At 40.2% G+C, this 121,945-nt stretch overlaps 1 protein-coding gene across 4 annotated transcripts; it reads left to right on the top strand.

Moving 5' to 3' along the window:
* The first annotated feature begins 12,961 nt into the window (after positions 1-12,961).
* On the top strand, positions 12,962-76,799 carry LOC120296831 (1-phosphatidylinositol 4,5-bisphosphate phosphodiesterase zeta-1-like). 4 transcript variants are annotated; one of them, XM_039318852.1, is made up of 14 exons: positions 12,963-13,112; positions 17,598-17,721; positions 19,044-19,172; positions 19,839-20,070; positions 46,028-46,229; positions 49,816-49,960; positions 52,886-53,038; positions 53,907-54,104; positions 55,478-55,634; positions 58,073-58,189; positions 63,335-63,507; positions 66,441-66,573; positions 69,190-69,339; positions 76,663-76,799. In XM_039318852.1, the coding sequence occupies exons 1-14, from the start codon at positions 13,102-13,104 to the stop codon at positions 76,749-76,751; spliced, it is 2,013 nt and encodes a 670-aa protein (XP_039174786.1). In that variant the 5' UTR covers positions 12,963-13,101; the 3' UTR covers positions 76,752-76,799. The 4 variants fall into 4 exon arrangements, 3 of the variants coding, with proteins under 3 accessions (XP_039174788.1, XP_039174786.1, XP_039174787.1); XR_005553595.1 differs by lacking the exons at positions 69,190-69,339; positions 76,663-76,799 and adding an exon at positions 64,775-64,972 and having other exon boundaries at positions 12,962-13,112; positions 66,441-66,549; XM_039318854.1 differs by lacking the exons at positions 69,190-69,339; positions 76,663-76,799 and adding an exon at positions 69,042-69,104 and having other exon boundaries at positions 12,962-13,112.
* The last annotated feature ends 45,146 nt before the right edge of the window (positions 76,800-121,945 follow it).

Raw genomic sequence — 121,945 nt, 5'->3', positions numbered from 1 at the left:
TGAGGATCATATTTTGGTTATCTCTCAGTTAGACTGAGCATTTAAACGTATTCCAGATCCCATATTTTGGATCATAGCAACAGCCAATCTGATTGACTTACTGCAATCTATTTCATAGTCTTTTCAATTTTCCTAATGCATACTAGTAGAATGGTTTGTCTTCAGAAGTTGTGGGCGCTCCATTACTGGAAGTTTTTAAGAAGAGATTGGACAGCCATTTGCCCAGAATGGTTTAGGGTCTCCTGCCTGAGCAAAGGGTTGGACTAGAAGACCTCCAAGGTCCCTTCCAACTTTGTTATTCTGTAAGTTGTAATCTGTTATTTTATGGGAACCTTTTGCACTGAAACAAAAATCTTTCTAAGAGAGTATTAGATAGCTTTGCATTCAACATATATTGATTTACAGGTAAAAAGAGGAGTGTGCCATTGTTCGTTTAATTAGATGGAGAATTAATATGATATGAAAACCAAAAACAATTCCCAATTAGCTTGCTCAAAGGAGTGGAGATGGCTTTAGCTTCTATTCTATATAAATTTTGATACAAGCTGACATACATTTTTGGCCCTGTCACATCTTATATGTTTTCTTTGACAGTGTTTCTGAATCTCATCAACCTCAGAGATAACTCGTGGTTATGAGTTCCCCTATCTCATATATTTAATTGGTTAATTCCTCAAGTTTAGGAGAGGAAAAAACTATAATTATGAATTGATCTTCTTTAACATTGAATACAACATCCAAGAGTTGTATACTATGCTATGCTCTGCTCTACATTACTAAATACAATGCACTGCAAAACAACACAAATTACAATCTTAATTGAAAAAAAGATTGCAGAAAAGGTTGACATTTCTGGCAAGTACATATCTTAAAATATATGGGTAAACCAGATACACTAATACTCTCCCCCCCCCCCGTTGTTGCCACTCCAAATTATAAGAATATGATATTTGTTTTGTCATATAGTAAGGCCTTTATACCTCCCCATAGTTAATTATGCTCGGTATAAGAGTACAGTGGAAGCAATACTATGTGATAAAGATGAGAAAGGAAATTATCTGTTTTGTCAAATACATTTCTTGATGCTTGATTTTGAAAGAAGAAAAAAAAACATTTCTCACTGTCAGTGAGAATGCAAGGAGAGTGCCCAAAATTAGCAGTTTGAATTAAGGCAGGGAAAATAAAGGAATACATTTCTTTCTATAGTGTGATGGAGAAAAAAATCCTGGGACACCCCCAGCATCCTTCTCTCTTCTCAGTTACTGAGTGACGAGGTTCAGGACTGTTTCCCTACTCCATCAGGATACTGTTTAAAGTCTCCTAGAAACCTTTATTCCAGGGGTTCTCAATCTTTCTAATGCCGCGACCCCATAATACAGTTCTCCATGTTGTGGTGATCCCCAACCACTTATACATCACCGGGTGCCAGGGGCGTGGCCAAAGAAAAGGGGAAAAAATGGCGGACAGCCTTGTTTGGCGATCCCCGTGAAATGGTCATTCGACCCCAAATGGGGTCCTGACCCACAGGTTGAGAACCACTGCTTTATTCAATGCCTGCCAAGTTTGGGTCAAGCATACAAAAAACACTGTTCCTTGGGTGAAACACTGAATACCTTCCAAACAAGCTTTTACGGTTATTTTCACAAAAAGAGTTGCAGGTAGTATGTTCATGTTGGCTGCTTCTACACAAATTATTCTGTATTTCATCATGTCCAATTGGAAGTTTTCTGGTCTTGTGCACGTGTAATGAAGTGTCTAGATCACGATCATGTGAAATATTAATACCGTTTTATAAAACTTTAGTAAGCGCACATCTAGATATTGCATCTAGTTTTGGTTGTCACATTATAAAAAAGATGTTGAGACACTGGAAAGCGTGCAGAAAAGAGCAACTCAAATGATTAAGGGCCTGGAGACTAAAACATATGAAGAATGGTTGCAGGAATTGGGTATGTCTAGTCAAGTGAAAAGAAGGACTAGGGGTGACATGATAGCAGTGTTTCAATATTTGAGGGGCTCCTGCAAAGATGAGGGAGTCAAGCTATTCTCCAAAGCACCTGAAGGCAGGACAGGAAGCAATGGATGGAAACTAATCAACCTAAAACAAAGGAGAGATTTCCTAACAGTGAACAATTAACCAGTGGAATGGCTTGCCTTCAGAAGTTGTGGATGTTTCATCACTGGAGGCTTTTAAGAAGAGATTAGACAACCATTTGTCTGAAATAGTATTAGGCCTCCTGCCTGAGCAGGGGGTTGGATTAGAAGACCTCCAAGGTCCCTTCCAACTCTTTTATTCTGTGTTCTCTGTTCTGCCTCTAATGTTTCAGCAACATGCATTGGATAAGGACATTTTGCAAATATAGAGGTCCTTTCAGATATAATAATAATAATAATAATAATAATAATAATAATAATAATAATAATAACCCCCAGTGAGGCACTACCTTGACGTGGTTGTGGGGCTTGTGTACTCTGAGGAAGATGAGAGCTATGCCAGAGGTTCAACCATACTGGACAGGTCTCATCAGAGGAGTCAGACAAAGAGTGTCTCTCCCATAAAAAATATGGTGAGACGTAAATTTCAGAATGCCATACCGGCTCGGACGTCGCCCGGGTTAACAAGGTCCGCACTAGATATTGGAGTTCCTGGATATCTGGTGAAAAATGGGTTACAGGACTCAGGACTGTTGGCTGAGCAACCAGGGCCAGCAGCTGCAGAACTACTGGAAGAAAAGGTGTTTACCCGTCGCAGATACACAGTGATGGAAAACAAAGAAATAATGATCTGTTACTACAGATCAAGTCCAACAAGACGAGGATATCTAAAACGAATGCACCAATTCTGGAAAGAACAACATCCAGAATCAGAAATAACAGAACAGAGACTAGCAGATCAACGCCGATTTATAACACGAAATAAAGTATTTACAGAAACAGAATTAGACGAACTGCAAAGGTTTACCCAGGGCAAAGAAATCAAAGCCTTACAAGAAGTAATTCAGAATGTAGAGGCAAACCAGGGGGAGTTGGCAGTGAAAGAATCCAGTAGAGATATACAACTGTTCTCATTTGGAAACCAGGCACCTCTTCCTCAGGAAGAACAAAACCCTCTAACTAAAGAAATAAAAGAATTGAAACAAAGAATAATTGAGCATCTAGAACAGCACAAAAACAACAGAATAAGGCTGCCTGCATTGAAGCTTGTTCCAAAGAAACAGCTAGCACAAGCATTAAAAGATGCAAATACTGCAATAGCAAGTATAAGCACCAATTCACTGCAAGAAACAAACCAACTAATGTACAGCACAGCTGCAGTTATAACAGAATACCTGGGATGTAAAATCAACAAAAAAGAAAAACAAACAAACAGTGCACCAGAAAAATGGAAGGTTAGACTAGAAAATAAGATCAGCAAGTTAAGATCACATGCAAGCAAGCTAGAACAGATGAAAGAAAAGAAGCTGAAGAACAAGAAGACCAAAGAATACCTAATCAAGAAATACCACTTAGAAACAAGGAAGATCAAGGAAGCACTGGAAATAATAAAGCAACAAATAACAGCTATAGCCAGGAAAATCAGTAGATATGAAGCTCGAATTGCAAACTATAGGCAGAACCTCCAATTTCAATCCAATCAGAAACGTTTCTACCAATCCATCAATGGAGAAACTGCAAGGAATCAGTCAGTACCTGACAAGGAAGAAACAGTGCAATTCTGGAAGCAGATATGGGATAACCCAAAGAAATACAACAAGGATGCAGCTTGGTTAAAAGAAGTGGATGCAAATAAAACAGAAGTTGAAATGAAAGAACTAGTAATAACAACAAAAATGGTAGAAAAAAGAGCAAAGAAAATCAAAAATTGGTCAGCACCAGGTGAAGATGAACTGCATGGGTTTTGGTTGAAACATCTAACTGTTATACACCCACTCATTGCCAAGCAATTCAACAATATACTACAAGGAGGAGAAATTGAAAAGTGGCTAACAACTGGGAAAACCTACCTAATAATGAAAAATCCAGCAAAAGGGGCAACACCAGGTAACTACAGGCCAATTACCTGCTTACCAACAACTTTCAAATTACTAACTGGTGTGGTAGCTGATGCAGTACAACAGCATCTAGTTGAAAACAATCTCTTTCCACCTGAGCAGAAAGGAAACCGCCCCAATAGCAGAGGAACAAAAGATCAACTCCTAATAGACAAAATGATCTTGGAAAACTGCAAGAGAAGGAAGACCAACCTGAATGTGGCATGGATTGACTACAAAAAGGCATTTGACTCTCTGCCACATGATTGGATAATCAAGTGCCTAGAAATAACAGGAGTAAGTAGAAACATCAGAAAATTTGTGCAAAGATCGATGGCACAATGGAAGACACAGTTGCAGATCAATGGTGAGAAGCTGGGAGAGGTTAATATCAAGAGAGGAATATTTCAAGGAGATTCATTATCACCATTACTATTTGTTATTGCACTGTTTCCTCTGTCAACAATACTGAATAACTCAGGACATGGTTATCAAACATCAAAAACATCTGCTAGACTATCCCACCTCCTTTATATGGATGATCTGAAGCTGTATGGAAAAACATCATCTGAAATAGAATCGCTGCTCAACACTGTCCGTATATATAGCCAAGATATTGTAATGGAGTTTGGCTTGGACAAATGTGCCACACTTACTATCAAACAAGGAAAAATAGTGAAAACTGAAGGAATCAAGATGCCCCACGAAAATAACATTAAGAGTCTGGATGAGGAAGAGTACTACAAATACTTGGGTATCCTTCAAGCTGACAACATCAAGCACACTGAAGTCAAGAAAAAGATTAGAGGTGAATACATCAAGAGAGTGAAGAAGATCTTAAAGTCCAAACTCAATGGAGGAAATACCATAAAGGCAATCAACACCTGGGCAATCCAGTCATTAGGTACACAGCTGGAATAGTGGACTGGACTCAAGCAGAACTAAAAGCAATGGATAGGCAGACCAGAAAAATAATGACAATGAATCATGCCCTTCATCCACGCAGTGACATTGATAGACTTTATCTACCAAGGCAAATAGGTGGGCGTGGAATGCTACAAGTACATCAGATGGTTGAAGAAGAAAAAATGGCTTTGGAAGAATATCTGAAGAACAATGATGAAGATGCACTGAAATTAGTATATCAGGAAGGCTTACTAACTACTGGAGAGACCAAACTGGCCTACAAGAAAGACCAAATGAAGAACAGAATAGAGGCATGGGAAGACAAAGCACTACATGGCCAATACATTAAAAAAATAGCTGGGAAAGCAGATAATAATAAAACCTGGCAATGGCTAAGAGCAGGAAAATTGAAGAAAGAGACCGAGGGACTAATTCTGGCTGCACAAGACCAAGCCTTAAGGACAAATGCATACAAGTCAAAATTGAGAAGACAGCAACAGACAGTAAGTGCCGCCTATGCAAAGAAGCTGAAGAAACAGTGGACCACTTGGTAAGCTGTTGCAAGAAGATTGCACAGACTGATTACAAGCAGCGGCATGACAAAGTAGCAACAATGGTGCATTGGAAGATCTGCAAAAAATATCATTTGCCTGTAAGCAAAAACTGGTGGGATCATAAAATAGAGAAAGTCATAGAAAATGATAAAATTAAACTGCTCTGGGACTTCAGAATTCAAACAGACAAGCACCTGCAACATAACACCCCAGACTTAACAATTGTCGATAAGAAAGACAAAAAAGTCTGGATAGTGGACGTGGCAGTGCCTGGAGACAGCAGAATAGAAGAGAAAGAACTGGAGAAGATAACAAAATACAAAGACCTACAAATAGAAATAGAAAGACTGTGGCAAAAGCAAGCAAGGGTAGTACCAATAGTAATAGGCTCCTTGGGTGCAATCCCAAAACAACTGGAGCACCACTTGAACACCATTGGCATTGACAAATTTGCTATTAGTCAATTGCAAAAGGCGGCCTTACTAGGAACTGCTTCCATCCTGCGACGATATCTGTAATACCATCAAACATCCACATCTGCCTATCCCAGGTCCTGGGTAAGGACTCGATAGGTAGACAAAATGCCAAATCCAGTCTGAACATCTGGCTGACTGTGCGATGATCGATATAATAATTATAATAATAATAATAACCCCCAGTGAGGCACTACTTGACGTGGTTGTGGGGCTTGTGTACTCTGAGGAAGATGAGAGCTATGCCAGAGGTTCAACCATACTGGACAGGTCTCATCAGAGGAGTCAGACAAAGAGTGTCTCTCCCATAAAAAATATGGTGAGACGTAAATTTCAGAATGCCATACCGGCTCGGATGTCACCCGGGTTAACAAGGTCCGCGCTAGATATTGGAGTTCCTGGATATCTGGTGAAAAATGGGTTACAGGACTCAGGACTGTTGGCTGAGCAACCAGGGCCAGCAGCTGCAGAACTACTGGAAGAAAAGGTGTTTACCCGTCGCAGATACACAGTGATTGAAAACAAAGAAATAAGGATCTGTTACTACAGATCAAGTCCAACAAGAAGAGGATATCTAAAACGAATGCACCAGTTCTGGAAAGAACAACATCCAGAATCAGAAATAACAGAACAGAGACTAGCAGATCAACGCCGATTTATAACACGAAATAAAGTATTCACAGAAACAGAATTGGACGAACTGCAAAGGTTTACCCAGGGCAAAGAAATCAAGAAAGAAGTAATTCAGAATGTAGAGGCAAAACCAGGGGGAGTTGGCAGTGAAGGAATCCAGCAGAGATATACAACTGTTCTCATTTGGAAACCAGGCACCTCTTCCTCAGGAAGAACAAAACCCTCTAACTAAAGAAATAAAAGAATTGAAACAAAGAATAACTGAGCATCTAGAACAGCACAAAAACAACAGAATAAGGCTGCCTGCATTGAAGCTTGTTCCAAAGAAACAGCTAGCACAAGCATTAAAAGATGCAAATACTGCAATATCAAGTATAAGCACCAATTCACTGCAAGAAACAAACCAACTAATGTACAGCACAGCTGCAGTTATAACAGAATACCTGGGATGCAAAATCAACAAAGAAGAAAAACAAACAAACAGTGCACCAAAAATGGAAGTTAGACTAGAAAATAAGATCAGCAAGTTAAGATCACATGCAAGCAAGCTAGAACAGATGAAAGAAAAGAAGCTGAAGAACAAGAAGACCAAAGAATACCTAATCAAGAAATACCACTTAGAAACAAGGAAGATCAAGGAAGCACTGGAAATAATAAAGCAACAAATAACAGCTATAGCCAGGAAAATCAGTAGATATGAAGCTTGAATTGCAAACTATAGGCAGAACCTCCAATTTCAATCCAATCAGAAACGTTTCTACCAATCCATCAATGGAGAAACTGCAAGGAATCAGTCAGTACCTGACAAGGAAGAAACAGTACAGTTCTGGAAGCAGATATGGGATAACCCAAAGAAATACAATAAGGATGCGGCTTGGTTAAAAGAGGTGGATGCAAATAAAACAGAAGTTGAAATGAAAGAACTAGCAATAACAACAAAAATGGTAGAAAAAAGAGCAAAGAAAATCAAAAATTGGTCATCACCAGGTGAAGATGAACTGCATGGGTTTTGGTTGAAACATCTAACTGTTATACACCCACTCATTGCCAAACAGTTCAACAATATACTACAAGGAGGAGAAATTGAAAAGTGTCTAACAAATGGGAAAACCTACCTAATAATGAAAAATCCAGCAAAAGGGGCAACACCAGGTAACTACAGGCCAATTACCTGCTTACCAACAACTTTCAAATTAATAACTGGTGTGGTAGCTGATGCAGTACAACAGCATCTAGTTGAAAACAATCTCTTTCAACCTGAGCAGAAAGGAAACCGCCCCAACAGAGAAGACAAATCAACTCCTAATAGACAAAATGATCTTGGAAAACTGCAAGAGAAGGAAGACCAACCTGAATGTAGCATGGATTGACTACAAAAAGGCATTTGACTCTCTGCCACATGATTGGATAATAAAGTGCCTAGAAATAACAGTAGTCAGTAGAAACATCAGAAAATTTGTGCAAAGATCGATGGCACAATGGAAGACACAGTTGCAGATCAATGGTGAGAGGCTGGGAGAGGTTAATATCAAGAGAGGAATATGTCAAGGAGATTCATTATCACCATTACTATTTGTTATTGCACTGTTTCCTCTGTCAACAATACTGAATAACTCAGGACATGGCTATCAAACATCAAAAACATCTGCCAGACTATCCCACCTCCTTTATATGGATGATCTGAAGCTGTATGGAAAAACATCATCTGAAATAGAATCGCTGCTCAACACTGTCCGTATATATAGCCCAGATATTGTAATGGAGTTTGGCTTGGACAAATGTGCCACACTTACTATCAAACAAGGAAAAATAATGAAAACGGAAGGAATCAAGATGCCCCACGAAAATAACATTAAGAGTCTGGATGAGGAAGAGTACTACAAATACTTGGGTATCCTTCAAGCTGACAACATCAAGCACACTGAAGTCAAGAAAAAAGATTAGAGGTGAATACATCAAGAGAGTGAAGAAGATCTTAAAGTCCAAACTCAATGGAGGAAATACCATAAAGGCAATCAACACCTGGGCAATCCCCGTCATTAGGTACACAGCTGGCGAATAAGTGGACTGGACTCAAGCAAGAACTAAAAAGCAATGGATAGGCAGACCAGAAAAAATAATGACAATGAATCCGCCCTTCATCCAGCAGGGACATTGATAGGACTTTATGCTACCAAGGCAAATAGGTGGGCGTGGAATCTACAAGTACATCAGATGGTTGAAGAGGAAAAAATGGCTTTGGAAGAATATCTGAAGAACAATGATGAAGATGCACTGAAATTAGTATATCAGGAAGGCTTACTAGCTACTGGAGAGACCAAACTGGCCTACAAGAAAGACCCAATGAAGAACAGAATAGAGGCATGGGAAGACAAAGCACTACATGGCCAATACATGAAAAAAATAGCTGGGAAAGCAGATAATAATAAAACCTGGCAATGGCTAAGAGCATGAAAATTGAAGAAAGAGACCGAGGGACTAATTCTGGCTGCACAAGACCAAGCCTTAAGGACAAATGCATACAAAGTCAAAATTGAGAAGACAGCAAAAGACAGTAAGTGCCGCCTATGCAAAGAAGCTGAAGAAACAGTGGACCACCTGGTAAGCTGTTGCAAGAAGACTGCACAGACTGACTACAAGCAGCGGCATGACAAAGTAGCAACAATGGTGCATTGGAAGATCTGCAAAAAATATCATTTGCCTGTAAGCCAAAACTGGTGGGATCATAAAATAGAGAAAGTCATAGAAAATGATAAAATTAAACTGCTCTGGGATTTCAGAATTCAAACAGACAAGCACCTGCAACATAACACCCCAGACTTAACAATTGTCGATAAGAAAGACAAAAAAGTCTGGATAGTGGACGTGGCAGTGGCTGGAGATAGCAGAATAGATGAGAAAGAACTGGAGAAGATAACAAAATACAAAGACCTACAAATAGAAATAGAAAAACTGTGGCAAAAGCAAGCAAGGGTAGTACAATAGTCATAGGCTCCTTGGGGCAATCCCAAAACAACTGGAGCACAACTGAAACACCATTAGCATTGACAAATTCGCTAGGAGTCAAGTGCAACAATGGCAGCCTTATGTAGGAACTGCTTCCAATCCTGCGACGAATCTGTAATACCACAACATCACATCTGCTATCCAGTCCTGGGTAAGACCGATAGGTAGGACAAAATGCCAATCCAGTCTGAAAATATGGAGACTGTGCGATGATAGATAATAATAATAATACATCAAGAGAGTGAAGAAGATATTAAAATCCAAACTCAATGGAGGAAATACCATAAAGGCAATCAACATCTGGGCAATCCCAGTCATTAGGTACACAGCTGGAATAGTGGACTGGACTCAAGCAGAACTAAAAGAAATGGATAGGCAGACCAGAAAAATAATGACAATGAATCACGCCCTTCATCCACGCAGTGACATTGATAGACTTTATCTAACCAAGGCAAATAGGTGGGCGTGGAATGCTACAAGTACATCAGATGGTTGAAGAAGAAAAAATGGCTTTGGAAGAATATCTGAAGAACAATGATGAAGATGCACTGAAATTAGTATATCAGGAAGGCTTACTAACACTGGAGAGACCAAACTGGCCTACAAGAAAGACCAAATGAAGAACAGAATAGAGGCATGGGAAGACAAAGCACTACATGGCCAATACATGAAAAAAAATAGCTGGGAAAGCAGATAATAACAAACCTGGCAATGGCTAAGAGCAGGAAAATTGAAGAAAGAGACCGAGGGACTAATTCTGGCTGCACAAGACCAAGCCTTAGGACAAATGCATACAAAGTCAAAATTGAGAAGACAGCAACAGACAGTAAGTGCCGCCTATGCAAAGAAGCTGAAGAAACAGTGGACCACTTGGTAAGCTGTTGCAAGAAGATTGCACAAACTGATTACAAGCAGCGGCATGACAAAGTAGCAACAATGGTGCATTGGAAGATCTGCAAAAAATATCATTTGCCTGTAAGCAAAAACTGGTGGATCATAAAATAGAGAAAGTCATAGAAAATGATAAAATTAAACTGCTCTGGGACTTCAGAATTCAAACAGAGAAGCACCTGCAACATAACACCCCAGACTTAACAATTGTCGATAAGAAAGACAAAAAAGTCTGGATAGTGGACGTTGGCAGTGCCTGGAGATAGCAGAATAGAAGAGAAAGAACTGGAGAAGATAACAAAATACAAAGACCTACAAATAGAAATAGAAAGACTGTGGCAAAAGCAAGCAAGGGTAGTACCAATAGTCATAGGCTCCTTGGGTGCAATCCCAAAACAACTGGAGCACCACTTGAACACCATTGGCAATTGACAAATTCGCTATTAGTCAATTGCAAAAGGCAGCCTTATTAGGAACTGCTTCCATCCTGCGACGATATCTGTAATACCATCAAACATCCACATCTGCCTATCCCAGGTCCTGGGTAAGGACTCGATAGGTAGACAAAATGCCAAATCAGTCTGAACATCTGGCTGACTGTGCGATGATCAATAATAATAATAATAATAATAATAATAATAATAGTAGTAGTAGTAGTAGTAGTAGTAGTAGTAGTAGTAGTAGTAAAGTTGGAAGGGACCTTGGAGGTCATCTAGTCCAACCCCCTGCTCAGGCAGGAAACCCTACATCATTTCAGAAAAATGGCTGTCCAGTCTCTTCTTAAAAACTTCCGGTGTTGGAGCATTCACCGCTTCTGGAGGCAGGTTGTTCCACTGGTTAATTGTTCTCACTGTTAAGAGGTTTCTCCTGTTAAGAGGTTTCTCCTTAATTCTAGGTTGCTTCTCTCCTTGATCAGTTTCCACCCGTTGCTTCTTGTCCTGCCTTCAGGCGCTTTGGAAAATAGCTTGACTCCCTCTTCTTTGTGGCAGCCCCTGAGATATTGGAACACGGCTATCATGTCCCCCCCTTGTCCTTCTCTTCATTAGGCTAGACATACCCAATTATACACCCTCCCTCCCTGCTGAGGGCATCAGATTGATTAATTTATGACAACACACAGTCCTTACAGATTCCCATGGTATTAGGTGTGGGAAAACAGCAGGGAAAAACTCTACAACAATTAAAACCGGAGAGGCAGATGAAAAAATGACTAAAATTGTTTATAATTGGAATGAAGATTGGGAATGTCTATGGAGATTCATAGTCATCCAAGTCAGGGTTGTTCCGAAGATGCTTTTTCAAAAAACAGCTGGACTTTATTTTTCCTAAGTTGCCTTTTGAAAAAGCAGCTTTGGGACATGAAGATTGCTAGTCACTTACTTATATATTCTTCTACTGCATTTTTAAAAATATTTTCTCTATTTTTTCCTTTTGTACCATTTATTCTATTTTTCTTTTTTAAAGTTTGTGTTAGTTTTTACTATTATAATCTCCAGCAAAATAGTTTGGGGGGGGGGGGGGAACCAAAAACCAGAGAAGCCACAGATAGAGAAGCAGCCAAGGTGAGACATCTCAATGTGCATGAATTTTATGTTGCATTTCATAATCTTTCTATCTCTTTTCTTTTAACCTTTTTTCATATTTTCAGGCCATTTATTTGTTGTTGCTGTTATTATTATTGTTGTTGTTATTATTATTGCTCATGTCAACAGATGTTCAGACTGGATTTGGCGTTTTTATCAGCTTGAGTCCTTCCAAGGACCTGGGATAGGCAGAAGTGAAGGTGATGTTGTCAATGCTGATTCAATCAGAATAGAGCTGGAAGGGACCTTGAAGGTCATCTAGTCCAACCCCCTGCTCAAGCAGGAGACCGTAAACCATTCCAGACAAGTGGCTGTGCAATCTCTTCTTAAAAACTCCCAGTGATGGAGCACCCACAACTTCTGAAGGCAAGCTGTTCCACTGGTTAATTGTCCTTGCTGTTGGGAAGTTTCTCCTTAATTCCAGGTTGCTTCTCTCTTTGGTCAGTTTCCATCCATTGTTTCTTGCCTTGCCTTCTGGTGCTTTGGGAAATGATGTTCTCCAAGTGGTGCTCCAGATGTTTTTGGATTGCACCTTAGAGCACCTATGGCTATGTAGGGTACCATATTTGCTTTCTTTCGCCACACTCCTTCCACTTGCAGCCCTTCCTATCTTGTGATTTATTATTACTACTGTGTGATTATTTGCGCGCGCAGGCTTTACAAACTTTATTCTGGCCAGAAGGCTGAAGCCCAGCGGAGGAGAAGGGACGCCCTTCTGTAGCCCCCACCCACGACCCCCCCACCCCGCGGGGGCTGGGGAAGCCCCGCCGTTGAAAAGCAAAGGGAGGCAGCCCCTTACCGGCCCGTTGTGACGTCGCGGAGGCCCCGCGGGGCTGCCCGCTGGCGCCATAGAGGGCCACCCCCCTCCCGGCTTTCGACTGGCCGCGTCCAGGCGGGCAGCAGGGAAGAGGAGCCGCGGGGAAGATCCGCGAGCGGACGAGCCGGGCAGCGCGCTGGGAGCTGCTGAGACCATCGCAGTAAGGAACAGGCGCTCGGGCCATGCGCAGGAGGCAACGGCGGCACCATGGAGAATAAATATCCTTGGCTCGGAAGGAGGAGAGGGAGGGAAAGAGGGAGGACAGCCCAGGGGTGGGCTTCCCCAACGCGGCGCCCTCCAGCTGAGTAGAGACTACAGCTGCCCAGATTCCTCAGCCCTGTAACCCTTGGTCGAATGGGCGAGGAATTCCTGGGTGTGAGGTCCCAGGTTATCTGTGGGCATCAGGTTGAGCAAGGATGCACCAACTATGAGTGCAGAGAAGAGCAGCAGAGATGATCAGGGGACTGGAGGCTAAAACATATGAGGAACGGTTGCTGGAATTGGGTATGTCTAGTTTAAAGAAGAGAAGGACGAGGGGGGACAGGATAGCAGTGTTCCAATATCTCAGGGGCTGCCCCAAAGAAGAGGGAGTCAAGCTATTTTCCAAGGCGCCTGAAGGCAGGACAAGAAGCAACGGATGGAAACTAACCAAGGAGAGAAGCAACCTAGAACTAAGGAGTAATTTCCTGACAGTTAGATCAATTAACCAGTGGAACAACCTGCCTCCAGAAATTGTGAAGGCTCCAACACTGGAAGTTTTTAAGAAGAGACTGGACAACCATTTCTCTGAAATGGTATAGGATTTCCTGCCTGAGCAGGGGGTTGGACTAGATCAGTGGTCCTTAACCTTTTTGAATGAATCGCCCCCTTGAGCCAATGAGGAAGTTGTCATCGCCCCCCTCCCCCAACACAACCTCTCAATCACAACATAGGAAATAATTCTTCAATTTATGCAAACCTTTTTTTTGATTTCTTTAAAATTGTCATCAGGACATATCGATGCAAATAATTTATTTCCAGTCTTTTTCCCATATCTCCCATATTCTGGCCAATGGCGCGCCACTGTAAGGGTAGAGGCTGCTGTGCAACACGCATGAAGATAAGATATGTACGGCGTTCTGTACTGAAGCTAGCTGGAGGAACATTTCAAAACACAATTCAATCCACTAATAGCGAGCAATCTGATGTTTTTGTACGACAGATATACAGCGATTCACTGTACGAAAAAGTCTCAAAAGTGTCCCCAAAACGTCTCGCTCCATCATCCCCATGTCACCCCCTTTTTGTTCCTTCGCCCCCGTGTCACCCCTTTTCGTTCCATCGCCCCCCTGAAAAACAAAATCGCCCCCTGGGGGGCGATATCGCCCAGGTTAAGAACCACTGGACTAGATGACCTCCAAGGTCCCTTCCAGCTCTGTTCTTCTATTCTAAAAGTATTCTTGGAAAGTCAATGCCCCTTCCTCTATTTTTTATAGTTATTGGTAGCAGTAATGTTACTGTTTCCCAACTGTCATTGCTGGGAGGATCTTGGAAATCCATAAGTAACTTTGTACAAGGATTAGAAAGAAAAGTGAATGGGAATAAAATAGTATGATTTATATAGCAACACTTGTCCTGTAAGTAAGCAAGTTTGGTCTGGTGTTTCTGAACCTTAGCAACTTTAAGATGGGTGGACCTCAACTCCCAGAATTCTGGGAGCTAAAGTCCACTCACCCTGAAGTTGCTAAACTAGTAAAACACTGAATTTAGTCCAATGTTTCTCAACCTTGAGTAAATTTTATAGTTCCCAGTAAAGGGCATGGGGACTAGGGAATTCCAGGAATTAAAGGCTATGCATTTGACATTGCAAAAGTTGGGAAACACTGATCTATTCAATAGAAGATGAACCTGAATAATGGAATAACAGTCGAAAGGGACCTCAGAGGTTTTCTAGTCCAACCCCTGCTCAAGCAGGAAACCTATACCATTTCAGAAAATAGCTGTCCAATCTCTTCTTAAAACTTCCAATGTTGGAGCATTCACAACTTCTGGAGGCAAGTTGTTCCACTGATTAATTGTTCTAATTCAGGGGTCTTCAGACTTGGCCCTTTTATAACTTGTGGACTTCAACTCCCAGAATTCCTCAGCCAGGCACACTGGCTGAGGAATTCTGGGAGTTGAAGTCCACAAGTCATAAAAGGGTCAAGTTTGAAGACCTCTGTTCTAACTGTCAGGAAGAAAAAACCTGGAACAAGGGCTCTTAGTAACTAGGTCCTTCCAAAGACAATGACCTACTTAACCTTTACTCCAAAAACCTGCAGCTAAAAACGTATCTTTGTTCTTTGGTTCCTTCACACAGAGGATCTTTCGTTCCCAATCCACAAGGCACAAATTCCCAAGCAAATCGGAGTGCCTTCTGGATGGAAAAGTTGATCATTACATTAGCCATAGAAACATCCAGTTCACCTTTAAGTACATACAGATAGTCCGCGACTTACAACCATTCGTTTAGTGACTGTCCAAAGTTACAATGGCATTGAAAAAAGTGACTTTTGACTGTTTTTCATACATATGACCATGGTCACATGATCAAAATTCAGAGTCTTGACAACAGGCATGCATTTATGACTGCTGCAGCATCCCGGGGTGACGTGATCGCCTTTTGCGACCTTATGACAAGCAAAATCAATGGGGAAGCCAAATTCACTCACCAACCGTGTTACTAATTTAAAAACTTCAGCAATTCACTTAACAAGTGGGGCAAGAAAGGCCGTAAAACTCACTTAACAAATCTCACTTAGCAATATCAATTTTGGGCTCAGTTGTGGCCATAAGTCGAGGACTACCTGTATCGCTCTGAAAAGAAAGAAGCAAAAATAAGTATATTTGGATGCGAGTATCTTCCAGATCCACATCTCTCTCTCTATTGGAAGCTCTTAATGTTTCCTGCTTTTCTAGGGGAGCAGTTTAATATTGGGTGTACTTTGAAACCCTCTTTGAAATAATCATAATATTCCAGTTGACCTAATTAGGAAGCAAAAGGAATCCAGGCTAGCAGTGGCCTACTGGAATAATCTTTCAATAGAGATCAATGTGGCCCCCTTTCCCGATGACATTTTGGAAGATGCTCAAAACACCTCCCAAAATGCTCCAGCTAGTTAGCTTTCGTCATGTTCTTATCTTTTATTTATCTGATTTCTGCCCAGCTACAATTTTTATGTGTTTTTAATTATTTTTACTCAGACTTTAATACTTATTGTGGGCGTTTTTAATGTTTTTCATAACTTATAAACTTAGATCCCAGCATGATATAAATGGAATAAATGAATGAATAATCGTAAGTTTGCTGTGTGAGGGCTTTTTTAATGAGTAGTATATTAAGAAGTGCAAAGTAGGGTCCTGCGTTATAGGGCACACCATTTTTTCTACACAAATACACATTTAATCCTTTTGTTGAGGATTCCCAGTTTTCGTTGATCAACGTTACTCCATTCCTTTGCAACAAGCAAAGCTTCATCTGAATTTAATGGCAGTTTACGGTTAACCCTATGTATATGTTTGGTGTGTATCCCTAAATTGAGAGTCACTAGGAGTTGGGGAACATATAAATTTGATATATTACTTACCATTTATTTATTTATTTATTTATTTATTTATGAGACTTATATACCGCTTTAAGTGCAAGCACTCTCTAAGCCAGTGGTTCTCAACTTTTCTAATGCCGCGACCCCATAATACAGTTCCCCATGTTGTGGTGACCCCCAACCACTTATACATCACCGGGTGCCAGGGGCGTGGCCAAAGAAAAGAGGGAAAAAATGGCAGACAGCCTTGTTTGGCGACCCCCGTGAAATGGTCGTTCGACCCCAAATGGGGTCCCGACCCACAGGTTGAGTACCACTGCTCTAAGCGGTGTACACCAGTAAGCAATGTGTATATATATATATATATATATATATATATATATATATATATATATATATTTACATTGCCCCCAACAATCTGGGGCCTCATTTTACCGACCCCGGAAGGATGGAAGGCTGAGTCAACCTTGAGCCGGTGAGATTTGAACCGCTGACCTGCTGAACACAGTCAGCTAAAGTGGCCTGCAGTACTGCACTCTAACTGCTGCGCCACCTCGGCTCATTATTAGATTTTTATGCTGCCTTTATTATTTTATAAGTAACTCAAGGTGGTGAACATACCTAATAATACTCTTTCCTTCTCCTATTTTATCCACAACAATCTTGTGAGGTGGGTTGGGCTGAGAGAGAGAGTGATTGACTCAAAGTCACCCAGTTGATTTTCATGCCTAAACTAGGACTAGAACTCACAGTTTCCTGGTTTCGAGGCAAGCACTTAACCACTCAGCCAAACTGGCTCTTATTACATATAATGCAGGGAAATTGTTATTTTCCCCCATAAATGTTTTCAAAGAGGATGGGGAAGTTGTTTTTCCATGAGAGGAAAACATCCCTACTATTGTAATTATATTTCACTTAGAACGTTGCTGTACAAAGTTATTTTGTTCTTCTAAAGCTGAGTCTAAATGAAATAGATGAATGTAAGTAATTTAAGTGCACTTGGTCATAGAAATCTTAATGTTAAAAGTCACGAGATTGTCTCTTACCTATTTTCTGAATTAAGACTGTCAATGTTGTCAATATTTTCCGGATTAAGATTGTCAGTATTGTTGAAAGTTCCCTTAATTCACTTTTCTGCACATGGTTCATGGACATGATTTATGATGAATTTAGAGAAGGCAAGATCAACATAGATAAGACCTTAAAGCTGCTGAATAAGTTTGAAGTCTCTTATGATTATGTTCATGTGAAAAAAGTTTTTAAGGTGAGAAAAAAATATTTTTTTTAAAAAAATGTTTTGTTAAAAATATATTCAAAACCATTTTCTCCGGTGTTGATTGGACCAATTTCTAGATTAAAGTTTTCTTTTAATATGGAAATGTATGTTGTTAGATTTTTTTAATCTCACTTTTATTATTTTTATAAATAACTCAAAACAGTGAACATACCTAATACTCCTTCCTGCCTCTATTTCTCCCCCAAACAACAAATCCATGAGGTGAGTTGGGCTAAGAAAGTGTATCTGGCCCAATGTCACCCAGCTGGCGTTCATGACTAAGGTGGGACTAGAACTCACAGTCTCCTGGTTCCTAGCCTGGTGCTTTAATCACTAGACCAGTGGTTCTCAACCTTTTTAATGCCGCGACCCCCAACCGGTCTTAAGTCGAGGACTACTCAACCGGTCGTAAGTCGAGGACTACTCAACTGGTGCAGAACCATTTGCAGAATGGGACTTTTGGCGGGCTCAGCAGGGCAGAGAGAGTCTATTCTCTTGGCTTTCAATAGAATAGTCTATTCAAGAAAGTCTATTCTATTGGCTTTCAAAAGCCAATAGAATAAAAGGGAGTAGCACAGCTAAAGAAAAGGGAAAAAAAAATAATGGCGGACTGTGTTGTTTGGCAAATCCCATGAAATGGTCGTTCGATCCCAAATGGGGTCCCGACCCTCAGGTTGAGAACCACTGCACTAGACTAAAGTGGCTCTGATTATTGATAGGTAATGTCCTTGTTTACTATTTAGAAAAAAATGTAACTTTGTTGTACTTGTACAGAGAAGCATTTGTTATACATACTGTGTTTTCCCCAAAATAAGACCTGGTCTTATGTATTTTTTGCCTCCAAAAGAGGTACCAGGTATTATTTTTTTGGGATGTCTTACCCGCTTACCTTAGGACCGCCACAGCTAAGCTTCCCATGCCCCGACATCTGCCTCGCCTTACTGGCCCACTTCTTCTGCAGCCGCTTACCGCTGCAGCTGAGAAAGGAGCTCTCGATTGACACGCACAACCTTTCCTGAAGGCAAAACGGAGGCCGGGAAGCACAGCTCACGTCAATCAGGAGCTTGTTTCTCAGCTGAAGAGGCTTTTCTGGAAAAATGGAGGCTGGGGGGGGTGACATGCGCAAGCAGCGGTGAGTGGCCACAGAGAAGTGGGCCGGTGAGGCGAGGCAGATGTCAGGGCATGGGAAGCTTAGCTGTGGTGGTCCTAAGGTAAGCAGGTGAGACATTCCCCAAAAATAAGACCTGGTACCTCTTTTTGGAGGCAAAAAATATATAAGACCAGGTCTTATTTTATTATTTTGCTAGCAGATGCCTTTCCTGAAGCAAAATGGAGGGGGGGCAATGCGTGTGAGCAGTGGTGAGCAACCGCAGAAGAAGTGGGTCAGCGAGGCGAGGCAGCTGTTGGGGCGTGGGAAGCCTGGCTGCAACTGTCCTAAGGTAAGTGTATGCAGTGTGTGTTTAGAGTAGCACAATTCTCTGTGTTTTTCAGCTGCATGAGATAAATGAAGGTAAGTCATTGCACTGCTATGAATTTGAATGTGTTTCAATCCTACCGATTATCAGTTCTCTCCTGCTTTCTTGCCTATTTAGGCTTGACATTAGATTAGAGGTAGTCCTTGACTTACAACCGCAGTTGAGCCCCAAATTCCCTTTGCTAAGCAACACTGTTGTTAAGTGAGTTTTGCCCCACTTTACGACCTTTCACAGTTGTTAAGTGAGTCACTGCAATTGTCAAATTAGTAACCTGGTTACTAAGCAAATCTGGATTCCCCACTGACTTCGCTGGTCAGAAGGTCGCCAAAGGGGATCATATGACCCTGTCATAAATATGAGTCAGTCACCAAGCATCTGAATTTTGATCACGTGACCATGGGTTTGCTGCAATGGTCGTAAGTGTGAAAATTGATGATAAATCACTTGTTTCAGTGCCGTTGTAACATTGAACGGTCACTAAATGAACTGTTGTAAGTTGAGGACTACCTGTAATGGCTTATCTTCAAATGAAAGACAGCTTTCCCAGAGTTCATTTCTTCATCTTAGTATTTATACTGATTTATATGCATGTTATTAAACTTCTTCTCTCTCCTTTTTTTTTTTTTGTAGAAAAATGACAAACAGAAGTCTGGACTTATTACCATGGAAGATTTCAGAGCGATCTACCGAATGCTTCTGCACAGACCTGAACTGATCGAACTCTTCAACAGCTACTCGTCAAACAAAAAAGCTCTATCATCAGGAAATCTAGCTGAATTTCTCAGAAAGGAGCAATTTGAGCTTAATGCTAATGAAGGAAGAGCTGTTTCGCTCATTAATCGATATGAACCCATTCATGAAGGTACCCCAAAGTTCTAAAGTTACGATTTAATTAGTGGAACTTCATTTTCTAAGGAAACAATGAAGGCTGAAATAGAAATAATGCAAACAATTGTCATGCTTCTTTAAGAACATACTTTTTTTTTTGTTGGAAGAAGTCATTGGTCATTGTCTGTTATCATAGTTGTGTCTTCTGTACCCTATGTTTATTTAATAGATCAGAATTGTCATTTTGTGTAGCCACCGCCTTTTGAGTGATGTGTAAAAATTTAAAACGTGTACAATCTTTAAAACAACTTGTATTATATGTTATGCATGCTTTTATGAATTTAAATTGTATTAATTTATTATACAGTATATGACATAATGTATTAATTTATTCAACTGCTTCTATGCTAATTAATCATCTCCTGAGAAGATGATCAGAGAGCTCAGCTTATAAATAAGCTTTATAATTCTCTATTTATAAAAATGATTCTTCTATGCATACAATGAGGAAAAACATTACAACTAATGTGATTGTTTTCTGAAAGCATTATGTTCACATTTCTTGTTTAACGCTTTGTCTATTTTAAAAAAAACACTGGTTTACAGTATGTACGTTGTCCTATATTGTATGCATGCTTCATCTTAGTAAATGTTTCATTCAGATATTAAATGTGACTATAGGAATATCAGTTCAAGTCATCGTAACTTATGAGATTAGTCTTTTAAAACTTTTTTTTTTCTGCAGCAGCCTAGACTGATAATTTTACAGTTCAGATTGCAATAGAGGCAACTTATAAAATTTTAGAAGAAAAAAAAATAGCTCAAAGCACCTCAGTGATTAATAGCACAACCTTACATTTGCCTATTAAACTCAATGGGACATAAGCTGAGTAGACATGCCTATGTGTACATTTGAATATAATGTCCTAGTAAATCTGTAATGACATAGAGTTAATGTCTTATATAAATGATTTTTCTTTGCTGTCCAAAATGTACTGCCACCTAGTTAAAAATAACTATCAGATTTATAATAAATAAAAAGACAAATTTTCATTGGGGTATTTCAGCTTTCTGTTATGAGACAGCCTCATTATAGGTAGTCCTCCACTTATGACCAGTTGTTTAATGACTGAAGTTATGACAGACATCTTCCAAAAGATACTTATGATCTGTTTTCAAACTTCTGATGCCCACCCCCTACACCAGGGGTAGGCAACCTTGGCTCTTTTATGACTCGTGGACTTCAACTCCCAGAATTCCTGAGCCAGCCATGCTGAGGGGAAAGGGAGAGGTTTCCAAGCTGAGCCATGCTGGCTCAGGAATTCTGGGAGTTGAAGTCCACGAATCATAAAAGAGCCAAGGTTGCGTACTCCTGCCCTACACTCACATGACCCATTTCATGTACTCAACAACTAGCCCGCACTATGGCTGTTTAATATTGTCCTGTGGTCATGTGACTTTGACTTACAATGGCTTTACCGAAAACCAGTGTTTACTTCCAGCTTCGGCAAAAAGGCCCATAGCGAACAATGGATCTGCTTAATGACCGTGGTATTTGTTGATGACTGTGGAGGCTGCTTACTGACCATGATGCTTTTAATGGTGGGCTCCATTATAGTTGTAAATCGATGACTATCTGAAATTGGAATAATATTTGACTTTTTACCACACTTGGAGGTATTATAGGCAAGCTTATAACACTAACAAAATTAGATATGAATAAGTTTCAGTATTACTAAATTAATCATAAATAAAAACACACAAACAAAACCTAAAACATTTCTCTACCCTGTTTTTAGAGTCAAACTGTTTTTTTTCTTTATTTTTTGTACATTAGGCCCTTTAACTTTCTGCAAGTTTTTGTGATTTGGCACATACACAACTTCACTGATTTCTAAAATTACTTCATCTAAAAGTTAATTGTAATGTGATGGTGTGTTCATTTAAAACATTGAGGCCAAGTTATATAATCCTTGGATTTTTAAAAATGTTCTATTTTTAGCATTGTTGTTGTTAATTGCGAAGTCGTGTCTGACCCATCGCAACCCCATGGACAACGTTCCTCCAGGTCTTCCTGTCCTCTACCATCTTCTGGAGTCCATTTAAGCTCACGCCTACTGCTTCAGTGACTCCATCCAGCCATCTCATTCTCTGTCGTCCTCTTCTTCTATTGCCCTCAATCTTTCCCAGCATTAGGCCCTTCTCCAGTGAGTCCTTCCTTCTCATTAGGTGGCCAAAGCACTTGAGTTTCAACTTCAGGATCTGGCCTTCTAAAGAGCAGTCGGGGTTGATCTCTTCTAGGACTGACCGGTTTGAACGCCTTGCAGTCCAAGGGACTCGCCGGAGTCTTCTCCAGCACCAGAGTTCAAAGGCCTCAATTCTTTTGCGCTCAGCCTTTCTTATGGTCCAACTTTCACAGCCATACATTGCAACTGGGAAAACCATGGCCTGGACTATACGCACTTTTGTTGGCAGGGTGATATCTCTGCTTTTTAGTATGCTGTCTAGATTTGCCATAGATTTCCTCCCCAGGAGCAAGCGTCTTTTAATTTCTTGGCTGCAGTCCCCATCTGAGGTGATCTTTGAGCCCAGAAAAATAAAATCTGTCTCTACCTCCATTTCTTCCCCATCTATTTTCCAGGAATTGAGAAGTCCGGATGCCATGATTTTGGTTTTCTTAATGTTGAGTTTCAAGCCAACTTTTGCACTCTCCTCCTTCACCCACATCAAGAGGCTCTTTAGTTCCTCTTCACTTTCTGCCATTAGAGTGGTATCATCTGCATTTTTAGCATTGGGTTGGCCTAAAAATACAGGTAGTCCTCGATTTATGACCACAACTGAGCCCAAAATTTCTGTTGCTAAGTGAGACAGTTAAGTGAATTTTGCCCTATTTTACAACTTCTCTTGCCATAGTTGTTAAGTGAAACACTAAAATTATTAAGTTAGTAACACAGTTGTTAAGTGAATCTGGTTTCCCCATTGACTTTGCTTGTCAGAAGATCGCAAATAGTGATCACGTGACCCCGGGACACAGCAACCGTCATAAATATGAGTCAGTTTCCAAGTGTCTGAATTTTGATCACGTGACCAAGGGGATGCTGCAGTGGTCGTAAGTGTGAAAAACAGTATAAGTCACTTTTTTCAGTGTCGTCATAACTTCTGAGGATCACTAAATGAACTGTTCTAATTCGAGGACTATCTGTACCATTTTTTTTTCTTACAGTGTTTTAAAACTTGGATGCTCCTATTATACAATGATTATTTTTAGAAATATATTTAAATACAAAATATTTGCAGTGCTGTTTTCTTTACAGTTTTTACAAAACCATTTGTGATCTTATGGAACTGTATTTATGGATTTGCATGAATTAACTGATTCCTGTTATCTCTTGGGGAACTTGTGTGTTTATATCAATAATGTGTACAAATGCTAATAATGAAATAAAAATATGAACTGTTATACAGTTAATTCCTTCTTTAGCACTAATTCTTGTTACTGTATTTTGATTTGGGTTTTAAATTTGGTAGACAAGCATATTTCTTTTGCTCACTTACATGACAATAAACAATACTACTACATTGGGTGGAAGCTTTAGTCTATATTTCTGTTATTATAAACTCCTGCCTGTCTAATTAGCTTGTTGCACTAAGTGTCACATTCCCATCCTTTACCATGGCTTAATTTAAAAAAGTAGTCAATACTTTGATCATTAATACTATTGATTATCATAATTGTTCTTGATATAAAGAGCTGTTATAATACTAGCCTATGACATCCAGATTAGTCCACTGCACATCCTTATCACAGAAATAGTATCTGTACTTCATTGCTAATTCTGGTTTTGATCTCGTGACCATCATCCTCAAAAGAACTCACACAACATCAAATCAATTGTTATAGGTTACCGCCAATCTGTGAAATTAGGTATTTTATAGAATGCCTAGGAAAATCTATAGAATGCCAAAAATGGAACGTCAAAGTATGTAATGCTTAATATTTCACAAACTTCCTAGGCATTCTGTTTAATACCTAAAGGCAAACTGGAACAGTATAAAATATTTCCACTAAAATGCCATTCTAGCTTTTCTTATTGCAACAAGTCAATCAGTACCAGTCTTTTGCATTTTTCAGTAAGAAAGTCCTGTATTTTATTTTGCATTTTTTCTTTCATTTTCATCTACATCTTTTTTTCAATAATCCCTAACCCTTTTCATGGCTCTCTTTTTATACTTTGCCTAAATAGTTCTTGTCGTTCTGCATAATGCCTGGTCACCACATGCAATGCCTGGAGTCTATGGAGATTCTCAGTCATCCAGGTCACAGTTGTCCCAAAGGTGCTCCTTCAGGAGGCAATTGGAGTTTCTTGTTTTTCTTTGAAGATGTTTCACTTCTCATCCAAGAAGCTTCTTCAGCTGTGACTGGATGGTGGGGGAAAGGAAGGATTTATATTCCTTACAGAGAGCTGGTCATTTGCATTCTTTTGGAGAGTCGTTGAGGCCACTTGGAGGTGTATCTGTTTCTTCAGGGTCACCTGAGCAGTGCAAATGGGTGTGGAGCCTTCTTGACTACAGGATGTTTTCTGTCCCATGACCCTTCACTGTTGAAGACAGGTGCGAGTCTGTGTTGTCTCCATCTCAAACTGAAGCTGAATGGTTCCTGTAGTCTGCACCATCTAGTCAGAGCTGAAGAAGCTTCTTGGATGAGAAGTGAAACGTCTTCAAAGAAAAACAAGAAAGTCCAGTTGCCTCCTGAAAATAATAATAATAATAATAATAATTCAGAATTCAAACAGACAAGCACCTGCAACATAACACCCCAGACTTAACAATTGTCGATAAGAAAGACAAAAAAGTCTGGATAGTGGACGTGGCAGTGCCTAGAGACAGCAGAATAGACGAGAAAGAACTGGAGAAGATAACAAAAATACAAAGACCTACAAATGGAAATAGAAAGACTGTGGCAAAAGCAAGCAAGGGTAGTACCAATAATAATAGGCGCCTTGGGTGCAATCCCAAAACAACTGGAGCACCACTTGAACACCATTGGCATTGACAAATTTGCTATTAGTCAATTGCAAAAGGTGGCCTTACTAGGAAGTGCTTCCATCCTGCGACGATATCTGTAATACCATCAAACATTCACATCTGCCTATCCTAGATCCTGGGTAAGGACTCGATAGGTAGACAAAGTGCCAAATCCAGTCTGAACATCTGGCTAACTGTGCGATGATCCATAATAATAATAATAATAATAAAGTTGGAAGGGACCTTGGAGGTCATCAAGTCCAACCCCCTGCTCAGGCAGGAAACCCTATACTATTTTGGACAAATGGCTGTCCAGTCTCTTCTTAAAACTTTCCAGTGTTGGAGCATTCACCACTTCTGGAGGCAGGTTGTTCCACTGGTTAATTGTTCTAACTGTCAGGAAGTTTCTCCTTAGTTCTAGGTTGCTTCTCTCCTTGATTAGTTTCCATCCATTCCTTCTTGTCCTGCCTTCATGCGCTTTGGAAAATAGCTTGACTCCCTCTTCTTTGGGACATACAAAGCACCTTTGGGACATACAATGACTACGGAAAGTATAAAGCACATTACAATAACAGACATTTCATAATTTGCCTAAAAATGTCTCACATTCTATAGATTTCCTATAGAATTCTTATACAACACCAGGTTTTCACACATTGCTGGTAACAAATATAAAAAAAATCAACAAGAAGGGTTAAGCGATACTTTGTTTCATCCACATCTTTTATATTTAAAATTAAGTTGGCAAGATTCCCTGTTAGAAGTAGCATTGGTGGCCATTCTCATATTCCTGATTTAGCAGCTATATTATGATTTTTTTTATTTTAATGTACATGCTATAGGAAGCAGGCAGCAATCAGCTCCACTGTACGTAATGATTTATACCTGCTGAATAAAATACGATTCAACTGATTATGAGGTGTATCGCCATTACACTCTGGGTGCTTTTCTGACAATTGTTACTTGGCCACATGTTTTTCAACGGGAATAAAAGTAGGTCAGAAAAATCAACTGTTGCAATGGTAAATGTTGAGTTTTTCATCAATAGGATTGTTTTATACAAATATCCATATGAAAATACAGTAGAGTTAGAGAGCTTAGGTAAATAAAAAAAAACTGATGCGTGGGCTATAGAGCTGTTTCCAATTCAATTCTTAACTGGGAGCTTAGACAACAATTGGATTTCTTACATTCATTGATTTTACTGGGAAGGTGTGCTTAGCACTCCACCTGAAACCTCCATGACCTTTAAGGCTTGAAAGTGGCTCTGCTTCACTCTAGCTTTATTGAGCTTTTTCTGCCTATGATAAACAATCAAAAATGCCTTCTGTCCATTTGAAAAAAAAAACCTAAGTAGTTCACTGGGAAAGCAGTGACCTTCAACCTGCTTGGTCCCTTGTTATTCTTTCCAACCCCACAGACCAGGGGTAGGCAAGCTTGGCTCTTTTATGACTCGTGGACTTCAACTCCCAGAATTCCTCAGCCAGCCATACTGAGGGGAAAGGGAGAGGTTTCCAAGCTGAGCCATGCTGGCTGAGGAATTCTGGGAGTTGAAGTCCACGAGTAATAAAGCGGCCTAGGCCTAAGCCAGAAATAGGCAACCTTGGCGCTTTTATGACTCGTGGACTTCAACTCCCAGAATTCCTCAGCCAGCCATGCTGAGGGGAAAGGGAGAGGTTTCCAAGCTGAGCCATACTGGCTGAGGAATTCTGGGAGTTGAAGTCCACGAGTAATAAAGCGGCCTAGGCCTAGGCCAGAGGTAGGCAACCTTGGCGCTTTTATGACTCGTGGACTTCAACTCCCAGAATTCCTCAGCCAGCCATGCTGAGGGGAAAGGGAGAGGTTTCCAAGCTGAGCCATGCTGGCTGAGGAATTCTGGAAGTTGAAGTCCACGAGTAATAAAAAGAGCCAAGGTTGCCTACCCCTGGCACAGACTATTGGAAAGAAATTATGCAAAGATTGTGGGGTTTTGGGTGTCCACCAGTAGGATAACTCCAAAATCAAATGGAATGGGACCAGATTTATCGATGGAAGAAGCTAAAAAGGAGAAGATGGAGTTTAAACATAGTCCAGACGTGGCTGTGGAAAATAACATCCCAGAAAAAGAATTCCCCAATGTAGAAACTTGGAATGTTGCTCTGTTTTAAGCCTTCTTCCTTCTCAATCAAATTTATAAGCTGCCAAACATTTCCCAGTGCACAATAATCACACAAGGACAACACATTGCTTCATTAAAAGAATACACAGACACTTCCTATAGCCACTGTTAGTAAAAGGCTTGGAACTGGGGAGAATTACAGAATGAAATCAACTACATCTGAATTTTCCAAACTGCTTCACCAAAACTTGATAGGATTCATGAAAGACTAAGGTCAACCCTCTATGCTCCAAATTAACTCAGGCACAGCAGGAACGTCCATAACATTTTTTTTTAAGGTAGAACAGAAAGGACAGAAATGAAGGCCATAACTTTCTCCCAAAAAAAACCACCTTGGTTGTGCTGAGTTCTCCTTTGAAAAAACATCACAGCTGTTACTGGGCCCGTTTTCCTTGCTTTCCACAAATTCAGTCCTGCTTTCAGTTTGAGACTGGTATAAGATAAACAGGCCATACCAATACATAAAATAGTAGACTCCATACCTTACACCAGGCTTAAGTCTAGGACATACAGTAGATGACTCAGGAATTCTGGGAGTTGAAGTCCATGAGTCATAAAAGAGCCAAGGTTGCCTACCCTTGGTCTAGGAAATCAATCTGGGATAACATACCCACAGCCTTACGATATAGATGAAGAATGGTGATTAAAATAGGCGACTTTTAATAACCATAACCAAACAGATCATACAGATCCAACAAAGCCACTTCCAGAATGCAGTTGCCCCCCCAAATATGGACCCACCTGAATAGACTCAGAACAAGCCATGCCAGAACTAAGGCAAAGCTCTTTAAGTGGGGAATGGCTGAGAGCCCATAGTGTGACTGTGGTACTCCAAAACAAACGATAACACAAATGTTGAAAACTGTCTCCTCAGGAAACTTCAGAACACCCGGGATGGTCTCACCATAGCCACATCAGAAGCAGTTAGATGAGTTAGCTTCCTTATATAACAAACTATAATATCTATCCCATTGTGACTTTATGGTGCCATATTATGGGGATTTTATTATGGTTTTATCTTAATTTAGTATTATATCTCATATATTGTATTGTCCATTTACTATTATATATACAGTATATATATAATATAGTATATATATATATATATATATATATATATATATATATCTATATATATATATATATATATATAATATATGTATATGTTTTGAGGTTTTCGCGGGTATTTGTATATAGGTCTTTGGTTGTTCGGGTTTTCCCCGCGTAAAATTGGAAGTGTCTTGGCAACGTTTCGACGAAGTCACATTCGTCATCTTCAGGCTGGTGTTTTTAGCTTCTTGCTTTGAGCAGCAATGTGTGGTTTTAGCTGTTTCTTCCTTTTAACTGCCAGTGAGGGTATGAACTGATTGGATGGGAGCTTGGCTGTGTTCTGATTGGGTGGAGGTGTGTTCTGAATGGTTAGGGGCTTGGCTGTGCTCTGATTGGCTGGGGGAGTGTTCTGTTTGGTTGTGCTCAGGTTAGTCTGAGTTGCAGAGGGGTTTAAGATTTTGGGGTTAGGGAGTCGTTTGTCAATAAGGGCAGGTTTCCAAATGGCTGGTAGGCGGGAGGTATCATCTCGCTTGTTCATGCTGTGTGGGCGTTTTTCTATCTCGATGGCTTCTCTGATTATTCTGTTATTAAAATGTTCACTTTTGGCAATGGTTCTGGTATTTTTAAAGTCAATTTCATGTCCTGTGGCTTTAAGGTGTTGGACCAGGGAAGATGTTGGTTCCTCTTTTTTGACTGAGTTCTTATGTTCTTCAATGCGTGCACTTATTCTTCTGTTGGTTTGTCCGATGTATGTGGTGGGACAAGTGGTGCATGGGATTTCGTATACTCCTTGATTTTCTAATTCAATTTTATCTTTGGGGTTTCTAAGGATGGTGGATATTTTTCTGTTTGTGCAGAATGCTGTTTTGATGTTGTGTTTATGGAGGATCTTACTGATTCTGTCTGTGGTGCCTTTTATGTATGGGAGGAGGGCTTTGCCGTTTTCTTGTTCTTTGTCTTGGATTTTGGTGGGGGTTTCTTTTTGGATTAGGTTTGTAATCTTATTTCTATGGAATCCATTGGATGTTAGTACATTGGTGAGAGTGTGTAGTTCGGGTTTTAGGTGTTGTTCGTCAGCTAAGCGTTTTGTTCTGGAGATGAGTGTCTTGGCTACAGAGTTGATCTGTGCTGGGTGGTGGTGTGAGAGAGCGTGCAGATAGCGGTTTGTGTGTGTTTTCTTCTGGTAGATGGTGTGTCCTAGGGAGCCATTGGATTTCTTGTAGACTAAGACATCCAGGAAGGGAAGTTGGTTGTTAGCTTCTGTTTCCATGGTGAACTGTATTTTGGGGTGTAGGCTGTTGAGGTGTGTGAGGAAGTTGTCCAGTTTTTCTTTCCCATGTGGCCAGATTATGAAGGTGTCGTCTACGTATCTGAGCCAGAGTTTGGGTTTGTGATCCGATTTTTCTAGAGCTTGGGTTTCAAAGTGTTCCATGTAGAGGTTGGCAATGACAGGTGAGAGGGGTGATCCCATGGGTGCTCCTTCTGTTTGTTTGTATTTTTGTCCATTATAGATGAAGTATGTGTTGGATAGGCAGTGGTTGGTCAGATCTAAGATGTGTTTGGGGGGGTTATATTTGTTTTGAATAGCTGTCAAGGCTTCTTTGATAGGCACTTGGGTGAAGAGGGATATGACATCGAAGCTCACTAGTAGGTCGCTGGGCTGTAAGTTTTGTTTCTTTATGATCTCTATAAACTGGAATGAGTTTTTTACGTGTGAGGTGATGGATTCTGCATAGGGCTGTAGTTGTTTGGCGAGAAATTTGGCTAGGTTTTGTAGAGGTGAGCCTATGGAGCTGACTATAGGTCTGAGTGGGGTTCCTTCTTTGTGTATCTTGGGGAGACCATAGAGTTTAGGGCATCTGGATGATTTCTCTCTGGGAATGATTCTTTGCTGGATCTCTTCGCTAATGGGGGAGGCTTTTATCTTGGTTCTGGTGGTTTTTTCCAGGTAGGTGGTGGGATCTGTATTTAGGGGTTTGTATGTGGAGTCTTGGAGTAGGTTGGTTAATTTGGTTTGGTAGTCAGATGTGTTCATAACCACCGTGGCGTTGCCCTTGTCTGCTGGTAGGATTATTATGCTGGTGTCTTCTTTCAGGTTACGTAGTGCTGTCTGTTCCTCTTTGGGTAAGTTGCTTTTGGGTGGCTTGCTGGTGCAGAGGATGTTGGTGATTTTGAGTCTGATTTTGTTAGCGTCATCGGGGTTGATTTTGGTCAGGCTGGTTTCAACTCCACATATAATGGTTTCAGTGGGGATGTGTTTGGGAGCGACTGCAAAGTTGAATCCTTTGGAAAGGACATTGGTTTCGGCTTTGGTGAGGATCCTATCTGAGATGTTATGCACTGTTTGTTTCATGTGTGGCTGTGAGGGAGGAGGGGTTTGTTTCTGGCGTTCTTGTAGTCTTCGGAGTTTGTTGGTGTGTGTATCTGTCTTGAGGGTGGTCTGTGTTTCGGCTCTCCAGACGGCGAGTTGTTTGGATTTGTCCCAAAGTGCGGGGTGGATCTTGTTGCTGAGTTTGAGGTGGAGTGTGAGGAGATCTTTGTTAATTCGGTCTAGGAGGAATCTTTTTGTGTGAAGTTCATTTCTGATTAGGGCCAATTCTGTTCTTTTCAGGATCCGTTTGGTGGCTGCAGAGTTGGAGTGGAATTTCAGTTGGAAACATGTGGGGATTAGATTTTGATCTCGGCAGTTACGTAGGAATGCGAGGTCACATAAAATGGAAGCTCTTTGGACTTCAAGTTTTTCATAGGTCCTGGTCAGATGGTGGATTTCCTCCCCGTAGAGGTTCGATATTTGTTTTCTGAGGTTTTCGCGGGTATTTGTATATAGGTCTTTGGTTGTTCGGGTTTTCTCCCGCGTAAAATTGGAAGTGTCTTGGCAACGTTTCGACGAAGTCACATTCGTCATCTTCAGGCTGGTGTTTTTAGCTTCTTGCTTTGAGCAGCAATGTGTGGTTTTAGCTGTTTCTTCCTTTTAACTGCCAGTGAGGGTATGAACTGATTGGATGGGAGCTTGGCTGTGTTCTGATTGGGTGGAGGTGTGTTCTGAATGGTTAGGGGCTTGGCTGTGCTCTGATTGGCTGGGGGAGTGTTCTGTTTGGTTGTGCTCAGGTTAGTCTGAGTTGCAGAGGGGTTTAAGATTTTGGGGTTAGGGAGTCGTTTGTCAATAAGGGCAGGTTTCCAAATGGCTGGTAGGCGGGAGGTATCATCTCGCTTGTTCATGCTGTGTGGGCGTTTTTCTATCTCGATGGCTTCTCTGATTATTCTGTTATTAAAATGTTCACTTTTGGCAATGGTTCTGGTATTTTTAAAGTCAATTTCATGTCCTGTGGCTTTAAGGTGTTGGACCAGGGAAGATGTTGGTTCCTCTTTTTTGACTGAGTTCTTATGTTCTTCAATGCGTGCACTTATTCTTCTGTTGGTTTGTCCGATGTATGTGGTGGGACAAGTGGTGCATGGGATTTCGTATACTCCTTGATTTTCTAATTCAATTTTATCTTTGGGGTTTCTAAGGATGGTGGATATTTTTCTGTTTGTGCAGAATGCTGTTTTGATGTTGTGTTTATGGAGGATCTTACTGATTCTGTCTGTGGTGCCTTTTATGTATGGGAGGAGGGCTTTGCCGTTTTCTTGTTCTTTGTCTTGGATTTTAGTGGGGGTTTCTTTTTGGATTAGGTTTGTAATCTTATTTCTATGGAATCCATTGGATGTTAGTACATTGGTGAGAGTGTGTAGTTCGGGTTTTAGGTGTTGTTCGTCAGCTAAGCGTTTTGTTCTGGAGATGAGTGTCTTGGCTACAGAGTTGATCTGTGCTGGGTGGTGGTGTGAGAGAGCGTGCAGATAGCGGTTTGTGTGTGTTTTCTTCTGGTAGATGGTGTGTCCTAGGGAGCCATTGGATTTCTTGTAGACTAAGACATCCAGGAAGGGAAGTTGGTTGTTAGCTTCTGTTTCCATGGTGAACTGTATTTTGGGGTGTAGGCTGTTGAGGTGTGTGAGGAAGTTGTCCAGTTTTTCTTTCCCATGTGGCCAGATTATGAAGGTGTCGTCTACATATCTGAGCCAGAGTTTGGGTTTGTGATCCGATTTTTCTAGAGCTTGGGTTTCAAAGTGTTCCATGTAGAGGTTGGCAATGACAGGTGAGAGGGGTGATCCCATGGGTGCTCCTTCTGTTTGTTTGTATTTTTGTCCATTATAGATGAAGTATGTGTTGGATAGGCAGTGGTTGGTCAGATCTAAGATGTGTTTGGGGGGGTTATATTTGTTTTGAATAGCTGTCAAGGCTTCTTTGATAGGCACTTGGGTGAAGAGGGATATGACATCGAAGCTCACTAGTAGGTCGCTGGGCTGTAAGCTTTGTTTCTTTATGATCTCTATAAACTGGAATGAGTTTTTTACGTGTGAGGTGATGGATTCTGCATAGGGCTGTAGTTGTTTGGCGAGAAATTTGGCTAGGTTTTGTAGAGGTGAGCCTATGGAGCTGACTATAGGTCTGAGTGGGGTTCCTTCTTTGTGTATCTTGGGGAGACCATAGAGTTTAGGGCATCTGGATGATTTCTCTCTGGGAATGATTCTTTGCTGGATCTCTTCGCTAATGGGGGAGGCTTTTATCTTGGTTCTGGTGGTTTTTTCCAGGTAGGTGGTGGGATCTGTATTTAGGGGTTTGTATGTGGAGTCTTGGAGTAGGTTGGTTAATTTGGTTTGGTAGTCAGATGTGTTCATAACCACCGTGGCGTTGCCCTTGTCTGCTGGTAGGATTATTATGCTGGTGTCTTCTTTCAGGTTACGTAGTGCTGTCTGTTCCTCTTTGGGTAAGTTGCTTTTGGGTGGCTTGCTGGTGCAGAGGATGTTGGTGATTTTGAGTCTGATTTTGTTAGCGTCATCGGGGTTGATTTTGGTCAGGCTGGTTTCAACTCCACATATAATGGTTTCAGTGGGGATGTGTTTGGGAGCGACTGCAAAGTTGAATCCTTTGGAAAGGACATTGGTTTCGGCTTTGGTGAGGATCCTATCTGAGATGTTATGCACTGTTTGTTTCATGTGTGGCTGTGAGGGAGGAGGGGTTTGTTTCTGGCGTTCTTGTAGTCTTCGGAGTTTGTTGGTGTGTGTATCTGTCTTGAGGGTGGTCTGTGTTTCGGCTCTCCAGACGGCGAGTTGTTTGGATTTGTCCCAAAGTGCGGGGTGGATCTTGTTGCTGAGTTTGAGGTGGAGTGTGAGGAGATCTTTGTTAATTCGGTCTAGGAGGAATCTTTTTGTGTGAAGTTCATTTCTGATTAGGGCCAATTCTGTTCTTTTCAGGATCCGTTTGGTGGCTGCAGAGTTGGAGTGGAATTTCAGTTGGAAACATGTGGGGATTAGATTTTGATCTCGGCAGTTACGTAGGAATGCGAGGTCACATAAAATGGAAGCTCTTTGGACTTCAAGTTTTTCATAGGTCCTGGTCAGATGGTGGATTTCCTCCCCGTAGAGGTTCGATATTTGTTTTCTGAGGTTTTCGCGGGTATTTGTATATAGGTCTTTGGTTGTTCGGGTTTTCTCCCGCGTAAAATTGGAAGTGTCTTGGCAACGTTTCGACGAAGTCACATTCGTCATCTTCAGGCTGGTGTTTTTAGCTTCTTGCTTTGAGCAGCAATGTGTGGTTTTAGCTGTTTCTTCCTTTTAACTGCCAGTGAGGGTATGAACTGATTGGATGGGAGCTTGGCTGTGTTCTGATTGGGTGGAGGTGTGTTCTGAATGGTTAGGGGCTTGGCTGTGCTCTGATTGGCTGGGGGAGTGTTCTGTTTGGTTGTGCTCAGGTTAGTCTGAGTTGCAGAGGGGTTTAAGATTTTGGGGTTAGGGAGTCGTTTGTCAATAAGGGCAGGTTTCCAAATGGCTGGTAGGCGGGAGGTATCATCTCGCTTGTTCATGCTGTGTGGGCGTTTTTCTATCTCGATGGCTTCTCTGATTATTCTGTTATTAAAATGTTCACTTTTGGCAATGGTTCTGGTATTTTTAAAGTCAATTTCATGTCCTGTGGCTTTAAGGTGTTGGACCAGGGAAGATGTTGGTTCCTCTTTTTTGACTGAGTTCTTATGTTCTTCAATGCGTGCACTTATTCTTCTGTTGGTTTGTCCGATGTATGTGGTGGGACAAGTGGTGCATGGGATTTCGTATACTCCTTGATTTTCTAATTCAATTTTATCTTTGGGGTTTCTAAGGATGGTGGATATTTTTCTGTTTGTGCAGAATGCTGTTTTGATGTTGTGTTTATGAAGGATCTTACTGATTCTGTCTGTGGTGCCTTTTATGTATGGGAGGAGGGCTTTGCCGTTTTCTTGTTCTTTGTCTTGGATTTTGGTGGGGGTTTCTTTTTGGATTAGGTTTGTAATCTTATTTCTATGGAATCCATTGGATGTTAGTACATTGGTGAGAGTGTGTAGTTCGGGTTTTAGGTGTTGTTCGTCAGCTAAGCGTTTTGTTCTGGAGATGAGTGTCTTGGCTACAGAGTTGATCTGTGCTGGGTGGTGGTGTGAGAGAGCGTGCAGATAGCGGTTTGTGTGTGTTTTCTTCTGGTAGATGGTGTGTCCTAGGGAGCCATTGGATTTCTTGTAGACTAAGACATCCAGGAAGGGAAGTTGGTTGTTAGCTTCTGTTTCCATGGTGAACTGTATTTTGGGGTGTAGGCTGTTGAGGTGTGTGAGGAAGTTGTCCAGTTTTTCTTTCCCATGTGGCCAGATTATGAAGGTGTCGTCTACATATCTGAGCCAGAGTTTGGGTTTGTGATCCGATTTTTCTAGAGCTTGGGTTTCAAAGTGTTCCATGTAGAGGTTGGCAATGACAGGTGAGAGGGGTGATCCCATGGGTGCTCCTTCTGTTTGTTTGTATTTTTGTCCGTTATAGATGAAGTATGTGTTGGATAGGCAGTGGTTGGTCAGATCTAAGATGTGTTTGGGGGGGTTATATTTGTTTTGAATAGCTGTCAAGGCTTCTTTGATAGGCACTCCTCCCTTGCCCTGATGTTCTCCGTGTTCACCACTTTCCACCGTTCCATCTGTTTATTACGCAATCGGGTGTTTACTCCACCTCTCTCTCCATCCTCCCCCCTCTGTGTCACACGCTCTTCGCCGTTGCCACTGTGAACGGCATTCAAGTAGGCACTACGCATCCGAATCCCCATGCTCTGGATCCCCGCGCTCTCACTCCCCCCTCTTGTATCCATTTTTGAGACAGTTTCGGAATATTCGTCCCGGGGGGGGGCTATACCAGTGATGGCGAACCTTTTAGAGACCGAGTGCCCAAACAGCAACCAAAAACCACTTATGTATCATCGACTGCTGGTTGGGCATGACTCTTTGGGTGGCTGTGGCCCATACGGTGGGCATGGCTGTGGTGGTAATGGCAGACTGGGTGGGACTAAAAAGTTCAATCAATCAATTCCAACATTGCGAGATCTTTTTTTTTTCCACAAGAAGTTAAAATTGATTAATTGAACCTTTTTTTTTTGGCACACGACAGTGGAGGCCTAAAGTGAAAAGGTTTTATAAAACCCAGCTGAAAGCCTAGGACTGAGGTGATGGCGTGCGTGCCCACAGAGAGGGCTCCGCGTGCCACCTGTGGCACGCGTGCCATAGGTTCGCCATCACGGCCCTATACCATTTCAGCCAATGGCTGTCCAGTGTCTTCTTAAAAACTTCCAGCAATGGAGCATTCACTATTTCTGAAGGCAGGTTGTTTCACTGGTTCATTGTTCTAACTGTCAGGATGTTTCTCCTTAGTTCTAGGTTGCTTCTCTCCTTGATTAGTTTCCACCCATTGCTTCTTGTCTTGCCTTCAGGAGCTTTGGAGAATAGCTTAACTCCCTCTTCTTTGGGGCAGCCCCTGAGATATTGGAACTTATTGCTATAGGAATCCAACCATTGTGATTTTATGACCTTGTTAAACCCAAACAACTGTATTTTCTCCAGCGCTTCTTGCTTATTCAAATCATGGCTTAGTGCAATCTGTGAGTCTAGTTTCTGAAGACTTAACACCTTAACTGGCAATTGTGTGGATGTTTCTAGAGTTTCCCCCCAGCTGATCTGAGATCAAAAGAAGTCTGGTAGCACCTTTTCAGAGTAACAATTTTTATTAAGAGGCATAAGCTTTAGGGGAGGGGGGGGGAGCTACAATTCACAGATGGTGAAGTTGCTGTTGAAACTGATGTAGGATTTAAATTGGAAGAAGAGAAGACGGCAGTTCTACAGATGGAGGTTATATGTTACGTGTACTTTATCAATTAAAAATATGGTAATGTGTTGAAAATCCATTGTTTTCATTGCTGATCTGAAAAGGTGCTGCTAGACTCCTGATTCTATATGATCTTGAGAATGTTTATGAAAAATGGTCATAAGTCACTTTTTTTCAATACAGTTGTAACTTTGAATGGTTACTAATGGTTTTAAGTCGAGAACTCCCTGTATTAAGGATATATCTTGAAAGTCTGAAAGTATCTCTCTCCCCAACTCGCTTTTACAATCTAAAAATCTAAAAAAAAAAAGCCCTTTCTGAGTCCTTTATCACAGCCCCATTTATTTTGCAGTCTTAACTGATCATTGTCTAGTCTGCAGATCTTCCTCTTTTATTCAAGATCATTCTCACATACCGTTGTATTAACTGACTTCAACAGGACTTAAAATTTATTTGTTATTTAGTAATTAAGTTTATATGGCTGCCCATCTCATTGAAAGTAACCTTAATGCAAAATGATCTAACTAGGTTTGTTCTCCTAAAGTAGCTATTAAAATAAACACTTTTCTGGCTTTACAGAATTAAACTAATCCAAAAGTAGCAGATTCACATCATTCTGGGGGACAATATTCCCCAGAGATTTTTTAATTTTTTTTTTTACTTTCGGCAAACTGCTAAAATACTGGTTGTTTTTTCAAGCTTAGGGCTGGGAGAGTGGTTGAGTCCCTTTGAAGTGTTTTTTTTGCTGTTTGTGTTTTTGATTCTGTCTTCTGGTCATTTGTCTTCTTTTTTTTTCTTGATATGCTTTCTTTTAATTGTTTTATCTGTAAGCCACCTGGGGTTGCTATGGAGTTGGGTAGCCTTGAAATTGAAATAAATTTTAAAAAGCATGCTTGGCTACCTAAAAAGGAAAATAGTATTAGATAAATCAAACTTCCTATGTTGTGCAAATGCAGGGGCTACTGTGTGACAGAGATAGCACAATCACTTTGTCTGTAGAAGCTTTCTGCTCACTAGGGCCAAAGGCAAGAGCGAGGTTGTGAGATGGGTCTTTATCAATTGTCCTTCTGGTTGTTTTTCATCTGTCAGTGAATCTTTGGGTTTAAAAAACAGCAGAAAACATCCTACCTCTTTTTTTTCTCTCTCTCTCTCTCTTGTGCTCAATCCCCTTGCTCAAACAGGAAACCCTATACCATTTCAGACAAATGATTGTCCAATCTCTTCTTAAAATCCTCTAGTGATGGAGCACCCACAGCTTCTGAAGGCAAGCCATTCAACTGATTAATTGTTCTAACTGTCAGGACATTTCTCCTTATTTAGAGGTTAGTTCTCTCCTTGATTAGTTTCTATCCACTGCTCTTGTTCTGCCTTCAGGTGCTTTGAAGAATAGGTTGACTCCCTTTTCTTTGTGGCAGCCCCTTGGATGTTGAAACAGTGCTATCATGTCACCCCTTGTCCTTCTTTTCATTAAACAACATATACCCAATTCATGCAACTGTTCTTTTAGCCTACAGTCCCCTAGTTGTCTTTGGTACTCTTCTCTGCACTCTTTCTTGAGTCTCATCATCTTTTTTTTTTGTATTGTGGAACCAAAAGTGGATGCAATATTCATCCAGTCTCACCAAGGCATTATAAACACTTCATGTGATCTTGAATTTATCCCTCTGTTAATACAGCCTAGAACTGCATTAATCTTTTTGGCAGCTGCAGCACACTGCTGGCTCCTAGTTAAGTGATTGTGCACTAGGATTCCAAAATCCTTCTCATAATTATTACTGTTGAGCCAGGTACCATCTATTTTATATCTGTGCATTTTGCCTAAATGTAGAACCTTACTTTTCTCACCACTGAATTTCATTTTGTTAGATGGGGCCCAGAGTTCAAGTCTGTCGAGATCCTTCTGTATTTTGAGCTTATCTTCTGGAGCAGGGGTCTTCAAACAAGTCCCTTTTATGACTTGTGGACTTCAACTCCTAGAATTCCTCAGCCAGGCATGCTAGCTGAGGAATTCTGGGAGTTGAAGTCCACAAGTCATAAAAGGGCCAGGTTTGAAGACCCTTGTTCTGGAGTGTTGGCTATTCCTGCTAGTTTGGTGGTGTCTGCAGATTCGATGAGTTACTTTTCTATTCTCTCATCTAAATAATTTAGAAAAATATTGAAGAGTACTGGGCCTAAGACAGATTCAGTAATAGTTGGGATGAGGCATATTCTGCATCTGTATTATGTAATTATGAATATTTCCTTTTTAAGTGGATAAATAGTAGAGAAGATATGTACTTCAAGGTTGCACTTGTGGGTCCTTAGTGTTTTCTGAGCATGGTTGTTTTCTTGCACAAGTTCAACACTTGGCTAGGTAATACTATGAGTGCAGAGGAGAATCTCCCTGTCAGTCTTGGCTGGTGTGTGGTTTCTTCTCTGATAGTTCTTTGGTTATGGTCTTATTTCTTCCTTGATTGTTTCTTCTGCTTAATGGGACTTTAACTACTAGGGATGTTATGTTTCCACATAAGTATGAAACAGCACCAGGTAAACAATATTAGCTAACCTAGAAATGAGCTATCTGCAGGAAAACAAACAAGTTCAGAGAACGAGGTTGAAACTGAAGTACTTTGGCCACCTAATGATAAGGAAGGACTCACTGGAGAAGAGCCTAATGCTGGGAAAGATGGAGGGCAATAGAAGAAGGGGACGACAGAGAATAAGGTGGCTGGATGGAGTCACTGAAGCAGAAGGTGTGAGCTTAAATGGACTCCAGAAGATGGTAGAGGACAGGAAGGTCTGGAGGAACGTTGTCCATGGGGTTGCGATGGGTCGGACACGACTTTGCAACTAACAACAACAATTACTTGATCATCTTTTAGATTCAGCATTTGCTCAGGAGCACATTTCTAACAAGAATACCTTCTGAATTCAAATCTCTAATGCTAACTGGCCAGGTTGTGCAATAGATAAAAATGGACTCTAGGCAGCTTTCTGTTTTGGGACTACCATTCCTCTTGATCCTTGTACACAGTTGGCAGGAGACTTCTAGGCTTTAGCCAGTTCTAAGATGATTTTGCTAGGAAGATGAAAATGGGATACTGCTGCAGGAGCAGAGAGAGATAAAGGTTAGAATTGTGTAGTGTTCCAGATTAGAGATATGAATGTAGCACTATACATACATATTTACATTATACTACCCTCCAGAGAAAGACATAGCTGCTTTAAAGAGCTGCAGACAAATGCTATATTTGCATTTCCAGCAGATTCTGAAACTTGTTTTGAACTTGTGGCAAATTCCTGAAGCATTGCACAGCCTGAATAACCTAGATATAAAATATCTAGGTGTTATCTGTTTCTTGAGCAGTGCTCTTCTTTGCTTTCTTACTTAAAATATAGCAGGGAAGGGTAGTTTTCATATCAAAGTACACATTCTCTCTTGCGGCTTCCAAGCTCTCAGCTACATCTAGCCTAATTCTGAACCTTGGGCTCAGTGTGACTTGCAAACTGAGACAATTCTTTTCCTGCTGAGTAATAGGGTTTGGAGTGATTCTGTTTTCCTCAGTGTCTGAACTTTATTGATAAAATAAATCACTGTAATTGGTGTAATGGGCAGAACTCTGGATTTCAGCCCTGAATAAGTCAACATTCTGTGTGACATACACTTTTATTATTACAAACTTAATCTAGTATCCAGAATATTCTAAGCTTTTTGCAAAAGTATTGGATCAATGGTTCACAGCCAAAGAAACTTCAAGGGACATGAATCAAAAGGAATTGGAGGTAATAAGGGTCATGAAAATAAGAGGGTACTTGGGTTTAAAACACAATTCAGACTTCCAATATCATTTTGAAGCACAATTGTGTAACAGATGTAATCAATAAAACGTTTTAAAAAACAGGGGAGGGACAGAGATAGAAAAGAGAATCTTGCCCGTAATGGATATAGCCCATAGTGTTGAGATTATGCCTTTTGGTGTTACAAGCCAATCTGTCACTTGCAGGCACAATTTATTTTCAAGGAGAGAAGAATAAAAAGGGGATACATTTTGAAATGTATCTCAGTAAGAGAGAAAAAAAAAACATACTAAGCTGGATCGAGGAGGTGGAAGTGAAAAGCATAGAGATAAAAAAGCATATTGAGCACAAAACAGATAAAAAAGTAGTCTAGGTTGGGATATGGAAAGAAATTGCTTGAAGAAAAGGATAAAAAGTACCAAGATGAATAAAACTATATATATTAAGAAATGAAACTGTGAATGTTTTGAAAATTATTTGAGGAGATGCTTCAGAATGTATAGGAGGGCAAGACCAGCATCTCTTTAAAGCAGCTACTTTTGGATGATGAATTCTAGAAAAACTAAAAATGTATTAGCTTTAAGAAGTCGACTCTTTTAAATAACCATGTCTTTAATGCAACCCATTAAATTCATTAACATGTCTCATTAAATGAGCTTAATCATTAAAACAACCACATCTTTAATGTGGCTCATTAAAGTAGCTGCCTTTTTTACAGGTTTATCTGTCTTAAAGAGATGCTGTGTTTTTGCCCCCCTGCACTTGGAACCAACTCTTCTGAATAATTTTTGAAACAAGTACAATCCTAAAAAAAAAAAAAAAAAAGAGAGCAGGCTAATTTTAGATTTGGAAAAAGGAGCTTTAGACAGAAGCAATGCAATTTTAACCAATTAAAAATATGTATATCACAGAAACTAAACACTTCTTATCTGGAAAGCTAATTCAATTAAGCATTTATTAGTAATATATAACTGTTAAAAATAATTATAAAGTTGTTATTACACTGTTGGCACACAGCCCCAAGAGAGGTATTCATTCAGATTTAAAAGGGAGAAAAAAGGGACTAAGAAACTACTCAGTCATATCCATGAACATCACTGAAAAAAAAAGATAAAAAGGCACATGGACAGAAAGAATGACCCATCTTGTCTCTTTTGCTCCTCCACTTCCCTGTGGAAGCCCCATGTAGCCAGTCAAGAAGCAAGAAACATACAGCCTTCAGAAATGTCTCTTTAATGCCATTCAAGGGTAAATGGAAAACTGAAGAACTAACAAAATCCCAGCATCATTTTTCTTAATGAAGGCAGAATCTCTGAATGATCTGAAACACTTCTTCTTATGTTTCTTCCCACTTGGTCTAAGTTCCATCTGACTCACCTTTAATCAGTTGATTATTTACCCTTCCACTCTTTCCCAGCCTCAACACACTCTCTTACACACTCTCTTACTCTTACACTTAGAAGCGTAACACAGCAGAACGGAAGTAATGAGGATGCCACAATTATCATCATTAAAAGAACTACTGTATTTTCACATTCTCTGCTCTCTGGTGGCTCCATTCTGTTGCTTGCCTACAACCTTAGCCTTTCCTAGAGAATCATCTCTAACCTAGTCCTATCTGGATGAACTGAGATAATATTTCGGCACTCAGATCATCCCCAGGTCTCTAAGTTGTGGAAAGATATCTTTGGGCTGCAAAGAATTGAAAGGGCACTTTCTAGAATCCACACAGGGAAAATCTGTCCCTTGTGTGATTGTCAACATGCTGCATAAGCTGAGAGTACAGGAGTATCATCAGGATGCAGTCTGTGAACATCTTCTTGATTTTTTTTAACCACACCTTGTGGACATATTTGTGAGGTTATCTTGTGGAACAAACCTGAGTGAAATAGTAAGTCACCGACCACTCTCTTTGCAATAGGGATGTTTTTTTGATAACCCACATCTATAATTCAAAGATGTATCCAAGTCAGAAGAATATCTGAGTCAGATGAAGAAGGATAAATGGTTCCATTCGAAAAATAGGAAAACAAGAGAGTGAAAACCTTTTTGATGCTGGCCCGGAAAAGTTATGTCCCCTAACCTGAAAATGCTGTAGCAGTAAATCTCACTTTAAGGCCAGCAACATTTCTACGTCTTCTGTGTTGCAAGAGCCAGTTATTAATGGTGGAACAAATGAGCTGGTTTACCCAACAAGCTAAATGTCAACTCCAAATTATCAAACTCCACTTCACCAGCAATATTTGTAAGCAGGGCCAACAATGGGACCAGGATCATACCATTGAGATGCCCTTTTCCTTGTTGGAACAAATGCTTTGAATCCTCTGGGCCTATCTGTTGTTTGGGTCACATGCTGTGCTGAAATAATTATGGCTTAATGTGATGGCTTGCTTCAGACAAGATATTAATGGAGTATCTGGGTTTCCCATAACAGGGAGAATCAAAATTACCCAGAGCCAATTTAGCTTTAGAGAAATATATTGAGAGAAACAAGGCACTGCAGAGAAGGGTTATTATGTATTAGCTTAATGTTTCTCAACTTCAGCTACTTTAAGATGTGTGGACTTCAACTTCCAGCATAACTGGCTGGAAAATTCTGGGAGTTGAAGTCTAGATATCTTAAAGTTTCTAAAGTTGAGAAACACTGTATAAAAGAGAACTTCGCTCAAAGTTTCAAAGAAACTATTGTGGTTGCCCCATCAGCCTCAACATCAGGGCAGGGGTGGGGGAGTGGCAGTCATCGCTCGGAAGTCCTTGAGTCCTCGTGGGATTCCTGCCCCGGATGTTGTTGGGTGTGAGTCCCTCCTATTGAAGTTGGGTTCATGGGTTCAGTTGGGCTTGCTGCTGATGTACCTACTTCCCAGCTGCGTTGCAACAGCCCTGCCTGCGTTGCTGGAGTCAGTAACCAGGTTAGCGGTGGAGTTCCCCAAACTTATGGTACTGGAGGACTTTAACCTACCATCACTCGGAGATCGCTCAGAGGCGGCGCAGGAGTTCATGGCTTCCATGGCAACCATGGACCTGACCCAGGTAATCCAGGATCCGACTCATAGGGGTGGTCACACACTTGACCTTGTGTTTCTCTCGGGGCAATGGAGACATGATCTGGAATTAGGGGGAATAGAGATCTCACCCTTGTCATGGACAGATCATTTCCTATTGAGGCTGGACTTCAGAGCATCACTCCCCCATCGCAGGGAGAGGGAGCCGACTAGGTGGTTCCGCCCCAGGCGCCTAATGGACCCAGATCGGTTCCAGGAGGAGCTTGGGGAAATACCTGACTCCCTTGTCCACAACTCGTCCGGGTCCCTGGTTGCGGCCTGGAATGAGGCGGCGTCCGGGGCCCTGGATCGAATTGCGCCTTTGTGACCTCTCTGTGGTGGTGGTCCCCGGAGGGCGCCTTGGTTTACTGAGGAGCTCCGGGAGATGAAGCACCACAAGAGATGTCTAGAGCGACGTTGGAGGGCCAGTAACTCTGAATCTGACCGGTCACTATTAAAAGCCTATCTTAGGACTTATTTAGTGGTGATAAGGGTGGCAAAGCGTGTTCGCTTTTCCGCACTTATTGCGTCCGCAGAATCTCGCCCAGCTGCCCTGTTTAGGGTGACCCGCTCCCTTCTTAAAGTGGAGGAGGCGGAGGAACCCTTGCAGGGGAGAGCTGAGGAGTTTGTTCAGTTTCTCTTGGACAAAATCGCTCAGATTCAGAGAGACCTGGACTCCGACTGGGCAGTGCCAGCCAGTTGCCGGGGGCTGGTCTTAGTCATGTTATCTGGAGTGAGTTTGAGCCTGTGACCCCTGATGAAGTGGACAAGGCCATGAGGGCAATGAATGCCGCCACCTGTTTATTGGACCTGTGCCCCTCCCAGTAGGGAGGTGACACGAGGCTGGCTCCAGGCAATAATCAATGCCTCCTTGATGGAGGGGTCTTTCCCGCAACCTTTAAAGGAAGCGGTGGTGAGGCCCATCCTCAAGAAGCCTTCCCTGGACCCAGCTGTTTTGAAGAACTTTCGTCCTGTCTCCAACCTCCCCTTTGTGGGGAAGGTTGTAGAGAAGGTGGTGGCGTCCCAACTCTTGCGATCCTTGGATGAAACTAATTATCTGGACCCTTTTCAATCTGGTTTCAGGCCCGGCTACAGCACTGAGACTGCTTTGGTCGCACTGACCGATGACCTCTGGCGAGCCCGGGATAGGGGTCACTCCTCTGTCCTGGTGCTTCTTGACCTCTCAGCGGCTTTCGATACCATCGACCATGGTATCCTTTTGCATCATCTCGGAGAGGTGGGGGTGGGCGGCACCATATTGCGGTGGTTCTCCTCCTACCTCTCTGATAGGTCGCAGTCAGTGCTGGCGGGCGGACAGAGATCGACCCCTAGGCACCTCGATCATGGGGTGCCTCAGGGCTCGGTCCTGTCCCCCCCTCCTTTTTAACATCTACATGAAACCACTGGGTGAGATCATTCGGCGACACGGGGTGAGGTATCATCAGTACGTGGATGATACCCAATTATATATCTCCACCCTGTGTCCTTTCAGTGAAGCAGTCGATGTGATGTGCCGGTGCCTGGAAGATGTGAGGGTCTGGATGGGGGTGAACAGGCTTAGACTCAACCCTGATAAGACCGAGTGGCTCTGGGTCTTGCCTCCCAAAGGTCAACTGGATGGTCCATCATTAGTCCTGGGGGGGGCAAATTTACCTCCCTCAGCGCAGGCACGCAACTTGGGTGTCCTCCTGGACTCACAGCTAAATTTGCAACAACATCTATCGGCTGTGGCCAGGGGGACCTTTGCCCAGGTTCGCCTGGTGCACCAGTTGCGGCCTTATCTGGACCGAGAGGCTTTACTCACAGTCACTCATACCCTCATCACCTCAAGACTGGATTACTGTAATGCGCTCTACATGGGGCTACCCTTGAAGAGCGTTCGGAGGCTGCAGTTGGTTCAGAATGCAGCCGCGAGAGCGATTGTGGGCGCGCCAAGGTACGCCCACATGTCATCTATCCTCCGCGAGCTGCACTGCCTTCCTGTGGGTCTCCAGACGCAATTCAAGGTGTTGGTTATCACCTTTTAAGCCCTTCATGGCATAGGGCCAGGTGACTTACAGGACCGCATACTGCCGCACAGTTCCCAGAGACCGGTGAGGTCCCATAGATTGGGCCTCCTTCAGGTCCCGTCGGCCAGACAATGTCGGCTGGCGGGCCCTTGGGGAAGGGCCTTTTCTGTGGTGGCTCCGACCTGGTGGAATCAACTCCCCCCTGAGGTTCGAACAACTCCCGGCCTTTAAGAAAGCCGTTAAAACTCTCCTGTTCTGGCAGGCCTGGGGCTGATGTCCCCGGGGGGTGGGGGCGGGACATGATCGGACTTGTGGTATGATTGAATTATTTTATTGTTTTATTCTCGATGATTGTTTTAATTTTGTACGCCACCCTGAGTCCTTTGGGATTGGGCGGCATATAAATAAATAAATTAAATAAATAAATAAATAAATAAATAAATAAATAAATAAATAAATAAAGAATTTTGTTTTACAGCACTACTACAAGCCTATGAAAGAACTATGCCTGGTTCCATGTGCATATATGGTTAAACTAACTAAAATTTTTGCAGGTCTCCTGATTGGACAAGACTTATGTAGCGTTTAATGACATGAAATAAAGTAAGTCTTAATGTGCAGTTTAAGAATTGGTGAAATAATATGTGGACCATTTCTACTCTGCCTAGTTTCATTTGGAACATAACTCTGAAAAACTGAGCTTGTTTCTTTTAATTCCACCATCACCTTTAGCGAGAAGCCAGAAGGAGATGACCATCGAAGGCTTTATACGATACATGCTGTCAGAAGAGTGTAGTTTATTCAAAATGGAGAACAAAACGGTTTACCAAGATATGAATTTCCCGCTGTGCGATTACTTCATATCGTCTTCACACAACACTTACCTTATCCAGGACCAGCTAATAGGGCCAAGTCATCTCTGGGGCTATGCCAAGTATGTACTTCTTTTGGGAGAGAAAGAAGGAATGGTGGATCGATGTCTAAAAAAAAGCTGCTCAAAAATGATAGCTACAGCAAAACCCCAAATCTATATAGAACAATGAAAAGGATTACCTGTTTTATTCAAGTATTCCTTTTCTCTATTTTAACCTTGTTTGCATCTGTGTCAGAAACACCGCGGCATTTCTGGGTTGAAAGGACACCCAATTGGGGGGGACACCCAACTGAGGGCTCCTTTCATTTCCCCAGCAGGAGCTGGAGCAAAGGATGGGAGCTCAACCCCACCCCAAGGCAGCACTTGTACTTCAAACATGGGCTCATTAACCTCCATCCCCGCATCCTAACCACGCAAGCCATTATGCTCCTTTTCTATTCTAACCAAGACAGAACCTCGATTTATGTAGTTATGCAAACATTTATGGAATATGCCATACTATCTAATGCTATTATTTGAAATAAGGTACTTAATTGAATATCGAAGACTTTCTTAACTATTTTTGTAATTTATTAAGCTGAAGGTAGACTAATTAGTCATTCCCCCCCCACTGAAATCAATGGGATAAATACAGTAAGTCATAATTAATAAGTAGGACAATTTTAATCCGTTTTAATTTGATTTCTGACCTGTCTGAATATTTCATGTATTGGGTAGCTGTTATATTATTGGTTAATATTATGTCTCTCTTACTAAATTGTTGGTTTTAGAAGGCGGTTCTTGATCTAATAATTGTAAATTTCTTTGTTCTGGGATTATTTTTATTAAAGAAATTATATTTTGAAGTATTATTTAATATACTGTTACTATTTTTCAAGATGAATGCATCACTGATTTATTACTGTAAATATATATATATATATATGTAAGTAGTCATTGACTTACAACCACGTTGTAGCTGAGCAAGACAGTTGTTAAGTAAGTCTTGCCCCATTTTATGACCTTTCTTGCCACAATTGTTAAGTAAGTCACTGCAATTAGTGAAGTTAGTAGGCAGTAAAGAAGTTGTTAAGTGAATCACTGCAATTGTTAAGTTAATAACACACTTGTTAAGTGAATTTGACTTCCCCATTGACTTTGCTAGTCAGGTCACAAAAGGGGATCACATGACCCCAGGACAATGCAACTGTCATAAATATGAGTCAGTTGCTAAAAATCCAAATTTCGATCATGGGGTTGCTGCAATAATCATAAGTGTGAAAAATTGCCATTTTTTTCAGTGCTGTTGTAACTTTGAATGGTTATTAAACGAATCTTTGTAAGTCAAGGATTACCTGTAGTTTGTATCATTATTATATAACATTACTGGGGGTTAATTCCTTTTACTGGTCTTATGATTATTTTTGTTAGCTATTACAAAAACATGTTTGAATGTGATATATCTGTAAATGTATACATAAATAAAATTGATATTGAACAACTCTTCCAGCATCAGACATGCTGTAATGTTGTGGTTCACTTTGAAATTTCAAAGTTTATCTCTAAATATTATTTATCAGTAACATTTACCTGAAATGAGCTCTACTTTAGGCTGCTTCCAGATTTAAGAACAGAAATAGGGTACAATTCAGGATGATTCCTGTAGCCAAAACAGGAGACTAAAGGAATATTCAGCACAAAATGAAGTGACTTTTGTTTCAACAATTTTCTTGCTGTAATTGACTGTGGAAAAAGTTTGATATCTTAGGGGAAAATTGTACTGTAAACATTCTGCTTATCATTTTGTGCAAATGGAAAAGCAAATTCAAACAGATAGCAACTAGAATACTGCAATATGAATGTACAGATATCAACCTAGCCAATGTGTCATAAGATGATGCTTGACAACTTCACTGGATTTGTCACAGCCAATCAATTAATGCAATTTGTTTGAGAGGTGTGTGTTCCTAAGTCCTATTGTATGGCTTTTTCTTTGCAAGAAACAATGGTTAAACGAATGTTGTCAGCTTGCAGGAGGAAGGATATATTCTTCCTTTAGCACAGTGGTTCTCAACCTGTGGGTCGGGACCCCATTTGGGGTCGAACGACCATTTCACGGGGGTCGCCAAACAACGCAGTCCGCCATTCCCCCCCCCCTTTTCCTTAGCTGTGCTACTCCCTTTTATTCTATTAGCTTTTGAAAGCCAATAGAATAGACTCTCTTGAATAGAGTCTAATTCTATTGGCTTTCAAAAGCCAATAGGAATTGTCCAGGCTGTCTCTGCCCTGCTGAGCCTGCCAAAAGTCCCATTCTGCAAACGGTGCTGCAGCAGTTGAGTAGTCCTCGACTTACGACCAGTTGGGGGTCACGGCTTTAAAAAGGTTGAGAACCACTGCTTTAGCAAGGTAAAACAATTCAGGAGTTGTGGTTAGACAGTTATTGTGGTCATGCTTTTTGTGTAGCCTTCGGCTTCTAGGCAATGAGATTTGGAGATGCATAGGAAAGATGCTCAGACTTTTCTGATCCTAGAAATATGTTTATTTCTTCATGATTTGGAGAATGGACTAAACACATGGGTGGGCCTATATGAAAAAGTCTAAAGTACTGTTTTTTAATGAAAAATAGTAACACTTAAAGATATTACCTCCAAGAACTTTGGTCCAAAGAACGAGGGAGAAAACAACAAAGATTTTAACATACTCATATTTTGAAATCTAATTCCACCCCCCCGAAGCTTACACTTTTTACAGGGATTTGGGAAAGATTCTGAAACGGTTTGAGAATATCATAAAACAAATTACACTAGTGTTCCAAAACTCTATGTCTCCGAGAACATTGAAAAAGATGGCACACCATTTGGATTTCTGTGAGTTATAGTTACAAGACATCTGGAAGATGCAAATTTACTTATAGTCTTGCATTTTAGTCAGTAGCATATGCACAAAATTCACAAAGAACACTGGAATGCCATGCAGCTGAATTAAGTTATCTCTGGGAGTCAGTCAGATTGGCAGGCTTTAATTCCCAGAATTTAGAGTTAGTACTGCCATTATTGACAATTCAGGAAGTTAAAATCCATACATGTGAAAGGTAGCAGCTTGGAGAAGATTGGATTCTCCTTTCAGATCTTTTCCGAGCCATGAAACTCATTGAATTACTTTGGTCTAGTCAGTGTTGTGACTTTTATCTTCTGATGTGAAAATAAAACTGTTTAATATAGTCTTCAATAATTTTGAGGAAAAGCTACACATGATGGGTACTTCAAGGTCATATCATGCTTCATAACTCACAAATAGAGGCAATCCTCCACTGGGAGAAATTGTCAAATACATCATGATTTGAATATAAAGGTATAGAAACCGAGCAACCTACTTATCTGTAGATACAAAACAGTTGTGATGAGTTTTGTGTTCTGTGTGAAAACAAGCTCTCACCCAATAAAGAGCTATTGAAAAATAACCCTGCAAATTATAAAGCAAATTCTGATTTAATGACCCAATGTTTGTAAATCATCGTCACCTTCAAGCTCCTGACCAAGTATAGACAGCATCAAAACAAAAGCAACAACACAGACAACTCCACAATGAGTTCTACTGAATCGGATGCTGAAATGGGATGTTTTGTTGCATTGCTGAAAACCCTCCAAACACATTTTTCTTTTAAAAGTTCCCTTAGAAAGGGATGCCGCTGCGTGGAGATTGACTGCTGGGATGGGCCAAATAACGAGCCAGTGGTTTATCATGGACATACCCTGACGAGCAAAATTACCTTCCAGAATGTCATCAATGTTATACACAAACATGCGTTTGAGGTAGGTGGTGCCCATGGTTGACCAAAGCAGAGGCAACTGTCGGTAATTCATAGAGATGGATGAGTGTGGATGGCTTCCTATTCTATAGATGTAACTGTTCCCCTTATGTGTAATTGCCAGATAATGGAGAGAAAACTCAAACAGATGAACTTTAAAGGTGGTTCGAGGTACTGGTTGCAAAGGAACATAAAAAGATTTTTGCTCTGTGCATCTTGTTGAGGACAACATCACTGAAAACACCATTGGTGTTTTATTGCTTTATTTATTAATAATATTTCTATATTGCCCCATAACAGTTCTGAGAAAATAGCACAAAATCACTGTTTTAAATAGTATGTAATATAATAAAGTACATAAGTAGGACATAAGATCAGATATTTAACATAACAGGTTAAAGTAACAAGAACATTTAACTTTGCTTCATTGGTAACAGCAAGGCCTTTAATTATGTAAATAATGCTAGAATTGGAACATATTAAGACTAATGAGTGTGCCAGAACAACTGATTAACTTGTGAGGAATCTTTATAGAGAACTGTGTAAAAACAGAGTCTAGAAAAACAGAGAGATTCAACATAAGGAAAATACCCCTGTATTTATTTAGGTCACGCAGCAAATTTGTTATAGCAGGTTTAAAAGCAATAAATGCTGGCATCAGATATGCAGACATGGCAAAGTAAAGAAGACTTAGACAAAGTCCTTCAGAAAGTAAAAAATGAAAAATGAAACATCTGAGCCAATGTTAAATATAAGGTATCTACACCACCATCCGCAAATTTTGTGAAGTTGTGACTGACTATAAAAGACAGGAAGCCAGTAGATATTTTTATTTCTTTATCTTTATAGATAAAGAAGGATAGTGGGTTGAAGTAATAAAGAGATTAATCCTTGGCAGGAAAGCCATGATAGATGTGGTCAAGGTGATGAAGGATAAGGATATTGTTATGACAAGCGAGTTCACCATAAATAAAGCAAGAGTCTTTTCAGTGGTAATGTATGGCAGTGAAATATTTAGAAAGTGCAGGGAGAAGAGAGATTGATGTTTTCACTTTATGGATTTGGAGATGAGTACCACAAAAAGCAAGAAGAATCAATCAATTGGTCCTGGACTAAGGCTGACTGTTTTCTTGATATGATGGTGAGTTAGCAGAAATTCACATGATTTAGACATGTGAGGGATGGGCTAAAACAACTCTGCATGGCTAAACTATGGTCAGTGAAAAAAAAGGTAAAAATGGATAGACAGAATTAAAAAATTTCCTTGGAAGAACTACTGATAGTTGGCAGCATCAAGTCAACATGGCAGGCATTTATGTGGACAATTGCTGCCAGTTGGACCCAATTTAGGAGCAACTAACTAAATTGTGCTATTATCATACCAGTTATCTTAATGAGCTTTTATATTCCAGTCCACAATGAAATATGAAATCTTAGATTGTCTGTTCAATCCTGTAGTATGTCTATGGAAATTGCCAGTTATCCATGTCATGGTTGTCCCAAAGATGCTTTTTCAAGAGGCAACTAGACTTTTGTTTTTTTCTTGAAGACATTTAACTTCTCATCTAAGAAGCAAAACTGAAGAAGCTTCTTGAATGAGAAGCAAAACATCTTCAAGGAAAAACAAAGGAAGTCCAGTTGCCTCTTGAAAAAGCAACCTTTGGAACAACCCTGTAGTACATAAACCAATACTCTTAGTAGCAAAATATCCAGCTGCATCTTACCCTATCTTGACTAATTCTAGATAAAATTCCATAAAGGGACAGCCTCATAGAGCATTATAGATCTGATGGGGGATAGGATCAACTTCCCTATTTTTTTAAACACACACACACACACACACACATATATATGTAGGTCTTTGGTTATTCGGGTTTTCTCCTGCGTAAAATTGGAAGTGTCTTGGCGATGTTTCGACAAAGTCCCATTCATCATCTTCAGGCTGGTGTTTTCGGCTTTGTGCTTCTAGGAGCAATAAAGATCAATACAAACTAAAGAAAAAGAAATATAAAACTTAAAATGCGAGAAACAGGAGAAAATAGTAGAAGAAGAAGAGAAAAGAAGGAAAAAGATTCAGAGAAATTCCTTTCAATCCATTTGTATCTATTCCATATTCTTAATACGGCAGGATGAACTTCCTTATTATTAGAAATAAATCAGCATATATGTTTTAGTAGAAATACCATTATTTTGGTCATTGACTTACATAACAGGTAAAATTCACAGATAAAATTACAACTGTCCCATTGTAATAGTCTAATCTATATCAGAGCTGCCTAAGATTTAAATCACAAACTATAAAATTTTGATACCAATATCATTAAGATGTTAATTTTAAGGTTATGAAGACAAGGGGGAGTAAGGCAGAGATGTATACAGTTTGGATAAAACAGTGGGATAACATCCAAATATTTATTATTTATTTATTTATTTATTTATCAATCAATCAAATGGAGATTACCCATCTCCCACCCCGAATTACTCTGGGCAGTGGACAGTGTACAATTAAAACACAGAAACATAGAAATGTGTTATGTAAATATAAACCATTTGAAATATAATTTAAAATAGCTGATGCAAAGCATAAAATTATTACATTACTAAATCTGTATTTAATATCAGTATTGTATGTGTGAGATTAGAATAGTATGGTGTAAAATTAAAAGGTTCCATAAAGAGATATAACAATAACACAGAAGGCTAAAGAGCTAAAACTACGGGAGGTATGCAAACTTATGGGGATAGTCTTTACTGGTCCCAATATGCTTTGATTATGTAGCACAGGGGTCTTCAAACTTGGCCCTTTTATGACTTGTGGACTACATGCTGGCTGAGGAATTCTGGGAGTTGAAGCCCACAAGTCATAAAAGAGCCAAGTTTGAAGATCCCTGATGTAGCATATCCTATAACCGCTTCAATTTATTTTCAGGCTTCTGATTACCCCATCATTTTGTCACTGGAGAATCACTGCAGCCCTCCACAGCAGGAAAGGATGGCAGCTCATCTCCTTGACATCCTGCGTGATACTTTGTGTACTACAACCATTGACAATGCTGTGCCAACAGAATTACCCTCCCCAGAGGTAAAATCACGTGCTCCTTCTTCCTTAGAAAAAACAAAAATTATGGATGAAAGATGGATATCTCTCCTGTGGTTTGTTTATCTCTCATAAAAAATGAATTTGGGACCAATTTTTCTGGGAAGAGATGGCAATACTCGTTTTGCTTCCAGTCAATGCAAATCTTAGAATAGAATAGAGTTGGAAGGAACCTTGGAGGTCATCTAGTCCAGTGTTTCCCAAACTTGACAATTTTAAGGCATGAGGACTTCAACTCTCAGAATTCCACAGCCAGCAACGCTGGCTGTGGAATTCTGGGAGTTGAAGTCCACATGCCTTAAAATTGTCAAGTTTGGGAAACACTGATCTAGTCCAACCCCCTGCTCAGGCAGGAAACTCTACACCATTTCAGACAAATGGCTGTCCAGTCTCTTCTTAAAAACTTCCAGTGTTGGAGCATTCACTGCTTCTGGAGGCAGGTTGTTCCACTGGTTAATTGTTCTAACTGTCAGGAAGTTTCTCCTTAGTTCTAGGTTTCTCTCCTTGATTAATTTCCATCCGTTGCTTCTTGTCCTGCTTTCAGGCGCTTTGGAAAATAGCTTGACTCCCTCTTCTTTGGGGCAGCCCCTGAGATATTGGAACATTGCTATCATATCACCCTTAGTCCTTCTTTTCATTAAACTTTTCATTCACGGGTGTCAAACTCGCCATGTCAAGTGAAGTGTTGCGATGCTTGCATTACTGGAGCTGGAGTGGGCATGGCCTCTGCATAATGGAACCGGCCTGTGGGCTGGCAGTTTGACACCCCTGAACCAGAAACCTATCTTAATTGTCCTTGCCATTTAGTTTTGTAGCTTACCCTGCTGAATAGGTGCCCTTTTCCCCTTCGCAGCAATTGAAATTAAAGATCCTGATTAAGAATAAGAAAGCTGGATCACTCCAAGACACCCTTCAACGGAGGGGTCAGAAATACCAGGGTCTTACAGAAGAAACTGAGGATACTATGGAGTCAGAGGATGAAGATGACGAAAGTACTGGGCGTATGCTAAAGAAAGCGCTCATTCGGAGGCCAACTAAAGACAAGGGCAAGGTAAGCCAAGGGCCATTATGCACAGCAACGTTGCCTTGATACTTTCAAAATAAGAAAACAAACACTTGCAGGCTCGACTAGCTGGGCAAGAAACGGCAAGAATTGACTTCCAAAGACATTAAAGTCCCAATGAGTAGATTTATTGAGGAAACATTAATGAAGCCGTTGTGAAAAACATCCAGCTGTGGAATTCTGGGAGTTGAAGTCCACACATCTTCAAGCTGCCAAGGTTGGGAAACACTGCCCTAGGGCAGGGGTAGGCAACCTCGGCTCTTTTATGACTCATGGACTTCAACTCCCAGAATTCCTGAGCCAGCATCTGGCTCAGGAATTCTGGGAGTTGAAGTCTATGAGTCATAAAAGAGCCGAGGTTACTTACACCTGAACTAGGCCAAGGGTCTCCAAACTTGCCAATTTTAGACTTGTGGACTTCAACTCCCAAAATTCCTCAGCCAGCCACTTGGCAGGGGATTCTGGGAGTTGAAGTCCACAAGTCTTCAAGTTGCCAAGTTTGGAGACCCCTAGTCTAGGCTGCAGCTCTTCTTTCTGTCTTGCAAGGACATTCCCACATATCCTGACAACCTGGCATTGTAGGTCATCCATTCTGATGTTCCCACCGCCAGAAAATGTTGTTGTGCTGGTCTCTTTCAAACAGAACCAACATGGGAAGATTTGCATGATTTCAGGTTCACATATATAGCTCATAAATAGAAAACTACTCATTTAACAAATGGGAAGAGAATGCCTATGTTTGTACGGGCAACCCCCTTTCTCTTGAGAAGATAAAGCAACAGAATTGCCAGGTCTGAAAAGGGTCTGAAAGCACCCAATAGGTGTTGTCCAGCTACCAGTCCAGGTTCAAATCACCACTATGTTTGCTGTCAAGGCACCACCAAAGCAGCTGTGCTGTTCCAATAGAAATTCCACCTCTTTCGTATGTGCACGAAAATGACATCACAATGCATGTACGCAGGGGGTGAAGCTTCTTTCACAATAGCACAAGGCTGCTTTTATCTTTAGCACCCCACCTAATCCCCTGCCATAGACATGTCTGCCACAATCCAACCTGGATAATTCCATCAAAACGTTTTCTGTCGAAAAAAAATGTCTGAAGCACAAGGGTACGGTCCAGAAACTTTTATATGCAAAGATCCAAATATCCTGAGACCATCTTGATCTTTGGGACCCGCCCAGTGCTAAAGCACACTCTCTCTTGTTCATACTGAATGGGAGGAGATTGAAGAATGTGTCTACCTAAATTCTAGAACTACACTGTCTTCCCAATGTTGTCACCCCCGGTGTACTTAAACTTGACACCACACATTACTTTTGGGCTTCTGAGAGGCACACCTTTTGTCAATCTCTGTTCTTAGGGCCATAAAGTCAAAGTTGCTTTGCTCCTCTCTGAACTTGTGATTTATACTGCTTCTCGGAAGTTTGTCAGTTTTGAGGATTCCAGGGAGAAGCAGAAATGCTACCAAAATAATTCCATCGGAGAGACGAAAGGTCAGAAGCTCATCAGCAAAAGAGGTAATGTAGAAGTTTCAACCCTCAAAATAATATTTAAGTGAGCTACATATTTCTCTATTTGTTTTTTGGAGCCAGCATAGTTTTCAAAATGTCCGTGGGAATAAAAATGCCTTGTGTTAATTTATGAAGCTTTTCAATGTATTACAGGGGTATATATATAGAGAGAGACTCCTTTGTGTCAGATTTAACTCTGGGATTTCATGGACACTTTCACATAATTGTTGGGGGTAACAATACTAATGTGTTTTTCAGTGCCACTTCCTCTTTTTGATTTGTTTACCTCCCAATTTAGCCTCCAGTTCCTGAGACTTCCCACTAGTTTCCATCTAAATGCTAACCAGGACTGACCCTACTTGCCATTTTCTTTTAAGATCAACCAAGTCAGTTAGACATTGCCACCTCACAGGGCAAGACAGAAGTATACTCTCTGCCTGATATTTACAGTAGATGTAACCTCAAGGCTTCTCAATTTATCTACCTTCCTCCCTTCTACTACTTAAACTGGAATAAATCTTCCACATAGAACTTCCAACAGTTGGCTTAATCATGCCATATTTCTTCAAGAGGATGTTCACACAGAATGTGGACCATAACGCTTGCATAGGTGTTCTGCCAGAGATATGGATCAAAGCAAAATCTTTGGACGAGTTGGCTGCCAGGATAGTTGGCCTTTTTGAAATTATCCAGCAAATGTAAAGATAGAGAAATTGGGTGGACAATTTATCTGAATTTCTTTAGGAAGAGGAGACATTTCAGACCCCCCCCCCTGCTGATAATGGTACTCTTCTTCTTCTTCTTCTTGTGCCACATCCGTTATCGGACATTGGTGATCATGTTGGCAATCCTGTTTTTATCAGCAGCCGCATGAAAAAGTGCTGCTGAGTTTTGTCCAAACTAGTCCCTTAGATTTTGAAGCCACGATGTTCTTCTTCTGCCTGGACCTCATTTGCCTTCAATCTTTCCCTGGAGGATTAAATGGAGTATGCTGTATTTTTCTGGGTGTCACATCACATGTCTGAAATATTCTAATTTTTGTTTTTTAATTGTTTTGATGATTTCCCTTGGCTTTCCCAGGCGGCTTATCCCCTCCTCATTTCTGATCTTGTCAACCCAGCTTATACGTAACAGCCACCTGTAAATCCACATTTCAAATGCTTCTAGTCTCTTCAGGTGGCCTTCTGTCAGAGACCAACTCTGTACTCCATAGGATAGAAAAAATATAGCATCTGACAAGCTTGATTTTTAGTCTTAGGCTTATGACTGCAGAAGACCTTTTTCATTTTGGAGAATGCTGTTCGGGCTTTTTCTATCCTTGTCTTTACTTCAATGGTCATGTCCCAGCTTTCATGTACATTGGAACTGGCGTGCGTGATTCTTTCAACTTTTTCTAGTGGTATTCCTTCTGAATTTATTGGTGGAATGGTACTCTTACAAAAAAAAAAAACTAAAGCAATAAGCAATAGGAAGAGTTTCTTCTTGGTGCCTTCCCTTGATCTTTCATGAAACCACGAGAAGACTGGTTGACTGCTCACAATTAGCCTATATACATCCCTTGGTCACCTCAGAGATAAGGAAGTTCAAGAATACCCATGACAATTCTCCTGAAATTCTCTTAATTGCTGTTAAATCAATGTAGTTTCTTCATGGCTAAATTACTTTCAGATATATTGTGCCTTTGAGTCATTGTTGACTCCTGGTAATGACTGGACTAGGCCCTGCAGTTTACTTAGCAAGATTTTTGGAAGTGATTTGCCCTTGTCTTCTTCCTAGAGCTGAGAGAGAGTGACTGGACCAAGGTCACACACCTGACTTTCACACCTAAGGCAGGACTAGAACTTACAGTCTTCTGGTGTTTGGCCCAAAATCATCCAGATGTTTTTCATGCTTAAGGCAGGATTAGAACTCATAGACTCCTGATGATTGGCCCCAAATCATCCAGATGTCTTTCACGCTTAAGGCAGGATTAGAACTCATAGACTCCTGATGATTGGCCCCAAATCATCCAGATGTCTTTCACACTTAAGCAGTGCTAGAATTCACAATTTCCCAGTTTCTAGACTAATGCCTTACTACTACTCCAAACTGGCTCCCAAAAGGCGCCCAGCATAAATACATATTGTGAATTTGTTGTCAGCATATACAAATTCCCTTTTAAAACATTATCAACTTGTTATATTTGCTATTTTAAAAGTGTCTGTAGCCTTTCCTACACTTATTTATTTTATTTAAAATATTTACATATTGCTTCTCATTGCAAAAAAAAAGAGTTTGCAATAATCAGAAAGTAGGTCAAAACAGTTGAGAAAAGCATTCTTCGAAACAATGCAAAAATATGCATAATAAAAGAAGCAATAAAAGGAGCAATGAACCAATAACAGAGAGTAACAGAATTAGGCATATTTCTTTGCAATAACTTTTTGAACATGTCTTTTTTGCAGCTCCTGATTTTGTCTCACACACAGTCCGCTTCCTTACAAGAATCTACCCCAAGGGAACCAGAACAGACTCTTCAAATTATGATCCTCAAGAATTCTGGAATGTTGGAAGCCAGCTAGGTAGGTCACTTAGATTCTAGTCAAATCTGCTATGCTGAACAAGATTTTCATTGGGAAAGTGTTCACTGGGGCCAGAAGAAATTGGTATTCAAGTCTTCCAGAAAGAACCATAGGCCTAAGAACAAGCATGGTTGGCTCCATTCATTGATCAAAGAAACAAGGGTCACCGATGCTATTTCCCCCCATTAGTCTTTGGCAGGAACTGGAATATAAATGTAATAATAAAGAAATTATTATTAGCCGAGGCGCAGCAGTTAGAGTGCAGTACTGCAGGCCACTTTAGCTGACTGTGTTCAGTAGGTCAGCGGTTCAAATCTCACCGGCTCAAGGTTGACTCAGCCTTCCATCCTTCCGGGTAGGTAAAATGAGGACCCAGATTGTTGGGGGCAATGTAAATATATATATACATTGCTTACTGGTGTACACCGCTTAGAGAGTGCTCGCACTTAAAGCGGTATATAAGTCTCATAAATAAATAAATAAATAAATTACAGCTAGTAAAGGAAAGTTGTCTGTAGTGGATATAAATGTATCTACTTACATTTCTCTGCTTCATTTCAAAGTTGATGATAAAGACAAGGATTGTGTGCCATTAAGGTGGTGTTGACTTCTATCAAGCACACAGATTTTTTTTCCCCATGGTGAAGTTAATTCTAAATCCTGAATTTAAAGAACCAAATTTCCCTCTTACACTGCATTCCTTTTTTCTCTCTGGCTTTCTATTTTGTAAACATGATATGGCAATTTTGGAGGGCCAATTCCTGTGGAACCTTCTCTTTATTATCTCCTAATCGAGTGATCAAAAGGGGGAAATAGAATTAAAGATTTATCCTGTATCCCCTTTTTACTTATGACTCCTGTTCTTTGTCTACATTAACATTTCCCAACCTGCTTCAACTCCCAAAATTCTTAGCAATGGTCTGTTGGCTGGGGAAGTCCACACATCATGAACATATCTAGGTTATGAAATGGTGGTCTAGGAGATTGCCAATGTGAGGTCAGTTCCTTCTGCTTTAATTCTCAGATTAAATGCATGGACTGTTTGACTCTCCTCCTGGTAGGAGGCAGTTAATAAAGTGGTAGGCTTTGCTTAGGTCTATAATTAATTCCCAGTAAGTAAATTTTTCTGGCTTAGTTATCAACTCTATTTCACTAACATTGCTCAAGTGAGATTTCTGCTCTTAGGAATGTGCTCTCTCTCATTTTCATTCTCTCAGTCTCATACACACACACACACACACACACACATTCACTCACTCATAAAATACTTCAACTTTCAATAGACAGGACCTCTGTTTTATGATTTGTGCCACTACAGGAGTCAGTAATTGTTTGAAAAGTAGGCAAAAATATTGAAAAACGTTTAGCTACAACTGTGGGTTACTGCTAAGGAGATCGGAAAGTTCACAGGGACAGTGGAGCCAAAATATCTTAGTCAACACATCCCACTAAGCTGTGATTTGTTTACTCAGTTAATTACAATTGGCTAAATTCACATGAAATATGTATTCTGTTGTGATAAGACTGGATCTAGAGCAGCAATGAGATGGCCGGAGACGAGACCAATCTCATTAAGTATGTGAACAACTTAATATTGAAACTTAGGCTGAGCTGAAGCTTTTATGTGCATTTCTAACTGTGAAATGCTATCTTTGAAGACCAGACTGTGAGGAAGCTGGGGGAGGGGGGAAATTAAGAAAAGTGCACGACAACCGTCATCACACAAATTCTGCATACTTGCATTGACCACTGAAATGCAAATAAGTAAAGGCAATATTGCATGATGGCATCACTGGACAAGGAGTTCAAATCAATCAATCTTAAAGCACATCTACCCTGACTGTCCTTTGGAAAGACAGATCCTGAAGCTGAGGCTCAAAAATTTTGACCACCAAATGAGAATAGAGGACTCATTTAAAAAAAAAAAACTCTGATGTTGGGCAAGACTGAAGGCAAAAGGAGAAGGATGGCAGAGGATAAGATGGTTAGATAGTGTCATCGATGCAGTGGACATGAGTTTGAACAGACCCAGCGAGATAGTGGAGGATAGGGGGCCTTGTGTGTGATGGTCCATGGGATTATGAAGAGTTGGATATGGCTTAGCAACTGAACAACAACAATAAAATCACTGCACACATTTCATTTTGACATCATGGAGGTTGACTGCAGATGCCACTGATGACAATCATATAGATACAATAGAAAACCCCCTCCTGTTCAGAGTATCAAAAAAAAGCAATTGGAAGTATCCACTTTCAACTTACATATTTTCCAAATTAACCTAGAATTCTGGGAAATGAAGTCCACTATCCCAGCCAGAAACGCACCATGATAGGAAAACTTGATCCAGGGATTGTACTGATTATAGCAAGTATACTGCTGGGAGAAAATTGAAGTCTCTTGATATTCACTTTCTGCAAGTTCTGAGATAATAATACTAGAGTGCAGGTTTTCTAAACAACTGTATTTGTCCTTTGTTTCTTTCCTATAACGGGAAGGAGAGCCCCTTTGATATAGTGATTAAGATACAAAACTAGAAACTGGGAGATTGTGAATTCTAGTCCTACCTTATTCATGAAGCCATCAAAGTGACCTTAGGCAGGTCATTCTCTCTAAGTCAGTGTTTCTCAACCTTGACAATTTTAAGGCTTGTGGACTTCAACTCCCAGAATTCCACAGCCAGCAATGCTGGCTGTGGAATTCTGGGAGTTGAAGTCCACATGCCTTAAAATTGTCAAGGTTGAGAAACACTGCTCTAAGTGATAGGAAGAAAACCAGGACAAAACACTTTCAAAATGTTGCCAAGGGATTTGTTCAGGCAGTTCCTAGGAGCCAACACTGACTTAAGGCCCACATATACACAATAAACTTATTGTATGGAATCAGATCACTGTTTTTTATCTACAGCAGCTGCTGGGGGGTCTTGTCTGAGAAGAGGGTAACAGGTAAATGCCACCCTTTCCTGTTGAATTCAACAATCATTGCTTCATTTTCACTCTTAATGGCCTTACTGGAGTGCATAACATAAGATAAATTCTTCTATTTTATGATATGAATTCCTTGACACCAAAAGCTTTGATGAGATGTGCTGTATACTCGTGCATCTTTTCCTAGCATGAAAAGAACATTAATTGCATGTTGCTCAGGACTAGGCAAGCCTGTCTTGCAGAAAATTGGATGTCTGTGAAATACAGAGGCATCCAAACAAAATATTGATACCCAGGGAAGGAACGAGTTCAGTTCTTTTATGAACTGAAATGAAGGAACTCAATCAGAGTGGTTTCCTTTGGAGATATGATGCTTAGATAGTAACCTATTATTTTCAGGCAACCCTCCCCTTGCCTGATTCAACACCAAGTTTAACCCTTCCAACCCACAATTTATATTCAGTGTCAAAAATAAAGGGAACAACTGACTCTTGAAAGGGTACTCCAGAATAAACAAGCAATTGCAAGTCCAATCATAGGAAAGACACTTGATTCTACAACCCCATAGAGATGGCTCTTAGTCTGCTGAGATGAGATTCACCAGAATAATAGAATAACAGAGTTATACCTCCCAACTACAAGCAAGATATAGGCAAGATAAAAAAAGAGTGGGGTGTAAAGATAGAACTGACAGAACTAGATAAGATTTTATTAGGTCCAGAGGATAAAATGATTAAAAAAATATATCATTTTCTTTTAGATCAGACAATGTATGAAGAATAGGTTAAGGAGACCATGTTAATTTGGAGTAGGGATTTTGGTTTCAGTATTGACCTGCATATTTGGCAAGAACTGTGGGAAAGAAATAGGAAACTCACCTTAGCTACCTCATATAAGGAAAATCTTTACAAGATGTTTTATAGATGGCATTTCCCACCTGTAAGGCTAGCCAAAATGGGTTCAAACACCCCTGTGCTGGAAATGTAAAACAGCAATAGGATCATACTATCATATGTGGTGGGAATGCCCAAAGATCCGTGAATATTGGAACAGGACACGAAACTGGTTGAGGGATATATTAACACTGGACTTAGAGTTAAAACCTGAACTCTTCTTGTTGGGAATAACGACAGAAAAATTTGACAAGGGAACAATCTACCTGATGCTACACATCCTGACTGCAGCTAGGCTTGCCTTTGCGCAAAAATGGAAGAGCAAAGAAATTCCCACAGAGGAAGAGTTAATACATAAAATATTAGCATGTGCGGAAATGGACAGGCTCACAATGACATTAAAAGATAAATGTGGATCAGTTTATTACCTGGGATAAATTTTACCGCTGGAGGAATTTGAAGAGGATGGTTGGGATTAAAGATGAATGTTAAGATAGAAATATATGTTACTTTAGAATAAGTATTGTATATAAAACTTAGATGTATATGTAGAGATGAAGAATTGATTGTAAAAAGTGGAATAATCTGATAAGAATGTATATACTGAATGTCACGTTAAATCCAATGTTTGTTTGTTTTTAACTGTATTATAAATAAAATTTGTAAAAAAAAAACAGAGTTGGGAGGGATTTTGGAGGTCTTCTAGCCCAACCCCCTGCTCAAGCAGGAGACTCTATACTATTTCAGGCAAGTGGCTGTCCAGTCTCTTCTTAAAAAGTTCCAGTGATGGAGCACCCACAACTTATGAAGACAAGCTGTTCCATTAGTTATTATTTTCACTATCAGGAATTTTCTCCTTAGTTCTAAGTTGGTTCTCTCCTTGATTAGTTTCCATCCATTGCTTCTTGTTCTGCCTTCAGGTGCTTTGAAGAATAGGTGCTTTGATACCCCTTTTCTTTGTGGCAGCCCCTTACCCCACCAATTGAAAATGTTCCCCTATTACCGGTAACTTTTTTTTTTACAGTAGATAAATGGTAGGTCAAATTAGCTGGGTAAATAGAGCTGTGGAAGTTTATAAATTCTAGACCTATTTTGCAAGGAGGGAAACTATTATTGTTGAAATATATCAGTATTCAACTAGGGAAGATAATTTATGTGTATAGTTTTGGAGTTTTTTTGTGCACTTTATTGTCTTTCTTAGTTTTGCTTTGTTTTTGTTTCCTTTCTTTTCTGTTGAAGATTGTATTTTAACTTTGGAAGTGAAATAAAAAAATATTTAAAAAAGAGAAATATGTTTTGCTCTTATTTGTATTTTTTTCCTGCAGTGGCCTTAAACTTCCAAACACCGGGTGTGCAGATGGACTTACTTATTGGAAAATTTTTGGACAATGGAGGCTCTGGTTACATTTTGAAACCAGAATTCTTGAGAAGAAGAGACTCTGCATTTGACCCATTTAACGTTGCTGATAGGTATAATCCCATTACACTCACAATAAAGGTAAGACCGTTTCATGGAAACTTCAGCTTATCTCAGAAACAATTCCTTCATATCATGAACTGAGTCACCAGGAAAACATTTGACTAGAAAAGACCAAGAAAGTTATACTTCTACAACTAAGATATCATTATCCTTAGCCTATGTTGCCTTGAAAAATGCATCTGATATCTCTTTCTCAGGATTCTCTTCTCCTGAATAGACATACAGATTACAGAACCATGGAATTGGAAGGGACCTTAGAGGTCCTCTAGTCCAAACCTCTGCTCAAGCTGGAGATCCAGACAAATGGCTGTCCAATCTTTTCTTAAAAGCCTCCAGTGATGGAGCATTCACAGCTTCTGGAGACAAGCCATTCCACATTAATTGCTCTCACTCTCAGGAAATTTCTCCTTAGTTCTAGGTCAGGGGTAGGCAACCTTGGCTCTTTTATGACTCGTGGACTTCAACTCCCAGAATTCTGGGAGTTGAAGTCCATGAGTCATAAAAGAGCCAAGGTTGCCTACCCCTGTTCTAGGTGGTATCTCTCTTTGATAACTTTCCATATGTTACTTCTTGTTCTGTCCTCAGATAGTTAGGAGAATAGGTCTATACATTTCTTCAACTGATACTTAATCCTTTTTGGAAAGTAGGAGAATAGATTTTAATTAACATATTTGGTCTCACTCTGTTGTAAAACATTCAGATAGTGAAGAATTGTCACAAGAACAAGATCACTAATTCCCCACCCGTGAATGGTTTTGCTTGCTTAATAAGCTGAACTGAAACCAGCAAACATGCTTCAATCAATGCCTAAAAGAGATAGTTAGCTTGTAGTTCAATATATCTCATATCTCATAAAAACAGCTTGTTATGGTTAAGTTAACCATTAGAACCTGTTTGATACAGTGGTTTCAGAAGCCAGGCTAGAAGCTTGGAGACCATATATTCTAATCTTGCCATATGCATGAAGTCAGCTGGGAGATTTTGGGCCAGATATTTCCTCTCAACTCCAGGAAGAAAGCAATGGGAAATTATTTCTGAAAATGCTTTCAAGAAAATTGCAGGGAAAAATTGATTTGAAGGTGTAAAAAAGAAAATGTCTGTCTTTGGTCATAGTGATTGGGCAGGTGTTTTGTGAATGGATAACTTCTCCCACAGTATTTTACATTAGAGACAACTTGAAGGTATGGAATAGAATAGAATAGAATAGAATAATAGAGTTGGAAGGGACTTTGGAGATCTTCTAGTCCAACCCACTGCTCAGGCAGGAAACCCTTTACCATTTCAGACAGATGGTTTTGAAACAGGATGACTGGAATCTATCTTGGTATTTGGAAGGAACATGGGCATGGCTGAGTCAAAAGGCGCCTGCTTCATCGTCAGGCACTTGTAGCTCAAGACATCCCAAAGAAGAACCAGCTCAAGGAAAAGTATATTTCATTTTACAAGCCACCTGTGAAAAGCACCACAGTTATCTTCTTAAAAGGTGGACAGTTCCTCGCATTTGTACAAAATGTTTCTGGGAGGGATAGTAATTCGTTTCTAGGCTGCTTCTGCCCTTGCTTAACAAAGGTAATATCATGGTTCTGACAGATGAAACTCTTCAAAGAATTTCAAGGCATTGTTTACTTTAAAGAATCTTTATTCGAGTAGCATAACATCAGCATGTACATAGGCAAAGCCAAAATCTGAATTCCCCTCCCCTGAGCACATAGTATCAAAGCACAATTCCCTCCTCTAATTAACAGTCATAAATCACATGCTCCAATTAGTTTGAAATGCAGGCTTTCCCTCCAGTTCTTCCACCCACCATTTCTTATCATCTCTTATTTCAAAAAACCTTGGTTCTCACACTAGTTACAATATTGTTATGTCTAACTAAACTCCCATGCACATTCCTCCCCCTCCCCCTCAGTATCATCTAATTCTAACTCTAATTCTAAGAGTAAAACATAAGAAGGAAAATGGCTGCATCTCCATATGTTATCAAAGCAAGAACATCCGATGTTAGCAGCGTTGACAGGTACATGATTAGAATAGTAATTTGAGAATGGTGTGGAAAAGGTCCAGACTTGCTGTCTCTTGGGAGAGCTCTCTGATTATACTAACATTTCCGGGGGCACAAATGGAGGGAGCTTAAAACGCCTCCTCCCTCTTCTCCCTGATGCAGGCAGGCAAAGCAGCTATTATAACTGGCAGATGGTGCTTGGGTCAACTAAAAAGTGGTGTTTGAGAGCAGAGTCCAAGTCAAGGGCAGGGGGAAAATACCCAAACAGTGAAACAGAAGGATCTGCTTGTCTTATGGAAGATGAAGATGGGGAAAAATAGGAAAAAGGATGGGAAGTGGCCCACTTGTCAAAATGGCCCGATCCAAGGTCCTTGTAGCTCTGTATATTTTCTTGAAAGCAAACATTCTGTTTTAATTATTCATTCATCAGGTTAGGAGTAAGTATTCTGTTGCCAAGCTTACATAAAATGTTGCTTCAATCTTTTATTAAATGCCATTCTAGAACTCTGAAAATTTTTATCCTGCACACATAATCCTAACTTAATAAAACTGATACACAAGCTATTCAAGATTGTTTTAAAAAAGATCTCTATCCATGTATGAAAATACCTAGGATTGTGCAATTGTAGGAGATGACCAATCTGAGCTCAAGGACAGGGTCAAATGCATCATCAGTTTGGAGTCACTATGCCTCCCCCCAGAGATCTAGGTCCAGCCCCCCCCCCCTTCGAAGTCCATTGACTCTTATCTGGTGCCAATTTGCCTTGACCATTGGTAGATTGGATTCTTGTATGTAGGTAGTATGAAATAAACTCATAGTGCTTTTGAACTCTATCCTGGCTTCTGATTTCTTGTGCCTGACAATGATTGGATAATTAGTTGTGCACTGATATAATCCAGCAGTCCTATAAGGATGCCTACTGATATATACATGTCTTTTCTCCAGATTATTAGTGGCTATCAGCTACCTCCAAGTAATCTCTCCAAAAGTAACAAGGCTGATCCTTTAGTCAAAATAGAAATTCATGGTGTTCCAGCAGATATGACAAAACGGCAGACTTCCGTCATAAAGAATAATGGTAAATTGAATAAAATAGGAAATTTTGAGAGTTAATTTAATGATCTGTAAAGCCTATCAGAGTTAAGAATGCATGGAACTATCTAAATTTCTCTCAGTTAAAATATTGCGTATATTACCCTATTTTTCTATTATATCAAATGTTCTTCAGAATTTTTTTTAATCAATAGAGACTTTGAAATGCATAATTTTTTTGTAAACAGTTTACACAGAACTTTCTGTAATACATACTATTTTTAATACATGGTTGTTACAGGTATAATTATTATTTATTCAATTTCTACAGCATTCTATATCTATAATGCATGGCTATTATTACTCATTTTTGTATGCATCTTTCAGCAACAGGATTGATTTTTAACTCAATTACAATTATTTTGTATTGTAATACAAAGTGTGTAACATTATACAGACATAATGTTCAGAAATGGAAGATGTTTTTGTGTGTAACATATTCCCATTTTTAAATTTAGATCAGGAGTCTTCAAACTTGGCCCTTTTATGACTTGTGGACTTCAACTCCCAGAATTCCTCAGCCAGCATGCCTGGCTGAGGAATTCTGGGAGTTGAAATCCACAAGTCATAGAAGGGCCAAGTTTGAAGACCCCTGATTTAGATGATGAGCAGAGAAGAAGAGATACACAATTAATGAATTTATAGGTGTTTGGTTATTTTAGTAGGTCATACCTTATGGAATAGGAGGAAATATTTTTTTTTAAAAAAAATCCCTGATCAAAGTTGCTGATGTGCCAAAAAGTTGAAGAGTCTTAATAAACAATGAGTCATAAATCCAACTTATTTTATACTACCATAAATTACACCTTTAAGCTATGCACACAATGAAAGCAGTTTAACACTGACACCTGTAATTTTAAAAAATACGTAGTGCCATTTATATCTCAGACAAACCTAAATTAGGGCAAAATATCCACAAGAAAACCCCAATTCATTAAGACAAAGCCCCTACCAAAAAGGATATGATGGAATCAGGAAATGTACATTAGAGAATAATTGTGTAAAACTGTACTACATTAGGAAAGAAAAATTACCATACAGGTAGTCCTTAACTTACAACCATAATGGGACCAGAATTTGCATGCTAACCAAAGTGGTTGTTAAGTGAATCATGCTCAATTTTGCAACCATTTTTTGATTCATTGTTAAGCGAATCATGCAGGCATTAAGCAAATTTGGCTACCCCATTAAGTTTGTTTGAAGCCAACTTGCAAATGATGATTACTTCATCCCAGGATGCTGCAACCATTAAAAATTCATGCTGGTTTCCAAGTGGAGATGCTGCAATGGTCATAAGTGTCAGTCACTTTTTTTGGTGCTGTTGTTTTTGAATGATCACTAAACAAATGGTTGTAAATCCAGGATTGACCTATATGCATATTTTAGGAAAATATCGTACCTTGCGAATATGTAGGAAACAGAACAGACATACACACAAACGTATAATTTTTTTTAAATATTTTTTATTTTTAAACCAACAAAACAAAATAAAACAAAACATAATACACATACACACACAGTATATACTCCTCCCCCACTTTTTTAACAGCGATTATGTAATGGTAATCTTCTATTATTTACATTTCTCCCCCTTATTCTTCTTTAGAATATTTGTCCTTATTGCCCCGTTGTTTCTTATTTATATTTTTCTTCTTTCATACTCTACTTATTACTAAGAATAATTCATATTATTATTATTATACATTATTATACACATATTTTCACTTTTGACCTTTCCATATTTACTCTCCTCTATTATTTCTAGTCTCCCACCAGTCATACCACTTGTTCCAAAACATATAATTTTTTGCTAGCTTTCTTGAAAAATTAAATTAATATGGAATGGGGATGTATGAACGTTCAGTTTATTTTGCATATGGCTGACTGTGACTTTGGTGAATATATATTGGTTGTAAACTGCTCAAAGTTGTTTTAAGATGGGGGGCTTTAAAAATGTTTAAATAAATAAATGAAATATGATTGATGTGATTAGACAAGAGGAATCCTAATAGAATCAGCTACAGCAAAGGTCCCCAACCTTTTGGGTACCAGGGACCAGTTTCATGGAGAAAGATTTTTCCATGGACTGGAAAGTGTGTGGTTTTGTGTGCTGCCTGCATCCCATGGATGGGGCTTTGCTTATTTTTGCGGCCCGGTTGCTGGCATGCCATGGCCCAGTACTGGTCTACGGAACCGGGGGTTGGGGATCCCTGACCTACAAGATAGTCTAAGTGCATCATATCATATACTTCACCTGAATTTTGCTTCCTTATGGCATTCAATTGCTTTTGCATCAATACGTTCATGCAAAATGTTGCATTAAAAAACCCAAAACAATGCAGATATTATAATGCATTAATTCTTCTTGGAAACAAGACCACGTAAACATCTGCAGAAGTCCAATATCTAAAAATCTCTTAAGTTTTAACTTAACTCTCTTCTTTTGGATGTCAGGTTTAACCAAAATCTATTGGAGAACCATGAAGGTTCTGAAATAGGGACTAAGGAAAAAAAAAGGTACCTTGGTGTTTTCAAAACTCAGAGCAGCTCGCATGATTAAGGCTCAAACTATTAACCAGAGTTTTCTTCCCTGCTTTTTCAGCTTTGAATCCTAGATGGAATGAGACATTCACCTTTACTGTCCAAGTTCCAGATCTTGCCTTAATACGCTTTGTAGTAGAAGATCAGATGGCAGTTATTGCCAATGACTTCCTTGGCCAATTTACTTTACCACTTTTGAGCATGAATAAAGGTAAGATCATTATTTTCTGACTAATGAGAGAGAACAAGCAGTTGCCTGCCCTTGAAAAAAAAAAACAAGGAACAATGTAAGGTGAGCAGCACAATATTTAATTTAAAAGTCCTACCATTAATGTCTAGGAAGATTCTCAGTCATCCAGGTCAGGGTTGTCCCAAAGGTGCTTTTTCAAGAGGCAACTGGACTTTCCTTGTTTTTCCTAGAAGACATTTCGCTTCTCATCCGAGAAGCTTCTTCAGCAAAGGCAGAAGAGTTCACGTTCTGGACAGAAAGGACTGCTGGTTTGAAAGAGGGGTCAAAGAGGCCATCTACATTAATTTTGAACATCCCTCTCTCAACAGAGGGGGAGGGATACGACACCACCTATCCCCTGTTTACAACACAGTCCTCCCAGCAGTTCCAAGAAGGTTCCACACCCATTTGCACTATTCAGGTGATCATGAGGGCACAGATACATCTCCAAGTGGCCTCAACAACTCTCAGAAAGAGTGCTAATGACCAGATGACTGCAAGGAATATAAATCCTTTCAGTCCCCATTGCAAGAAAGGTTGCAAGAACTGGCCATGGCTAGTCTAGTGAAGAGAAGGACCAGGGGTGACATGATAGCAATGTTCCAATATTTGAGAGGCTGTCACAGAGAGGAGGGGGACAACCTATTTTCCAAAGCACCAAAGACCAGACAAGGAACAATGAGGGACTAGAACTCACACTCTCCCAGTTTCTAGCTTGGTGCCTTAACTACTAAACCAGTGGTTCTCAACCTTTTTAATGCCGCAACCCCCAACCGGTCGTAAGTTGAGGACTACTCAACCGGTCGTAAGTCGAGGAGTACTCAACTGGTGCAGCACCGTTTGCAGAATGGGACTTTTGGCGGGCTCAGCAGGGCAGAGACAGCCTGGAGAATTCCTATTGGCTTTTGAAAGCCAATAGAATTAGACTCTATTCAAGAGAGTCTATTCTATTGGCTTTCAAAAGCCAATAGAATAAAAGGGAGTAGCACAGCTAAGGAAAAGGGGGGGAAAATGGCGGACTGCGTTGTTTGGCGACCCCCGTGAAATGGTCGTTCGACCCCAAATGGGGTCCCGACCAACAGGTTGAGAACCACTGTACTAGACCAAGGCTCTTCAAACTCGGCCCTTTTATGACTCATGGACTTCAACTCCCAGAATTCCTCAGCCAAGCATGTGTGGCTGAGGAATAGTGGGAGTTATCCATGAGTCATAAAAGGGCTGAGTTTAAAGACCCCTGCACTAGAGCAAACTTTGTAAGGGATGCTGGAAGTTGTTCTCCAGCAAGGATGATTGGCTATATTTTGCTTAATCTAACCTAAAACATTATTTTTAATCTTTTGTACCACAGATTGTTGTTCATATGTAAGGGACTTCATGTTCTGAGATTGTGTTCTACATACGTTTTTCTAACTCTATGTTCTTTGCCTTACAAAGTAGCCAAACAGTTAAAGAGCTAAGAGGTTGTGAAGGATGCTAAGCCTAGATTCTATGTTCTGATAAGGAACCCCACCAGTTGTGGTTCTTGTTTATAATCACACACATTGTAGTATAATGGATTATTGTAGCTACTGATCCCTTAAGTAATCACATATTGATACCTAGTTATTTGGGTTCCCTGTATCTGTTATAATACTTAAAGATCTACTGGTGTTTGATCTTCTAGAATGAGCTGTACAATAAGCACCAGAAAACCTTATTCCTGCCTTTAGCTCATCAGTAGACAAGATATAATACATATCACAATCAAGGAAAAAAACTATAATCTGAATTTAGGCAAGAAAAACCAAATGTACAGGTATAGTATAGGGGGTACCTTGCTCAATAGTAGTAACTGTAAGAGGGATATCGGAGTCCTAGGACAATCACTTAAATATGAGCCAGCAGTGTGCTGCAGCTGCCAAAAAAGCCAACACAATGCTAGGCTGCATTAACAGAGGGATAGAATAAGATCATGTGAAGTATTAATACCACTTTACAATGCCTTGGTAAGGCCAACCTTGGAATACTGCATCCAGTTTTGGTCACCACGATGTAAGAAAGATGCTGAGACTCTGGAAAGAGTACAGAGAAGAGCAACAAAGATGATTAGGGGGCTGGAGGCTAAAACATATAAGAAACGGCTGCTGGAATTGGGTATGTCTAGTTTAATGAAGAGAAGGACAAGGGGGGACATAATAGCAGTGTTCCAATATCTCAGGGGCTGCACCAAAGAAGAGGGAGTCCTCTTTCCAAAGCGCCAGAAGGCAGGACAAGAAGCAACGGGTGGAAACTAATCAAGGAGAGAAGCAACCTAGAACTAAGGAGAAACTTCCTGACAGTTAAAACAATTAACCAGTGGAACAACCTGCCTCCAGAAGCGGTGAATGCTCCAACACTGGAAGTTTTTAAGAAGAGACTGGACAGCCATTTGTCCAAAATGGTATAGGGTTTCCTGCCTGAGCAGGGGGCTGGACTAGATGACCTCCAAGGTCCCTTTCAACTTTATTATTATTATTAATTTAGAGAATAGGAAAATGTCAGACCATATTTAATATACAATAACAATGTTCTAAAGTGGAGCCTTCTGAAGTCAAACCAGTTTCCACTTTCCAGCCATCAACTGATCTAGAAATGATCCCTCCAGGAGCTGCAGGAAAACATCTTGTCTCCCTTTTTCAAATGCAGGTTGTAAAATACTACTTTGAAATTAACGTTACATACACAGCCCAATCAAATAGCCTTTGAAATGCTCAGTTATATTTCATGCTAGGCTTTGAGGCCCTTAACCATAATAAAAATAAAAGTTGACAGTGCATAGAACAACAATAAGTCACCAGTAAAAAGGAGTGAGCATGATTTGAATATTTTTACAAAAGGACAGGATTAAACTCAGGCTCCCTTTGTTATCCTTCACTGCCTCTATGGAAGACCTTTCTTGATTTTACCAAAACTTCAGTTATATACTGACGGTCAGTTTGATGTAGTGCAGTGATGGTGAACCTTTTAGAGACCGAGTGCCCAAAAACCGCCCTCCCACCCCATCCCTGCTCTGCCCTGCCCACTGGGCCACCCACCACCTCCACAGCCCACCACAGATCACCCAGACAGCCCAGCAGCGCCACAGAGGCCATGCCCTCCGCCCATGCCCTGCAGCATCATCTGCACATAATGGGGCACAAGAGCAGAGTCTTGTCCCCGCTGCCCGGCTACCATGTCCTTGGCTGCGCTGCTTCACGTGGGCCGTGCCCAGGGGTGACTCTCCTCCGGGGGGGGCTGCTGGTGAGGAAGGGGCTGTGGGAGGAGGCGGGGCTGGGGAGATGGTGCGTGTGCCCACAGAGAGGGCTCTGAGTGCCGCCTCTGGCACCGGTGCCATAGGTTCGCCACTACTGGTCTAGTGGTTAATACATCAGGCTAGAAAGTGGGAGACTCTGAGTTCTAATCCAACCTGAGCCATGAAAGCCAGCTGGGTGACCTTGGGCCAATCACCCTCCCTCAGTCCAATCTACCTCATAGAATTGTGGGCAAAATAGGAGAAAGGTGTGTTGGGTATATTTACCATCTGGATTTATTTGTAAACATAATAAAGTAGGATACAAATAAATAAATAATAAATAAATACCCTTATGTCTATAAAAAATGTAGTGCACACTTATTAACTTGCACATTTAAGCCTCTGCCTAATCGTGAATTAGACCGAATCCTGATTGCTTTACAAATACCCTGACTTGTTTGGAGGATTTAAATGAATCAAAAATCAGATTAAGAGAAGAGAAGATATTTTATCTAAAAGTGTTTTAAATGAATTTAAGTTTGTGTGATGGAAATCAGTCGTGTTCTCTAGTTCATTTCTTATGTCATTACAAACTTGCAAAAAGCATAACATTCCATTTGCAAAATATTTTTTCTGGGTGTAATATTGCGTACACATCATCATAAAATATCCAAAAGAAATATTAAGCTATATTTCACACTGCATGAAGCATCATGAAATATTTAGACTCTAATGAGATGACAAACTTGGTGTGCTGTCAGGGAATATCTATAACTGTTATTATGGAAGGGGAAAACATCTATTTTTCAATAACAGAGCACCTAAAATCAATGATAAAATATATACTTGTGTGTGTTTGTATGAAGTTAGCCAGAGTAAATAGAAAGAGACGGATTTTCTGCAAAATCTATATCAAATTGATCTTTGTTCTCTTTGAAACTGCACAAAGAGAAACAATTAGTTAAAATTTTGTAAAAAAATACATGGTTCTTTCTCAGGAAGTGTCTTTCTGCACATGCCACAGTGTGCATGTAAGCCATAGTCCAGGTAACATAAGACTAGACTAGACTAGACTAGACTAGACTAGACTAGACTAGAATAGACTAGAATAGAATAGAATAGAATTCTTTATTGGTCAAGTGTGACTGCACAAACAAGGAATTTGTCTCTGGTGCATAAGTGCTCAGTGTACATACAAACAACAAAATAATAAAATCATAAGATATTAATAGAAGGTAATAAGAAAGATGAGAAAGATAATAGTTATATGGTTCTACTATATTAGACATAAGACAGTACTGTGGGAATTAGGTGTTCAACAGAGTGATGGCATGAGGAAAACAAAAATCTGGCATGCAAGGCCTTATTGTAGTGTCCCAAGGAGAAGAGTTGAAACACTTTATGTCCAGGATGTGAGGGGTCTGTAGATATTTTCACAGCCCTCTTTCTGGCTCATGCAGTATACAGGTCCACAATAGAAGGCAGGCTGGTTGCAGTTGTTTTTTCTGCAGTCCTAACTATCCATTGAAGTCTGTACGTGTCCTGTTTGATTGCTGTGTCACACCAGACAGTTATAGAGGTATAAATGACAGGCTCAAAAAATTCCTCTGTATCAGCGCCTAGGGCAGTTTGATTTTAAAATACTGTTTTTAAATAGCTTAAACAGACTGTGGGCATTCTGATCCATCCTTGTATACGTATATCTTATCCATCGTGCTATTTTCTTTTAGGCTAAGAAATGCTATGAAAAGCTTAGGAAAAAACCTTAAGAAATAGTAAGCAGATAATAAGTAAAAGAAGAGGAAATATGGGAAGTCCTCATTTAGTAACTTTTTCATATAGCAACTATTTGCACTTGTAATGGTGAAGAAGAAAATAACATTTACCAGTCACATTTATCACACTCACAGGTCTGTAAAGCAGAGGAAAACCGAAGTAAGGTTATAAACACAATTGCAGTTTCACTTAGCATCTGCTTCTCTTAATGACCAAGTTGCCAGTCCCAATTATGGTTGCTAAACAAGGATTACCTGTGTAATTAAGTCTAGCTTATATCAAGACCATATTTCTCCAAATCTTTCTATCCTTGCAAACCATTCTTGATTCAACTAATTCCATGCACTGATTTTGCATTGCGTTTGTTCGATAAAGTTCTCACCTCTTTGTTTTTGAGGATCTTATCAGCATCTTCCATCTTTTTTTTTAATTTTTATTGGGTATAAAGGAAAAAAAAAGATTAAAAACATTGAACATGGTAAATCGTCTTTGACATCTCCGTCTTATCAGTCCATATTGTACATTAATTACATATAATACATCTATATACAACTGTACATTTCTAGTCTCTGTCTTGACTTATATCTTTGCTGTGACCTCCATTTTTTTCCCTCCATCTATAAAATTTATTCCATATTCGATAAAATTCTGTTTCTTCCTGATTTTTTAATCTTTTAGTTATCCTGTCTAGTTCTGCACAATACATAATTTTCTTTATTAGTGCTTCCCCACTCGGTACTTCCATTGCTTTCCACTTTTGAGTAAATATTATCCTTGCCGCTGTAACTATGTGAATGATTAGATATATGTCACCTTTATTTACATTTTTCCCTAGTATTCCTAATAGTAATGCCTCAGGTTTGTATTGAATGTTTTGCCTAGTCATTTCTATTGTCCATTCCCAGACCATACGCCAATACACCTGTGCTTCTCTACATGTCCACCATACATGAAAAAATGTGCCCTTTTCTTTTTTACACTTCCAGCACATAGGTGAGTATCTGTTATACATTTTGGCTAATCTGGCCGGAGGGAGATGCCATCGGTAAACCATCTTATACAGGTTTTCTTTATATGATGTCACCAGTGTGATTTTGTTATTTCATTCCCATACTTGCTGCCATTGATCCATATTTATATTATATCCTAGATCTATTGCCCATGTCACCATTGTTTTTTTAACCTGCTCCTCATATAGCTTATATTCCAACAAGTATTTATAAATATTCTTTATTTGTTTTTTCTCTGGGCCTAGCAATATTTTATCTAACCCCGTATCTTGTCTATTAATACCCCATTCTTTCTTATCCTTCATATATCTTGCTTGTATCTGGAAATAAGACCACCACTCTAGGTCTATTCCTTGTTGTCTTAGCTCTTGTTTTTGTTTTAAATAACCTTCTTCTGTCAAAATGTCTTTATATGTAATAGCCTTGTTTTTCCTATACAGATTGGGATATGTGACTGCCTCTAATGGCGATAGCCAAGCCAGAGTCTTTGTATAGTATATTCCAGCTTTTTATTAATTCTTGCTGAATCTTATGTCTTAAAAAATACTGGTGGTTTCTGCATTGCCCCGTCCATATATGAACTTCCCAACCCTGCTGAAGGTCGTAACCTTTAAATGTAAACATCTTTTATTTTCTAAGGTTATCCAGTCTCTAATCCATGTCAGGGCCGCTGCTTGGTAATATAGCTCCCAATCTGGGAAACCTAAACCTCCCCTCTCTTTGGCATCCTGTAGTGCCTTTAATTTTATTCTTGCCTTCTTACCTGACCACACAAATTCTAAGGTTAATTTATTTAACTCCTTGAAAAATTCACTCTTCCTTCTTACAGGAAAAAAAAGGCATGCCTGAAACCATCCCACGTTACAATGAAAGTTACCTCTGACTATATATTGAAAGTTCTGCAATTCATAGGCAATTCATTCCAATGCTGATAGGTCAAGTCACCTGTATATGAACAGAGAGCAAACCCCAGTCCCTTCTAGCACTGATGATGTTACCTAGTTGGGTAATGAAATGTCTGCAACAACCGAGCTCAGAGAGCTCCAAGGAACCCATCAGATATTTTCTGTTCATCTTGCCTGGCTGGATTCTTATTTGATGTGAGATGCATGGATACTGTAATAACAGGTTTACCAATCCAGAGGTTAAACACAGAACATTAGGAAGTTGCTAAAGTCAGACTGTTGATCCAACTAATTCAGTAAGTCAATGTGGATGGTAAGTTTTGTTTGACCTGCTTGCATTGTTGTCTTCTTGGTTTTCTTTCAGGTTATCGCCACGTTCCATTGGTCTCCAAACTTGGAGTTACCCTCAAGCCTGCCTCCCTGTTTGTCTACATATGGTACTTTCAACAGTAATGTCATCACCCGCCCTTCCATCTGTGCGTTTTAATAAAGCAACCATGGTCCAAGCAGGTGATACCTTCTACTTTCTAATAGAAGAGCTACGTGTTTGCAGTACTTGAAATATTATGTCTATGGAACAGACATTCTGGCATGTATCTGATGTTGGTGTGTGCATGTGTTTTTAATTGTTGTGGAAGGAAAGCTTTATAGTATCTCCCTCCACCATAAATTGAGGCATCAGTGCTTAACTTCTTGGGCTTGGAGCGATTAAGATGCTAAAAAGATTTGAGACCTGAGACCCCAATGCCAAATGATGGGGTGAGCTCCCATCCTTGCCTCATTGTTAAAAAGGAGATCTAAAAAAATTCAACATGCATACTTACCGATTACACTATTCCTTTTAGGAGTGTGCGTATTAGGGGGGGAAAAGCAGAAAGGGGCTAAGAAATAATCAGTCATAGATATTAAAGAATGAAATAAGAGTAAAGGAAAATAAATTTAACTATATCTGGTTTTTACTAGCATCATTCACTAGAAATCTCTATATTTTTCTCTATTTAACACAGTTCCAGCATAACCATATATTGAGTCCTACATTATTTTTTTTCTGTTTTCTAAACTTCTCTATTCTACCTCTTTTTGAGCGTCTCAATAAATCCATCCAACCAGATTTAATCAATCTTTCCCCTTTTCTTTTTTCCTTCATGTTGTTTTTCAAAATCCGATCCTCATTTATTCTCTCTATATTAAAATTAGATTGAATATTCTCTCATATTCTCTCATATGCAACAACGTAACTATCTTTGAACTGGTCATTTTTGTATCCAGTCCAAAGTAATTCAGAACCCATTCATTTTTTTATTCGTTCTCTCCTTGTTTGATTACAGATGCTTCTTAAATAAGCTACTCCTATCACACAAATGCCACACAAACACACACACACACACATTCTGTTTACCAGAATGCCATATGTTAATCTGACCTATTAAAAAAACACAACTAAAATAATCAAAGGACTGGAGGACTTTTAGAAGTTGAATGGTGGGAAGGGCTAAGTACACATTACAGGCTAATGTGGTTAACACTGTTCCAGTCCTGGTTTTTTAATCACTGAAACATCTTCAGCAGTAGGCAATTTAGGGCAGACAGGTAGCAGAGGTGCGTAACTGATTCCTGGTTTTGTCAATCTTGCCTTTGCCACTTGAATTTTTGGGTCCCCTAATAGGATGGCAGAGAACATCTGAAATTCAGGACACAAAATCCATTTCGGCTAATCTGATTCCAGCAGAATCTTAGAAGAATGATGAGTTGAGATAACTCACTTCGAGGCCCTAGTTACAGGAAGGACATAGGTTTAGATTTTTTGATAGTTGAATTCCTACCATATGATATGAATTCCTTCATATAATTGAAGATGTTGCCTTGTTGGGTAATGAAATGTCTGCAAGGAAACAACCAGCTTCAGAGAGCACCAAGGACCCCACAGATCATCTCTCTTGAATTACTACACACAGACAAAACCCAATGATTTAACTCATCTACAAGATAGATAGATATATAGATAGACAGATAGACACACAGACACACAGACACATAGACAGACACAGACAGACAGATGGACAGACAGACATATTAATTTAAGAAAATGGGAAGTGAGCAAAGACATTCATTATTTTTCTGAAGCATAAATTCTTCAGGAAAACAAGTTACCAAATGGCTGCATAGCCATTTCCTTAAACCAGAATAAAAGGCTCAACTTCAGAAGACGTGCTCCTCATTTAAAATTCACTTAACAACTGTCTTGCTTAGCAACAAAAATTTCAGGCTGACTTCTGATCCTAAGTCGAAGACTAGCTGTGCAGAGTCATAAAATTAGAGTCGGAATTGTTGCTTAGCACAAGAATCTAAATTAATTTAGACCTGAAAGATTCTCTCTGGTTTCTAAAAAAAAATAAAAACATAAAATCCAGCAAAGAGGAAGTTCATCACTTCTTCATCTCACTGGTTCCACTAGCAAAGAGTTCTTAACTTTAGGAAGTTCTCCTTAAGATTCTGCTGGAATCAGATTAGCCGAAATGGATTTTGTGTCCTGAATTAAAGATGTTCTCTGCCATCCTATTAGGGGACCCAAAAATTCAAGTGGCAAAGGCAAGATTGACAAAACCAGGAATCAGTTACGCACCTCTGCTACCTGTCTGCCCTAAATTGCCTACTGCTGAAGATGTTTCAGTGATTAAAAAACCAGGACTGGAACAGTGTTGTAGGCTTACTTTCTCAGAGGTTTTACCAGTGTATAAGGAGCAAAACGGAAAAGGCCAGCGCATAGCACAATTCAATATGTGGCTAAAGGAATGGTGTAAAGGGGAAGGCTTTGGATATATTAGTCACGATGTCAGTAGCTGGTCCAATCAAAAGATGTACAAAAGAGATGGTTTGCATCCATCAAAAAAGGGACTGAGTTACTCGGCTATAAATTCACAGATTTTCTGGAGGGAAATTTAAACTAAACAGCGGGGACAGGGAGTTAATTGATACGGAACAACCCTGTCCCCGGCAATTTAAAAACTATAGGGCTATCAGTCCATGTAGCACAGATGTGTGTGTGGACAAGAATACCAACCTTGCTACCAATCAAAATGAAGCCTCTAATAGCGAGTGCCATATAAAGTGCACTAACCAAATAGGTGGTAAGACAATAGGGGAACTCAGGCACCACACAGGTTATGTAGAAAGGAAACACAGGGCCACCCACAAAGGACTCAAATGTTTATACACCAATGCACAAAGTATGAACAGCGAACAGGGTGAACTAGAAATTCAGGTTAATGAGGGCAGATACGATATTGTTGCCATTACGGAAACATGGTGGGATGAAACTCACACATGGAACACACAGCTAGATGGATTTAAATTATTTAAAAGAAACAGACCAAATAAAAGAGGAGGTGGAGTTGCTCTCTATATAAGAAATAACTACATCTTCACAGAAATAGAGTACAACAATGAGAAAAACTGTCTTGAATGCATTTGGGTCAATATAAAAGGGGGGGGAAATGACATTGCCATAGGTGTATACTACAGACCACCCAACCAAACAGAGGAAATAGATGAACTTTTTGCTAGTCAGCTAACTAAGGTATGTAGTAAGCACATCACAATAGTAATGGGGGACTTTAACTACCCTGACATCAACTGGGAGACAAACTCCGCACCAAGTGGAAGATCAAACAGGTTCCTGGCAAACCTAGCAGACAACTTTGTCTCCCCAAAAGTAGAGAATGGAACTAGGGGATTAGCCATTTTGGATCTAATTCTCACTAACAGAGATGAAATGATAGACGGTGTTGGAGCCATAGGAACCCTGGGAGGACGTGATCATGCAATATTAGAATTCAACATTATAGAAGCACAACCAATAGAACACAGTCAAACTAGAGTCTTGGACTTCAAGAGAGCTAAGTTCAATAAACTTAGAGAGGGCTTGGGAAGGATTCCATGGATGAGAATCCTCAAGGGGAAAACAACTCAAGAAGCTTGGGAAATTTTGAAAAATGAGATAATAAAAGCACAGTCTAGCACAATACCAACAAAGAGGAAAAATAACAGCTCTCAAAAGAAACCAGCATGGCTTCATAAAGAACTCTCTGACAAATTGAAAGATAAAAAGGACAAGTATAGAAAGTGGAAAGAGGGGAACATAACTAAGTCAGAATATCAGCAAATAGCCCGAGCCTGCAAAGATGAAGTGAAGAAAGCCAAGGCTCATAATGAACTAAGGCTTGCGACCAAAGTCAAAAATAACAAAAAAAGCTTCTTTCAACATGTAAAAAACAAGAAAAAAGTGAAGGAAATGATTGGTCCATTAGTGGTGGAAGTGGCAAGAAGGTGACAAGCAACAGGGAGAAAGTAGAACTATTTAACTCATTTTTTGCATCTGTCTTTACACAAAGGAAAAACAGACCAACCTATCAAAAATAAGTGCCACAAAAACAAAAACAGAAACACACGTTAAGATAGGGCAAGAAAAGCCGTTAGTGAGCACCTGTCCACCTAGATGATTTTCAAATCGCCATTACCAGACCGGCATTACACCCCGAGTTCTCAAGGAACTGGCAGATGTGATATCGGAGCCACTCAACTATATTTTTCAAAGATCCTGGAGCACAGGGGAACTACCAGAGGACTGGAAAAGAGCTGATGTAGTTCCCATCCTCAAAAAAGGAAAAAAAATGGATCCAGGAAATTAAAGACCTATCAGCCTGACCTCAATACCTGGGAAGATCCTGGAAAAGATAATCAAACAACGAATCAACGAACACCTAGAGTCAAACAAAGTCATTAATAAAAGCCAACATGGGTTTGTCAAAAATAGATCATGCCAGACAAATCTTATTGCATTCTTTGACCAAGTGACAAAATTAGTGGATCAGAGGAATGCTGTGGACATAATTTACTTGGACTTCAGTAAGGCATTTGATAAAGTAGATCACAACCTAATACTTGACAAGATAGAAAAAATGTGGGGTAGACAGCATCACCACCAGATGGATCCATAGCTGGCTGACTGGCCGTACTCAGCGAGTGGTCCTCAATGGAACTGCATCTCATGGAGGGAAGTGTGTAGTGGGGTGCCCCAGGGCTCTGTTCTGGGCCCAGTACTCTTCAACATCTTCATCACCGATTTGGATGAAGTGATAGATGGGGAACTCATCAAATTTGCAGATGACACCAAGCTGGCAGGAATAGCCAACACTCCAGAAGACAGGCTTCAGATACAGAAGGATCTGGACAGACTTGAACACTGGGCACTAACTAACAAAATGAAATTCAATGGTGAAAAAAGCAAGGTTCTATATTTAGGCAAGAAAAACCAAATGCACAAGTATAGCATAGGTGGCACCATGCTCAATAGTAGTAACTGTGAGAGGGACCTCGGAGTCCTAGTAGACACTCACTTAAATATGAGCCAGCAGTGTGCTGCAGCTGCCAAAAAGGCCAACACAGTGCTAGGCTGCATTAACAGAGGGATAGAATCAAGATCACGTGAAGTATTAATACCACTCTTCAATGCCTTGGTACGGCCACACTTGGAATACTGCATCCAGTTTTGGTCACCACGATGTAAAAAAGATGTTGAGACTCTAGAAAGAGTACAGAGAATAGCAACAAAGATGATTAGGGGACTGGAGGCTAAAACATATAAGGAACGGTTGCTAGAATTGGGTATGTCTAGTTTAACGAAGAGAAGGACAAGGGGGGACATGATAGCAGTATTCCAATATCTCAGGGGCTGCCATAAAGAAGAGGGAATTAAGCTATTTTCCAAAGCACCTGAAGGCAGGACAAGAAGCAACGGGTGGAAACTAATCAAGGAGAGAAGCAACCTAGAACTAAGGAGAAACTTCCTGACAGTGAGAACAATTAATCAGTGGAACAGCCTGCCTCCAGAAGCAGTAAATGCTCCAACACTGAAAGTTTTTAAGAAGAGACTGGACAGCCATTTGTCCGAAATGGTGTAGGGTTTCCTGCCCGAGCAGGGGGTTGGACTAGATGACCTCCAAGGTCCCTTCCAACTTTACTACTATTACTTACTAGTGTTAACCACATTAGCCTGTAATGTGTACTTAGCCCTTTTACCTCAGCAGCAATTGCACACTGCAAAATAAATAGGCTGGCCTTTTATGCCCCCATGCTAATGGGGACATTTGCACATAGAGGGTAGCCGTTGCATATAGATAACTAAATGACAATGGACCATGAAAAAGCCATTATAATGTCCTCATGATTAGCAACTTGTTGTGTACAGTTAGCAACCTCCTTGTGCACCTATTCTCCAAGGCAAATGCTTCAGTTAATGTGGCAAAAGAGCTCACTCCAGGAAATGAGGAGGGGGAGCCACATCCTAATGAACAAATAATTCAATTGCCTCTGACAATGTTCAAATTACAGCCTTCTCCAGTGGGGAAGCACTTTCCTGCATTCAGCTGATCAGTTGTTTCGTTGAGTAATCAACATCATCCCAACTCTGCAAAACATAACCTGCTGATTTTCATAGTCGGAAGGAGAGAAGATTCTTGGAGTTATGGACTGCAGCATATGCAGCTACTAAACGTGAATTGCAATGAATGCAGAAAGAGAAAAAAATGCACGAATTGCAATAAATGCAGAAAGAAAGAAAAATGCATGAACTGCAATGAAGGCAGAAAGAAAAAAATAAGAATACTGTTAACAGAAGGCTTAACGCTTTGGCAGATTGAAGAAAATCAACATATGCAGTGAGGTATGCGGCTGTTTTTATTCCTACAAAGAAATTGCACGCAGGTTAAGAAGGTGCCAACATTTCATCACCATCACGGAGCATCGAAGATGCAAAATGAATCAAAGCTCAGAACCGCCAGCTGTTGACCACAAAGTCTGATTTGCTTTAATGAACAAAATAGTAACGATGCAGATATCAACATCACTGTGGTGCTTTTTGCTATGTGTCCTTGTTCTGTTTAGAGCCATAATTGCTATCAATCATAGCATTGATCCCATAGCAATGAGAGACAAAGTCCACATTCTGCACTGAAAGGACTGAAAAAGAGGTCAAAGAGGCCATCTACATTAAGACTGAACAGCTCTCTTTCAACAGAGGGGGGGAGACACGACACCATCTATCTCCTGTTTACAACATAGTCCTTTCAGCAGTTCCAAGAAGGTTCCACACCCATTTGCACTATTCAGGTGACTCTGAGGGCACAGATAAACCTGCAAGTGGCCTCAGCGACTCTCACAAAGAGTGCTAACAACCAGATGACTATAAGGAATGTAAATCCTTCCATTCCCCACCATTCAGTCAGAACTGAAGAAGCTTCTTGGATGAGAAGCAAATCATCTTCAAGGAAAAACAAAGAAAATTCAGTTGCCTTATGAAAAAGCATCTTTGGGACAACCATGACCTCGATGACTGAGAATCTCTGTTGACAATGGGAGAAACCCTAAACAATTATTGACAAGTTTCTGGAGTGGCCATTGAGCAGACAGTATTGGATGGATAATCAAATCTTTTCCCTCAGTGTACAAAATTGGCCAGAACTGGCCAATAATCATCTAAAAAAAAAAGGGGGAGGTTCTCATCAATGGTAGAGTTAAATTAATGATAATAATAATAATAATAATAATAATAATAATAATAATAATAATAATAATAATAATAATAATCCCCCAGTGAGGCACTACCTTGACGTGGTTGTGGGGCTTGTGTACTCTGAGGAAGATGAGAGCTATGCCAGAGGTTCAACCATACTGGACAGGTCTCATCAGAGGAGTCAGACAAAGAGTGTCTCTCCCATAAAAAATATGGTGAGACGTAAATTGCAGAATGCCATACCGGCTCGGACGTCGCCCGGGTTAACAAGGTCCGCCTAGATATTGGAGTTCCTGGATATCTGGTGAAAATGGGTTACAGGACTCCGGACTGTTGGCTGAGCAACCAGGGCCCAGCAGCTGCAGAACTACTGGAAGAAAAGGTGTTTACCCGTCGCAGATACACAGTGATGGAAAACAAGAAATAATGATCTGTTACTACAGATCAAGTCCAACAAGACAGGATATCTAAAACGAATGCACCAATTCTGGAAAGAACAACATCCAGAATCAGAAATAACAGAACAGAGACTAGCAGATCAACGCCGATTTATAACACGAAATAAAGTATTTACAGAAACAGAATTAGACGAACTGCAAAGGTTTACCCAGGGCAAAGAAATCAAAGCCTTACAAGAAGTAATTCAGAATGTAGAGGCAAACCAGGGGGAGTTGGCAGTGAAAGAATCCAGTAGAGATATACAACTGTTCTCATTTGGAAACCAGGCACCTCTTCCTCAGGAAGAACAAAACCCTCTAACTAAAGAAATAAAAGAATTGAAACAAAGAATAACTGAGCATCTAGAACAGCACAAAAACAACAGAATAAGGCTGCCTGCATTGAAGCTTGTTCCAAAGAAACAGCTAGCACAAGCATTAAAAGATGCAAATATGCAATAGCAAGTATCACTGCAAGAAACAAACCAACTAATGTACAGCACAGCTGCAGTTATAACAGAATACCTGGGATGCAAAATCAACAAAGAAGAAAAACAAACAAACAGTGCACCAGACAAATGGAAGGTTAGACTAGAAAATAAGATCAGCAAGTTAAGATCACATGCAAGCAAGCTAGAACAGATGAAAGAAAAGAAGCTGAAGAACAAGAAGACCAAAGAATACCTAATCAAGAAATACCACTTAGAAACAAGGAAGATCAAGGAAGCACTGGAAATAATAAAGCAACAAATAACAGCTATAGCCAGGAAAATCAGTAGATATGAAGCTCGAATTGCAAACTATAGGCAGAACCTCCAATTTCAATCCAATCAGAAACGTTTCTACCAATCCATCAATGGAGAAACTGCAAGGAATCAGTCAGTACCTGACAAGGAAGAAACAGTGCAGTTCTGGAAGCAGATATGGGATAACCCAAAGAAATACAACAAGGATGCGGCTTGGTTAAAAGAGGTGGATGCAAATAAAACAGAAGTTGAAATGAAAGAACTAGTAATAACAACAAAAATGGTAGAAAAAAGAGCAAAGAAAATCAAAAATTGGTCAGCACCAGTGAAGATGAACTGCATGGGTTTTGGTTGAAACATCTAACTGTTATACACCCACTCATTGCCAAGCAATTCAACAATATACTACAAGGAGGAGAAATTGAAAAGTGGCTAACAACTGGGAAAACCTACCTAATAATGAAAAATCCAACAAGAGGGGCAACACCAGGTAACTACAGGCCAATTACCTGCTTACCAACAACTTTCAATTACTAACTGGTGTGGTAGCTGATGCAGTACAACAGCATCTAGTTGAAAACAATCTCTTTCCACCTGAGCAGAAAGGAAACCGCCCCAATAGCAGAGGAACAAAAGATCAACTCCTAATAGACAAAATGATCTTGGAAAACTGCAAGAGAAGGAAGACCAACCTGAATGTGGCATGGATTGACTACAAAAAGGCATTTGACTCTCTGCCACATGATTGGATAATCAAGTGCCTAGAAATAACAGGAGTCAGTAGAAACATCAGAAAATTTGTGCAAAGATCGATGGCACAATGGAAGACCCAGTTGCAGATCAATGGTGAGAAGCTGGGAGAGGTTAATATCAAGAGAGGGATATTTCAAGGAGATTCATTATCACCATTACTATTTGTTATTGCACTGTTTCCTCTGTCAACAATACTGAATAACTCAGGACATGGCTATCAAACATGAAAAAACATCTGCCAGACTATCCCATCTCCTTTACATGGATGATCTGAAGCTGTATGGAAAAACATCATCTGAAATAGAATCGCTGCTCAACACTGTCCGTATATATAGCCAAGATATTGTAATGGATTTTGTTTGGGACACTTAAAAGGAAAAATAGGAAAACTGAAGGAATCACTTTAACAATATCAAATACTTGGGTATCCTTCAAGCACACTGAAGTCAAGAAGTGAAACAAGAGTGAAGGAATCAATGAATGCCCCACGACTAAAAGCAATGGAACACCAGAAAAATAATGACAATGAATCATGGATCCATGAGTGACTTATCTACCAAGGCAAATAGGTGTTAATGTGGCAATGCTACAAGTACATCAGATGGTTGCAAGAAGAAAAAATGGCTACATGGCCAATAAAAGAAAAAATATATCTGAAGGCAATACATTGAAAATGAAGAATGCACTGGCTGCACAAGACCAAGCCTTAAGGAAAAATGCATAAAAGTCAAAATTGAGAAGACAGCAACAGACAGTAAGTGCCGCCTAAAATGCAAAGAAGCTGAAGAAACAGTGGACAACACTTGGTAAGCTGTTGCAAACAGTGGACCACTTGGTAAGCAAAGCAAGAAGATTGCACAGACTGATTGAAGCAGCGGCATGACAAAGTATCAACATTGGTGCATTGGAAGATCTGCAAAAATTATCATTTGCCTGTAAGCAAAAACTGGTGGGATCATAAAAGAGAAAGTCACAAAATGATAAAATTAAACACCCTGGGCTTTGACAAGCACATTCACCTATTCAGAAAGCAATTGCAAAAAGCCAAGCCTTACAAATAGTGCTTCCATCTGTTCATATTGCATGTAATAATCAATAAGTTGTAAGGACTCGATAGGTAGACAAAATGCCAAATCCAGATAAAATCTAATAACTGTGCGATGATCGATAATAATAATAATAATGTTGGAAGGTACCTTGGAGGTCATTTAGTCCAACCCCCTGCTCAGGCAGGAAACCCTATATACCATTTCAGACAAATGGCTGTCCAGTCTCTTCTTAAAAACTTCCAGTGTTGGAGCATTCACAGCTTCTGGAGGCAGGTTGTTCCACTGACATTGTTCTAACTGTCAGGAAGTTTCTCCTTAGTTCTAGGTTGTTTCTCTCCTTGATTAGTTTCCACCCATTGCTTCTTGTGCTGCCTTCAAGCGCTTTGGAGAATGGCTTGACTCCCTCTTCTTTGTGGCAGCCCTGAGATATTGGAACACTGCTATCATGTCCCTTCTCTTCATTAAACTAGACATACCCAATTCCAGCAACCATTCCTTATATATTTTGGCTCCAATCCCCTAGATACGCAACATTGCGTATCTCATGGTGGACCTGTAACTCTTACAATGCCTAGCTAGCAGCAGAAGTGAAAGCTGAGATAAAGTTGATGAAAATAAATGGAATGGTATCCAAAATAAGAGATTTGTTGTGTGGAACTATGTACTGAATTATTACAAATCAGCTAAAATTTATAAGATAAAATTAACACTGACCAGATATTTTGCTGGTCCATTTCATCTGCCAATCCAACTGTTGATCAGATATTGAGGATACTGTATGTGAAACTGCTCATGTAAGAATAAGCATCCTATAAATTATTAGCCATGATCAAAAAGCAACTGTTTAGGAGTCCATAAAAGTGACAATCTTATGCTATGAACAACTACGTCTCTTCCCTGACAAGACCAATACAAGAAAGAAACTCCCCTGTGACATTTCTTCTCACAGAGATAAATCATAATGAAGTCCAATGAAGTTGATCATCAAGGACCAACAATGTCTGCAAAGGAAAACCAAAGTGATTTTTAACAGTGGCTGTAGCTTCCCTGCTGTTCTACATATAGTGTACACATTTGCATGGACTTGTTGCCACCAGAATTCCTGGAAAATAGATGCATGGATTTTGCATGATCCCAATGCTTTACTGATGGAACAAAGCAGAACATAAAACTTGGTTGCAGATAATAATAATAAAAACAAAATCCCTGGGGCCAAAGTATAAGAGGTGATATCTTCAGCAGAAGATGTTTGGAATTGCCCAAGATGGGCTTCAAAATATGGATCCAATTAAAAGTGAAATCTTCTCCAATAAGGATACAGACTGTTCAGTAGTTGTGAAGTTTTCTGATAAAAATTGAAGGAATCAGAGCTTCATTGCAATAGGCTGACTCCGTAAACCACTTAGAGTGGGCTGTAAAGCACTGTGGAATGGTATATAAGTGCTATTGCTATTGCTATCCTTGCTTTTGAGAAAGGCCATCACCCTGTTGAGTGAAGAAAGAAGAGATTGTAAAGTGGAACTTAGCTGAACTTAGAAACAAAAAAAGTCTGGTTGCATCTCCATACAACTTGTAAATACTCTAGGTGTAATTATCATACCTATTGATGATTGTGTTTGTGTATATTTGAAAAGGAAACGAGCCCCTTTCAATAGAAGATGTCAGGTCTCAAGACTGATTTAATGACCAGAAGCTTTCTTCCAGTTGCTGTAAATTTATATAATGCTTTTGGGTTTCCTGGAGTGAAAAATGTAAAGGGGGGGTACTTTTTAGATGACCGTATGAACACCTTACCAATTGCATAGGCAGGGACATCTGCATTCACCACAGAGATCTTTTCTGAATCCTGGTAACATAGAATTGGCCAAGAGATAAAGGTTTGTTTCAGATGGTGAAATAGTTGGAGAGCCTCTACATCATGGAACTGAAATTTGGTTTACTGCAAATTGGAAAGAGGTATCACGTTCTTGGAGACGTTGGGAATGATGGAGTTGTAATAATTGGCAAAGACTAAAATGTTCAGTATATTTTTTATACACCTGTATTTTCTTCCTACAAAAGCATCATCTCTTTTGAAGAACTTTTTTTTTCTGGATGCCAACTGCAATATTCCAATCTGTTCTAGACTGAGTTTTTCACCTTGGCATACAGATAATGAACCTGAAGGTGGTAAAACACGACTCAGATATGCTGCTAATGATCTAATGAACCAGTGGACTTTAACAGCCATTCATACAAGTATTCAATTAAGGAACAATCTAGAGCAGTGTTTTTCATCCTTGACAACTTGAAGATATATGGATTTCAATTCCCTGGGGGTTGACATCCATACATCTCAAAATTGCTAAGGTTGAGAAAGACTGATTTAGAGCATCGCAGAAAACATCATTAAGGAGAGTCTTTTAAAGGTACAAGTCGCAATCGTAGGAATGTCTCAATCATTACTTTCTTGCTTCCATACATTTCATGGTGATAAAAATCTCCTTCATTCTTCCAATCATCCACTGAGTACAACATAAGACTTATTAAGTGACAATTGGGCCCTTACAAATTCACTGAAATTTCAGCCTGCAGACTCTTTTGAACTTGATTTGTAAGGGCAAATTTATCTCCAGCTAAACTCCTGCTAGAAGCTAAAATTCATGGATGTATCCTTTCTACAAGGTGGTTTCTCTGTTTCAGATACTTTATCTTCCAATTTGTTGAAGCTGCTTCGAAAGCATCTTCATACATCCATTTTAGTTGGGCTGTAAAATTCAGTGTGTTGTTCAGAACTAGACTTCGCCAAACTCAGTCATTCTGCAAATGAGTAACCATAAAAATTGAATGAACAAATGAGGAGAACTTACTTAACATTAACCACTGCTATCAAGATGATAAGAAATATTGCTCCTGTTGGGATAGAATGGAAGCCTTTTCATACACAACACCTTTTGATTCAGAAAGACAGAAAAATGTCTTTGCTTAGTTCTAATTTTTTGTTGTAGTTGATTAACAGTTTGGAATCTTCCCATGAAGTAAGGAATCTACTAAAAGCTGTATTTTCCCAGCAACTACAGATGCCAAGTCATCTGTGCTCATAGCATCTCCTTTGCTTATCATAACTCCTCTATTTTATTGCCAAAAGTGATTAGAATCTTACTTGCAATCTGTCCTATTTGGAAGGCACAATTGCTATCAATCACTCTTAAGTATTTGGCAGTGCTGGCCTAATGTTGAGAAAAAAGAACAAAGCAAAACAAAAGACACTGAGTAGAAAACCTGAGGGTAGTAAGTCCTTGCAGGTAGCATAGTTCTGCTCTTTGTAGACAGGTTTTTCTTACTTCGATGGTCAAAAAGAAGAGAAAGTCAATGGACCCTGGTACACAGTTTTGGATGCAAGAAAAAGATCCATGCTATTCAGAATTCAGTGAAAACTGTAAAGGATACTGAAGAAGCTCAGAGGGCGAGTTTAAATCTGCAGAACAGGGCTTTCCTCCTTGATGTAGCTAGTAACTTTGTTGGAGAAATTCTTATCATGCCTGCTCATACTATTTCTTCACCCTAGAACAGACATGTCAAACACAAGGCCCAGGGGCTGGATGCGGCCCCAAAGTGGTTTCATGTGGCCCGCGAAGCCATCCTGGAAACAGTGAGGGAACGGCCCCCTCTGCCTTGGCCCTGGCCCAGGCCAACTGGGAGCCAATGTACAATTTTGTGGTGGCCATCTATGCTGAAACGCATTCAGTCTTAGCTCCATAAGGCCCCCCCCCCCTCTGCATGGCCTGAGAGGAACAGTGAGGCTCCCCCAGTGGACCGTGCCTTGGCACTTGCCCTGGTCCCACCCCCTTCTGCCAGAGACCCTCAGATCTGTCCCACTTCTGCCCAGGCCCCCACAGGCCCCCTTGATGTGAACGGTGTAGAGCTGGCCACACCCACCCAATAGGCTGCACCCACCCTGGCCACAACCACTCGGCCCCCTGAGGGCAACTGCAATGCTGATGTGGCCCTCAATGAAATTGAGTTTGACACCCCTGCCCTAGAAGCTTCTATTGCTTTTGGTCTCTTGGACCTGGACTCCATAACTCATCATCTTCAACTGGAGGAGAGGTTGTCTTAAGTTGTTCCCTAACATTTGGCTGGAATGCCACTGCCTCCTGCAAGTTCTTGAGGACTCAAGATAAACATGGTAATCATCTAGCAAAAGATACACTTCCTGGTTTAATGAAGGAACATGTATCTAGGTAGACCAAGATTGTCTACAACAGTGGTGGAGAACCTATGGCACGGGTGCCAGAGGCGGCACTCAGAGCCCTCTCTGTGGGCACACGTGCCGTCGCCCCAGTCCTCCTTCAGCTGGGTTTTATAAAACCTTTTTGCTTTAGGCTTCTGCTGCCGTGTGCAAAAAAACACAAACCTTTCAATCAGTCAATTTTAACTTACTCGCAGGAAAAAAAGATCTTGCAAAGTTGAAATTGATTGATTGAACTTTTTAGTCCCACCCTGCCATTACCACCGCAGCCATGCTCACCCAATGGGCCATGCCCACCCAATGGGCCACACCCAGCCAATGGGCCACACCCACCCAGCACTCGACGATGCATAAATGGGTTTTGGGTTAAAGTTTGGGCACTCAGACTCTAAAAGGTTTGCCATCACTGGTCTACAACATCCCCAAATTTAATTCTTTCATCAGATTCCAAAGGAACACTAGGTTATCATGAATTAGGTTACTGAACTCATTAAATTTGGCAATCCTGGAAAATGTTGGCCAATGTTATTATTTATGTGTTTTTGAAAAGATGCCTGCACCATTGAGTCAAACTGTACATTCTCTAGTAATATTCTCAAGAAGAATCCAGCAATCTGCACATTTACTTTTACATATTGGAAAATAACATGAAAAATCAATTTCATAACATTTTTTTTATAATAGTGTCCTTCACAAAAATATTTGAAAAAGTCAGCCAGAGATGGCAAGATTTGTACAGAATAAGTAATTAGAATGGTAATAAATAGATAACCTAAAATAAATGTTTAAACTTCTAAAAAATAAAAAGATGCCAGACACTTAATACATTAAAATGAACTATGAATTTTGGGACCTAAAACTGAGAAACATGTGATTAGAACAGTGGTTCTCAACCTGTGGGTCGGGACCCCATTTGGGGTCGAACGACCATTTCACGGGGGTCGCCAAACAACGCAGTCCGCCATTTTTTCCCCCTTTTCTTTGGCCACGCCCCTGGCACCCGGTGATATATAAGTGGTTGGGGGTCACCACAACATGGGGAACTGTAATATGGGGAACTGTAATATGGGGTCGCGGCATTAGAAAGGTTGAGAACCACTGGATTAGAAGATTGATGACTCATTCTGATTGTGTTTCTTTCTTAATAAAAGTGAGGAAAAGCAAGAGATATTACAAATATATTTCCCTCCTACTCAAGTTGAGGTGATATTCATTTTCTACAGTTTTTAATATTTGAACATATTGACCGATCATTTTAGAATTCCTCTGCTTATGACCAGTTACTTAGCAACTGATTGTTACAACAGGCAATCTCAAGGCTACTTACAACTCAGATTAAAAGTTCCAATGGCCACCACCCAGGTCACTTGATCGCATTTCAGTCACTTAGCAATCAGCCTACATTTATGCCTGCTGTGTTCTGCAGTCATATTACTGTGATTTATGATATTTTTGCTGGAAACAAGCATTTAAGAGACCTGGTGGCACAGTGGTTAGAATGCAATATTGCAGGCTAATTCTGCCTATTGCCAAAAGTTCAATCCTGACCAGCTCATGGTTGACTCAGCCTTCCATTCCATATACTCGAATACTGCAGCCAATTTTGGTCACCATATCACAAAAAAGATGTTGAAGAGCAGAGAAGAGCAACTAAGGTGAACAAAAGCCTGGAGACCAAAACATATGAAGAATGGCTACAGAACCTGGGTTTGGCTAGTCTAAAGAAAAGAAGGAATAGGGGAGACATGATAGCAGTAGTCCAGAATCTGAGGGGCTGCCACAAGGCAGAGGGGGGCAGGTTGTTCACCAGAGCACCAGAAGGAAGGACGAGAAACAATGGTTGGAAATTGATCAAAGAAAGAAACAACCTGGAATTAAGGAGAAACACCCTAACAGTGAGGACATTCAACTGGTGGAACAGCTTACCCCCAGAAATCGTGGGTGCTCCATCACTGGAAATTTTTGAGAACTGGACAACCACCTGTCTGAGATGCTATAGGTTCTCCTGCTTGAGCAGGGGGCTGGACTAGAAGACCTCCAAGGTCCCTTCCAGCTCTATTCTATTCTGATACTTTCTGACTGCTGCATTTCTTAATGAACACTGCAAAAAAAGTTGTAAAAATGGTACATGATCACATGGTGACCCACTTAATAACCAGCATGACCTACAACTGGGTTCATTTATACTTGTAAGTCAAGTAAGTCACAATCTTTAATTCTATTTATGATGCTTAAGCATACTTTTTTTCCAAAAGAAAGCAAATAACTGACATCCAAACAATTCCATTACTGTACTGGTCTAACAGTCTCCTCTAGCATTTTGTGTTGTAGTTGCAAAAGAATTAAGTTACCCTCTTTTGTGTTATTTATTTGATTTCTGTCCCAAGCGTTAGCGTTAGGGTTACATACTTCCCTTCACCTTTTCAATCTTGCAATAATCCTGCAAATAAAACCCTTTAAAAACCCTTCTTGAGTGCAAGATTAAATCTGAAACGCGAAAGCCCATCTTTCACCATTTGTATGACACAGAGCACAATATTGAAAGACCACTTTGCGTTGTTTGAAATTGCAAGCATGAAAATAGTTCCTGCATTGCTACGCCTTCAGCAAGCATTGTGTACACATCTCTTAAAATGGGAAATTTGTTTTCTTGGTATGAAAATTCAGCGATTATTTTGATGGCAGCCTTGGGTTTTCCTAGCGGTAAAGAGTGTTTGTGCCCATGTCAAGCAGCAAGCTCATTTGCACAGCCATCTTTTCCACCTATATTCTCTTTGTAGAAAATGCAGGCAGATTGTGCATTTGACAACATACAGAAATAATTCATTTCCCAGGCAGATGCTTTTTGTCAAAGGTCTGTGGGGTTTTTTTGCATTCAAGCAAGAAAAGAAAAAGAGAGTTTCAAAAGGACAAATTGCTACAGGCTGTTTGGATTGGATCTGGTGATCCAGAACTTATAAATATTCTACATATTATATAAATAGTCCTCAGCTTATGTCTATTATTCAGTGACTATTCAAATGTATGACAGCACTGAATGAGGGAGATTTATAACTGGTCATCAGAGTTCCAGCCATCACAACGTTCTTGCAGTCAAAGTCAGTGGAGAAGCTGGCAGGAAGTCAGACGCTGCAGTTGCCTGAGGTCCTCACTTAGTGACCCATGTGGTTCTTCCTTAATGAGGGCAACGAGGGTTATTGGAACTGCAGCTGCTGAGTGGCATAGTCACATGACATTGCACTTTACAAATAACAGTAATTCTGGCTCCAATTGCTGTTACCCAAGGTCTACCTGTGTAGCTTCTCTTTTAGTAGCTAATTGATATATTTATTTTAAAGACAGTAGACTGTTCTTCAAAAACGGACTTCCCCAGGGAAGCGTTAGCACATTAAGAGAAAATGCTCCATACCAGACCATTGTGAGCTGTTATTCTTCAGAACACTGTTCTGCAAAAAGAATGATTAGGGAACTGGAGACTAAAACATATGAAGAATGGTTGCAGGAATTGAGTATATCTAGTCTAGTAAAAAGAAGGACTAGGGCAGGGGTTCTCAACCTTGGCAACTTTAAGACTTGTGGACTTCAACTTCCAGAAGTCCACAAGTCTTAAAGTTGCCAAGGTTGAGAACCCCTGGACTAGGGGCTACATGATAGTGTTCCAATATCTGAGAGGCTGCCACAAAGAAGAGGGGGTCAACCTATTTTCCAAAGCACCAAAAGGCAAGACAAGAAACAATGGATGGAAACTAACCAAGGAGAGAAGCAACCTGGAACTAAGGAGAAATTTCCCAACGGTGAGAGCCATCAACCAATGGAACTGGCCTCCAGAAGTTCTGGGTGCTCCATCACTGGAAGCTTTCAAAAAGAGACTGGACAACCATTTCTCTGAAATGGTATAGACCAGTGGTTCTCAACCTGTGGGTCGGGACCCCATTTGGGGTCGAACGACCATTTCACGGGGGTCGCCAAACAACGCAGTCCGCCATTTTTCCCCCTTTTCCTTAGCTGTGCTACTCCCTTTTATTCTATTGGCTTTTGAAAGCCAATAGAATAGACTCTCTTGAATAGAGTCTAATTCTATTGGCTTTCAAAAGCCAATAGGAATTGTCCAGGCTGTCTCTGCCCTGCTGAGCCCGCCAAAAGTCCCATTCTGCAAACGGTGCTGCACCAGTTGAGTAGTCCTTGACTTACGACCGGTTGAGTAGTCCTCGACTTACGACCGGTTGAGGGTCGCGGCATTAAAAAGGTTGAGAACCACTGGTATAGATTAAGTCTCCTGCTTGGACAGGGGGTTGGACTAGAAGACCTCCAAGATCCCTTCCAACTCTATTATTTTATATTTTATGTTCACTGACTAAATAGACAAATAATCCAAGCAGGTATAGGACATAAGCCTTTTTCCAAGCAACTTGGAATAGATAGGCTATAAAATGAAGTTTAAGGACTCATAGTTAGGGAAAATTGCAAGATAGTGAATGCCTAATTCTGGATTGGGCATCACTTCCAGGCTTAAAGTTTTCTCCACAGACATGAAGATTAGAACTTTACATTTCCTACTTTTCCATGATGCTTGTTCCATACTGATTTATTGTGTTTACCTAATGTACTTAAACACAGTTTCTGAACCACTGGGCTTTTCAATGCATTAAGTAAAAATGCGCTAAAGTAAAAAAATAAATAAATCAACGGGCAGGTTTGCATAAGATTGCAAACCACGAAAACACCAACCAAGTTCAGCGTTAAGCAGTATTAGCCAGATGATTTACTAACTGCAGTGTATGAAACATGGCTATGATAAATAATTCAGCCACATGCAAATTCTATGGTTGCAGTTAGAGAGTAGCAATAATAGTATAAGGATCAGATTACTACTCTGTTTGTTCCACTCAGCTTTTTCTTACAGGGACTAGCCAGATGTCCCAAAGGAGATATATCAGCCCATGGATCCACAAGATATGACTCCAAATCTTGCTGCCAAATTTGGGGGAAATAATTGCTAAAATTATCTGGTTTCCTCTCTGGAGCAGCGTGGTAGCCTAAAGGTGGAACTCTTGCCTCACAACAATGACAACAACAACAAGTTGGAAGGGATCTTGGAGGTCATCTAGTCCAACCCCCTGCTCAGGCAGGAAACCCTATACCATTTCAGACAAATGGCTGTCCAGTTTTTTCTTAAAAACTTTAGGTGTTGGAGCATTCACCACTTTGGAAGCAGGTTGTTCCACTGGTTAATTGTCAGGAAGGTTGCTTCTCTTCTTGATTAGTTTCCATCTATTGCTTCTTGTCCTGCCTTCAGGTGCTTTGGAGAATAGCTTGACTCCCTCTTCTTTGTGGCAGCCCCTGAGATACTGGAACACTGCTATCATGTTCCCTCTCGTCCTTCTCTTCATTAAACTAGACATTCCTTATATGTTTTAGTTTCCAGTCCTCCGATCATCTTTGTTGTTCTTCTCTGTACTTTTTCTAAAGTCTCAACGTCTTTTTTACATCGTGGTGACCAAAAGTGGATGCAGTATTCCAAGTGTGGCCTTACCAAGGCATTGTAAAGTGGTATCAACACTTCACGTGATCTTGATTCTATCCCTCTGTTAATGCAGCCCAGCACTGTGTTGGCTTTTTGGGCAGCTGCAGCACACGGCTGGCTCATATCTAAGTGACTGTCCACAATCAGGAGGCTGTGAGTTTAATTCTAGGTAGTGGTAGATATTTCACAGAAAATATCTGCTGTGAACTCTGCATAGGTGTCAGGAAGAGCATCTAGCCAGTATATGCTCAGCTCCGTTTAGTTGCCCCAATTCCATTCCAATGCAAGGCTGTTAAAAGGAAATAATGTGGTTTCTTACCTTTTTCAGAAAAAAAAACCCTACATGAAGACCACAATCAGCCACAAAATTAGTCATTTCTGGAGGCCAAAGAGTGAGATTACATATTCCCATTCTTTTAGTCTCCCAAGACACACAAAGTTAAATCATTTCCTGTCCACGCTCAAGCTTGGAGAAAAGATTCATCACTGCCTTATAGGTCATAGTCAGTGGCATATTAAAAGGGCTGCCCCCCACAAAGTGAGGGATTTCACTGGATTTCAGAAGCTTTGAAGAGCTTCTTGACTATTTTAGGTGGTGCTTCTGCTGAAAATTTGGCTAGATCAGAGGTTTTCAAATTTAGACTTGTGGACTTCCACTCCCAGAATTCCCCAGCGTGGCTGGCTAGGGAATATGACCAGGGGCATATCTGATTAGTTTTCTTTTAATGAGTTCCAGTTTTTGAGGCCTGGATAATATGGACAAGAAGTCGGAACAAATTAGGCCACTGCGAAAAGAAAACTGAAGTGCAGGATTGAAATCTGAGATGGATAGAAATATGGTCAAGGAATGCTTATCCGGTACTTGAATTTTCATAGTAGTTTTTAAAGTCAATAAAGCAGTAAAATATTTAAGAAGTATGTGCTCCCGGGATATGAGTAAGCACAGCATAACAAATTTGAAAATGCAACCCTAACAAATTAGAAAAAAAAAATCTATTTCACAAACTACAATAGTGGCCAAAATTGTGGAAACCTTTTGGGAAAAGTGTATTTTTGAGGTTTGATGGCTAATAACACTACTTTTTTTGGAGTAGTGTCATAAAATTATATATCAATGGAAAGATAATTTAATCAAGAATGTAATGCAACAAAGTTTGTTCAATTATCTGTACTGTATTCTATGAAAAGTTATAGCCAAATAACCAGAAATAGGAAGCACAACTTGCTTAGGTTGATATCAGGTAGCTTTCCTTCATCTGATTGTAGCCAATGAGCGTGAGTGTTTAGAGAGCCAATCAGGTGTCATCTTGTTTTGGCAAAGAGCCAATCAGATCGCAGTAGGATTCAGTGACTGAAGCTGAGAGGAGGACATTTGTCAGTATGTTATGTGATCGCTATCAAGTTGGTTGGAGTTTTTTTGTGTTCTTTCATTTACTAAGCTTGTAAAATGTAATAAAATTAAAGTAATGGTGCAAAGAGTTGACTGGTTGCCCAGAAAACGATGTAAAATAGTATTATTAAGTGAACAAGGCTACAGTTATAAAGAAATTAGAAGAAAAATTGATGGAAACTTAACCAAAGGTTGCATTTCTACTGTGCACTTTTCCCAAAAGGTTTCCACAATTTTGGCCACTACTGTAACTGTACCAATATGTGCAAACTTCACATCTGCACACTCCAAGTCCCAGAATTCCCAACCAGAAGAAATATTGATCAGAACACTACTGTAGTTGAAGTCCGGATAGTTAAAGAGTATCCAGCATGGGGAAAGCTGAGAGTGAAACAAAATATATATACAAAAAATATTAATTCTTACTATATGGGACAATTTTATAAGTATCCAATACTTGGAGGACGTGGAAGAACAGAATCCTCTTTTCTCCAGTAGTAAAGGTTTAGTTATTTTGATAGTACACATAGAATTAGAAAATCTAGACACAATATCTCCAAACTCCAGAAAAACAGAATTTTTTTTCGTTTTCTAGTATGGGCAAAAGAAGCTAAGAATCAATGATCCAAAATCCAAAATCAAGATCTTTGGAAAAGCAGCTGAACAGAAAACTTGGTTTAGAAGGAGAAATAAAATTTCTCCTTTTAAATAAATAAAGTAAACGAAAAACACCATTTTATATCTTGGAGATATTATTAATGCCAAGGACTATAGAAGTTGTATCATTATGATACCTCTTAGGTGACATTACATTCTGGTTGCTATTTACTTCTTTTCTTGCAGGATGGAGAGTTAGTTCTTGATGCGTTAAACTTTTTGAAACCCAAATGCTGGCACAGATTTTATAGAGAATGCAAGAGGGAATCTATATAACAAGAATATGGTGGAAATGGTACATATCCATGTTTGAGGGCCGTTTTTGTTGCCTGGGGATATGTGAGTAACAGTACCCTCCGATGTGAGGTTAAATGCCTAGAAAAGTGTCACGGACTGAAGGCTGAGAAGTTATTCCCTAAAGATTTAGTTCCCACCTGGTTTATTACCCCTTGTATTCTCCTAACTGGAAGGATGCTATTGAGTCCAAGCTAACATCTTTATGGATGCTCAACTAGTTTCCTTCTTATCCTGGATTAGGAAAAGGCCAGATATTTGTTCCTATAAGGATGGATAATATGCAGCAACAGCCAAATGGATTTTGGTGCTGGCCTAATATTTAACATCTCCACATCTCCAGCTTAGTTACCATCTATGCTTCTGCTCACAGTGGCGATGAATGCATGTTGGGATACTTGAAAGAACAGGTTAGAGGAATACCCCCAAAACACGCAGAACTACTTTTAAGCAGTTTCCTTTATGCTTCCCCATCCATAGTCATAAATCTTACCAAATTAAAGCAATTATTTGTTTCTTTAAAGATATACTCTGAGAATGTCTACAGAGGAGCTATCTTAGCCATTTTTTTCCACCAAAACTATTTAAACTTGGTTGTTTCTTGGTTCTCTAGAATGGAACACCTCCCTCTTGGAAATCCAGATTACATTCCACAATAGATAGATAGTCACAGAGAAAATCTATTTAAGTGATTACGAGGAGTTGGAAAACAACTTGATGGCACATAATCAATCAATCAGTGAATCAATCAATCAACTGGACTGATATTTCAGAGTCCTTTGAGGGTTCAGAGGAAATTGAATTAATTAGCCATGTATTGATGTTCTGTATCTATAGGAATATACAAAATACTTTCATTTCACCTGTTTTGAGACTGTTTCCAAGGTAAACAGGTCTTTATTATCTAAAGTTCCTACTTTCTGATTCCAGTGCTAACCTTATTAATACTGTGACTAATTTTGGTGTTCCTGTAATTAAAATGCATCATTAAATATTATATCCTGGACTGTTAAGTTTTTGGTTTTATGTTTTTATCTGGATTATTGATTTTAATAACAATTAAATTAAGGGAAAGAATGTTGGAAACTCAATTTTATTACTCGGCTTAATGTCAAGCATCTCTATGAATTAAACCACTGTGTGTATTTTCAAGCTATATTTTCAGTTTCAGTAGAAGCTATTTACGGTAGCAGCTTAAGTTGTTAGAAGCAATCCTCTGTTATTTTTGGCATCCAAAGCCAGCTTATTATAGTCTTCTTAGCAATTAAAATGATTGCAGAATTGAAGTAACCACCATTTCCTTTTGAGATATGAATGCTAATAATAAAAAGGGCAAAGGTATATGGAATATAGCATGCAGATTTAATCTTAAAATGTTATACTTTCACAGATTCCATAAATTTATTTTTTATGCTCCTTTTTGGGGGGGGGGGAGGAGGTGGACCAGGCTGCAGGATAAAAATTCTTCCTTAAAATTCACACCCAAGAAAATGAGCCAGATTGTACATAATCATTAATCATTTTTGTTTCTCTCATACTGCTCCCACTCCTAATCCTCACTAACATGATGGGATTTGCTATTTTTATTGAGCTAAACACAGAATAAGCTCTCAACCATAGAAATATATGTTAGTGCCAACATACATGATAAGCGCCTTATAAATAGTTCTGATATAAAAGGAATGGAATGGAATGGAATAGAATAGAATAGAATAGAATAGAATTCTTTATTGGCCAAATGTGATGGGACATACAAGGAATTTGTCTCCGGCGCATAAGCTGTCAGTGTATACACATACAATAACGTGATAGGTCATAGATCATAAATCATAGTTACAATCACTAACCATAAGATACAAACAAGTGATACATCATAAGATACCAATAGGAGAAGATAGTTGGAAAGATGAGAATATGACAAAAGATGAGAAATGAGAAGATGAGAAAGATAATAATAGTAATACAGCCTACTACAATGGTAAATTTGTTACAGTAGGCCTAACACAGTGCTGTGGGAATTAAGTGTTCAGCAGAGTGATGGCACAGGGGAAAAACTCTTTTTGAGTCTAGTTGTTTTGGCATGCAATGCCCTATAGCAGGGCTTGTCAACCATTTCACCCATTGTACCACTTTTAGGATATGGCAATATCTGAGTACCACCAGTTGCCTAGCACTTGATGACCCCCCCCCAAAAAGGAAAAAAGTGATGAAGTACAGGTAGTCCTCGACTTACAACAGACACCTGCCTGCCCATCCGGCAGCGCTCTTCCTCCTGTCCGAGGTTTTCATCATTGTGAACATTTCTGTTGAGGATTGGCAGTGGGGGTAGGGTGGGGGTGTGTGTGTTTGGTTTTTATTCTCCCCGTCTGCTGGGTGGTTGCAGCAGGGTTTGGTCACTTCACATGATCCTGGGACACTGTGACCGTCATAAATATGAATCAGTTGCCAAGCATCTGAATGTAAATCACAAGGCCCTGGAGATGCTGCAACATTCCAGTTGATCGGTGCTTCTTCTGGGCTCAGCAGAAGTGCCAGGATCAGCGCCGAGCTCCAGCTGGAGCCTGGCACTGATCCTGGTGCTTCCACTGAGCCCTGACAGCCCCAAAGAAGCGCTGATCCTGGCGCTTTTGCTGAGCCCTGACAATCCTGCAGCTCCAGCCATTTCTCGCTCAGGCTTGTTTGGTGCTGCCACCGGTTCAGCTCATTCCCTCCCTGCTACCACTTTTCTAGGATGGTTGCGTACCATCTGCCAGGTGCCAATGTACCACAGGTGGTACCCATACCACTGGTTGAAAAGCCTTGCCCTATAGCAGCATCCTGAGGGGTTAGTTGAAATCGTTTATGTCCAGGATAAAATCCTCAATGGAAGGCAGGCTGGTTGCAGATATTTTTTCTGCAGTCCTAGTTATCCGTTGAAGTTGTACCTGTTCTGTGCCAAGCTAGACAGTTACTGAGGTATAAATGACAGACCCAACAATTCCTTTGTAGAACTGTATCAGCAGATCCTTGGGCAAGAGAGCATTTTACCAAGTCTGCCATCTTTAACGGAATATGGGACAACAAGGAGTATAAAATTGCTGGGTAGAAGAAGTGCTATAACTCTGAGCTTACTTTATATGAACACATTCATTCTATTTTCATTTTGACTGCTGTCAGGTTCAAGAAGTCAGGAATCAGGATAGAATTCAAAAGTACTACAAGTTTATTTCATACCAGCTATACACAAGAATCTGAACGACTAATCGTCAAGGCGAATTGGCTCCAGACAAGGACATAGAGAGGCCAAACTGGGGACGTGTTTGACTCTGCCTTTAGGCTTAGCCTGTTCATTTCCTACAACTTCTCCCATAGCAGGAACTAAATTTTAGTTTCTTCCTCTCTTAAATGGCTTGCATTTTATGAAGTTGGCAGGGAAGAAGTACTTTCAGTCTTGCAAAATTCTGTGACTGTAATCTTACAATAAAGGTAGTGCAGTATTCATGGTTTGTGCTTTTTGTCTGGACCACCTCAAAGGGTGACATCCAGCCAGCAACTTCTCTGTGCATTTTAGTTGTTGTTTTTGACTAGTTTTCTAGCACAAAACCCAGCAAAAACGGATCCAGATGGCATGTGAAATAAGGCCGTGGCTGGTATATGCTATAGCATGCATGTTATAGCAACATGTACTGTATCTGTGTGTAAAAAGCACACATACTTTATTTATTTGACTGTCATAGCTTTGTCTTAGTTTTTGTTGTTATTCCGTGACAGCCTGTGCTCCCAACAGCTGAGTCTGAGGAATCTGAGGAGGAGGTGGAGGAGGCATTTGAAGGGCCATCGGGGCAGAGGGAGGCTCTGATGAATTACAGGACTCACAGTTTGATGCAGAGCCTGGGCCCTCCAGTCGTGTTCCTGATGAGGCTCAGCTGTGTGAGGAGAATGAGTCAGACTCGGAGGACTCACACCTGATGGACATGCTAATTGATGCACGCACACATCGTCAATTAGCGAGAGTAAATCAGCAGCAGTCAATATGGCAACTCCAGGGTAAAAGGAGAAGGCACTGAGAGGCAACGCCTTGGGACTGCTGTATAAAAAGAGGAGGTGTGGGTGGTGCTGGTTGCTGGAGGCAACCGTTTGCAAAGTACTTCTTTGAATCCTGGTCTGTTCGTCTTGCTTGTGACTACTTTTCTGTTTGCATCGTGTTTCCTGTGGACTATTTCCTGCATTTGGACTGAGTTTTGCTGTTTGTGTTTTGGACTATTTGGCAGGTTTGTCACCCATATTAAAAGGGGTTTGTTTTGTTTTAATGTCTCCAGCCTATTTTATTAAAAGGGGTTTGGTCCTTGTGCCTTTAACAAGGACGGCTATAGGCTGGGATAGAACAGTTTTATAGAAATGATGCTTGAACAAGTTGTTCACACAAACACATATATATCATGGCTACAGATGTGTACCATTAGGAATGCAATTTTCTTGGTTGGCTAATATTCCACTCCAGATATTCAAAATCACAGCACTAACCTTTAGTCCTAAGAGAGGGCTAACCAGAGGCCGGTCCAATATTTATTTTATCCAATCTAGTATTTGCTTTACAATCAATGAATGAAGTTCTGATTAGAGTTCTACTAGGCAAAGGATCACTGGCTTATACAAATATTTATTCATGAAAGCAAAGCTACATTTCTCACTTATTTTTCTTCCTAGAGGGTCGTCAAGGGAGTTAGAACTATAAGTGGGTTTCAGTTAGATTTCTAGTAAGAATATAGAATGGTTTCTTTGAAATTAGCAAGCTGAACTCTTGTTTTAAGTGCTCAATTTTGTAAATAAAATTGTGTTGAATATTTTCGGAAATCTTTTCTCTTCAGTAGGTTCCAAAGAATAGGACACTCAGACTATTAAACTAAACTTTCAGCTGCCTTCAGTGTTGTAACATACCATATTTGTTGTCATTTTAATGTTATTGTGGATATAAATGGGTATCTATCTAGAACCTAAGCCTTGATGTTCCTGATGATTTTAGAATTTGCAAGTCAGATATCGGTGGTTTACACAGCAGAAGATACCACGATAATTACACTTAACAAAAGAGTTTATTAATGTAAATCCAGTACTTACTATGTGGAGAGATTCCTTTCACAACAGTTTTAGAGAAATTGGGCAGAGAAGGAATGTTGTGTGCTACATTTAGTGGGTCCCAGGAGGTGGGGCTTCTGTAGTGTGGCACCCAGCCTATGGAGCATTCTCTGCCCCATACCGAAGTGGGGTCAGCTCCATTCGTGTTATCAGTCTGAAGTCCCTCAAGACCTGGTTATCTCACCAGGCCTGGTGGTTCTGAGTTGCTGGAGACATTCTTAGATGGCTCCATTGTAGTTGAACTTCTATTCTTTCTGTGTGGTTTACATATTCAAATTTTTATGGTGTTTTAATAATGACTTTTAATATTTTATAATGATTGATTTTTTATAGTTGTTGTTTTATTGATTATTGTTCACTGTCCAGAGTTAGTTGAGATGAAATGGATGGTTATCTAAATATGATTAATAAACAAATTCCTATGATGAGCAAAAGTATAAAAATTCTAGTCCAGCCCCCTGCTCAAGCAGGAAACCCTATACCATTTCAGACAAATGGTTGTCCAGTCTCTTCTTAAAAACCTCCAGTGTTGGAACATTCACAGCTTCTGGAGGCAAGTCGTTCCACTGGTTAAGTGTTCTAATTATCAGGAAATTTCTCCATAGTTCTAAATTGTTATCGCTTTGATTAATTTCTATCCATTGCTTCTTGTTCTGCCTTCAGATGCTTTGGAGAATAGGTGACCCCTCTTCATTGTGGAAGCCCCTCAAATATTGGAACACTGCTATTATGTCACCCCTAGCCCTTCTTTTCATTAAACTAGACATACCCAATTACTGCAACCATTCTTCGTATGTTCTTTATATGACACTATATATATATATATATATATAGGTCTTTGGTACTATATGTAGTACTTTGCAATATATATATATTGCTTTCTCTTTTTTCTATTTTATTTTTAACCAACAAAACAAAACAAAGCAAAACATAACACACATACACAGTATATACTCCTCCCCCCCTTTTTAAACAACGATTACATAATGGTAATCTTCTATTATTTACATTTCCCCCCTTATTCTTCTTTAGAATATTTGTCCTTATTGCCCCGTGGTTTCTTATTTACATTTTTCTTCCTTCATATTCTACTTCTTACTAAGAATAATTCATATTATTATTATTATACATTATTATACACATATTTTCACTTTTGACCTTTCCATATTTATTCTCCTCTATTATTTCTAGTCTCCAACCAGTATATGACACTATATTTTAATTAAACCTCTTGACAAAAAAAAAAATGCATGGCCTTGAACTCCCAGGATTCGCCAGCCAGCATACTAGGTGAAATTAAATGTTTATGGACGATCCTGTTGTTCTGGAAGGATAATTAAACATGTTATTTCACTACAGTCCTATTGATTGCAGACATTTTCCCAGACACATATGCAAGATCCATAATTCCATTTTATATTTCTCTGACACAAGAGTCCAAGGTCACCTCGTAAGGCCTCATTTTCTACCCCAACCCTTTTTCACTTTATAGTTTATGGTTTCTCTTTTTTATACCACTGGCCCTACTTAGGAATCAACATCTTTAAAAATGTCACTTTTTCTTTCATGCTGGACTCGGCTCTTTATTGTCCATTTTCCTGAGGCAAAAGCAGGACAACAGCATAAGGTAAATGAAAGATGACAGGCACCCTGCCAGCCGTGTTGCCAAATCACAAATGAGAAAATACTTTTGCTGTTGTGGGAACCTAAAAGGGAAAAGAAAGGAAAAGGAAAAAAAAGCGCTTGCTTTGCAAAGTAAAAATAATGGAAAACATTAATTCAGCAATTTTGGAGCCTCAAGTATTGTTTGGCTGAGTGGACAGACGTAATAGCTTCTGAGTGGACAGAGGTAATGGTATATGTTATAGGAAGTAGGGTGAACTGCTGGCAGGTTAGAATGAAAAGGATAAATGTGTTATATTGCTTGAAAAGGAATAAATTGCCAGCAATTTACTCTTTCCCCTGTGGGCCACATTACCAGAGACAAAAGCTGTTAGGCTTCATATGCCAGCAAAATTCGGCTGGAAATACCCCCCCCCTTTTTTTTCCAAACACACAAGCACACCACACACCAATTATCTTTCTGTTCTCCTTTCTTTTAATCAATTTATATAATGGCTTTACTTAGACGCCGATGATAATAAGTTGACTTTAACGATGAACCCCTGATGTGATTCTTATGTTGAAGGGCTGCCATTTTCTGCTCTAAAGTGAGGTATGAAACTCTCACATTTGTTTCACAGAGGGGACTGAAATGTAGGAAGGCAACAGAGTCTGTTAAAACATAAAATTAGCAGCTGTGTTTGGTATTGTATCCCATTTGTATACAATGCCAGAGTCAAAGATAATAGATTCTGGATACAAAACCACATTTTTGGTTTTGTATCTGGATGCTAGAAAGCCATTTAATTCCGTGTCTTTTAAGTACGTTGGCATTCAATTTTTTATCAAGAAAAGATACTGAGGTAGATGTAGCTTGAGATGGTTACCAACCTGAAGCCTTTAACCATTAGACCAGTGATGGCGAAACTTTTAGAGACCGAGTGCCCAAACTGCAACCCCAAACCCACTTATTTATTGCCGGGTGTCAGGTGGGCGTGGCTCACTGGGTGGGCGTGGCTGTGGTGGTCATGGCAGACTGGGTGGGTGTGGCCAAGGTAGGCATGGTCACCTTGATGTTGCTCGTGGGGAGGGATGCAGGGTTGGGGGAGATCCAAGGGGTCTCTGGCAGGTGGGGCGATGGGCAGGAGACTCATCCTGCAGAGTGAGGTGATGCAAGGCGAGGCAGGGCAGGGGTGCCATTGTCACAGGGCAAGGTGAGGCAGGGGCTGGGGTGGCTGCTGCCTGACACCATAGGCCTCTGCACACAGAAGCCAGCGAGGGCATGGGGGGCAACAGTGTCTGTCAGCAGCCACAGCCTCCCAGCCCCTCGACCGGCACACTCTGGGGCTCCGCAGCCCGCCACCAGCAGTGCAGAGAAGCCGCCTCTGAGCTTGACAGCCAGCTGACAGCTGAGGAAGCAATGCAGTGGGTTGTGCCCAGGAAAAGGAGAGCATGTGAGGCCAGGAGGGATGGGATGGGGGGGAGGGAAACCAGCTGTGCTTGGATGCATCCAGCCATGTGGGACCTCAGCGAGTTAGCGGGTGGTTGGTTGAAGAGGGATGGTTGCCGTCTCTGGGGCATGGCACGTGTGCCCACAGAGAGGGCTCTGAGTGCCGCCTTTGGCATGCATGCCATAAGTTCGCCACCACTGCACTAGACCAAACTTTGGCATCACAAACAATGATAGTTGCATTAAGTTTGGTGTGGTGGTTAAGGCACCAGGCTAGAAACCAGAGACCATGAGTTCGAGTCCTGTCCTAGGTATAAAAGTTAGATGAGTGACTTTGGGCCAGTTACTCAGCCCAACTCACCTCAGAGGTTGTTGTTATGGGGAAAATAGGAGAAGGAAGGAGTATTAGGTATGTTCACCACCTTGAGTTATTTATAAAAATGATAAAGGTGGGATATAAACAAACAAATGTATTTAGCCATTAAATTATACTATACGCAATTTATGAGCATTTGCAATATGTTAAGGACTGAAGCATTTCTTAGACTGTGCTTCTTCCTTCTCCTCCTTCAGAAGCTAACTCTCCTACAAGTCCACTTGGACTTGGAAACATGTTCTGCATCAACTAAACTACAGTTTATTATGCTACTGATTCATCAATCATGTGCCATTAAATTGGTTTCAACTTTTACTGAGCACAGAGACAGATTTTCTTCCTGACAGTCTGTCCCTAGCCTGGTCTTTCAGGTCTTCCAAAGTTGCAGTTATTCCTGTGATAATAGGTCTGTCTGTCCAGCTTCCAAATCTGTCCATCTTCCTGCTGGTCATCCTCTTCCCTTTCCTTCCACCTTTCCCAGCATTAGGGCTTTCTACAGAGGGTTAGGTCTTTTTAAAATAGGATTATTTGAATCTGGTCATTTGTGCTTCAGGTGAGGACCCTGATTTGATTTGTTTGATGTTCCATTGGTTTCTTTTCTTTGGCTGTCCACAACATTCTCAGGAGTCTTCTCCAACACCACATTTCAGAAGTGGCAATCTCCATCCAGCTTCTTCAGAGTCCAACTTTTGTTTTCATAAAGTGTCACAAGGAATATTATTCCTGGCAATATGCTGATCTATGTAAGTACAGACATGTCATGACATTTGAATATCATTTCCAAGACCTTCATGGCTGCTCTATCAAGTTTAACTCTGTGGTATATTTCTTTATTATGTTAAATTGACTGAAAGTGCAATCCATGGACCATTTTAAATTTCCCTAATTATATTTAAAAGACCTGGCCTCTTGGGACTTTCCTTATAATAATTCTTACTTGGCTAAGATCCACACTATTTAAAGAAAGTTGGGTTTTCAGAGAAATGACTTGGAGCAAAGCAAGCTACCTACTATTGAAAAATTCAAAGATTCCGAGATCCAACAGCAACACAAACAGATCTTCTTGGTGGAGATTCCTTTGAATCAAGTTTTAAAGCAGGTAAATTATCTCTTTGAATAGAGTTCCTACAGCTTAAGCAGAACGTAGACTTAACTCAGTTTCTTGCTGAGGACGTTTCTGAAAGAGCCTGCATCTCCCCCCCCCCTTTTTAAAAAAGTTACTTCTGAAGTTTAAAGTGGTTGTAGACCATCATAAGATGTTTATGATGCCTATGAAAATGTATGGATTAAGAAAGACACTATTAACACTGATCCTTGAATAAAAATGCTTTGAAGACAGTTGTTCCATCAGTTCCTCAAAAATATCTCATGTTTTATTTATTTTTTAAAGTGCTGATTTATGTTAAACTGTATACTAAACACTAGTTGTAGAAATGGGAGTGAATGATGAATGAGTGCAAATATTTCTAAAACATGATTTTTCAAAAGATCAATAATAATCTCATTAAGTCAGGTATGTCCCATTTTAATAACATTGGCATTTGCAGTGTTGATATACATTGGAAGTAAGCCTATAGGGGAACCATATTACAAAACTTATTATCTACAAATTATGAAAAAAAAACGAGATGGAAAGTAATTTTTGCAGGAATATATTTCTCCCTTGCCTTGCAATATCATAATTAAGATATCCTGATAGTAATATATCTGAATTGCCTGCAACATGTCATGAATAAGAGATAGCTCTTAATCCATTCTCATTTAAAAAAAAAAATCCCCCCCCCCAAAAAAAGTTGAAAATTCCTTGTTCTTTTACAGAATGGAGAATATCCTGTAGGTTACCATTACCAAATATAAAGTAAATATGTATGAACAAGAAGAAATGTCATCTGAATGTAAAAATCTATTGACATGATTACTAATCAATTCAGGAATGATTTTTGTCACTGAAGTATACCTGCAAGTTCTTCAGCTCAGAGAATTCATTTCCATCACATGTAGAAATGATTAACATCTGAACCTTTAATACAGTGGTTCTCAACCTGTGGGTCGGGACCCCATTTGGGGTCGAACGACCATTTCATGGGGATCGCCAAACAACGCAGTCCGCCATTTTTTCCCCCTTTTCCTTAGCTGTGCTACTCCCTTTTATTCTATTGACTTTTGAAAAGCCAATAGAACAAACTCTCTTGAATAGAGTCTAATTCTATTGGCTTTCAAAAGCCAATAGGAATTGTCCAGGCTGTCTCTGCCCTGCTGAGCCCGCCAAAAGTCCCATTCTGCAAACGGTGCTGCACCAGTTGAGTAGTCCTCGACTTACGACCGGTTGAGTAGTCCTCGACTTACGACCGGTTGGGGGTTGCGGCATTAAAAAGGTTGAGAACCACTGCTTTAATAGAAGAACATTCAGATGAACCCTTCTCAGATTGATACTGGGGATATCAGAATGGTGGCTAGTTTCTTTCAGGATCAACCAATGAGGAAAAAGAGATATCACACATCCACCAGCACATGGTAGAGTAGCAATGAAGACCTTGAAAAAGATGTCAGGAAGTCTATAACTATAAAGATGAGAATCAAGCAAGCAGTGGGGATTGTGGCGCTATGGAAGCAAAAGTTGGATTTTGAAAAAGCTGGATAGAAAGACTACTCATGCTTTTGAACTTTGGGATTGTGGGGAATAGAATGGATATTCAAGAAAACAAATGGATCATTAAGCAAATCAACCTGAGCTCTCATTGGAGGCACAAATGGCTCAAATTATCATCCCGCGGACACCTAATGTGAAGACCTAGCTCTCAGGAGAAGCCAATAATGCTGGGGAGACAGTGAAGAGAACAGCCAGCAGCAAGATGGATGGACTCAGTTACAGTGGCAATCGATACAAAATTGGAACACTAGTGGACCAGGTTGGAGACATCTTCCTAATTCTTTCCTAGCCTCCTAGAGAAAAATCCACCCATTGTCAAGAATCAACACTAATTTTATGGCACATAATCAGCTAAGTATTATTGGATATAACAGCTAAATGAATATGAATTGCTAAAGAATGATAGCAGGATGGAGATAGCCCTGTGTCTAAACTTCCAAATATACTTGGACAATGGATGTGATTAGAAGTCTTAATCCTACATCTCACCATTATTCTTGTACCAATAATTCAAGACAGTGAATATATCCAACACACTTTCTTCCTCCTATTTTCCCCACAACAACACTTCTGTGAGGTGGGTTGGACTGAGACTGGTTCAAAGTCACCCAGCAGGCTTGCATGGCTAAGACGGGACTTGAACTCATAGTCTCTTGCTTTCTAGCCTGACAACTTAACCACTAGACCAGGGGTAGGCAACCTTGGCTCTTTTATGACTGGTGGACTTCAACTCCCAGAATTCCTGAGCCAGCATGGCTCAGCATGGAAACCTCTCCCTTTCCCCTTAGCGTGGCTGGCTCAGGAATTCTGGGAGTTGAAGTCCACAAGTCATAAAAGAGCCAAGGTTGCCTACCCCTGCAGTAGACCAAACTGGTTCTCTCTCATTTAGACTGCTTATGGATAACTCATTTCTTTCTAGTCCATTGGAACTGTTTTCAGGGGGCATTCTGCTCTTGGCACTGGATACTTCCCCACATCCACTATTTCTTCCATCTGACAGAAGGAATCCATGGGGTCAGAGACAAAGAACTATATTTCTCCAGTGTTTCCCCACCTCTCCCATTATTGCCACATCTAACAGCTTCTGATGCCTTGCATTAAATCTTACGAACAGCATCAGTTGCCAGCTTTGTTTTTGAGGCAGAACAAAGCTTAACCAAGAATGTGTGCCAATATAAGTTTGTGCCACTGTGTCAATTTGAAAAACACACTAACTTGGCCAAGGTAGAGAGCGCCATTGTTGATTAAAATGCTACGATAGATTGGAAGCGGTTTTGAAGTATGTGGAGGATGGAGATGAAGTAGATGAGGTAGCTTTCTATGCCTCTAAGACAGAGGTGGGGAACTATGCCCCCTTTGTGACTTGTGGACTTCAACTCCCAGAATTCCTGAGCGAGCCCCGCCTCTGGTGTAAGAGAACTGATAGCAGCCTTTTTTTTAAAATGTGATCTTATCTCTTGGGCGCATTAAGTAAATAACTCATCCTGGTGTGCGGCTCAGAATTGCAGCCAATGACTGCAGCAGGCAAAAGTGGTTTGTATTTGTTTTCCTTTGAGGAAGGACATGCCAGAAATGCTGAGAATCAAATCCTTAAAAAGCCCAAACCGAACCACTCAATTCAGGAGAGATGTATTCATCAACAGTGTGCAAAAAAACAGAAGGGTAACCCCTGAACACTAGAGAGTTCAAAAAGATTTTGTTCATTTCAAACAGTCATGTATGAGAAGAGACATATGGAAACCGCAAAGCAGATTTTTCAGAATCAGTGTTGCACCAGAGGGAGATTATGTGTGTGAGAAAATTTGAAACATAAAAACAACAGGAAGCTTCGATGGTCTTCATTTATTATTTTTTGAAAGCATCATTCAGGCATCTGTTCTTCTGAAGGTGAAAGACTTTTAGAACAAGTGGTGAAAAAGATAGCTGAGGATGGATATATGAGGCCCATTAGGAGGGCTAGTTTGATACAGTAGTTAAGACATCAGAAAGTGGGAGATTGTGAGTTCTAGTCCTGCCTAAAGTATGAAGCCAGCTGGATGACCTAGGGCCAGTCACTCTCTCTTAGCCATAGGAAGAAGTAGGAAATGGAAAATCACTTTCAAATCCTGCCAAGAAAGCTATATGGGCTACTCCAGGCAGTTGCCAGCGGTCAATATTGATTTGAAAGCTTCCCAAAACCTTCTAGATCAGGCGTCTCCAACCCTGGCAACTTTAATACTTCTGGACTTCAACTCCCAGAATTCCTCAGCCAGCATGTCTGGCTGAGGAATTTTGGGAGTTGAAGTCCACAAGTCATAAAAGGGCCAAGTCTGAAGACCCTTGCTCTAGATCAGGCATGTCAAACTGCCAGCCTGTGGGCCGAATACATCACGCTGAAACTGAAAAGTCACTATACATCGCATGATGTCACGTGACATCGTGAGTTTGACATGCCTGCTGTAGATCATAAAGGATAACACCTAAATTGGTGGCATAAACCTTGATTTTCACTTCCACACACAAATCTTGAAGAAGCATTGGATCCTGGCTTCTCTCATCTACAGTCCAACATGGGAGAGTTGAGAAACAGATTGACCTTCTATGTTTCTGCTCTTTTTGAGACATCAAGACCCAGCCTAGAAGAAGTGACTAGAGCAGGGGTCTGCAACCTTGGGAACTTTAAGACTTGTGGACTTCAGCTTGCAGAATTCCTCAGCCAGCTATGCTGGCTGAGGAATTCTGGGAGCTGAAGTCACAAGTCTTAAAGTTGTCAAGGTTGCCGGCCCCTGGACTAGAGTATCTTCAAAGAGATACAGAACTCTTATAGGCCGGACTCCTAATTTGAATATACTTGAGGCCATGCAGTTCCTTCATGTTGCTGAAGGTGGCTTTTCATTCCTTCACCTCATATTAAAAAGCTCTCTTCCTGCCTAAATCTTAAATTTCCATTCTTCATCAGACTCCATGACAACAAGAAAGTTATGATTAAGTTGTCAGCAGACTAAATACAGCTTGTGTTGCAGTAGAACTTGCTGTTGCTAATAAGGACTTAACTGTGGCTGTCAAAATTCATTGTTTGGGGGCTTCAGAGGTTGTCAGGTGCGATTACAGCATTCCAGTGACAGAGTTTCCAGGAGCAAGGCCACATGTGACAGGATTTCTTTGCACCTTATTATCAGGGCCACACTTAATTGACCCCCATTTCTAGCATATGGCAGTATCAATAGGCATTTGAGAAACCAGTATTTTCATTTTTTTTTTCATTGCAGCGCAATACAATGATCTGGGGATCGTGAGAAACCGAGAAACCAATAATTTTGATCGGTTCAAGGGTGTTTTTATCAAACAGTATACATTTCCTCCAACAGTGACAACTTAAACTGGGAAGTGGTTTAGTTTGAGGAGAATAATAAGCCCTAACTCTGCATCTATGTTTCTTGGCTGAACAGTGATTTGAAGCTGAATCTCCCTAATCCTAATGTAATTGTTAAAGCAGAGGACGGCAAATATGGGCCCCTTTATGACCTGTGGACTACAACTCCCAGAATTTCTGAGCCAACATAGCTGTCTCAGGAATTCTGGAAGTTGAAGTCCACAGGTTGCCTATTCCTGTGTTAGAGCATACTAGCTCCCATAGGTGGAAAAGATTTGTCTTCAGGAGCAGATCTTAAATGAATGAAGGATTGTTCTTAATGATGGAGATCTTTTTTTTTTTTTATCTCAACACAAGAGAATATCTGTAGCTCAGTATTAAACTTTGGAATCCTTGCCACTCTCCAAGCTTGGTTGTTTGCAGACATTCCATCACCCAACTAGAAAACATCATCAGTGCTGTTGATGTTACTTAGATGTTGCCTGGTCAGGTAATGAAACATCTGCAAGCAAACAACCAAACTCAGAGGGCACCCTTTTTATCTCACTTAATTGAAAAAGCTCATTCTGATGGGGAAAACCTGTTTTGCAGGGATAAAATAGGCGTATCAGTAGTTTCCGCAAAAGGTAGGGAACAACAAAATTTGGGGCACCTTTGGTGGGATATTCTGCAGCCAGCAATTGCATCTATGAAAATTTGTTTTTTGTTTTTGTTTTATGGGGAAGGAGACCCATCTCAAATTGTTCAGTGCATTTAAACAGATGAATTTAAATGGCTAAATGTCATAGCAGCTCATACTATTAATAAAGCCTGGGTGACTCTGGAATAGCTGGAAAAGCAAGGAGATTGTAGTTTACTTGCCACAATCATTTGCAGAGTCATCTCTTTCCCAAAAGACCTTGCTTTAAAAATTTCCTACACCTTTTTTTGCCCTGCCAAGCAGGAGGAGAGCCTCGTAAACTTCCTGCCAGCCTATTTCTGTCTTACATCATAAAGCTTGGATAGAAATATTTATTCAGCACATGATGCATGGTCTGACCACAACATCTTAAGCATGAAAGTCACAGAGCTGGAAATGGAAAAAGAATGGCCAATGTGATTAGGAGTAGGGAGAAGCTCCCTGTGAGGAAAGACAGGATCAATTGGGGTGCAAGTACAGAAACAATAAGAGAATTGGAAGGCACCCTAGAGGTCTTCTAGTCCAACCCTCTGCTCAAGCAGGAGACCCTATACCATTTCAGACACATGGTTGTCCAATCTCTTCTTAAAAGCCCCCAGGGTTGGAGCACCACAACTTTTGGAGGCAAATCATTCCATTGATTGATTGTTCTAACTGTCAGGAAATTTCTCCTTAATTCTAGGTTGCTTCTCTCCTTGATAAGTTTCCATCTGTTACTTCTTGTCCTGCCTTCTGGTGCTTTGGAGAATAGCTTGACTCCCTCTTCTTTGGGGCAGATTCTTAGATATTGGAACACTGCTATCATGTCCCCCCTCATCCTTCTCTTCGTTAAACTAGACCAGGGGTCTTCAAACTTGGCCCTTTTATGACTTGTGGACTTCAACTCCCAGAATTCCTCAGCCAGGCATGCTGAGTTGAAGTCCACAAGTCATGAAGGGGCCTTAGTTCCTCCTGCAACCATTTTTCATGTTTTAGCCTTCAGTCCCCTAATCATTGTTGCTCTTCTCTGCACTCTTTCTAGAGTCTCGATATTTTTTATATAGCATGGAAACTAAAACAGGATGCATTATTCCAAGTGTGATCTTACCAAGGCATTCTAGAGTGGAAGAAGGCTAGGCAAGATTGGTAGAAGTATATAAAATTATGCATAGCATAAACAACACAGCTATAGAGAAGGAGTTTTTTTCTTCCTGTCACACTCACTTTTTTGGAACTAAACGCAGGAAGATTTTGGATCAAACACTTCTACTATACAATGGAATTTACTGTACCTTGTGGAATTCAGCAGCAGCAGTGTGGGATAATGACAACCAACTTGAAGATATTTCAAAGTAAAGGTTCACGGAGGAACCTTTCAATGGCTATCAATGGCTAATACTACCGACAGTATTTTACTACCTCCTGAATCATAGGATGTAGGACGAGTGGAAATGTTCCTGGTTTTTACTTATAGCTATAACAACCTTCCAGCTTGAGAGTCTGCTGGCTTATTAGCTCATTAATAAATGATTAGAGGCTTTTGTAAGCAATGAATTAACTTTGGCAAGAGCAATTAGCTTATTTGTGCCTTTGCCTGCTCAAAGTAACATTTCTTTAACACCTATTGGCAAGGGCTACAGAGGTCACCCACAAAAACCTCATAGATTGACTACAAATATCTCCTATATAGACTACCTGACAGGTTGTGGCTTTGACCTTCAGCTAAGATACCTTGCAAGCAAAGCTGTTACTGGAGTCAAGGAAGATGATGTGGTATTTAGCTTAAACACTGGTTAGGGTGTCTGAACAAAGGTCCAGAGGTAAGCAAAGTTTATTATTAGGGTATTAAAAAACACACTTAGAGCTAGTCAACCTATATGACAAGGGTCTTCAAATTTGGCCCTTTTATGACTTGTGGACTTCAACCCCCAGAATTCCTCAGACAGCATGCCTGGCTGAGGAATTCTGAGTGTTGAAGTCCACAAGTCATAAAAGGGCCAAGTTTGAAGACCCCTACTATATGTTAATGAAGTAGGATTAAATAATGAATGGAGTATTATTAAATGCCTTCACTTTGGCCGCATGTGTGACTGACATGTAACTTTGTGACCCATCAACAGTTCTCTCACTTTTGGTTCCTGTAGTAAATTTGGTCTAGTGTTAAGGCACGAGTCTAGAAAGCAGGAGACCATGAGTTGGAGTCCTGCCTTAGCCATGACAGCCAGCTAGGTGACTTTGGGCCACTCGCACAACCCACCTCACAGGGTTGTTATTGTGGGGGGAAATAGGAGGAAGACGTATTGTGGGTGTCTGCCTTGAGTTATCTGTAAAAATAATAAAGATAAGTTAAGATAAGATAACCTTTATTGTCATTTTTATACTGTGGGCATAATAGCACACATCAAAAATGAAATTTAGTTGCCCGCTCTCAAAGTGAAACACATACATGACACACACCTAAACATACTATGAACAACATATGTATAGACCCACATCCCTACATATATGTAGCAATAAATATTAAATATTGTCCATCTTGAATATATAATGGAAGGAGGAAGCTTGAGAGTTTGCAAGGTTAATGCTGTATGGAATGAAACTCTGGCTGAATCTGGATGTTCTGCTTCAGATACCACGGAGCCTCCTCCTAGAAGATAACAAGGAAAACAGGTTGTGGAGAGGATGTGTAGTGTCCCAGATAATCTTATGAATGAATGAAGGAAGGAAGGAAGGAAGGAAGGAAGGAAGGAAGGAAGGAAGGAAGGAAGGAAGGAAGGAAGGAAGAAACAAACAAACAAACAAACAAACAAACGTATCTGATTTCTGGCAAGCTCCTTGGGTGCGAAACCCAGAAATGTCCTTTTATGCTTATGTACAGAAATAAGAGTTTTGTCTTTCCTCAATTCCTGTGTGAACATTGGCTTCTTCACACTGGGTTCTTCTGCCTAGCCAGCCAACAAGAAAGAGGACCATTAATACTAGCTGCTAGGAAGTGACAATAGAAATGCTTCTGGCTCTCTAGTCTCAATTTAGAGTTTGTGAAATATATCAGTTGTCCACTGGGAGGCACAGAATGCCAGGTAGATAGACAGGTGAGCTACCTGTTAGGCCTCTCCCTATAGCGTTTTGTCCTTGTTAGATGGAAACATAAAATCCTCCAAGAATATCCACACTGAATCTACACATAGAATTAGTTACAAGTTTAACCTTCAATATTCTGAGGAGCCCAAATAGACCTAGATTAGAAATGGAAAGAAAGCTTTTTATAACTTGCTTAGCAGATGGACTTTCTAACATGTTTCAGTTTTGAGACATGCCATTACCAACTTTTCTCCATGTGTTATTATCCTATTATTCACACTTCAGAGCTTTCCGAGCAATAGCTGTCCATGATTATAGAGCAGCTAAGATTAATATCTTGTCAGAGGTATTTGATTTACAGGCAGATTAATCAAGAAGGTAATAGCAATCAATATTAAAAAGAGTTATAGGCTTTGGGATATGTCAGGAGTTGCTTTCAACAAAGCTAAAATGCATTTATTTATTACACAAATTTATATGGCTGCCCAGCTCACACAGAGGTGACTCTGCGTGGCTTGCAATATTGAAAATCCACAACATATAAACACATAAATAAATAAAACAAGGGTAAAGTTAAATTTTAGGTAACTTTTTCACCATCGTCAAGTTGACTAACAGCCAATCGGTTGAAAACCCCTGTAATCTATTCATGTAAGGCTATTTTGGAATTTTTCTAGAGATATCTGTTCCATCACTGTTCATCCTCATATTTTCCCATGTTTTTCCTAAACAGTTTGGAAAAATTCTAAATTCCAAAATAATCTTACATGAATAGTTTTCAACTGATGTCATTTGACCATTAGTCAACCTGATGATGGTTAAAAAAAAAGTTATCCAAAATTTAGCTTTAGGCTTGTTTATATTGCCTGAACAGGTTTCCTACTTTCACCTTTCGAAATAAGTGTGTTTAGGATTGTACTATAAGGCAATGGTTGTCAACCTTGGCGACTTGAAGAGCTGTGGACTTCAACTCCCAGAATTCTCCAGCCAGTCAGCTGTAAGGTACATAAGATCTAATATATTTAGGATTTCCCAGGGGTAGGCAACCTTGGCTCTTTTATGACTCGTGGACTTCAACTCCCAGAATTCCTGAGCCAGCTGTGCTGAGGGAAAAGGGAGAGATTTCCAAGCTGAGCCATGCTGGCTCAGGAATTCTGGGAGGTGAAGTCCATGAGTCATAAAAGAGCCAAGGTTGCCTACCCCTGCCATAGGCCAAACAAGTACTTTCTCTTTTTATCTGAAAAACAAAACAAAACACTCTCAAAACAGAAAATAAAATACATGAAGGATTTATTTTTAATTAGCCGTTCTCTAATAACTGCTCCATTCCTTTCATTCGCACAGAAATCTTGAATGTTTTTTGCATCAGCATTTTTGAAAAAGAGAAATTGTGCATTGTTATGCCATGCACAGGAAGAATTTGAGCAAACATGGCGGCTCATTTTGAGAAAACTGATCAGACCTAGAGGGAAGCTGTGTCCATTTAGCACATTATTTTGCATTTATGCAGTACATTTCAACAGAGGAAACGCTGTGCAAATATTAATGAAGTGCACCCCATGGTGCTTCTCAGAGGCAGGCAAATGTTTATTCTGCCTGGGTTTCCTCCCCCCCCCTTCTTTTTTGCCAGTTGGCTTTGGCTTAGGTTTTTATTTTTTCCTCAAAATGCCAACTAGATGCAAAATACTCAGGCTGGAATGCCATTATATGAAGGTGGGATTGGGTCACCCTTTAGTATTGCACTGGTGAGACCACACTTGAAATAATATTGTGTCCAGTTCTGGTGTAAGGACCCACCCCATTTTGCACCTTAAGAAGACAGAACTCTTGGAATAGTTCTTCCAACAGGCATCCTTTATTAAGAGAAAATGGTTGCAGGCGTTCTAGACAGGACTTGGGGTCCAAGCTCTCCCATTCAAGGTTTTAAGGGGTTCCCCAGTAGCCCCACCCAATCACCCCCTTCTTCCAGCGACAGTCTCAGGCATTACATTCCCACCCCCTTTTCCTTACTGCTGGCAGGAGGGAGACTTCAGAGAGGAGTACATGAAAGGTAATAGCCCCCTTGTTATGGTTAGTCCTTTTGGTGATATCCACATCCAGTCCCTTTGAAGTGTACTGAAGGAAGTGAGGGCCATAAAGCCCCTTTGTTCGCCCCCTTCCCTTCATCGTATGACAGAATCCAGAGAAGGCAGAAATGGGGTTTTCTATAGTTGATAACTAGAGATGAAATATAATTGAATTCTGACATTCTGATCACCATGATAAAAAAAATGTTGAGGCCCTAAAAAAGTGCAGAGAAGAGCAACAAAGATGCCGAGGAGACTGGAGGATAAAACATAAAATGAACGGTTGTGGGGAAATGGGTATGTCTAGTCTAACGAAGAGCAGGATTAGGGGGGGACATGATAACTCTCTTCCAATATTTGAAGGGCTGTCACAGAGATGAGGGGATTGACCTACTTTCCAAAGCATTTGGGTACAAGATCATTAAAGAGAGAAGCAACCTAAAACTATGGAGAAATTTCTGGACAGTGAGAACAATTAATCAATGGAATGGATTACCTCCAGAAGTTGTGAGTGCTCCATCACTGGAGGTTTACAAGAAGAGACTGGACAGCCATTTGTATGGAATGGTACCGTGTTTCCCCAAAAATAAGACTTACCCCCAAAATAAGCCCTAGTTTTGAGGTCAGGCGCACACCTAAAAATCAAGCTAGGGCAGTTGCTTCATGTGCCCTGCACCTGCTTATCAGGCCTTCCATGAATCTACACTTGCCTTTCCTCGCTGGCCCACTTCTTCTGCGGTGTACCCCAGCTTGCATTTCACAGAAGGCCTCTGATGGCAGGCCGGAGCTCCATTCTCAGCTGCAGAATGAAGCTGCTCCTTCAGCTGCAGAAGAAGTGGGCTGGCTAGGCAGGGCTGTCAATGAGGTGAGTGGAAAAGACACCCCCTGAAAATAAGACCTGGTGCCTCTTTGGGGGGCAAAATAAAAATAAGACCAGGTCTTATTTTTGGGAAAACATGGTGTTAAGCAGGGAGTTGGACTAGAAAACCTCCAAGATGTTGAGACTTTAGAAAGAGTAGAGAGAAGAGCAACAAAGATGATTAGAACTGGACTGGAGGCTAAGACATACAAGTAATGGTTGCTGGAATTGGGTATGCCTAATTTAATGGAAGAGAAGGACTAGGGGTGACATGATAGATAGTGTTCCAATATCTCACGGGTTGCCACAAAGAAGAGGGAGACAAGCTATTCTCCAAAGCACCTGAAGGCAGGACAAGAAGCAACGGATGGAAACTAATCAAGGAGAGAACTAACCTCTAAATAAGGAGAAATTTCCTGACAGTTAGAACAATTAATGAGTGGAACAACCTGCCTCCAGAAGCTGTGAATGCTCCAACACTGGAAGTTTTTAAGAAGAGGCTGGACAGCCATTTGTCTGAAATGGTATAGGGTTTCCTGCCTGAGCAGGGGACTGGATTAGATGACCAAGGTCCCTTCCAACTTTATTATTATTATTATTATCCCAACCAATCATATTATTCTGTGTTCAATGTTCTAAATAGTCTACAGCTTGAAAGTCTCCTTTCTAACAACATGTTTCTTTATTTGCTACAATTTCTATGTTCCTCAAAGGCCTGTTGAAATACCTAATTCTTTATGCACTCTCCTAACCTACAAAATAGGGCTAATTGCATCATTGAAAGTCTGATAAAATAATTTAGCATCTAGATCTAAACAACCCTGGGCAAGTGCAAAGACCTCTACTTGTGTACTAAATTATTTTCTCCTTGTTTCACATTAATATTTAATCATAAACTTGGAGGTCACATAGTTTAAAGGCAGCACATAGTTTAAAGATCTCACATATATTTATTATATAGACATAAACCGTGGTGGGATTCAAATATGTGAACAACCGGTTCTCTGTGTGGATGCCGCTTCCGGAAGTCCATTTTGGGCCCGGGCAACAAAAAATTAGCTACCACTTCTGCTGAAGTGGTGCGAACTGGCTAAATCCCATCTTATCTAAAGCAAAAGACCCAGAAAAGATTATGCAGAAAGAACTCTTAAGATATGACATAATGAAATAAATCGTCACATACTTGACCATCTATATTTCTCTTCCAATTGTCCTACAGTAGTTCCTTCCTACAGATCCACTTTCGCTCAGAGTCTTCAAAATATGCAGGAGTTCTCCAGTCCCTTGATTTTGAGAAGCTATATGAACTCTGCTCCTTTTTCTAGTGACTCTTTCTTGTAAGCCATCATGAACCCTTTTTGATGAAGCTGAGGAGGTCCCGTGTGACCCAAATGGAAAAAGAAGAGAAGAAAATCAATAAGCCTGGCTGCACGTCGAATAACTGAAGTAGCTAACTTCATATGATTGATTGGCTGATGGAAAAGTACATTTGGGGGATTGTGGTCTTTGACAAACTATACCTTGCACTTCATCTGGTTTGTCTTCTGTAAGGCAAAGGTTGCAGATTTAATGAACTTAATAACAGCAGTATATTTAAAGAAAGCGGGAATGCCTGGATTCTGAGACTTTGTAAGCCTGTTGGTTAAGAAGGTATCTTTGGTTCTGTCATCCTTATGTGTTTCAGTAAAAATAATAGCAGCAGTCGAAAAAATAGCAGTAATTACAGCCCCTGTAATTGTAACATCTGTAATGCCTTTTCTGAACAGATTCAGCCCAACCTGACTTGA

Source organism: Crotalus tigris, unplaced genomic scaffold, assembly GCF_016545835.1.
Source record: "Crotalus tigris isolate CLP2741 ecotype Arizona unplaced genomic scaffold, ASM1654583v1 scf7180000021590.295515839:345692, whole genome shotgun sequence".
NCBI lineage: Eukaryota > Metazoa > Chordata > Lepidosauria > Squamata > Viperidae > Crotalus > Crotalus tigris.
This window is presented reverse-complemented; position numbering and strand designations above follow the sequence as displayed.

Bases quoted from the DNA above. Each gene is read 5' to 3' on its own strand.
- LOC120296831 (XM_039318852.1), top strand. The intron at 17,722-19,043 runs GTGAGAAAAAAA...TTTTGCTAGCAG, and splicing joins ATGTGAAAAAAGTTTTTAAG to ATGCCTTTCCTGAAGCAAAA. The intron at 63,508-66,440 runs GTAAGACCGTTT...TCTTTTCTCCAG, and splicing joins CCATTACACTCACAATAAAG to ATTATTAGTGGCTATCAGCT.